The sequence below is a fragment of the Triturus cristatus genome, chromosome 3_2 (assembly GCF_964204655.1).
Source record: "Triturus cristatus chromosome 3_2, aTriCri1.1, whole genome shotgun sequence".
In the NCBI taxonomy this organism is placed as follows: Eukaryota; Metazoa; Chordata; class Amphibia; order Caudata; family Salamandridae; genus Triturus; species Triturus cristatus.
In genome coordinates, this window is record NC_140584.1 from 999,405,712 (window position 1) to 999,549,890 (window position 144,179).

The 144,179-nt window shown below is 44.9% G+C and overlaps 1 protein-coding gene across 2 annotated transcripts; it reads left to right on the forward strand.

Annotated features, from left to right (window-relative positions):
• The first annotated feature begins 19,478 nt into the window (after positions 1-19,478).
• LOC146858980 (prostasin-like) lies at positions 19,479-110,585 on the forward strand. Of its 2 annotated transcripts, XM_085646931.1 has the most exons (7): positions 19,479-19,581; positions 73,859-73,926; positions 87,989-88,152; positions 97,449-97,602; positions 98,100-98,350; positions 100,810-100,925; positions 110,000-110,585. In XM_085646931.1, exons 2-7 carry the CDS (start codon positions 73,874-73,876, stop codon positions 110,159-110,161), a joined length of 900 nt encoding a protein of 299 aa, XP_085503057.1. In that variant the 5' UTR covers positions 19,479-19,581; positions 73,859-73,873; the 3' UTR covers positions 110,162-110,585. The 2 variants fall into 2 exon arrangements, with proteins under 2 accessions (XP_085503057.1, XP_085503056.1); XM_085646930.1 differs by lacking the exons at positions 19,479-19,581; positions 73,859-73,926 and adding an exon at positions 82,801-83,060.
• Positions 110,586-144,179: the final 33,594 nt, after the last annotated feature.

Genomic DNA, 144,179 nt, shown 5'->3' on the forward strand with positions numbered 1-144,179 from the left:
AAAGTATTAGCAGTAATTGATAACAGCATTAACACTCTTTCTTCTCGCATTTATACATTAGATAATATTGTTTCTTCAATTGTTGATATTGTGCAGGATGATATGTCTGTGTTGTATCATGGTCAAAACCAGTTGCGTTCTGTTATGCAGTTTGCATGGACATTACAAACATTGAAGGCAGGGAAGGTCCCTTGGGACTATCTGAATACAACATCGTTATTTCTTCCCTTTAACCTTACTGACAAACAGCAGTTCATGTCCATGAAGGATGCTACATATTCCCTGCTCCATATTGAGAAATTGGAGCCGTTACCTTTTTCTGTTGCGGAAGTCGATTCCGCTGTGTGGCTCTTACACGGAGTGATAAGTCTACCGTTTGCGCTTTTTAAGTTTACCTCTTGTATGAAACACTATGCTCTGGGTAGATATGAACAGCTGGGTACCGCTTTCATACATGAAGTCTGGTCCCTCCCCTTTACGTATAGGTGTACAAGGGACGGTACTGAGGTTTATCTGAAGGGTGAAGAATGTACAACGTCACCTGATCATTCTGTTGTGTGTAGGCACATTCAATTACACGACGCTTGTAATGTACACGCTCCGAACTTGGCCTGCGTCCTCAAAGGTATCCCGGTACCAGTGATTACGCCATCTTTCATGCTGCTTGCAAACGGTAGTTATTTAATTTTGAATAATGAAGCTTGCTGCGGGATGTTAGTAGGGATCCCGTATATAGTAACTGTAACACAGAGGGTTGTCTGCTGCAATAACGTCCTGTTTCCACCCCCGCATGGGAGGCTGGATGCTTCTATCTGGCCTTCAATTCCAACCTTGAAAGCAGAGTTCGACAAAATGAGCAGAATAAGAGCGCTATTGTCCCAACAGGAGGTGCCATTGACTTCCTCCCGGGAAACATTTGTCCTTCACGTAGCAAATACGCGCACCGAGGTACAGGCGCTGTTGAATACTGACCTCCCCCTGCATTTTGGTGCTTTGATCCAAACAATTTTCAATGCCTCGTCCACGACTGGCCTGGCTCATTTTTTTAAACTTGTGGGCTCGGGCCTCGTGACCTCTTTCCAAACTATTTTTGGTGTGATTCCGCCATTTTTTCATTCTATTTTCTCCAGCGTCTTTGGAGGTGTCCCGTTAATTCTGGCTCTAGTGGCAGGTGTGCTACTTTTACTTTTCATCTTGCGGAATGGCTGCTCTTTCTGTGCCACACGACAGCCTGTCCCGTCTGCAGCTTCTTCGTGACAGGATGCTTGATTACTATGGTGTCCTGCCGTTGGCGACTTTGAGCCTGGCATATGGATTATCCTTCCGGTATTCCTACTTCACCTGCTTGCAACCTGTCTTCCACTGCCTAGATTGTCCCTTTGAATGGCCTATGGATTTGTGCTTAACCAACATGGTGTCTCCGGACCCGGATTTTGATCGACTGATGAGGCCCTTAGTGTCTCACGAGTCTGCCTGTTCTGGTGTTCGGATTATGGCCTGCGGTGCGGCGCATGGTATCCTGGGTAATTGGGACATCGTGAGAGCGGCATATGACTTCTTGAATATGAGTTGCTTGGAAGTACACGCTGGTTGCCCTCCGATGGTGCTAGAGGCTCCGCTGATAGAAGAACACGTATGTTCCTTTTCTTTACTTAACTGGATGGCTGAAACCTTCAGTGGCCGTGCCAATGATTTTCTGCTGGAAGCTGTGGCCACATATGCTGCATATACTTTCATGGATTGAGTGAACTTTCGTCCACTGTGTTTTCCTCACGTGTCTTGAACTGTCCCGGTGCGTCTGCACTTCTGCCCGGTGAGGCGTGTGTTCATTTTTCACCTCCCACGGCACGTTTGAGGTTTTTTGTTTTTTCTATCGTTTTTTGGGGTTTTTTTCCTGTTCGAACTTTGCCTGAACTGACCAGTTCCTTTTTAAATTGGATACGCCTTGTTCTGCTCTGTCGTGCTTGAACTCTGCGTTCTCTCTTTTCTTGCATACTAAGTAGTGCTTCGATCAAGGGGGCATGTCGTAAGGACTCCCTTAATACGTACATACATTGTTAAGTTAGCATAACCACGTTAGAAGTTAGAAAGCCATCTTGCTGCTTTTGCACACGACACTGCGTTCACATGTTATTGCTTAAACGAACTGCTGACTCGAGTTTTGCCTCACACGAGAGCAATCTGTTGTTACCATCCCGAGCTCTGCGAAGCGACCTTGGTCTGCACACGATGTGACAAACAGTCTGAGTTGTTAGACAATGCATGTTTTCCACTCTAGGTTGATCGACCCACTATTTAGTCATAACACACGAGCAGCTGCACATACCTGAAAGTTGGTGCTTTTAATATCACAGACATCATGTTTATTATTCAGACCGAAGACGAGCCTTCCTGCGAGAAGACTCCTGATGCTCCTGTGATGTGATTTCACTAAGCTGATCTTTGAGGTATGGGGTCCCCTATTCAAGCCTTAGAGACCTTCTGTTAGACTAATAATAATATTAGCTTCTTAGTAAAGGGAAAGTGGTAGTATCCACTGTCATTATAACATGATCACCCCTTTTATACTCTATGGAATTGTAACTATGTTGATGGTTTTGATTTTAATCATTTGTCTGCTTGTATTAGCCAAAGTACTGCATATTAGGACACGTGGTCTATAAAAATAAACTCTTTTTATTTTCACCGTGTCTCTGTTGATTCTTGTTGTGGACTGATGTGAGAATAATATACGAACAGGTATTTCCGATTCCCACCATTCCTGAGTATGTACTGAGTCGCGTGTTCTGGGTTGTCTTTTCATTGGGACCGCCGAGCTAAATCTCGGATAACGAATGGGACACTTATGCTAGCCGGATACAGGGTTCTGGGTTCTGAGGTGAGTTTCTGGTACACCACAACTCACTGAGGTCCTGGGGTTCTACGCATAGTTCTGTGTATAAGCAGAATCCCTGCAACAATGCTAGCAAGGAAAATGAGCCCCTATGCCTCTTAGGTAAAGTAAGACAGTCATAATTATGATGCAGTGGGCCCTGCCCACTTCTGGGCCCTAGTGCGACCGCACCTGCGTCACTAATGAGAAAGCGTTCTTTCAAAGGATTTATGAAAATGTTTGCATTTGGTATAGTCTGATCACCTATTACTGAAATGTATTCTTTGAAAGCACTTGTGTTTTTTTATCACTAAATCATTTCGGGGTATACTTGGGGCCACTGGAATTATACCATTCTGCGGCTGCAGCGTTTTCTATATAATAGTGGATTTTCCGCATTTGTCACATAATCCATGATCTGTTTCTAGCTTGACCGGATCAAAAGTTACTAAAAACATGGCGACATGTCTCTGCATAATGAAAAGACCTTTGCAAAGGTTGACTGATCTTCTTTCAATTGCTTATTGCTATATTTGGGTATTAAACTGGTATTAATTAGGTAAAATCTTTGCCCAGACAGTGTACAATGTGTAAAAAGGACAAAATATTAAGTAATAGCATCACAAAATGGGCTCCATTATTCCGAATAATTTGTCTTTCTTTGCTGCACAATGTCATCCCCTACTGCCACATAATTCAGGTTGTGCTGTATATACTGTCTGTAATACTGTTTAAAATACTGACAAGCATTCTCAGTGCTTTCTGTTACAAGCTGGGACCTCGCAACACTATACATCCACATCACTGTTCCAAACTGCGCCAACAAGGTTTCATTTCTGTGCCTCTCTGGTCTCACAAATAGACAACTAGAGTGACTGCATTAAACAATTGTGGGTTCATAATGTAAGAGGGCCTCGCCCAATGATTACTTTTAATTTGTATTTATTTTTAATTTAACATGTATGTATTATTTTATATGTAGTTGTCTAAAGGTGAAAAAACAGCAAAATACCTGTAGAACATATTGTTGTTTTTAGCCACCTCCTTGACCCCGGGGCTCAGGATAACAGTTCCCACATTTTAAAGGCACTTCAGATGCTGCATGTAAGTGAAGACAGCATGTCAACGTGAAAAATAAACAAACTTAGGTTTGCAGGCCATCTTCATTTACAAAAGCTTACTGAGTCATTTGCACCCCTCCCCCAGTACATATCCCTGGACCCCCAGGGCAGCGCACCCCACTGTTTGAAGACCTATGCTCTACATCGACAGAAACTGCCATCATGGCGGGTCCTGTCCGTGTAGGAAAGTTTTGACAGACGGTGCTGTCAGCCAGGATAGCCACCTGTCAAACTTTTCAAATGTAGTTTTTCAAAAACAAACTCCCAAAGTGGGACCCCACACCCGTGGAGTTTACTCCTAGGGTGTGTGGGTGATAACTGTGTTTATCTGGTCCATCACTACCAGGTTTTTCCTGGAGGTGACGGACAGAGAAAAAAGTCATTACCCATCCACCCTAAATAGGTCGGAAGGGGTAGCTTCCTTCTTCTGATGGCCCCTACTCTGTTAAGCTGTTGGGCTGTTGGCCAGCAGGGGCTCTGTCGATGTCATACCTATGGTTGGTCCACTCTAAATAAGGTGGGCAGATCAAGGGTTTGGCGGGCAGAGTAATTCTTCACATTTGCGATGGAGCACCATATACATGCCTGTCAAGCTCCACAGCAGGTGCTTTGTGTTTTAGAGCCTGTCATCTGCAGGGGACATTCTTTACGTAGAGCATACTCAATCACCACCACTCTAAAACCTGCTGGGGCTGTTGGGACCTTTTGTTATAGAAGATGCAGAGACCTCGGCGCTTGTATTAGGAGAGATATATTTGTCAAAGCATGCATATTCTTCATTATTTATTTCTGCCTCACTATGGCAATAATAGGTATCCTTTGCCACCATATTCCTAATTTTACAATTGTTGTTGTAGTTAGCATATTTAGTGTAGCGCATAGAGCTGTAAGCTGCTCAACCATTCAAAGATGGCAATAGGTCACTGCACAGTGAATAGGGGTCATACCTATCCAAGATGGTGAACGGGTTCCTCTTCAAGGACAAAGTAGGCAGCACAATTCAAGAGACAGCACTTCCAGATGGACTATGCCTGGCTACTGTGCATGTTGGTGGGCTTCTTTGCACTTTGTTAGACTGTGACACCGGATTCACTTTTGTTTCACCTTTAATGTTTTTTGCACTCATGAGGGTAGTTCCCTTAGGAATTATAATCTGCTGTAGGTTCTCATCTCTCGCTCTTTCTCATTCAGCTGCACTCATCCTGTATCCTTAGATTCACTCTGTTGGTGAATCTGACCCTTAGCCTCTAGGTGGTGAGTTGTAAAACGATTCCTAATGTCTGACATTGCAAACATATCTAGATTGCAAATTGCTACTAAATGTTTTGAATTATATGATTGTGTAATTTGTTCAATTACAGGTGGGAGCGGCATTCAGAGCGTCTCATATTCCCAAGTGTTTTTGACATTTCCCTTCTCCCCGTTTTACCCAGGCCCTGATTCCAAGAGGTTATGTTCAATCTATAAGTAAAAAGAATACTAGACTTAAGGGGGACTTAGATCTTTCTGCTTGGGTTTTAATATTAACTTACTAGGGCCATAACGATTGCTACACATCATTTGACGTCTTAAACTCCTTACAAATAGAATTGCTCGATAGTAAAGTCTTTCATTGCATAAAAGCTCCCACCCAGCTAGTGCTTGAAAGATTCATGCGCTCTGTTCATATTCTCACTTTGTACAGCTCAGAAATGAGCGCTATGGCTTTGTGCCTCACAATGGTTCAAAAAGCGCTACATAAAGGCCACTGCTTTACTGCTAAATCCTTCTACGTTGGCGACTAGACTTCAAAACTTCCTTCCTCGTTTCCCTCCCAAACTCTGCCCAGGTTCCATCTGATTGAGCCTTTGTTCACAAATGATTTTTAAAGTTGCCTCCTCACAAAGCTGTGACGTTTCCAGGTCCGTGCCTGCTCCAGTTTTCCAGTCTGGGACTAGTAGTTCTGGTTTTGTAATGGGATACATAAGATCACAAGTCACTGAATGCAGAGAAGCTTTGAGGAGCCTGGGAAGCTTGCCAGGGTTGTCCTCAGAAGTAAACTGCAGCTGACAGCCAGATGGCTTTGCCTATAGTGCAGAGATTGTGCTGCCGCTGCAGTCCCCTGGCACCGATGCCAAGCAGTGGGGTTGTTGCAGGTTACCTCCAGCCATTGGCTGATGCACCGCACACGGCACAGTGTAGTTAGGAACAGCGACGATAAGACTCTCCTCGGGCCTTTGTGGGAACTAAAGTATGCATCATGGAGAACTGTAAATATTTGGCCAGCAGGAATCCTGGGAAAGCAAAGCTCTCCAGAATTCCCTGCTAAGCACACCCGCTCTCTGTTGCCTCAATGCTTACCACCAGTGGCGTAACGATAATTGAGGGGGCCCCCCTGCAAGGTACGTGGAGGGGCCCCCACCGGACTATTTCAGGAGCTCCCCGGCCGAAGTGCAGTGCTGAGGGGGCCCCCTGGAGCTTGAGGGCCCCCCGCACTGCGTGGGATGCGGGGGCCTGTGTTACGCCGCTGCTTACCACACCGGGCCAGACGAAAGTCCGAGACTCGGAGAATGTAAACTTACACAGACACTGTCAGGGTGCCACTCTTGACAGTGAGATATGTTTCTGTGTTTCTTCCCCCTTTCACATCATTGTAATTATAATTGCATTTATATAGCGCTTACTACCCCTGACGAGACGTCAAAGCGCTTTTTCAGTGAGTAGCAAACCCAAAGCGGATTAGTGGTGAATTAGTAGAGGGAGATATGAAATTAATTTGAGAGGACATTTGAGTTTATTTGGATTGAGAAAGGATAGTGGAGTGATAGAAGGATAGTGGAGTGATAGAGGAAGGAAGTGATCATGTTCCACTGAGTGATGTGGGACAATAGTAATGCTTCACCCAAGGTGGCTGGGCATTGCAGGACCAGCAGCCTCCCTAAATAATTATTTTAAGAACAGGACTACTGCCTGCAGGTGGTACGAAAAGATTCCACGCCAATAAAATAAGTGCTGGTGGGTCTCACCCACAACCACCAGCCCAAATTAAGTACTGCACTCCCTATACACCCTAACCACATTCCATATTCTAAAAACACTCCTGCGAGCTCCATAATGCTAGATCTGCAATTGCACACCACCCCGACAATGCCAATCCCATCCTTATTAGCAATCTGGACTATCTAGCTTTACAGAAGCATGGCTTAACTATTTCTGCCCAGCATAAACTCACTGGTCCCTCAGGACTATTCGAAAATATACAGATCAAGCAAGGGAGCACAATCTCAGCCACTTTTTTTTTGCTTTGATTTTTATATAGTGTGAACTCAACCTGAAGGTATCAGAGAACTTTACATGAGCACCAGTTGCATTACCGACGGACACAGTATGGTTTCCCTGCTTCGAGCTCGACCGCTCTAGCCCACTTACAATCATTCAATGAATCGCAAACAAATCCCGTCTTCCATCTACTCCTCATCTGACTATCTCAAATACGCCATTTCCCCTTCTCCATCAATTACTATATGCCTACATTTCATTTACTATCCATCCTAACTGAAAGTCAATTTCTTCAATCAGAACTCTGATTATTTAGCGCTGATCCCTATTCTGTATCTAAAAGTATTTTTCTCCTAGATTTCAACCACAAATATATGACCTTAGCAGCACTCGAGAATGCCCTACACAGTCCTCTACAGATTTCCAGCTGCGGCCCATGCAGGTAAGAGGGGTGGGGCCGGGTGGGGGGGATCTCGATGGACAATGACAAAGGAGAATTAATTATTTATGACATTTTCCCTTGTCATCGTCCATCGAAATACTCCCTCATCTGTCCCCAGCGCCTGACCTCTTTTACCTGCATGGGCCACGGCTGCATATTTCTCCCTGAAACAGGCTTTGTTATCAGATGTCTACACACTAAAACACTGCACATGCGCTTTAAAAATGTAATATCCTCTGACTTTGAAGGTCTGCTACTGCCAAGGGTTACTCAGGTAGATTGAACAGTAGATGTTAATTGTTTATTCAGGGAATCCAACAATATCAAGGGAGAGGTGTGGCGCAGTGGCCAGAGCTGCAGCTCAGCTCAGCATCATGTGGCTCGGGCAATAGCTCACTTAATCTTCCCGATGGCCCCCAACACCTTGAAACCCTTAAGGGAGTGATATGCTCGCGCTTTACAAATAGGAATTATATTATTATTATCATTTCCTCAGGCACAGACACTGTAACTCTGCTACAACTAAATAAAAAAACAACACAAAAGCCTGAGCCGCTCTTGGTTCATTGAGATAGTAAATGAAAAAAGAAAAGAAACCTGCAACTCGGAAAACACTTAGCGGGCATCTAAATCACTAATTCTTTTCACTAGACTGAAGAACCTGAGAATAAACTTCAAACACTCCATCACTGCCACAACATCAAACTTTGAACAGGAACAATTTGTCTAGTTCTTCAACCCTTTTAAAGCCTCTTTTCATTAGATATAGTCAAAGAATGCCCCTCCTGCCACACCATTATCACACTCTGCAACCAAATACAATTAATTTATCTCCTCTTTTCAAATAAACAATTTATTTCACCGAAAGTATCTTCCCAGAGTCATAGAAAATAAGTCAAATGATATATCTTGGAAAGATCGTACCTTGACTTCAATTTTCCCCTCCGATTGCAGACCTTTTTAGGTCTCGCCTGGTGTTAGCAGCGCGTATGTGCTACTCTCGCCATGCAAGAGCCTCTTGGAATCAATGCGGATTCCGAAGGGGACTTGAAGCCCTGACCCTTCTTTCCATTGGCTTGCGTCATAGCTTATGCTAAACGCAGACTTTCTATTGTGAAGGAGGCTTTTTAATCCCTCCTTGTTGCCGCTCTGTTCACTTTTAACCCCGCCCACCGGGACTGGATGCTTTACTTGCGGCGTGTTACTATCTCCTTTAATTAGAGGGTGAGGATTTTTTTTGTCGTTGCAACTGGAGCGCGGCGCACGCTGTGTACTTATTGTCATTCCGGCTTGTTTTTTTTATGTTTCCGCCGCGCTGGATCTTGTTTGTTTAATGTGCTTGGGAGCCGCGCTGCCTACCAAGGCGCCCGCTTTTATGTTTTTTTTATTTTCTATGTTTCAGTAACCTCGGACTCTCCCGCACCCTTAAATCTCCCCGTAAACCACATGACACACTCTGCTCTTCTGCAAGCCCCCTCTCCGGACGGCAAGCTGCAGATGGGCAGGCGGGAGACATCACATGAACGAGGCCCTTTATCTGGAGAAAGAAAGGGTTTTTGGCGTTCACGCACCTTGACGTAATCCCAGTTGTTTGATTCGGTTAGGTGCGGACTGGGCAATAAATTCAAATATTTTTATTTTCGCCTGCTTGGTATTGCTGTTTAACCAGAAAGCAAACAAGAGGTACTTCTTTCCCGAGTGGACTCATGTTCAAACGTCTCTCCTCACATTCTCACTACGGCATGAGGTCATCACGAAAGCTAATGCCTCAATTAAAATATAGCCCTCCCTCGCAGAAGATCAATCTGAAACCGCGTCCCCCTTCGTGTACGCGTGTGCCCCACCTCTTGGCTCCTCCCGCTGCTCGTGCTACAGATCTCTTGGTAGTCCCTTTCCCAACATGGCTGCTTAACTCTGCATGGTACAGCCTGCCTCTCTCCAATCCATGCATTCCTCCCCTTACACAGGCTCCGGTTTCCGAACACGCCCGCCATTGTTTTACTTTTTTCTTTATGCCACATATTGCTACATCTTATTTTTGGAAGGCACAGAGCTCTGACGCCGACACTCAGTAGAGTTTGTGCCTTGAGGTGAATGAAGCTGTGTAGCTGCTGCACACGCACCTCTGTTGCTTGTTCGCATGCACGTTATTGCTTGTTTAAAATGCTTTGGAAAGCGCGTGTGTGCTTTGGCGAGTGTGTTCACTGTCAGTATGTCTGGATCTCTGTTGCACATTTTGATGCTCTGTGCCTTCGGGCGACCTTGTTGCGCCACTGAAACGCTCTTGATTTGAGTCTATGCCACGCAAGGTGCACACGTGTCATCAGCTGCTGCCCAGCTCACTGAGACATTCTGCCGCTGGGAGAAAGCCAGCAGCAGGTCCGGGGTGGAGTGTCTCCAAGCCCCACCAGCCCTTCAATAGCACCAACAATCTCCCAGCTGTGTTGATCGGACAGAGCCTGGTGGCCCCTGACAGACTCCCAACAGACCCTCCCAGCCTTCAGAGGCACCCGCCTCTCGGCACCTCTACACACGCTGACCCGAATGATCAGTGTGTGGGACAAAGAAGAGAGCAAACAGGACTTCAAAAAAGTTCCACAAAAAGTGCAAACTCCTTATGTAGGAAGCGTGCACACTCCAATCTGGACAACAACAAGACAACACTTGGAGCGGTCCTGTTAGGCCATATGACTTCGGGTTGGGGGGTGGAGGGGCTAAAGTGGTAGAGACGTTTGTTGTGGTAAAATGAAGTGGTGAGGGAGGCAGGAGCACAAGGATTCAGAAAACAGAGGCAGGTAGGCAGGCTGAATCCCTGAGGGATGTTTGCAGCAGACCCACTGCAGAAGTATTACAGCCAGAAGCCGCAGTCAAACTGAGCCCCTGTAAGAGACACTGTGCGATGGGCAGAGGTAAGGCAACTGTGCGATGGACACTGACCCCTATAAAATAGTGAACACACCACTACGAGCTGGGTACATGCAGAGTAGCTTCCAAACGGATACACAGAAAACCTGTAAGAGACAGCTGCAGATAGTGAAAAACAGCTGAGATGCGAGCCCTGAAGCATGGCAAACAGTGGGAACAGCTGTGCAATGGGCACAGGGACAGATGGTACAAGAACGGTACAGGCTGTGATAATGGCTTTTCAGAAACTAGAAGGCCATGAGAAGTGCCAAGACAAACAAGGGAGGAAGAAGACAAGGTAAACAAGCATTAAAAATGCAATAGGTCTCGCCTTTCATTAAGTTAAAGCTATTTGCTTTGCTATACAATACCATTAGCAAAGCAAATGGCTTTAACTTAATCAAAGGCGAGACCTATTGCATTTTCAATGCTTGTTCTAGCTTGCCTTGGCTCACAAAAGATATTAAAGGGTGCGTGTCCCAGCTGCAACATTGAACTTGCCTCTTAAAAATCTTAGATGTGTGCATTGCATTCTAGGGGAGCGATACCCCTTTGCTTGTTTCACTAGAACTCTCAGTGGCTTATCATAAGATTGGATATGTGCAAATGGTAAATATTTGCTAAAAACGAATTTGTAGTTTGTCTGCTATCTAGTTTTAACAGAAAAACATAATGTCAGTGCAATGTTTGTGGCCGTTTCAGTAGAGAATGTGCTTTCTGTATCGAAGTTGCGCAGCCGACTATGCTTCAGTAATATATTTGCGGCAGTGTGCTCCAAAATGCACCACCAGCTACATACCAAACCCTTACTACTTTCCTGTGGAGTGAGTGTGAACTATTTGCTATACTTTTTCTTTGTGTGACACTTGGGTTTTTCACAATCCCTAAAACTTCAGTGATGTAACATTGTTGGCAGCACCCCCCACTTGTTTCAGCAAAACTGGGGTGAGTAGTCTACATATACCAATAGGCGGATGACACCTAACACTGCATGACGCATCCTCAACACACACCATTCGCACACTATCCACTGATCTCACAAAACTTCATGGCTGGGTGACTGACAACGTTTTGTGTCACAATCCTGAGACCACTGAGCTCTTGGAATGCCCAAACACAAAAACATATTGAACCTAGCTATTTCTGACTATCTTGAAGTAAAAAAAAAAAAATCTTGCCGTCGCTTATCCTAACAGTGACGTCCTCTGGTTTTACTATAGACTCTTCCCTTTCATTGGTTCTGCACATCAATCGTTGTTCAACCCACTTAAGGTTATATTACACTCTCCAGCCAGACTTATATCAACAAAAGGAGATTGTGATAACATCACCTCTTTTCTACTCATCTTCAATTGATACGGGAACCTCCAGGTCACAGATTATTGCCATCATCTAGGAGTCCCTCAAAATTCCCTCTTGTCCCACATCCCTTTTAACTTCTACATGGAGACGCTTGGGACTCTACCCACCGATAACATCATCAGAACCCACCAATAAATATGTAACACACAACTCCACTTGAAAGTCTCCTCTGATCCAGACATCCAATGCCTCAAACAACGCTTGCACCTGACCCAGGCCTGGGTGTTCAGCACCTTTTTGAAACTCAACCACACCATAAAATTGGCTATTAACCACAAGATTCCCTAGTAACAATCTAAAAATAGGGCAACAACATGAATCTGGATCTATTCTAACCCTTAACCTTTACATAAAGTCTTGTCACTTAGATTCATCCCGGACACAAACTTCTTCACACTTAGGCCCATATTACCAAGAGAACCAAGATGAGAGGAGATGTGGCCTAGTGGCTCCAGCTACCGCCTTTGGACCCAGGTTGGAATCTTGGACTCAACGGTTGGCGATCGCCAGACTCAACATCGTCAGGTTTTGAGCTGACCACTTAATCTCCGTTCACCTAAATGTGTTTATGGAATCCCCACTTTGTGTAAATGAAGATCGCCACCCTACCCCTCACATAATGTACAGTGCTGCGTTGCTACACATCTAGGTTCACACTATATAAATACCAATACACATACACACATTGACAAGACAGGCTAGTATAGACTGTCTACTAAACAAAGTGAAATAGTTCCTCCCAGAAAGCAATGAAGGGCCTGAGGAAATATGACCACATCACCCACACTCTGTTGTAATTCCTATGGCAGCCCTTGCCAGCCTGCATCATTTCCAAAACTAGTTGCATCATATACAAAGCCGTTATGACAGCCACCGCCACAATTCACTTCACTGACTGGCAAGCTAAGTAGTTCTGGTGACTCTTGAAATACCTGCATCCAGGAATCAAGCAGACTAGAATTTAAGAAGTGTAAAACAGCCCTTTTCCATCTATGCACCCAGGATCTGGAACAACATGCCTGCCAGAGTTTGCCTTTGCTCAGAAAGGGCCCTGGGCAAAACCAAATGTGGCACTTCCTCTGGTGAAACCAAATTTGACAGCCCCCTCCCATTGGTCGTCATTAACTGACTGTGTGTTGAAAAAAAAGGCGGGGGGTGAAGGGAGATGCAAAAGAAGAGCCATGAGAAGAAAAACAGTTCAAATGCAGACGCTGGCACCAGCAGCCTCCAAAAGCAGTGTTAAAATGCACTTTTCTTTGCATCCATGTTGGAAGGAGACTGCTGCAGGCAGCCGTTGCACCCCTTTAAAGGTCTGCACCATGGGCATGGACCCAGCTTGCATACGCTGAAGGCCAGCCCTGATGCCCGTATCCATCAAGACCGAAAACATCTTCATCCACTTTAGGAAGAAATGAAGACACCACACTTTAAAGAACACTACACTACTATGAATTAACAGTTCACTTCTACTCTCAGAACTCTTTCACAGTCCCTCTTTGGTCGCATCGTTGCCTTTGATCCCAAACCGAGCTCCGCTACCTTTTAGTTAGGTTTGTTCTGTACATGTAGAACATATGCACATACATGCCTCCACATGGAGGCAACAACGAAACTTAGAATTGGATGGCTTATAAAGTTAAGCATCTGTATAAACCTTCCTTTCTTTCAAGCCTGCTCACCATCAGTCAGGATGTGGTACGGGACATGCTTACCTCTCCCTGTTGGTTCCACATGGTGCTCTACTCTGAATCTTCTGAACGTGAGCGTCTTCAAGACATGAAGAAGATGGAGAAGCGGGCAGAAGCTTTGCATTTGAGAGGGAGGTGCTACGTTAAACTAAGAAGGACCACAGGTCCCATGGAACCACAGGCCTCATGAAACTTCCAGATGGTGGCAGCCATTTTTTACCCTGGGCAATCATAATACATAGCTGCTGCAGCATGGAACTGCCATGCAGAAGTTGGATTCCTACTGACAAGGAATTCTCATAAGTCAGAAAATCACTTCTTGCGATTAGAAAAGTATATCTTGCGCCACATTCTTATAAGGATACAAACGTTTTATCTCTCTAAGAGAATCCATCAGCATTATGAACTTGTATTTGCACTTGCTAGTAGTCACAAGAAGCCATCCACTGGACTATGAATTCGTATTGTGCACCTTGGTAGTTTTTACAAGGAGTACGACGTAAACTCATATATTGCTCCAGGAGTCTACCGCCAGGATATCGACGCATATTTGTACCTGAATAGTTTTCTCCAGAAGTCTACAGTGAAGGTAGGAACACAAATCTTGCACTTTATACCTTCACAAGGAATCATTGATCATACTAGGTTTCAATCGGAGTCTCCTGTCAGCATCTGAACCTGTATGTTACCATTTATTACTTTCTCATGAAGGTATTCATCAGGATTACAGACTCCATTTTGCACTTGTTTATTCTACAAGGAGACTTGATAGGAGTGGGCACTCAATATTCATTTACGTCGCTTCCACAACAGGAGCCAGTGGGATCATATCGGACAGAAAACTGTTTATATTTCGTATTTGAGTGTGGATTAGAAATAGTACATGACTGTTGAAGTATTTAAAATAACCTTATAATATCATTCATGTTGCAGCTATCAGTAATTACGTTGAATGTCTGTAATCAGATCAATAGAAGCTATTGCCTAATAATGAAGGTAGCATTTTAGCAAACAATATGTATTACGTCAGGATGTTATTCGCAGTTCGGATATCAAATTTAATTAAAGTCCAAATAAGAGAGCAGGTATATCAGATATAATATATAAAGTTAATTGCCAATATCTATTCTACAGCCATACAAGGAGTCTTCTATTTCTTTAGATAAAAGACGCCCCTGCGGTGCAGATCAGGCCTAGGTTTGCAGCAAGGCAGCACGACAATGCCCAATGTCTCTGTTCCTCTCTCTTGGCCCCTTCCCCTGGCTCCACTTGTAACCCACATGTTGTTAATGTAAGATTAGCTGTGGGTTCGGAGAAGCGTGGACGCTTGCATCGCTCCTGTTGGATCGGGAGTGTTGGATTGCCAGGTCGGTGCATTGTGACACCATCTCAGGTGAAGAAAGAGGGCTCGGAGGTGCCAGCTCTCTCTGCGTGGAGGAGCCAAGATTCGGAGTGTCTCAATCACAAACACAATCCGTCATAGGAACTGCTACAGCCTTTTGGAACCCCTTCATGCCAATTTGTTGACTAAACCTCCTCCCCTGTCCTCTGGAACACATTTAGGCACCCACATTCTTGGGTATTACTAAAATAGACGTGTCCTCCTTGATATCTCCCACATACCCTCTGCACCTCAGTAGCCCTGGCTCAGTGTTATGGTGACAAATATTAGTGTTAAAAAGTGAAGCGACCGAGTGCTTTTGTGGGTGCAGGCGCGCTGCGGAAACATGTTCAAGACAGCACTCAGTGGAGTCTGTGGGGTGCCGGGCCGGCGTGTTTCAGAAGAAAAAGGGGAAACACGCGCAAACCGAGACAACACCCAGAGGTTGGTGCTGGGACGTTCAGAGCGAGACACCAAACTTGGGAAAACACCAACATTCACCTCTCAAATGTGAGCTGCTGTTGATCCTTCCAACTTGTTTGGTCGCCAAAGAAGCAAAGAACCTAAGACTGCAGCTCCCCTTGCTCTCTTGTACTGAGCGGAAGGAACGAGGACCCGGCTGTGACGTCTGTAGATTATCACCAAGAGCGGCCAATGGAAGAAACCCATCAACAGGCGGCAAGTATTACAAAATCAAGCAGCCAACCTAAACATACACAACGATGACAACATCGATCTGCCCAGTGTGAAGAAGGATTCAGGTAATCTCCACCTTACACGGAGCTCCCTGGTGCAAATATCCAAGATACCGGCAGAGCCTGGCGCCAGACTGTTTCCAGAAGTCTGGGCACCATGTCTGCACACCTGATGCCCCAGCAGCATCAACTGTCTGACACACAGGTAGACTGGTTGGCTCCTGTAGTCCCATGTTTTTGACTGCGCTGAACCCATACAACAGCTGAACCGACCCTTCTGGAGATGCCGGAAAGCTGACAGTTTCAAGGTTGGCCACCACAGATCTGATGTTATATTGATAGATGGTGGTTAAAGAACATCGCGCAGGGGGCACCAGCCCACTATAATAATAAAAACGTGCTTTTATCAGAACCCCATTAAGCACTGTGGCTATCTGTAAGTATTGTAAATAACAGGTGTTACTAGAAGCCTACCTAAGGTGCAGATTTCAGCCAGTGGAGGGGGGGGGAGGGGGAGGAGAGCATGGAATAAGATAGGGTGGAAAAAAGATGGAATGGGTCAGTTCTCCAGGGCACTAGGAGCTTCAAGGCAACTGGACAGTCCTTAGTCCCAATATCGTCCAGTCAAAAAAATATCAAGGGCCTACTTTAGAATTCCATCCACCACATTTAAAAGTTATACCCACCCCTAAGTATTGTATTCAGCATTAAGTTCAATAGGTTATTGCTGGACACTCTTGACTTCTTGTAAGCAGTGGAAACTTTAACTTTGTGTGTGTGATAAATGTGGCACTGGGGTGAATCTCTGTGATTGCTTAGGCAGGTACCTTTCGTGAGCGTGCAAGACATAAGGGGACGTTTGAGCTGGACAGCATTATCACGTGTGACCCTTGCTGGAGGGGGCTCTCAGCATAGATCATCAGGAGGTGGTGAGACTCTGGTTGGTTCAGCAACAAAAACCTAGCGTGCAGCTTTTAGGAGCGCGGTCTGGGTTGTGATATACACATTGCCATCAAACAGCAGCCGCAGCGGTGCATGAGAGAAATATTGACTATAGAATCACGGCCAAACAAAAAATGTGTGATTTCTATTTTTCCAACTTTGTCGTATTCTAACACCTTGTGGCTAAAACTGGTAAAGCATCAAGCTATTTCTGCTGTTCTTAAGGTTAGGATTAATGTTAAAGTAATCAATCAGTATGAAGCCGAGCAGACCAGCGGTGTATTACAGTCCAAGGGCCAGACAAAATCTTGCCGCCAGACTGACTCTGAGGGCCGGATAAAATCTTGCAGCGCGCCTTAGTTTGGAGACCCCTGACCTAGGGCATTGGGACTGAAGAGGGACCACCAGGGCTGCAGCACAAATTGTGCCACTCTGGTGACAAGGTCATGCAAACTGCCAGTGCATGTTCTGGCCATTCGAATTTAGGTGGCAGCCCTCGACCCTGAACATCTTATACTGCTGACCTAAGCAGAAGAAGGACATTGAAGAGCCACAAAGAGCAAGAAGAAGAGAACGTGTGACAGAAGTGGGGGCCAACCCTGCTGGCCTGCCCGTTGTCTCTGACTCTTGCACCAAAGCGGACTCGTCCAGCAGCTGTACTCCAGAAACCCGAGAGACCTGCCTGCCTTTGACAAAGGACCAGGAACTCCCTTCGATTGGTGGAACTAGTCCCCTGCACGTAGCAAGCCAAGTCTGAAGCAGCAACAAAGTGCTCGCTGCTGGGGTCAATCGATGTGGCGACCCACAGCGAAGTGGCAAGAGCACTCCAATAGGGGTAGCTGGCTCTCACTGACGTTCCAAGCTCCTACCTTACTCCCAATGATCTCCAGCCTGTGAGGTCCCTTTCAACTTCATTTACTGCAGCCAAGGTTTGTTGGTAGCCTGTCTGGCCACTAAGCCCTCTAGTCTTCACTCCAATAAGAGGGCACTCCACAGCAACTGTGACCGACGTCGAAAACGACTCAGCTCCTGTGATTTTGCATCTCCAGTTTGCTGGTGTCGACTGTATCGCAGAAATCTTCTTGGCACAACCACCGTTCATTGACAGACCAACCAAGGCGCATCTTGGGCGCACCAGCACTGGTGATGGATAATTCCATGTGTCCCTGCATCCAGCATCCCTGGGCAGGGTAATTGAGAACTGCCTGTTCCGCTTGGGTCCTGAGATCCCAAAGAACTCTGCTGTGAAAGAGTAGAAACCAAACTCAATCCCAAGTGCCCGTTGGCACAAAACTTGAAAAAGCCTGTGTGATTTTACCCCCAACCGTGATGGTCTTTTGATTAACGGCCCTGCCCATCACCCAATTTTCCTTATTGCCTGCAATACTAAATTGTTTGACAGTTATGCAGGTTACCGCCGTGTATTCTAGATTGACCATCATGGTAAGTACTTGACGGTGTTTAAACATTTTCTACTGCAGCTGTTTTCTACTGCATTTTCTAAACGCACTTGCCTAATCATACTGATTTTGGTGCCAAAAACATATATATAGATAATTATTTTTGCAAATTGGTCTTGGATTTATTCTTGAGTGTGTGTCTCATTTATTGCCACTTTGAGTACAACAAATGCTTAGCACTAACCTCTGATAGGCCTAAATGCTCGTCCACACCACCAAATCAGAGAGCATTAGTATTATCTACTTGTGCCTCTGTAAATCAATCTGGGACCCACTGGACTCTCTGCATAGTGTACTTCTTTTAAGTGCGCTATATAGAGAACCAGTTTCCTACAGTCACTAATAGAGTAACTGTGGCAGCTTTCCTGAATAACATTGCTCTTTCTGGTCGCTATATCAAACAAACTTCTGCATCCACGGGTGTCTTACCTATCCCAGCAAGATTGAGAAACTGTGTGGTGTCTAGGAATTCAGAAGGGCCATTCAGTGTTTGCTTATTCATGGCTCCCATGTTGGCATTATATTAATGCTCCTAGCTCACCTGAGTCAGCCCTTAAAGTTAATTAAGAGTTAACTTTACTATTTGATTTTTTATGCAAAAAAAAGCACGAAGTAAAGTCCCCGCCAAAAAACACGCCTTCTTACCACCGGAGTGGTTGAGGAGGCAGGGACCTGAAGGATCTCGGGTGAGGTTTGTTAGTACGAATGCAAGCAGAGAACGTTCTTGCACTTATCCAATTCCAAAAGGAGTCTCTCTTAACACAGAGATTGCCTATTATGTTTGGACTTTAACTCATAGCTCTTTTATTTTCCATTCATTTGTGCCCATTTAGATCATGCAGTCTAGAGAATGCTTGCCGAAGCAGGTATCTGCAGGAAAAGGCAGTGTTCCCTTTTAACTCCAAAATTAACTATTGCCTAGATGCTTAAGATTGTCTTTCTTTCAATCTCAAAATGTTTATGCACAGTCGCAGCCGGTGCAGGTAAGAGCGGCGAGGCAGGGGCATAGTGGGGCGGGAAGTTGACAGATGATGACGAGCGGGGGGAAAAAACAAGCATTGGCATAGCCAATAGGTCTCGCCTTTGGGACCTTATAAGTGTTTAGCCATGCAACAGTTGATGTTGTTGCACAAAGGATATTGTGCTGCATAACTAAATACTTATAAGGCCCTAAAGGCGAGACCTATTGGCTATGCCAATGCTTGTTTTCTCTGTGTTCGTCCAGTTCCTGGGGCCACCAGGAAATATTAGGAGGTAGGCAGGCAAGTAGTGCGTCACCTAGGGATGCAGGCGGCCCCTCCAGGTAAAAGGATAAGAACGCTGAGCCCGAGGGAGAAACCCTCTTTGTCCTCTTGCCTCGGGCGCCCAGCAGGTCGCAGCCAGAAGCAAAGTTGGCAAGTTGCGGCAGCCACTGGGGTGAGGGGGCCTCACAGCGTAGCAAACCAGGACTGGCAAGGTGGGTAGTTAGTACCGTTTGGCGGTCGCTTTTAGCAATTTAATAAGGATGAAGTGTGTGGCGGGCCGCGAGGCGCGGCAGGTCGTTGTTGGTAAAGCGCGATAGCACGCGTTGGTGGATGGACAGACTCGGTGTAGCTCATCGGGTAAGAACAGTCGGTATATTTGATTGAGGTTTGAGGCAACGGAGGAGCGGCACCTGTGACAGGGCGCAAAGGGTCTTATAAATATGCCCCGTAGTTTTATGGTACGTGGCTTGTTCTGCCTCAATTAGTTAATCCATTGCCTGCAAAAGTCTCCCTGTAAACAATACTGCTGCTTTGACACCTGACATGCCTCACTCACCCATTTATTCTTCATAGGAACTTAAAATGTGTTCTATTGAGTAAATAATAGTTATGTATATTATTTAAAATGTCAATACAATTTACAGCACCCCGGAATCACGAGATATGCGAAAACAGCCGTTTGGTAAATCATTTAAGTTATCGGTTATTGGTAGACACAAGTGCATATTAGAGAATTATGGTTCACGTTAAACGATATTGGGCGGATGGACGCATTATTAGTTCGATGGATGTAACCGATTTGGTCGAATGGGAGAACCCCCGTTTTTGAGCACGCTTTCATGCCACTTCAACGGGTATCAAGCTCTGCTTCATAGACTCTTGTTCATGGTGAAATAGTGCCACCAAGTGTTCAAAATCTATATCTCCATGGTAATTCAGTATAAAGCATCGTTTTGAAATCCAATTAATTCTCTTGCCAACAAGGGATGACTAAAGACCTGGCGTCCAGAACATTCCTTTTGTGCCCTTATCTCCTAACAAGATGTATAATAAAAAAACAAAAACAAAAAACACACAACCTGTGTAAAACGGACGCAAGGGCATCGTACCTACCTGTCACTGGGATACCGTGCATTAATCTGCAACACGGACATTCTGGGGTTCACGAGCTAAGTGTAAACTAATGAAAAAACTGCTTTTCTTTTTTGCCGGTAATAGTGATCAGATCTCAAACTCTTACTACATCATTAGGGTGCAAATTAGCATCCAAAGACCGAACCCGAGAATTTCACCTAGGGTGATTCTAATGTTCTAATATTCCAATGTTACTCCAAATAGCTTGTTTTGGGCAGTTATACATTTTTATCAGTAAAGCCAACCCCCAACCACTGGAGTACTCTTTAAATCCAGAGTTGTGTGTGCTTCTCCAGACCAAACCCCCGTAAAATATACTGCCCACCAGTATGTATGACGTGTGATTTCTGCACCTTGTAATCCTCATTGGCTTATGTGACATTCCCCGTTAGCTGATTTATTGTCTCTGTATAACGCGTGCTGTTAAATAAAGTACTGTGACACCATACACTAATATGAGTAGCGCTATACTGTGACACCATACACTAATATGAGTAGCGCTATACCACATATGAAATGGATATGAGGTCCTGCTTTGTGATACATGCTGCCTACCTTTGATGATGGTCGCAGTACTTTACGTATACTAGCTAAGGAAAGGCATGTGGATTAGTTTATATGAGTATTTGGGACCTTATTTAAAATAATAAATTGAAAATCCCAATCCTGAGCATGAGGGACCTGTTCCTTTATGCATCAGGGGGATAGAGGCATGGAGTGTTCACTGGGGTGGTGTGATCCTTGGCAAGTGGTTCGTTTGCAGGGGAAAGCGGGGTGGCCCTGAAGTATTACTCTGTAGCGCCTGCTCCCTCTTTCTTTTGAGTTCCGGCTTGATCTAAGCAGGTGCGGCCAAAAAAAAAAAAAAAATTTTAAAGGGTGGGTATGCGTGCGGTGAGGCAGTTAACATAAAGCAAAATGTTGATGCGCACAGGGCAAAGGGAAGTGCACCAAACATTAATTTCTCGATTTTCCTCTTGCTTGATATCTGGCTCACATGGGAGGTGCACCTCACTAAGATGGCGGCTGCAGGAGGATGGGCCAAGTCACGTGGAAGGGTAGTGGTCAGTGACTTCATTATGATGGCGGCTGAAGGAGGATGGACCAAGTCACGTGGGAGTTGTCAGTGACGTCAATGGACCAAGATACGGCGAGGGCATGTGGAAGGCCACCAAGGAGCTGATATTTCATTGGCAAAATGAGCACGTGTCAAGCGCTCAGCATGGGTAAGGCCAGCTAAGTTGGAAAGGACTGTTCGGATGATAGTTGCTGAGCTCCAAGGAGCTTTAGCTCACTGGGAAGGGCCCCTGGTAGCGCGGACTCTCCCAAGACAAGGGCTCGAAGCCAGCCCATGCTCGAGACCCGTCCCTCGTTGTTGAAACTTCAAGCACAGCGTGCCCTTCTGGGGATAATACTGACTTGGGATAGTCAGAGGAGGTTGCAGCTCTTGTGTGCCCTTTCTATGTCACGAGTAAGCTGTCCCAATTTTGGCTCAAACAGCAAGCATGGGGGCTAGCAGTTCCAAATGAGGGGATTAGTCACATATGAATGAAACACAATAAGGCCACGGGTTATGGCTTTGGCTACAGTGGGGGTAAACGTGGTCTGAGAGGCCCTGTAATGAGTAAACTTAGCGGCATGGTATGTTAGCATATCGAAGTGCCATAGCATATGTGAACGAACCCAAGGGGCCCCAGGTTAGGGTGTGGCTATGGGGAGTAAACGGGGTCTGAAGGAATTGGTATTTGGAGTGCATAATAGCATGGGTATTCTTTGAAAAGGAAGGAAGCAAGGGTTCAAGCTTGTTGGTCCTATTGACTAGGCCATGGGATGGGACGCACCAACCAATTTACCGGTGGGTGTAATGAGAAACTTGGAGAGCATATTTGGTATAGGATCCAGGGGAGGGCCCGGTGTTTAAGCACAGCCCTATATGTAGCGCCTCCGGGGTACAGGACTGGTGGTTACCACAAAAAAAAAAGTACAAGTTGTTGGCTGTGGTCTTTTGGCACAACAAGCATAGGAGTACATCTCTGGGCAGCCTTATGGTGAGGGGCCATTAAGGGTAATGCAATGACAATCAGTGGCTGGAAGATATGGCAAAACTAATTGGTTGCTACCACATTAGTGGGTTTACGGTATTCATATACACTGGTTAGAGGTGTACATTCAATCTACAATTACAGAGGGTGTTGAAGGTAGGTGTATTTAAGAGATTATGCAGTAAAGACCAAGCCTATCTAAGGTGGGGGGAGTTTAATCCAGTCGCGCGAAAAATTAGGAAAGTCAAGAGCTGTTGGCATGTGGCACAACATTGTCTATCGGAAGGGTCTACTGGCAGCAGTTGGGGTCTTATCTCCTGGGAGTGAGACTCTCCAACTGGCAGCGTTTGGCCGGTATCTCCAATGGGGAAGGCTCTCAGATTATTCTGCACAGAGGGACACTGTTTTAGTGGTAATCAGAGGAACGAATACCAAGCTATTTCAAAGCAGCGGGTCTCCCCAAGGAGGTTGTAGAGGCCGACCACTCGACACAGACAAGGGTTAGTAAGGCATGGCAGATGCCATTGATGGTGAGGAAGCTTCAGTTGCTTAGGGGCAGGGGGAATGCCCAACAATGGGGTTTTTAGCATCTGGATGGACCCCAGGAGGGAGCAGTGGCCACGTGTACTTTTTTGCCCTAACCCAACATGGATGGCTTGGAGTAGAATATTGGGGGGGCTTCGTCAGTTTATTTGGGGCAAGGGGGATGCCCAAAAAGGGGGTTTACGGCTACAGAATGGACCTCATGAAGGGGTAGTTACCACGGGTATAGAAGGTAGGCAGGGAGAGGGCTGTTCTGCTGGTGGTCCTGCACTCTGCCCCCTAACCCAACACGGAAGGACAGGGGCAGAATATTGGGGGAGCTGTTTCAGTTCTCTTGGGGGCAAGGGGGATGCCAAACAGTGATGTGTTTTTTTATTATATATATATTTTTTTAACCTATTTGAAAGACCTCAGGAGGGAGTGGTTTTTCCACATGTAGTATTATGCTCTACTGCCCTAACCCAACATGGACAGGAGTAGAATGTTGCGAGGGCTGGTTTCAGTTTTCTTGGGGGCAAGGGGGATGCCTAACAATGGTGTTTTCAGCTATTTGAGGATCCCATGAAGGGGTGGTTTTCCTTGTGTACAGAAGGTAGGTGAGGAGGGGACTGTCCTGCTGGTGGTCCTGGATTTTTCGGATTTAAACCAACTCGGGTGGATTGGAGTGCAATATTGGGGGGGCCTGCAGGCGTGCAGGTACCCTGGGGGCAGATGCGGGGTGCAGTGCCCTGGTTTTTTAAGGGGTGCCTCTGTTGGCTGCAGCCATAATGGGCGCAGCAGAGGGGGTACTTGGTAGGCCGAGTCGGTCAAGTTCAAGATTACGGCTGAGTTTCAGGGGTACGGATGGGTTTTCAGGGGGATGGCCGGGCTTTCAGGAGTACGGCTGGGTTTTAGGAGTATGGCAGAGTTTCAGTGGTACGGCTAAGGTCATGGGTACGGCCAAGTGCAAGAGTATGGGTACACTGAAGATGAAATGCATTGTCTTGAAAACATTTTCTTGCTGCCTTTCATAGGTGGACTTGGTGAAAAAGGGGAGCTGTGAATAAGTTTCGAAATATCCAAGGGGGTATGCTTACTACGGGGTATTGGAAATAGTAGACAAGGATGGGGTGCAAAACACACGTTTCCCAGGATGGCGCGTGTACTCATGCGGCACCCAGAGCAATGTGTTTATCGCCTTTAGTTAGTAACTTCAGTGGACAAAGGGGAATGGTTGTTAGGTTGGGCTTTACTCAGGTCTTGAAGCAGGGTTGCTGCCCATTCAAGTAACGAAATGATCAAAAGGTGGGCAGGTGGCGGTCTTCTAGTTGGGAACAGTAGTTCAGACTACAGTTAGTTAAACGTGGCCGAGGGGCAGCGGCGATCTAGCAGTGCCTTTTTTCTTTATACACTGTGATTTTTCATACAGTGGTTTCAAGGCTTCGGACGCAAGGATACTGGGGTGGAGATATGCAGGCGGCAATATGATTCCGGTGGGCGGAAGGGGGCCGTTATGCTCCATCAGGCATACCATGATGCAGGCAGCGAAATCGGAATTGTACCTAACAGATGGTGTGCAGCTGTCCAGCGCAGGGTTGAAAATATTCATCCACTCTATATTGGGGAGCTTTAGCGCTAAATCTGGAAGGTGAAGCTGTTTTGGGGGGAGGGCGAGAGCGCCAGTAGGCTCCTGGCCCTGTGGCGGAGTCCTGGGCCAGGAAAATGGCGGGGACTCCTGTTTGACAGGGACTGGCCGATCCTGGAACAGGGAGGGCAGTCAATGGGGCTCCGGGCTGGCGGGAGAGGGGGCCGTCCTGCTGGTGGCCCTGGACTCTCCGGCCCTACCCGAGATGCCGGTGCTTGGAGGAAGCAACTTGGTGAAAGCTGGTGTGCAAGGAAAGGTGCAAAGCAGTGCTCTGGTGGCCGCGTCTAGGAGGTAGACGACGGGTAGTTGCCTGAAATGGAAGCAATGGAGATGGGTTGTGTTCTGCTGGTACAACCCGCATACAGTGTGTCTCTGGAGATCCTGAACTGTAAATACAATTGTAACTGTAACCTGTGGTTCAAACGAATACTGTGCAACCCAATGTTATCAATGTGTGTTAGATTGGTTAATAAAAGTTGGTCTAATGTTGACAGTGCGTCTACAAATAAAGATGGCGTTATCTGAGAATTAATAAAGACTACGCAGTGAAGACCATCCACTGGTATGGTGCCTTTTGTGGTGGGAAAAGAGGGGGCAAGTGTGGTGGGGCGAATCGCACGTTATATGCCTACTATGAGAGCCCCCCACCGCGCCTATGGGTGGGGGGCCCTTAGTGGCATTTAGTGCGAGAGGCAAGATAGAGGCTGGGCCAGTGCACATCTGGTCAGGGCGAGTGGGAGGGGCCACCAGGAAATATTAGGAGGTAGGCAGGCACGTAGTGCCTCACCTAGGGATGCAGGCGGCCCCTCCAGGGAAAAGGATAAGAACGCTGAGCACGAGGGAGAAGCCCTCTTTGTCCTCTTGCCTCGTGCGCCCAGCAGGTCGCAGCCAGAAGCAAAGTTGCCCACCCACCCATCCCTAAATTTTTGTAAGGTAGAGCTGGCGGGGTCCAGGGCCAGGAAAATGGCGGGGACTCCTGTTTGACGGGGACTGGCCGATCCTGGAACAGGGAGGGCAGTCAATGGGGCGCTGGGCTGGCGGGAGAGGGGGCCATCCTGCTGGTGGCCCTGGATTCTCGGGCCCTACCCGAGATGCCGGTGCTTGGAGGAAGCTACTTGGTGAAAGCTGGTGCGCAAGGAAAGGCGCAAAGCAGTGCTCTGGTGGACGCGTCTAAGGGGTAGACGACGGGTAGTTGCCTGAAATGGAAGCAATGGAGATGGGTTGTGTCCTGCTGGTACAACCCGCATACAGTGTGTCTCTGGAGATCCTGAACTGTAAATACAATTGTATCTGTAACCTGTGGTTCAAACGAATACTGTGCAACCCAATGTTATCAATGTGTGTTAGATTAGTTAATAAAAGTTGGTCTAATGTTGACAGTGCGTCTACAAATAAAGATGGGATTATCTGAGAATGAATAAAGACTACGCAGTGAAGACCATCCACTGGTATGGTGCCTTTTGTGGTGGGAAAAGAGGGGGCAAGTGTGGTGGGACGAATCGCACGTTATATGCCTACTATATTACATTAACTGAAATCATAGTGAAATGACGGGAATAACACCAATCGCCTCAAGTGCAGTGAGGATTTCCGCACAGAACTTACCACTGCTGCTAGATAGATACCAGGGGTCTGGAGCTGCATTCCTAGGAGGTGAGGGAGTTTGTATTCATGAGTGAAGTTCGAGGACTTCCGGATCTGATGATGATATCACGCCTCGAGTTGGGAGCCGGGAGATGTCACAGCGAGGGGGGATCAGTGAGAAGGGATTGGAGGGAAGTCATGCCTGGAGGCTGTGAACTGAGAGGGATTTCGGGAGGTCCATCCCTGGGGAGGTGCAGGAATCAATGTATTAATGTGCCGGGACGGGCAGTGGGATGGGAAGTGCTTCTACTTGTCAAGAGTGGAATGGCTTTTTAAAATCCCGTTACATTCCTGTACAACGGATTTGAAGCGGTAGAAAGTGTAAATTGTAAGTATTCTTCGAGCAATTCATAAAATTGAAATAGGTAATTTCTCCGCAGTGTACAACAGCTGTCGTAACACAGGAAGGAGTGGATTACTGGACAGTACTCAAGAGGAGGAGCAGGGCAGACAGGGAGATTTTGTTGTTGCAGTTTTTTATAGCGCTAAATCAACCTGGAGGTACCAGAGCGCTTTACTTGAGCACCAGTTACATGACAGAGGAACATATTCATTATTAAGGCATGGGGAGATTTGCTCAAAATCACAGGACGTTTGAGCCTCCTGCCAGACCTGAACCTCGTCCCCGAGCTTCAAGGTCGGGCGCTCTAGCCGTTAAACCACATCCTCTCCCGTATTGGAGATGGTGATGTGGCCCAGTAAAAATCATTTCATTTGTACAACTAAGGAGCGCTGTTTGAGCAAGTTATGAGAATACTGCCTATGATAAAAATTTTCATTTAATTTAAATGAAGACTGAGTAAAACCTACATTTTATATTGACTTGAAAGGCGCGTGCCTTCCCAACAGCACCAGAAGCGGAATCCTGTGAATGGAACGCTTATGATGTAACATCACTGTGATATCATGAGGCGCAGGGCAAAAGCAGGGGGGAGGCCGTCCCCGCAGAAGAGAGGAAAGGAGAGACCACTGTTGAGGAAGGTTGTCGGGTAGGAGGGGATCTTCTTTCAGGTTCATCGCAGGAGCTTTTGTCATGAAATGGTTGGATTTACTTAACGAATTCCGCAATACCTTCGAAGGCTGAAGTTAGGCTGAAGTCAGAGGCAGTGGGACAATAATACGGTACTTACTTCAGGAGAACGGGGGCAGTGTGTGAAAGAGTGGGGGCCTCTGATAGTCCCACGCCAAGCATCCCGTGAGCCCCCGTCGGGTAAATGAAGCTATTTTGGGCCGTAAGTGAAGGTTCGCGTTTTCACATATTCCACAGTCACCAGCCTCCCGGAGCCTATCCTCGCCCTCTGAGGGCAGCGCCCACTCACTCCTCGCTTTGGCACTGGTTGGCACAAGCATGATGACATCACCTCACCCCCACCTTGCCGAGGCTGTATGGGACAGGCACACTTCACGGGTGGAAGGGTTTTCCCCGCGGAGAAAGAAGTGCAACAAAAACAAACAAGCGCGGTCCTAAAAAGCTATCACCACGCCACGCAAAGACAACAAGCTTGCAAATCACCTCTCCGCAAGCAATAAACACAAAACAAAACAAGTGGACGAACTTCATGGCAAGCCCTCAGAAAACTGCAAACACAGCAGAACATTTTGCTTTGAACACCAGGCACCTAACCAGATACCAGAAGAACACACACTGTCTCTCTTTCCTTCTTTCATTTAGTTGCTTCCCTGTTAAATGGATCCAAAAAAGACAAGCGCGCCTCGCGCTGACGAGGAGAGGAGGAGGCAGCAGGGGGAGGGGAAGAGAGGAGGGGGCCAGCGCCGGATTCCCTTGAGGGAGCGAGCAGAAACCATATGTCAAAGCTCGCTCCTGCAAGGGAATCGCCAAACGTGCACATGTTGCCATTGAAGGCAATGTAATGCGTGCACGTTTTTGGCAGCCAAACTGAATCAATGGCTAAAGGTCTTGTTCCTATTCAGCGCATGCGCGTTGCGTAGGCGAGACCTAAAAACTACGTACTTACCTTGAGTTCATTGCACGGACGAGTCGGCGAAGCACTGAGCGCAAGGTAAGTGGCTTTCTTTTTTCATTATTTTCCCTCGTGGTTGTCTGTCAACTTCCCCCGCCTCGCCCCACCACTCTTATCTGCACCGCCCGCGACTGTTTATACACACATGCTAAGGCTTGCTTTGTGCCCTCTTAGAAATGCGTGTGTTGATTCTAGTAGCGGGAGCAGCCAGTCAGAAATGCCATGAAAATGTTTGCCATTACCCTTCTCCTCCGCTTAAACACAGCTCTTGCGGTCTTAGATACTCTGGAAACAAGGCTTTTCCCATGCTCAAGGCTTTCTTGGCACAAACACTCCTACCCTGTTGTAACTGGCAATGTTGTTAGCTTCTTAGGCTTTTCATATGTATGTTTTTATGTGTGTGGTGTTTCTATAGCACGAACTGTTCACGGACACCATATTGTGGTGACAAGTATAGTTGACAAAAATATTGAGTCGAATAAATCATGGAAGTAATCCCTGCCCCTAGCTGTCGATTTCCTGGGCAAGCTGGGTGGCCTATAGGGTGAGTTGCCTTAACAGTGTGTGTGACCTGGGCCTAGACTGCTCTACCATGCCGACCGTGGTGGGACAGCCCCCAACTCTGTTGTATACTTTCCTCTGCAACCTGTCCGTGAAAGATGTGTGGAACGCACACCACTCAACCAAGTAGGGATATACCTTTTATTCTGGGGCCCACCGCTCTGTTACTAGCAAGGGGTCTTTCCGACCATTTGCCAGTGTTGATGGATTTAACTTGGGGCCACACCCGGTCTGCGGCGGGCTGGTGGCTGAGTGGATAGTACTTTCAGGAGGAAGAATTCCGGGAGGTTTCCTCTTGGATGTGTCAGAGGTTCCTATAAGAGAGCCAGGGTCGGTTTACTACCCAGGTGTCCTATGGATGGCCACTCTCCGAGGTGATATTAGCTTCTATAAAGGTCAGGGGCAATACACTTGGCGGAGGGTTGTTTATCTTGAGGCATGGGTGCCTGATCTCAAACGCAGTTACTGTGCTAGCAAAGAGGACGTTCTAATCCGCGACTTCCTCCATGCGCAAACCGTGCTCTAGCAGGAGCTCATGCAGGAGGCTTGGATAGTCACAGGCAGTCACATATACCAGTGGGGCGACAAAACACTACACTGGCTGTGTACTCCTTGCGAGGTGGCGGCTACTGTAGCACACCTCGAGGGTGCTGATGGCTTCCATATTACAGCAGCAAGACCATAGCGGCCCTATTTGCGTCATACTATGGTGACTTATACAGCCCTGCTCCTGCGGGCCTTGTGTACTATCTTCACCAGTTCATAGCGGACAGTTCTGCATTTGTCCCCTTAGTCTTTGGAGGAGGAGGTCACCTGCGAGGAGCTAAGGGCGGCTCTTGGGCAGCTACAGGCAGGCAAGGCCTTCGGGCCTAATAGTTTCCCACTTCAGTTTTGGCCCTTACTCCGGCCACTCGCTGGCCCTGTGCTACTTAGCACCTTTAACAAGGCCCTTAAATTGAGTGAACTGCCTCGCAACCTTAGAGGAGCTAAGTGGTGATCCTGAAACCCAGCCAGGATGGCACTAAATGCAAAGATTACGGGCTGATCCCTCTGCTGAACTCTGAAGTCAAAATCTGGGGCAAGATGATAACCAGGCTGGTGGGAGTTATTTACCACCTTGCCCGTCCGGATCAATCTGGGTTCATGCCTCACCAGGTCACATGGCATAACATCCGTAGGGTGCACAATGCCGTAGAGCTGAGTAGCAGCAGTCCCAGAATGTTTGTTTCCGGTCGAGGGAAGACATGGCTTGGCAGTTCCAGGCTGGACTGTTCCCATGAGGCACAGGGTCAAGACTGATTTGCATATAGCTGTGTCTGAACTGGGGTGGCGAAGTGAGATAAAGAACAATGATGGATTTAATCCAGATCTGTGACTGGGGTGAGTGTCTGAAAAGTTTCAGCGCTCCGTCCATCATCTCCTTGTGTTTGCTTTGTTTGCCCTAAGTTGAAAGGGTATGCCCAAACGTGGGTCCCTTCCTTACTTTGCCACAAGATTCAAGCTAGCCTGGCTGATGAGGGCTGTTAGTTCGAAACCGGTACCATGATGCATGTTTCCGGTCCAGGGAAGACATGGCTTGGCAATTCGGGCTGGACTGTTCCCATGAGGCACAGGGTCAAGACTGATTTGCATATAGCTGTTTCTGAACTGGGGTGGTGAAGTGAGCTAAAGAACGATGATGGATTTAACCCAGATCTGTGACTGGAGGTGAGTGTCTGAAAAGTTTCAGCGCTCCATCCATCATCTCCTTGTGTTTGCTTAGCAGTTTGCCTACCCACTAAGTGCTGCCTATAGTCGATTTTAGGAAGGCATTTGACTCAGTAGATAGGGATTATCTGTTCACTCTTCTACACAGCTATTGCTTCGGCCCAAGTTTTATCAGCTCAGTGCGACTACTCTATATCAATGTCATGGCGAGGGTGCGGGTCCGAAGGGTCATATCTGAATGGCTTGACATCAAGCTGGGGCCTCGTCAGGGCTTCCCTCTTGTTGTTTGCTTTAGCTATCAAGGCTTTAGCCGCCCGGATAAGTGTGGATGCTCAGATGGACGACAATTTTCAGTGGTCTCCAGAAGTGAGCGATAGAATATCCCTCTACGCAGATGATGTCCTGCTGTTTTTGGGTGGCCCAGATGAGTCGGGATCTCGAGCTCTTGAGATTCTCTGGATTTTCTAATCCTATTCTGGCCTCAATGTGAACAAGAGAAAATCCTTCATCTTTCCTATTGCCCCCTGTCCGCCGTTCATGCCGTGGGCACTTGAGCTGCGGGTGCTACCAATGGGCTTCTATTATTTGGGGGTCTTTATAATTTCAGACAGAGCCCAAGCGTATGAGTCCAACTTACAGACTCAGCTAGACAGACTCACTAGAGATGTGAAATTCTGGTCCACTCTACCGCTGTCCATGTTGGCCAGTTGGCCATTTCCACGAAGGTCGCCCTACTGATACTCCCTTACCAAGTGCAGAATTACCTGCTCCAGGTGCATCTCTTTCTTTTTCAGGGTTTTATTTTGTAAACTATACGGGGAGACAGGAAAGGTCTGGATCTTACCAATTCTACGGAAATGGGGGAAACCAGAGAAAGAGTATTGTTATGTAGAATCAGGAGGTCTGCTTTTTAAAACATTTTTATATGTATTATTAATTGGTTTTTAATGTTTTGTTTAAGAACATGTGATGTATTTTATATTGATTTTATTAATGTTTTTTATCTGTGCTTTTTATGATTGTTTTGTTACAATCAAAATAAAGCTTTGTTCTGATTCTGATTCAGTCCAGCCCGAACTGCCAAGCCATGTCTGCCCTGGACCGGAAACAAGCATCCTGGGACTGGTTTCGGGCTAACAGCCCTCTTCAGCCAGGCTAGCTTGAATCCAGTGGCAAAGTGAGCAAGGGACCCACGTCTGGGAATACCCTGTCAGCTTAGGGCTAACAAAGAAAACACAAGGAGATGATGGACGGAGTGCAGAAACTTTTCAACCACTCTTCCCCAGTCACAGATCTGGGTTGAATCTATCATCGTTCTTTAGCTCACTTTGGCACCCCAGTTCAGACATAGCTATATGCAAATTAGTCTTGATCCTGTGCCTCATTAAACAGTCCAGCCCGAAATGCCAAGCCATGTCTGCCCTGGAACGGAAACAAGCATCCTGGGACCGGCTTCGGGCTAACAGCCCTCTTCAGCCAGGCTAGCTTGAATCCAGTGGTTCAGAGAAGACCTGGCTTGGCAGTTCGGGATGGACTGTACCCATGAGGCACAGGGTCAAGACTGATTTGCATATAGCTGGGTCTGAACTGAGGTGGTGAAGTGAGCTAAAGAACGATGATGGATTCAACCCAGATCTGTGACTGGGGGTGAGTGTCTGAAAAGTTTCAGTGCTCCGTCCATCATCTCCTTGTGTTTGCTTTGTTCACCCTAAGTTGGCAGGGTATGCCCAGACGTGGGTCCGTTGCTCACTTTGCCACTGGATTCAAGCTAGCCTGGCTGATGAAGGGTGTTACCCAGAAACCGGTCCCAGGATGCTTGTTTCCGGTTCAGGGAAGACCTGGGTTGGCAGTTCGGGCTGGACTGCACCCATGAGGCACAGGGTCAAGACTGAATTGCATATAGCTGTGTCTGAACTGGGGTGGTGAAGTGAGCTAAAGAACGATGATGGATTTAACCCAGATCTGTGACTGGAGGTGAGTGTCTGAAAAGTTTCAGCGCTCCATCCATCATCTCCTTGTGTTTGCTTAGCAGTTTGCCCACCCACTAAGTGCTGCCTATAGTCGATTTTAGGAAGGCATTTGACTCAGTAGATAGGGATTATCTGTTCACTCTTCTACACAGCTATGGCTTCGGCCCAAGTTTTATCAGCTCAGTGCGACTACTCTATATCAATGTCATTGCGAGGGTGCGGGTCCGAAGGGTCATATCTGAATGGCTTGACATCAAGCTGGGGCCTCGTCAGGGCTTCCCTCTTGTTGTTTGCTTTAGCTATCAAGGCTTTAGCCGCCCGGATAAGTGTGGATGCTCAGATGGATGACAATTTTCAGTGGTCTCCAGAAGTGAGCGATAGAATATCCCTCTACGCAGATGATGTCCTGCTGTTTTTGGGTGGCCCAGATGAGTCGGGATCTCGAGCTCTTGAGATTCTCTGGATTTTCTAATCCTATTCTGGCCTCAATGTGAACAAGAGAAAATCCTTCATATTTCCTATTGCCCCCTGTCCGCCGTTCATGCCGTGGGCACTTGAGCTGCGGGTGCTACCAATGGGCTTCTATTATTTGGGGGTCTTTATAATTTCAGACAGAGCCCAAGCATATGAGTCCAACTTACAGACTCAGCTAGACAGACTCACTAGAGATCTGAAATTCTGGTCCACTCTACCGCTGTCCATGTTGGCCAGTTGGCCATTTCCACGAAGGTCGCCCTACTGATACTCCCTTACCAAATGCAGAATTACCTGCTCCAGGTGCATCTCTTTCTTTTTCAGGGTTAACACCCTGATTCGTACTCTACTATGGTACGTGGGACTTCAACGTATTTCCCTTAGGAAGTGCTGCCGCCCGGCCTTTGAAGGTGGGCCGCAGTAATCTCCCTCATCTGCTCTATGGAGGCACCAGTTCAGCCCCTCTGCCCACTGCTACAAAAGCTGTGCTGTTGATGCTGACACACTGAGGTCCGTGGGCTGGGTGCACAAACTTACTTCAGAGACACCGCCATGGAGGGAGAACAGCATCCTGCAGGTCGCAGCACTTCACGTTTTTTCGCTTGGGATATCATTGGTATCTCTGTGCTAGGGAATGTGATGCGCAGTGATTCGTTGAAGTCCTTTCAAGACTTGCAGTCAGACTTTGACCAGCACCTTACCCAGTTCTTTCGGTACCTACAACCCCGGCATGCAATCATGCCTGACATACAGTATGCAACCAAATTTGCTGAGTACTCCTCCTTGGAAGCTAAACTCCTACTTATCAACATTCCCTGTCACTCTCAGAAATATATTGCATGCTACTCCAGAACATGTCGAACTCTATCGTAGAAGTTAGCGGCCGCTAGAGAGGCGGTGATAGCATCCCAGTTTCGATTGATCCAACTTAAACTCTTGCACCACGTTTACCTTACCTGGGCTTGGTTGTTCAAAATAGGCCTAATTGCCATGAGCACATGCCTACTTTGTGCTGCCCCTGAGGAGACCTTTTCAACACATTTTGGCATTGACCTGACTTCTCTTGCTTCTGGAGCGGCGTGCTGTGTACTTAAGAAGGGATCCTGGCGTGGAGGATTCCTAGGGACCCTCGGCTACTCCTACTACATATTACAGAGAACACGGAGGAGAACAGGTATCAGAGGGCATTGCTTTGGTTGGGCTTGGTGATTGCTGTAAGGGACATAGCACAGGAGTGGAAAACCATGGAGGCCCATCTGGTAATTAATAGGGCCGCGGGTACGTAGCACTGCATGGGCCTGGAAAGCCCGGTTACTTAACGAGGGCACGCCCCCAGAAACACCACAAGATTTGGGAAGGCTGGGCTGACCATAGGGGTATTGCATTGGAATCCTGTCAGCTTCCTCCCTGGTTCAGTTACAGGGGCCTACTTCCCCATGGTGCTGCTCTGAGTTGCTCATGAGGAGGCCAAGTCGCCTAGGGACTGCCTTATTGTGTCTGTATTCAGAGGCACCTTTGTATTTGCTGCTATGGCTGCTTACTCTTTATTGTATGATGTATTGTTACGTATCATGCTATTTACTATGTCCCGATTGTGGGACAAAACAATAAAACGTTTTTTTTATTTCATGAGAGTAAATATTATCCAAAACACCTAAATATAGTTTTTAAAAAAAATATATATAAACTTTAAAGTAATACATTTAAAATGTTACAATATATAAAATCACATGTGAAATACATTATTTAATTATTTCATAATACAATAGTTATGCATTTTTTTCCAAATACATTTAATTTAAAAATTGAGTTAAAATAGTAAAAAAAGTAAAACGTATTTACAACCAACAAAAATATTCCCTTATATTTACAAAACATATATAAAATAATGTTGTTTGAAATTCAAAATGATATAACCTAATTAGAATTTAAATAACATTTAATAATATAGATACTATATGACTGTCAGTAAAAGGATGATTGAAGAAATACTGGTAGATATGGAGACAATAGTCTTTCTTCTATGAGGTCACCTTTAAAAGCATCATGTGCGAGCAATTAACCTATCCATGATTAAGGCCCGTAAAGAGGAGCCGAAACGCGTCAGATTGATTTTTGCTGCCTTTTGAAAATAAAAGAGCTACTGTCACAGTTCCAAGAATCAGGTGTGAAGCACCTTCCTTTGATGGGGAGAGTATGTTGGATGTATTGCGGGGGTTCTGTTGCCGACCTGTGAGGGTCGTGGGCTGTCTGCAACAGAACATTGTGTTGCGTTTATATATATATATATATATATATATATATATATATATTCACTGAAAAAACCATAGGTTTCACACACGTTATAGTTAGGAATTAGCATTTAAAAAACCTTGCAAATTCAGTGAAAAAACCATAGGTTTCACACACGTTATAGTTAGCTGGACATTTCACTCGTAAAAAACCAATGAAATTTCCCCGTTATAGTTAGTTAAGCTAACTATAACTCGCGCGCCCGCAATGCACTGCTGATGACGTCACATATTACATCACTCATGACATGGTCAGTGACATCACTCATGACATCACTGATGACATCTCAAATGACATCACTGATGACATCATCCAGTGAATGTGTGTTTTTCTGAAAATTAAATATGTTTAATATATGTATATCTCAAGGTCGATGGAAGAATAAATGAGTATATAAGTGTCTAAATGGATGATTTGTTTTTGAAAAATTGATTGTATTACTGACTGATTAAGTGTATCTTTTTGAATACATGGCTAAGTGAGTAATGTTTAAATGTGTAAATACCTGTATCAGTCTCTCACTTTGTGTATAAGTGTCTGCATGGGTTGGTGAGTAGCTACATGGGTGTTTATATAGGTTATTATTTGGTTTTTTGAGTCTCAGTATGAGTGTCTGAATGGTTCGGTGGGGGGTATTACGTAGTGCATAGATGCATGAATGAGTGACTCACTGTTTGTATGTGTTGAAGACAGCATATGTGCAGGACTGTATGGGTGGATGAGTGTGTGGATGGGTGTGTTAGTGAGTGAATGGCTGTCTCAATAGTGTCTTTATGAGTAACTACATATGTTTTAAACTAGTATATGTGACTATTGGTGTATATAAGTGAGTATATGTGAGAGTGAGAGATTGAAAGAGTTCCTGTATGAATAAGTATGTGTTTCTATAAGTGATTGTTTAAAAGACTAAGTATGTGTAAGTTTCTGTAGAAGTAAGTGTGGTGGTGTGTGTATAACTGTATATGCAAGTAAATGTATGTTTGATTCTTTATTAGCATGAGTGACTATGTGTGTGAGTAACTCTATGGATGAGTGGCATTGTGTTACAGGATGTATAGGTGTATGAGTACATATGATGTGTGAGTACACGTATGAGTGACTGTACAGGACTGTTGGTGAATGAGTGGATGTTTATGTGGATCTTAGAATTATTGAAGAGGTTGTTGTAATTGGTATTGGTATGTCCATTTTTTTGAAAATTTCAGTCTCTATTTTTGAATGTTTGTATCAAAGGTTATATTAGGGTGAGAGGAGGTCTACCACTCTGTCACAAGGATGATGTCATCAGTGATGTCATTTGAGATGTCATCAGTGATGTCATGAGTGATGTCACTGACCATGTCATGAGTGATGTAATATGTGACGTCATCAGCAGTGCATTGCGGGTGCGCGAGTTATAGTTAGCTTAACTAACTATAACGGCGAAATTTCATTGGTTTTTTACGAGTGAAATGTCCAGCTAACTATAACGTGTGTGAAACCTATGGTTTTTTCACTGAATTTGCAAGGTTTTTTAAATGCTAATTCCTAACTATAACGTGTGTGAAACCTATGGTTTTTTCAGTGAATTTGCAAGGTTTTTTAAATGCTAATTCCTAACTATAACGTGTGTGAAACCTATGGTTTTTTCAGTGAATTTGCAAGGTTTTTTAAATGCTAATTTCTAACTATAACGTGTGTGAAACCCATGGTTTTTTCAGTGAATTTGTATGGTTTTTTAAATGCTAATTCTTACCTATAACATATGTGATTCCCATAGTTTTTTTTATTGATTTTGTATGATTTTTTTATTATAAATTCTTATATTAAATGTGTTTTTTTTAAAAAAAAACAAGTTTTTTTTAAATCTTTTTATTCTCTTAAAATACTATGTTTTAAAAAAAAAAATCTACAATATATCAATTTTTCTCTTTTTTTTTACCAAACAGGTAAGATATATTAGTATAACATAGAAAATATATATATATTTTTTTTAGGGCGCGTACGGTAAGCGTACGGTTTACGCAATGTTCGTAATTTATCTACTCTGTTTGCGTATAGTTACGCAATTTGCGTAGCCGTGCGTACTGCGCGTGGGGCGCGTAGGCGTGTACGCTACACGCGCTCGTTACGCGGAAGTGTTGTGGAGTGACTGTTTTGCGCATGCGCGCGAGCGCGTGTCTTTTTTGCGCGCATGCGTACTTTTACCGTAAGCGCACCGTAAGCGCACCGTAAGCGTAACGTACGCGCACCGTGGGTCATGTGATCATGAAACACAACTTTTGATTGGTTGAAACTACTTTCAGTTCTAGAACTCTCCTACACCACACCCATTCCCCTCATTTCTGCTTGTGATCCCTTAGGAGAAGGAGCTGACTTGTCTTTGTGATACGATGGCAGACCAGCACTCTTCTACTGAGAGTGAGGCTAGCAGCACCACCATCAGGCAGAGAAGGAGGAAACAGAAGAGCTCTTTCATATGGGAGTATTTCAGTTTTCCAGAGGGTGAGAAAAAAGTCAATGCTGCCTTGGTGACTTGCAAGCTGTGCCAGCGTGTACTTTCGCTAGGTAATCCCAACAAGAAGTATTCCTTCGGGAATCACACTATGTTGAGACACCTTCACGATGTACACCCTAGGACACATGCTAGACATACTAGGGGCAACCCTTCAGTAAGTCAACCAAGCACATCCACAGCAGCTCAGCCGAGTTCTTCTTCGGAAACTCCGCAGAGCCCTTCATCTGTGGGGGCAGATTCACCTTTTTCTGTTCCTCTGGAAACGAACCCTCGGTTTGGTAGGGTTACTATGTGGTGTTCATTTTGCCATGGTCTAATTGTTCATACGGAGACCAGTCTTCCCCTCATTAACAACAAAATAGACCAGCACATATGTCCAACCAGCTAATGTTCCCATACTTCCTTTCCTCTGTCCCTGCATGAACACAACGGCTCTTTTAAGAGCCAACCTTACCTCTCAACTTTTTTTTTATTTTTTCATTAAAACTTTTTTTTTTTTTTACCGTACGCGTACGCCAAGCGTATTTTTTTTTTTTTTTTTAAAAACACTAAAAATCAATTACCACATCTCAAGATCCTTGAGGAATTAATAACTAAATACTAAAAATCTTTTTGAGATAAACTGGAAGAAAGGGACCATCTAATTTCTCACTTACCTGACCCACCCAACAATTTAATTTTTAATTAAAATGTAAATGAAATTACTTGAAAAAATGGTTGGTTTTTTTTGAAAATTTGCTTTCACAATCTGAAAAAAAAGAAAAAAGTATTAATATTTAATAAATCAATATATAACACAGTACACGTATTTACATATTTTTCCCCCAAAATATTTTGCCCTTTTTTTGCTGTTTTCAGAATATATTGCATTTCACTATAAATTGTGAAAGCAATTGCATTCATCATTTAACAGCGGGCAAAAAAAAAATAACAACCTCAAAGATTGTTTTAAAAAAGCCCACAATCTCTTTTTACTTAAACATAACATTATAGAAATGCATAATATTTTTAAAAAATATCATCTAATATCAATAATTATTTCTTTAAAATACCGTCTGTCAATTTTGTTTCAGAAGTATAATCACAAAAATATTATATCTCAAATAAATACATCTGGTTCCATTTCCTTTAGGCCAAAAAGTAATTTTAAAATTCTTTTTTGATTAAATTTCCAATGGTAATCCAATAAAATTCTAAAGTTTAAATTGTACAGATCTTACCGATTCTCTCTAACATTTTGGTTTCCGAAAGATTAACTAATAATTAAATAAGTCCACAATACAATTGTTTACCTTTCCTCATGGCCAAATAGTAATTTTAAAAATCTTTTTTGAATAAATTTCCAATGGCAATCCAATAACATTCCAAAATTTAAATTGTGCAGATGTTACCGATTTTGTCTAAATTTTTGGTTTTCGAAAGTTTCATTAAAAATTAAAAAAGTCCACATTACAATTGGTTACCTTTCCATTAGGCCAAATGATGATTTGAAAAATCATTTTTTTTTTAAATTCCAATGGTAATCCAATAAAATGGCAAAATTGTTTTGTACAGATCTTGCCAAGTTCCTCTAAAATTTTGGTTTCAGGAAGATTAGATAGGAATTTGCTAAATCAAAAGGCAAACGTTGCTTGAAAATCAATTGGGAATCATTACACAGTGTCCAGCCTTTTTCACATTTAAGATAAACTGTGTAATGTCCAGAAGTAACAGTAGGTCCTTCATGGAAAATTATTGCAACTGTTACAAAAGTTTTTCCTGAAATTGATAATTGCTGTCCTGTAAACTTCTTTATTAAAGTATCCAATTTTGAACCATCAGCTTTACATCGTTGCATCATTAAAATTACATACTGTCCGTATTCCTTTAAAATTAACGTTGAAAACATTTCAGATTGACACTCACCGCATTCCATGTTATGATTAGCATCTTTAACTAATTTAGCAAAAGTAACTGTTTTACTTTCTGGCAATGTTAAATAAATAAACCTTTCAGAATCAACATTAGAGCCACATGTATTGAAACAGTTTTTACAACTATGTTCCCATTTATAAGAGAGACCAAACATATTTTCAATGGGAACCCCTTCTTCTTCCAGTACCTGAAGAAAAAACATCAAGAATTCCTGTGCGTCTTGCTGTACATTTTGAGAAAACTGTGTTCGTCCTGAACATACATCTAAAAGTTTTCTAATTTCAGTAGCACTTTCTATTTGAGTTTTATCGTTACTCAGCTTTTGAAAAAGGAGACTCAACTCAGAACAGAATCTTTTTCTCTGATTTACTATTATCTGCTCTTGCACACTTTCCAGATAAAATGCAACATTCAGCACTACATTAGCGTAGCAGTGGACACCAGAGCTATTTTCAAAATGACATCCTACAACCTCTTCTTCATTTTCCTTTTTCTTTTTGCTTGCAATTACATCACTCCTCTTTTTTTTCCTCCTCTCTACATCTTCATTACAGATATTCTCATTTCTCCTTTTACGAGAAACTACACGTTTCTCTAACACAGGATACTGACCTAAATGAGGAGCATAGGTTCTTCTTAATCTATTATACTCCTTTACACAATTTGTATCAGCACTAACTTTTGAGTCATCAAAGTCTATCATGAATAAACCAGATAATGTTTTCACTCGTGACAAAGCTACATAAGCCATACCTTCTTTGAACACAGTTGAACCAATGTTCACAAAATCACAATCTACAGTCAATCCTTGAGACTTGTGAATAGTTACAGCATATGCTAGAGAAAACGGAAACTGTTTCCTTTGTACATATAAGTCTTTCACAAGCATAAAACGAACTGTACAACGACAAATGTCTATAACTTCTTCTATCTGATCAAATTTTATTTTTAAACATTCAATTCCATCTTTTTTCTGATAATTAATAAAACCCACAACTCTTCCCATAGCTCCATTAACTAAACCTTTTTCAACATCCAAATTTCTCCTTAAAAATACTCTACAGTTCATGCAAACATATAGATTTTTTTCTAATCCAGCAGTTTTGGAAATGTTCTTCTCTAGTGAATCCAATTTATTTTTCAGTGTGCCTGTTAATGTGATAGTAATTCTTCCATCTTGAATTTTGTCCACTGCTTCCAATTTCCTGATCTCTTCCTTTTCCAATTTCAAAAGCTCCTCATTGAATATTGAGCATTCACGTAGAGTTGGCATTAAGCAGATGACACTTTTCTTTTCTGCAATGTTCTTGTATATCTTCTCTGCAACTATTTCTTCCTTTGGAAATAAATTATGTAGCAACCGACTCTGTAATGCTTTTGTGCCAGCTTCAGTCAGTAGTCCAATTCTGATATCTTTCAGAATACTTCCATATTCTTCATCGTTTGCTTGCCTCATATTAGTAGTAAGTTCCTTGTACTCAAAGAAGGACCAAATATTTGCATTACCGATGCTTCCCAATGACTTCTTTGTGTCTTCATGTGTCACAGTATTAAACACTGGTTGTCCTTTAACTGGAGTAAGTTGAGGAAGATCCCCAAAAACTATGACATGTTTTCCACCAAATAACACGTCATAGTCTGTCCTTAGAGTTTGCTGCATTCTTAAATGCACAAAGGCAAGCATTAAGTTTGATACCATGCTCACCTCATCAATAATGAGAACTTGCATCTTCTTCAATACTCTTGAAACTTCCAAGCATGCTTCTCCAGTTAGCTTGTGGTATTGTATTTTGTTCTCATGCTCCACTGGTAACATTAGCAAACGATGTAAGGTGATTCCTTTTATGTTATATGCTGCTAACCCAGTTGGAGCAGTAACCACACAAGACAAAGTAGAATCCGTTTTTTGCTGTAGGTAGCTTCTGATGACTTTTATTAGGAAACTTTTTCCAGTTCCAGCTTGTCCGCTTACATACATCCTGATTGGATGAAATGATGTGCATGAGCACTCTTTTTTTTCATGTAGAAATCCGTGATCAATTTTGTTTCTGATCTCTTCATAAATTTGTTGCTGCTCTTCATTCAGTTGTCTTTCCAAATTTTGTAAGTCTATAAATTCTTCTTGAGCTTGATTCATAGCCGTTTCCACTTCATTCATGGCTATTGATGCTTCATTTTCAACGATTGGTTGTCCTAGGGGATCTTGACTGAGTGTTCCTGAACTTTGGCTGTCTTGAGAACTGTCTCTAGCTACTTCAGCTGCAATTGTAGTTTCCTGTTCAATTTCTTCATTTAACATTTGCACATAAGTTGAGAATGTACTGCATTGTATGCTGTCTTTGCAAGCATTAAAAGAATCTTCATAGCTTTGAAATTCTCCCAGTAGTTCATCCTCTGTACGCCATGGTTTAAACAGCTGTAAAAGAGCCAAGTAGTAAAATTCCTTTTTGTCAGTAGTGTCGCAACTCAGCTTCCTGTGATTTATCAAACTTCCTTTTGTTTGCTTCACCAAACATCCTTCCTCACCAATGACTTTATATTTTCCATTGTTGATGTCTTCTGCGGCTTTCCGTGAATAAATGTAGTTCTGCAGCACTTCATAGAGACACATGTTCTCCAGATGATGACTTCTTTTGGGATAATATGTGTCCAACATGTTTGATTTCAAAATATCTGTACTTTCTGGGTCATTCTCGGCCAAATATTCAATTTCTCCAACAGATTTCAGTACCCGATTTCTCATTGCTGCAAGGCCTAAACTTGCCCAAATTATTCTTCTTGATTTCGAGTAGAGACTTGCAGAAGATAACCTATCTGAACATTCGTAGGATCCAATTTCTCGATGCGATAACATCTTTAAACTGAAACTGTACAGCTTCTTACTGACAGTCTTCTCGTGAGAAATCTCTTCCCACATTTCTTTCAATTCAGTTTTTTCAGATTTAGTAATGTAAGACGTTACATATCGAGCAACAGCAATGGAATTGTCAGCTACATATTGTATATCCATGTTAGCATTCCACATGGATAAAATGACTGGGTTGTAGTCATTTATATTTTTTGATTCTTCTTTTCTTTTTAGGTTGTAGGTATTCTTAGGTGATTTTCTTGTGATAGTATGTCTCACAGATGACATAAAACTGTTTACTCTTCCATTTGAAATAACAGGTCTAGGAAATCCAAATCGACATTTAGTGTAGTATTTATCTTTGCTCTTGTATTTCCGTCGACAGTATTTTCCACACCAATGACTTTGGAAACGTAAAACTTGCTCCTTTAACTTTTTCTCTTCTGTGCTTTTTGGTATAGCACATGTTGCATATTCTTCAATGTAAGATAACACTGCTTCATCAGTATCTGTTCCAAACTTTGGGGCATCCTTGATCCACAACAGCATATGAATATGAGGAGCACCTCTTGCCTGGTACTCTTTTCTCCAAAAGAAATCCACTACTTCTCCAAGAGGTGGATTTTTTTTATTGCAGATGAAGGACATCATAGCCTCAAATCTATGATTGAAATATCTGCAAACATTAACCGGATCCAATGAGCACAGTTCTCCTGCTGTCTTGTATTCGATGTTTTTAATGTTTGAATTTGCCTCTCGTAGAAAATCCAGTAAATCATCCCAAGCGTACTCAGCACAGCTTAGGGTAAGGAACCATGTTGGTGTTCCTAAATTTCGTAACATGCATTTTAATTCACCATGGCGTCGGTACCAATATTCATTTCTCCCACGCTGACAAGCCATCAGATTGATCAGTTGTGTTTCCAAATGATCATCTCGGTGCTGCACTTTCTCCATAAAATCCTTAGCAGACACATTTTGTAAATGTACTCCACTTTTTAAAATGTGATTTACAGCATATGATAATGCAGACAAGTCGCTTTCAAATAAAAGATGGAACAAATAAGGAATACTTTGTCGAAATCTTGGATCTTCTGCATATAGTCTTGTAGTCCGATACTCAGAAGCTGGAATCTGTTCTGGACGTTCATCGTATCGTCCTCCTTTTCCTTTAGGAAACAGCTGGGGAAAACATCGAGCTTCCAAGCTCTCCTCCCATACACTCACGGGAGTTCCTTTTGCTTTCTTCATCTGAAAGAGATCAATATTGTCTCCCATAACTTCTTTTGAATGAAGAGGATGTATGCTAAAATGTTCATAAATTTCTTCTTCCTTTGACTTGTCCACTTTTTCAATTTGTCCAGTTGGTGTTTCTGTGTCTTCTTGTAAATCTTCTTCTTCTTCTTCTTCTATATAAATTGATTCATACCATTTGTTATTCCTTTTCAAATACAAATTTGCTCTTTGTACTTTCCGTACATCCACCAGCTCCTGCCAAATCTTCTTATTCTTTGTAGGTACACCATTAACCAGAATAACTAATGGTTCAGTTTCCAAAGTATCTGCATCAATAGTTTCCATATTTTTTTTCAAATCCAAGGGCAAATACACCACTCTACCTTTTAAACCTCTCAGTAAATCTGAAGGAGGTAATTTACCAGTTTTGGGCTCCATACGTACTATGGTCTGGAACGGATGAACACATTGAATAAGTATAGACTCATATGCATTTAATTCAGAAAGTTCGGCAGGAATAACATCCAATTCTAAATTATTATGTACAGCTCTGGTCGGCATTCTATTTTCCTCTAACTTTTTGTAACAGTATTTACAAATACGCTGATCTTCACCCAATTCAAAACAATTTTCAAGAAATATATATGTGGCAAAATCCTTCCACTTATAATTATCTTCATTTTCACTTTTTCTGTAGAGATCAACATTCCTAGTTTGTTTTCTATAATGAGTTCTGCGGCAACAAATACAAGTTATATTTGGTCTTTCATTAGAGATTATTGCAAATTTTGTTATGTGATCATTAAATGTCTTACTTACAGAGGGTTCTACATTCTCTTCCACTTCTTCCTCATTTACTGTGTCCTTTTCTGCACTGTCTTGTTCAGGACCAAAGTAACAAAACTGAATTTCATCAATAACCTTCTCTACATCTGATACCGATCCACGGAACAGAGCCCTATTCAATTCATCTAACTTTATTGCTGGACTTTTAGCAAAATACAACCGTCTCACAAACTTTCTCATTTCAGTATGATGAACAGCCAGCATCCTAAAATGATGAAAAACACTTTTACACACTTTTCTAGATAGACAAGCCAGAGAATGTCCCTGCAAACCAGTATTCTCTCTCACTCTGCATGGATCTAGACTTTGAAGCACCTTAATCTTTTGTTTAACACTTTTTTTTACTATATTCTCTTAGAAACTCACGAAATTTATCAATAGATTCCTGACGCACAGTGCAAATACTACTACAATTCCAAGTGTACACTGGGGCTTTAGGACGTCTCCCCATAGCCTCATCCGCCATCACTTGTACCTCATCTCTTGGAACCATTATCTCCTTCTCCATTATGCAACCATTTTTCACTTCGTAAGCACGACCTCTGGTGTCAACTGCATGCAGCAAACTATTACTTTGAAAATAACTCTCTTCATTAAAAAAAGGTTCACTACTTGAACTATGCATCCATTCTCCTAAAAACACTTTACAAAAGTTTGTCCTTTTCACTACTCTTTTCCTTTTGCATTGTGATTTCAGTACATTAACCATTTTATCTAATGTACGCATCCTATTCAAAATTAAAATGAATAGTTTCCTTTTTAATTCTAATGCCTTTGCTGCAATGGCTTCAATTTCTTTTTTTCTCTTATAATATTTTGCCTTTTGCTTATATTTCTTCACATCCTTTATCAAATTGGACATAACTCTTCTCTGAAACATTTTTCTACGTATCTCTTTAAACGCTGTTTTTCTGTTTAAGTTAATCTTTATTGTTGCAGAAGGTATATTTGCATTAACTAAATTCTCAATTTTTTCCTGTTCTTTTCTATTGAAAACATTCTTTCCAGTACAGACATTTTGTACATTTTTCCTTTTTTTGAAGATGTTCTTTAAAAAATCTTTTGTTTGCTTACCAGAAGACTTTTTCTTTTTCCCAACATGAACATCTCCAACTAACTTAGGTCCTCCAGTTGTCTTCAAATATAGTTTTTTTTTGTGGTTTTTCCTTAATCTGGATTTTGTAGGCATCTTAAATTTTGTTCACTGCTCTTCAGCAATACCTGAAAAAAACTAAAAAAAATCCTTTTTTTTATTTAAATATATTACTACATTTTTTGTGATCTTTTCAAATCTTAAAATAATATGTACCCCTTTCCTAGAAGTGAAAATCACAATAACACCTTCACAAATTAAATATCTAAAAACAATTCCTGTGTGCACACAGAGTCATGCTTTGAAATTAGGCAGAAAACGACATTTCTTTGCCAATTGGAAAGCACACTTTCTACTACTTTTTTGGCAAGTGATAAGTACTTTTACAGTCTGACACATTTTGAATCCACTTTTCAGATTCTGATAAAAGCACATGTCCAAACTGCTTTTTGAGACCAGCACCATGTGTAACCTGGGTGACTGACTACACTCCAGCAAGGGCAACCAGCCTTAGTGATGCTGAATGTATTTGCATTACTGACTGCAACCTCAAACCCCACTCGGTTGTGAATACTGTGCATGATTCCACAGGATAAGCAGCTGGGTGTGTGCTAAGAGTCTGCTTCTGCACAAAAAAATAGCTCCCCCTTTCCATCTAATGCAAATGTAAAATCACCAGAGCAATAACAAACAGCTTTCTGAGACCAGCAACATGTGTAACCTGGGTGACTGACTACACTCCAGCAAGGGCAACCAGCCTTAGTGATGCTCAATGTATTTGCATTACTGACTGCAACCTCAAACCCTAAACGTATTCTTCATTTATACCACTACACCTTAATTTATGGTGAAAACATAGTCCATATTATTTTACATGTTTGTATTTGCATTACGAAGTGCAACCTCAAACCCCACTCGGTTGTGAATACTGTGCATAATTCCACAGGATAAGCAGCTAGGTGTGTGCTAAGAGTCTGCTTCTGCAGAAAAAAATAGCTCCCCCTTTCCTACCAATGCAAATGTAAAATCACCAGAGCAATACCAAACAGCTTTCTGAGACCAGCAACATATGTAACCTGGGTGACTGACTACACTCCAGCAAGGGCAACCAGCCTTAGTGATACTCAATGTATTTGCATTACTGACTGCAACCTCAAACCCTAAAAGTATTCCTCATTTATACCACTACACCTTAATTTATGGTGAAAACATAGTCCATATTATTTTACATGTTTGTATTTTCATTACTAAGTGCAACCTCAAACCCCACTCGGTTGTGAATACTGTGCATAATTCCACAGGATAAGCAGCTGGGTGTGTGCTAAGAGTCTGCTTCTGCAGAAAAAAATAGCTCCCCCTTTCCATCTAATGCAAATGTAAAATTACCACAGCAATACGCAATAAATCTCTGCCTGTAATTCCTCTCTGCACACAGAGTCATGTTTTCATATAAGTCTGAAAACGAAATTTCTTTGCCAATGTGAAACCACACTTACTACTCTTTTTTTTGGCAAGTGATAAACACTTTTACAGTCTGACACATTTTGAATCCACTTTCCAGATTCTTAAAAAAGCACATGTCCAAACTGCTTTTTCAGACCAGCAACATGTGTAACCTGGGTGACTGAGTACACTCCAGCAAGGGCAACCAGCCTTAGTGATGCTGAATGTATTTGCATAACTGACTGCAACCTCAAACCCCACTCGGTTGTGAATACTGTGCATGATTCCACAGGATAAGCAGCTGGCTGTGTGCTAAGAGTCTGCTTCTGCACAAAAAAATAGCTCCCCCTTTTCATCTAATGCAAATGTAAAAACACCAGAGCAATACCAAACAGCTTTCTGAGACCAACAACATGTGTAACCTGGGTGACTGACTACACTCCAGCAAGGGCAACCAGCCTTAGTGATGCTGAATGTATTTGCATTACTAAGTGCAACCTCAAACCCCACTCGGTTGTGAATACTGTGCATGATTCCACAGGATAAGCAGCTGGGTGTGTGCTAAGAGTCTGCTTCTGCATAAAAAAATAGTTCCCCCTTTCCATCTAATGCAACTGTAAAATCACCAGAGCAATACCAAACAGCTTTCTGAGACCAGCAACATGTGTAACCTGGGTGACTGACTACACTCCAGCAAGGGCAACCAGTCTTAGTGATGCTGAATGTATTTGCATTACTGACTGCAACCTCAAACCCTAAAAGTATTCCTCATTTATACCACTACACCTTAATTTATGGTGAAAACATAGTCCATATTATTTTACATGTTTGTATTTGCATTACTAAGTACAACCTCAAACCCCACTCGGTTGTGAATACTGTGCATAATTCCACAGGATTAGCAGCTGGGTGTGTGCTAAGAGTCTGCTTCTGCAGAAAAAAATAGCTCCCCCTTTCCTACTAATGCAACTGTAAAATTACTAGAGTAGTACGCAATAAATCTCTGCCTGTAATTCCTCTTTGCACACAGAGTCATGTTTTCATATTAGTCTGAAAACGTAATTTCTTTGCCAATTTGAAACCACACTTACTACTCTTATTTTTGGCAAGTGATAAATACTTTTACAGTCTGACACATTTTAAATTCACTTTTCAGATTCTTAAAAAAGCACATGGCCAAACAGCTTTCTGAGACCAGCAACATGTGTAACCTGGGTGACTGACTACACTCCAGCAAGGGCAACCAGCCTTAGTGATGCTGAATGTATTTGCATTACTGACTGCAACCTCAAACCCCACTCGGTTGTGAAAACTGTGCATGATTCCACAGGATAAGCAGCTGGGTGTGTGCTAAGAGTCTGCTTCTGCATAAAAAAATAGCTCCCTCTTTCCATCTATTGCAAATGTAAAATCACCAGAGCAATACGCAATAAATCTCTGCCTGTAATTCCTATTTGCACACAGAGTCATGTTTTCATATTAGTCTGAAAACGAAATTTCTTTGCCAATTTGAAACCACACTTACTACTCTTATTTTTGGCAAGTGATAAATACTTTTACAGTCTGACACATTTTAAATCCACTTTTCAGATTCTTAAAAAAGCACATGTCCAAACAGCTTTCTGAGACCAGCAACATGTGTAACCTGGGTGACTGCCTACACTCCAGCAAGGGCAACCAGCCTTAGTGATGCTGAATGTATTTGCATTACTGACTGCAACCTCAAACCCCACTCGGTTGTGAATACTGTGCATGATTCCACAGGGTAAGCAGCTGGGTGTGTGCTAAGAGTCTGCTTCTGCATAAAAAAATAGCTCCCCCTTTCCATCTAATGCAAATGTAAAATCACCAGAGCAATACGCAATAAATCTCTGCCTGTAATTCCTATTTGCACACAGAGTCATGTTTTCATATTAGTCTGAAAACGAAATTTCTTTGCCAATTTGAAACCACACTTACTACTCTTATTTTTGGCAAGTGATAAATACTTTTACAGTCTGACACATTTTAAATCCACTTTTCAGATTCTTAAAAAAGCACATGTCCAAACAGCTTTCTGAGACCAGCAACATGTGTAACCTGGGTGACTGACTACACTCCAGCAAGGGCAACCAGCCTTAGTGATGCTGAATGTATTTGCATTACTGACTGAAACCTCAAACCCCACTCGGTTGTGAATACTGTGCATGATTCCACAGGTTAAGCAGCTGGCTGTGTGCTAAGAGTCTACTTCTGCACAAAAAAATACCTCCCCCTTTCCATCTAATGCAAATGTAAAATCACCAGAGCAATACCAAACAGCTTTCTGAGACCAGCAACATGTGTAACCTGGGTGACTGAGTACACTCCAGCAAGGGCAACCAGCCTTAGTGATGCTGAATGTATTTGCATAACTGACTGCAACCTCAAACCCCACTCGGTTGTGAATACTGTGCATGATTCCACAGGATAAGCAGCTGGCTGTGTGCTAAGAGTCTGCTTCTGCACAAAAAAATAGCTCCCCCTTTTCATCTAATGCAAATGTAAAAACACCAGAGCAATACCAAACAGCTTTCTGAGACCAACAACATGTGTAACCTGGGTGACTGACTACACTCCAGCAAGGGCAACCAGCCTTAGTGATGCTGAATGTATTTGCATTACTAAGTGCAACCTCAAACCCCACTCGGTTGTGAATACTGTGCATGATTCCACAGGATAAGCAGCTGGGTGTGTGCTAAGAGTCTGCTTCTGCATAAAAAAATAGTTCCCCCTTTCCATCTAATGCAACTGTAAAATCACCAGAGCAATACCAAACAGCTTTCTGAGACCAGCAACATGTGTAACCTGGGTGACTGACTACACTCCAGCAAGGGCAACCAGCCTTAGTGATGCTGAATGTATTTGCATTACTGACTGCAACCTCAAACCCTAAAAGTATTCCTCATTTATACCACTACACCTTAATTTATGGTGAAAACATAGTCCATATTATTTTACATGTTTGTATTTGCATTACTAAGTACAACCTCAAACCCCACTCGGTTGTGAATACTGTGCATAATTCCACAGGATTAGCAGCTGGGTGTGTGCTAAGAGTCTGCTTCTGCAGAAAAAAATAGCTCCCCCTTTCCTACTAATGCAACTGTAAAATTACTAGAGTAGTACGCAATAAATCTCTGCCTGTAATTCCTCTTTGCACACAGAGTCATGTTTTCATATTAGTCTGAAAACGAAATTTCTTTGCCAATTTGAAACCACACTTACTACTCTTATTTTTGGCAAGTGATAAATACTTTTACAGTCTGACACATTTTAAATTCACTTTTCAGATTCTTAAAAAAGCACATGGCCAAACAGCTTTCTGAGACCAGCAACATGTGTAACCTGGGTGACTGACTACACTCCAGCAAGGGCAACCAGCCTTAGTGATGCTGAATGTATTTGCATTACTGACTGCAACCTCAAACCCCACTCGGTTGTGAATACTGTGCATGTTTCCACAGGGTAAGCAGCTGGGTGTGTGCTAAGAGTCTGCTTCTGCATAAAAAAATAGCTCCCTCTTTCCATCTATTGCAAATGTAAAATCACCAGAGCAATACGCAATAAATCTCTGCCTGTAATTCCTATTTGCACACAGAGTCATGTTTTCATATTAGTCTGAAAACGAAATTTCTTTGCCAATTTGAAACCACACTTACTACTCTTATTTTTGGCAAGTGATAAATACTTTTACAGTCTGACACATTTTAAATCCACTTTTCAGATTCTTAAAAAAGCACATGTCCAAACAGCTTTCTGAGACCAGCAACATGTGTAACCTGGGTGACTGACTACACTCCAGCAAGGGCAACCAGCCTTAGTGATGCTGAATGTATTTGCATTACTGACTGCAACCTCAAACCCCACTCGGTTGTGAATACTGTGCATGATTCCACAGGGTCAGCAGCTGGGTGTGTGCTAAGAGTCTGCTTCTGCATAAAAAAATAGCTCCCCCTTTCCATCTAATGCAAATGTAAAATCACCAGAGCAATACGCAATAAATCTCTGCCTGTAATTCCTATTTGCACACAGAGTCATGTTTTCATATTAGTCTGAAAACGAAATTTCTTTGCCAATTTGAAACCACACTTACTACTCTTATTTTTGGCAAGTGATAAATACTTTTACAGTCTGACACATTTTAAATCCACTTTTCAGATTCTTAAAAAAGCACATGTCCAAACAGCTTTCTGAGACCAGCAACATGTGTAACCTGGGTGACTGACTACACTCCAGCAAGGGCAACCAGCCTTAGTGATGCTGAATGTATTTACATTACTGACTGCAACCTCAAACCCCACTCGGTTGTGAATACTGTGCATGATTCCACAGCGTAAGCAGCTGGGTGTGTGCTAAGAGTCTGCTTCTGCATAAAAAAATAGCTCCCCCTTTCCATCTAATGCAAATGTAAAATCACCAGAGCAATACGCAATAAATCTCTGCCTGTAATTCCTATTTGCACACAGAGTCATGTTTTCATATTAGTCTGAAAACGAAATTTCTTTGCCAATTTGAAAGCACACTTACTACTCTTTTTTTTGGCAAGTGATAAGTACTTTTACAGACTGACACATTATGAATCCACTTTTCAGATTCTTAAAAAAGCACATGTCCAAACAACATTTTCAGACCAGCAACATGTGTAACCTGGGTGACTGACTACACTCCAGCAAGGGCAACCAGCCTTAGTGATGCTGAATGTATTTGCATTACTGACTGAAACCTCAAACCCCACTCGGTTGTGAATACTGTGCATGATTCCACAGGTTAAGCAGCTGGCTGTGTGCTAAGAGTCTACTTCTGCACAAAAAAATACCTCCCCCTTTCCATCTAATGCAAATGTAAAATCACCAGAGCAATACCAAACAGCTTTCTGAGACCAGCAACATGTGTAATCTGGGTGACTGACTACACTCCAGCAAGGGCAACCAGCCTTAGTGATGCTGAATGTATTTGCATTACTGAGTGCAACCTCAAACCCTAAAAGTATTCCTTATTTATACCAGTACACCTTAATTTATCGTGAAAACATAGTCCATATTATTTTACATGTTCCTCACATTTAAATTTCTCCCAAAACACAAAATGATAAACACAACTTCAACAAAAGGAATTCCAATTCTATTATTCATTTCTTAATTTACCATATACATCCCCTCTCAAACTCTAAACTCACCTTTAAAATTAGTTAGTTGTGAAAGAAATGTGGCACTCAAACAGCAGATTATCAGAGCCAGGATCTCTGTTCTGTACACCTCTCTCCTCTCAGCAGAACCAGATAATGGCAAAATGTCCCTCTCTTTTTCCAGACATATACATGTTAGTTTCAAATCTCAGTGCTTCCCCCTTTTTTTCAAATGTAATCACACATTTCTATTGGTTGAAAACCAACCCTTTTCCAAAAGTACCCTTCCCCCAACTTGACTTCTGCCTAGTACCCTTCCCCCAACTTGACTTCTGCCTGCTACCATAGCAACAGCTCTTGAAACACTGCTGTGTAGAGTTAGGTCAGAAGTTCACCAAACAATGTTTCATTTCCAAAGGGCAGGAGTGCTTGACTTTTCAAACCTAACAGCAAATCCATAGTACTGTTCTTTGGTAACACATTTTTCTGTACCAATACAAATCATGCTTCTATAAATTTACACATACAGCCTAGTTTTTATTGTAGAATGGTATGAAACAGCCAATCAGTTCTTTTTATTTTAAAAAAATATGTATGCCTCCATTTCCAAACTGTCTTTCATTTCTTTTTCCCATTCTACTGAAATACACCTCCTGAGTGCATCCAGATCTCCTTGGAACATGTTCACAGTGTGGATTGTAGGACACAGCTATGTCTTCTGGAGTGAAAAGTATGCAGAGAAAACAGGTATGGTGAGAGACCTTGCTTTGCCAAATGTAGACATTAAATGGATTGGTCAGAGAGGGTTAAAGTGGCACCAATTGATGCCATTGGTGAAATCCTTCATGCAAATCCAACACCCTGACCTCATAATAGTGCACTGTGGTGGCAATGACCTAGGCACTTTGACTGGGGTAGGTCTGGAAATGCTTATGAAGGAGACCTTTGCACAACTGTTTTCACTTTTCCCTAAAACTGCCTTTGTGTATTCTAACATATGCCAAAGGCAAAAATGGAACTGGTCCAATCATTTTTGTCCGCAGATTGACAAAGCAAGAAAGCACGTCAACAAATCTGTTTCTGCTTTCCTCCGTGACTATGGTATGGGTTCCATTTACCACAACAACTTGCGTTACGACATGCAAGACATTTATAGAGGAGATGGTGTACACTTCACTGATGAAGGGAACAGAGTCTTCCTCTTGAACCTTAGACTCTGCATCGGTACTTACTTGTAGGTACCACTAAAAAATCACTTAATAAACACAACGGCTCTTTTTAGAGCCCCCTAATATCTAAACACTTAAATCTGCATTTCATTTTTTTTTTTTTTTTTTTTTTTACCGTACGCGTACGGTGAGCTTACCGTACGCGTACCCCGCGATTTTTTTTAAAATTAATAAATGATTTTTTTGTACTTTTCTGTCCTTCTTTGACCCCCTTTCAAATGTTAGGGGGTCTGAAACTCTCTTCCTTGCCGCCTTTTCAAGTTATCACCCTTTTTTTTCTGAGTGAAACACACGAAATGGCGGCCGCCGCTTCCTGGTTTCGACCGATTCGAATGTTTACTAAGATCTAACAGCCAATCAGAATCGCTCTCGCGCACGTCACTGTACGCGTACGGTAAGCGCACCGTAAGAGCACCGTAAGCTGGCTCAGATATATATATTGATTTAAAGGCTATTTTCTCAGAATCTACTGAACAGATTTACACCAAACCTACAAAAGGCACTTCCTTGACCTGTAGACTACCTCTCTGCCAAATTTCAAGGAACTCTATAGATGGCGCGCTATTTAAATGAAAGGGGCTGTGACCGGACTGTGTTTTCCACTTCACCACCGGCCTTGACAAAGAAGGGAGACTTCGAAACGCGTTGGCAGCGGGTGATTTGGCTGCTCAAGTGATCGGGGGTCCGGCTCCTTCGTACCTAATAAATCAGTCTGATGCTTGCAGCTCGTGTGGTTTGTTCGAGTGCCTCTCACATCAGGAACAAGCAAGAGCGTGAATATGTAGGCGGTGGCCTTACCACCGAGAGTGCACCACCCCATGAAGAGAGGGGGCCACGGAGAAGGTATTTACTGGACTCTATATGCGGGGCAACCACACAGGATTGAGAGGATGTCCGGCCACTGAGACCCATCTGGGGGTTTAATCCACAGCAGGATATTATGCACTGTAAAGGATAAAAATGTTTCCCCGGGACTTCAATGCCCATGAAACATTGCGCAGAGTCATTCAGAAAGGTCTATAGATGGCGCGCTATTTAAATGAAAGGGGCTGTGACCGGACTGTGTTTTCCACTTCACCACCGGCCTTGACATAGAAGGGAGACTTCGAAACGCGTTGGCAGCGGGTGATTTGGCTGCTCAAGTGATCGGGGGTCCGGCTCCTTCGTACCTAATAAATCAGTCTGATGCTTGCAGCTCGTGTGGTTTGTTCGAGTGCCTCTCACATCAGGAACAAGCAAGAGCGTGAATATATATATAAAGCTAAAGATCTAACAATAGCCATGGACAAAGCCAATGGTCAGACACATAATGTTGAAGTACCAGTCAGTATGAATTTTAACACCCCGGATAAGTCCAACCCAGAACCTATCAGTAGTGATAATAGGGTTAGACTCATTACTACATTTAGCTGTCAGGACAAACAGTTTAGGAAAATAATATATAAGAACTGGCCCATTATTAAAACTGACTTGACTTTGTCTCAAATGGTGCCTGAGTTACCTGTTCTCACATTTAGACGTGCACCCTCCATGAGAGACGCACTAGTGAGAACTAGTCCTGAAGTAGTTACTTCTTCTAACTGGCTCAGTAAGAGAACAGGCTTTTTCAAATGTAGCTCATGCCGAGCTTGTAAGTTTGGGAAAAATACTAACATAATCACTACAGCATTTGAGCCTAACCCTCTGAAAATCAAAACTCTGCTAACCTGCCGGACAGAGTATGCTGTCTACGTGCTGGAATGTTCCTGCAAATTAAAATACATAGGCAGCACCAAACTGCAAGTGTATAATCGCATATTACAACACTTACGAGCCATTGTGAACTCTGACCCAAGCTACCCAGTGGCCAGACATTTCAAATATGTTCATAAAAATGACCTCAAAGATTTGAGTTATTATGTAATAGACTCTGTACCTAGGTCATTAAGGGGTGGCAATAGGGAGAAAAAGCTCAGGCAGTTGGAGTCTTACTACATACTGACACTTGACACCAAAATACCTAATGGTTTAAATACAGGAGAGGACTTACACAATTATTTATGAATTTTAACATTTAGTTGTGAAGTTTGCCTGTTCTGCAGCCTGGTATTTATTGAGGTTTTGGCCTATATTTGAATTATCTAGTGATTTGACTTCTATGTGTTGCTTCATGTTTTTATTCCCAGTTTTTGTCTTGTTTTAGCTAGGTTTTACTACTGGTTTTATCTGGATTCTCTGGCTTTTACCTGTGGTTTTACTTGGCTTTTACTGGGCATGGTTTGGGGGTGGCTACATGAGCAATTTTAGTATGTCTTTTATCTTTCCCATATCCATTCTCTTTTTATTGTCCTTACTATGTCGTTATGTATTTCATTGTTGTCATGTTATATTGATGCACTGGCACTTTATCTTGACATCCTTACATAATCATTATACAACTCTGTCATTATTATTAAGAGAATTTACTGTATGATTATCAATGAAATGCACTTTAGCGAAGTATTTGCACTATCAGCGTGATGCACTTGCACTTTAATTCTATTATCTTCAGTCATTGTTTACAGTTTGATATTTTACATATTTCATTCTATGATGATTGGCTATGATTTGCACTTTTTAAAAACACTCTTTGCACTTTATGCTAGCTAGCTAATTTTATGCATTTATGCATATTATGTGGAAATGTGAAAGCATCTTTACGGCATTTTTCTCTTTTTCTCCTTTTTAAGAAAAATGATTTATTCTTCACCTTTTATTATTCTAAAACTGGTCATTTATGTGGTAAACATAACCATGATTTAATGAGTTGACATTTTTCATTAATTATTTGCATTATTTGCAATTTTTTCTTACATGTTTTACTATGTCAGTATTATATACAACCGTAGTATTTTTTCTATTTCCTCTGAGTGTAGAAAAAAATGTTTTGCCAGTTTTTTTAACATCTAAAAAAAGTATTTAATGAGGATTGGCCCTTGGGGCGTCATGTGATCAAGACAGCGTTCTGCTGTCGAAACGCGTCATGCCGGGCACTTGTTGTACGATTGTAGCTGAATAAGGATGCAATAAACCTGCACTGCAAACGCACGCTGTGGTCCGTACCTGTTTCTTTGCTAATAAGGAGCGAGCCAGGAACGCTTATCTTCATATATCTATATATATATATATATATCCACACAAGTTGCCGCGATGCAAAACAAGAGGGAACAACAGCGGTCTGAAAGCAGGTAGGTAATTTATTCAATCCTTGGCATGACGCGTTCCAGCATATTGCCTTCATCAGATGCCAAACAATCATTACTGGCGCTACTGCGCAGTTCCTCTTTTGAATGCTACCTACATTCCCCCCATTGGTGGAGGCCCGATGGCCCGTAAGAACTGCAAGTCCCAGCATCCCCCATCTTGGGACACTGAAGGTAGCTGCCAGACAACGGAGCCAGTGTGCCTCAGACTCCGCAATCCCCACCTGCTGCGACCAACGTCTTCTGCAGCCTGCCGATGCGGACCAGTTTGTGAGTCGCCGGTAAATACTCAGCGCCTCGCCATGTAATCATGGCCCCATGCTGGCCAAACACAGTCCTCTTGTGGCCGCAGCGCTTCCAAAAAATTCGATCCCTCGAAGAAAGTACATGTGTGCCACTCACTTCTGGAAGCGTTGGGACGGGTTCCCTCAGCGTGCAGTGGCCGCACGCAACATATCCACACATGTTGCCGCGATGCAAAACAACAGGGAACAACAGCGGTCTGCAAGCAGGTAGGTAATTTATTCAATCCTTGGCATGACGCGTTTCAGCATATCGCCTTCATCAGATGCCAAACAATCATTACTGGTGCTACTGCGCAGTTCCTCTTTTGAATGCTACCTGTATTCCGCCCATTGGTTGAGGCCCGATGGCCCGTAAGAACTGCAAGTCCCAGCATCCCCCATCTTGGGACACTGAAGGTAGCTGCCAGACAACGGAGCCAGTGTGCCTCAGACTCCGCAATCCCCACCTGCTGCGACCAACGTCTTCTGCAGCCTGCCGATGCGGACCAGTTTGTGAGTCGCCGGTAAATACTCAGCGCCTCGCCATGTAATCATGGCCCCATGCTGGCCAAACACAGTCCTCTTGTTGCCGCAGCGCTTCCAGAAAAATTCGATCCCTCGAAGAAAGTACATGTGTGCCACTCACTTCTGGAAGCGTTGGGGCGGGTTCCCTCAGTGTGCAGTGGCCGCACGCAACATATCCACACAAGTTGCCGCGATGCAAAACAACAGGGAACAACAGCGGTCTGCAAGCAGGTAGGTAATTTATATATATATATATATATATATATATTACCTACTGGCGGTCGCCAGTAGATAGTTATAGTTAGGACCGTGTTTCCATAGGAAATCTGAAAATTCTATTTGTTTTTTTTTTTTTTTTTTTTTGAAACCGTTTATTGCAATCTCAAGTATATACAAGTATGGGCCTACAACCTTCCGGCCGGCCGTTAGAGTGACAGGAGCACCTGACGAACATACAAAAAGGCACTTGGCGTTGCAGAGAAGTAAATCAGGAGGTATCAACGATGCGGGCCACTTGACTCTAAGCCCACAATACGGTTTCATTTTATACAAACACAACAATACAAAAAAAAAAAAAAACACACCCGCAAGGCAACCCGCAATCGAAAGTAACCGCACGTGCTCCTCAAGGGAGGGACCCCGACCATCCACAGGAATCTAAAGAGGGGGAGGGGAACCAAATCCAGGACTGGGGGAACTCTGTGCCCGGGGCTGGGGGAGGGGGTCAACTAGGGGGACGGAGCCGGTGAGGCGGCAGGCAGCAGTGGTGGCTCGCAGATACCCCCGCGGTAGGCGTTCCAGGGGCCCCATACTTTCACCCACGCCCCAGGCTTACCCCTTGCCACATACACCACTTTTTCTCGGAACATGCACCAATCCATGTGTTCTTTCCAGGCCGACACCGCCGGGGGCCGCTGGGACCCCCACAGTTGAGCGATGTCACGCTTAGCTATCATGTATCCCAGAGTCACCCATCGCGTCTGCGGAACCGAATAATCAGTTGGTTCCCACACATTCAGCAAGCATCTCCTCGCTTCAGGCAACAGCGCGACACGCGTAACCAGTCGCAGGACCTCATGCACACCACGCCAGAATCGCTCCACCTTCGGGCATTCCCACAAAATATGCAAAAAAGTCGCCAAAGCACCACACCCACGCTTACACAATCCATCCTCAGCATAGCCCATACGCAGAAGCCTTGGCCCCGTCATGTAAACCCGGTGGAGTATCTTAAGCTGGACGAAGCGAAGGCGAGCCGGTATGGCCACCTCCTTCGGAGAGGCCACCGCGGAAATCCAGTCTTCGTCGTCCAACTCCAGCCCGTCGGCAACCCAAGCCTCACGGAGGCCAGTCAGCAGGCCCGAGCGGTCATTGATCAATTTTTTATAAATAAGGGAGATCGTGCTGTCCGGAACGTGGCCATCCAGCACTCTATCCTCCAGGGGGGAAGACTCCGGGATGGAGGCGACGTCTGGGAAGACGGAGCCCAGCGCGTGACGGACCTGCAAGTACCGAAAGTATTCACTGCCCTGCAGCTGAAACTCCGTCTGCAGCGTCTCAAAAGTTTTAAATCCCCCCCCTCGTCCAGAGATCCTCCACTTTACTGATGCCTATCGTGTCCCACTTCTCGAAGCCCTTCGAGGTCCACAGGGAGCCCAGCCTCTCAGGCGCATACAACGGTGACGCCCGGGTCAAACGGTCCTTCCATCCCATAGCTGCATTGGCCGCGTGCCACACCCGCACCATGACACGCGTGGGCCCCGTCAAGCGGGGATCGGGCGCGCCAGAGTAGAGCGCTCGATTGTAGTCGCCACCGGGCAGGAGCATCTTGTCCATTTCAAATGCCGGGTTTAAGGCGGGCCCATAGAGGCCATGATTAATTGCAGCTAGCTGGGAGGCCCAGTAATACCGCTTAATGTCCGGGAGGGCGATCCCCCCGTCGTACCACGGGAGCGTCAACTTCGCCAGGGCTATACGCGGCCTCCCGTCCCAGAACAGGCGGCGCTGTAGACTCTCCACCTCACGGAAGTAGCGCGCCGGGACTAAGTCCATAGTGTTCTGGAGAGCGTACAGGAAGCGCGGCAACGACATCATCTTAAACAATGCCGCCCGGCCGAGCGGCGAAAGCGGCAGGCGCCGCCAGCGCGCGACGTCCTCCTTCAAGCGCTGGAGGGGGGGAAGCAAATTCCGCTCGTAGCGGGCGTCCGGGTCCAGCGTGATATAGACACCCAGGTACCGAAACCCCTGCGAGGCAATCTGGATCGGACAGCCCCGCGGGAGGACGGGAGCCTCCCCGGAAAGCACATAGACACAGGATTTAGCCCAGTTGATGACGAGGCCTGAGTTACGGCCAAAAGAGCGCAGGACATCAACCAGGACAATCAGTGATTTGCGCGGGGAGGCTAAGTACAAAAGGATATCGTCAGCGTAGAGGGACACGCGGTCCTCATACTCGGGGGTCCATAGGAGGCCACGGATGGAAGGGTGCCACCGCAGCCACTCCGCCAGGGGTTCCAAGGCCAGTGCGAACAGGAGCGGCGACAAGGGGCAACCCTGTCGCGTGCCCCGTCCCAGCGCGAATGGGGCCGAGACTCGTCCGTTCACTACCACCTGCGCTAATGGGCCCGAATACAACAATTTGACCCAGCTGATGAATCCCGGTCCAAATCCAAATTTCGCCAGCATCGCCCAAATGTATGGCCATTCGAGCGTGTCAAACGCCATGGTGGCGTCTAAGGACGCCAAGATGGCCGGCTCCCGCACAAACGGAACACGCGCGAGCACCCCGTGCAAGCGCCGCAGATTGAGGGCCGTGTTGCGATGGGGAATAAAGCCGGACTGGTCTTGGTGGACCAAATCGCCCACCACGCCGACCAGTCGGTTGGCGAGCACCTTGGCAAGGATTTTGGGCTCCGCATTCAAGAGCGAGATAGGCCGATAGGAGGTAACCCGGTCTCGGGGTCTCCCCTCCTTGTGGATCACCACGATTGTAGCCAGACGTTGGTCCAGCGGGAGGGAGCCCCGCGAATGGGCCGCCAGGAACATCGCGCGGAGGTGGGGTGCCAGTACATCCGGTCGCAGCTTATACAACTCGATAGGGATGCCGTTCGGGCCCATGGCCTTGCCAGATGCGACCGAGCGTATGGCGAGGGCAATTTCGTCCGAGGTAGGAGCAGCATCCAACGACTCCCTGTCCTCCACCGAAAGGGAGGGCAGCGCGATATCTCGAAGCAGGGCATGGGAATCCGCCTCCGAGCAGGGAGAGACCGGGGAATACACCTCGCGGAAATAATCCGCGAAGCAAGAGACAATGTCTTCTGGCTCGGTGACACGTACACCAACCATCCTCTCAATCAGCGGGACCACACGACTCGCTCTCTCCCGTTTATCCAACCACGCAATCAATTTACCAGCCTTATCACCCACATCATACAGTCGCCCCTGTTGCTCTCTACTGAGGCCCCTGGCTGCCTCCGTGACGAGGGCCCTATAGGCCGCTTGCTTAAGGTGTAGAACATGTAGTGCAGCATCCGTCACCCCACTCCCCAGATCACCCTCTAATTCAGTAATTTCGGCCTCCACCCGGGTCACCTCCTCCTGCTCGCGCCTCCGGGCATGGGATATGAAGGAGAGGGCCTCCCCCCTAAGAACTGTCTTGAAGGCCTCCCACAAGGAGATAGCCGAAGGGACAGACCCCACATTCTCCTCAAAATACCGCTGCAAGGCTTTAATCAAGTCAGCACGAATGGTGGGGTCGCGCAGGTACCAGGCATTGATTGGAGCTACCCTGCCCTCCCCCCTCGGGAGGACATCAAAGTGCAACAGGAGCGGGGAGTGATCTGAAATACCCCGCGCCAGATGGCGCACCTCTCCCACTCTCCCAGCATAGGCCGCAGGGACAAGGATATGATCAAGCCGCGAGAGGCTACCATGGGCACCCGAGTGGAAGGTGTATTGCAGCTGCGTGGGATGTTTTAAGCGCCAGCAGTCCACCAATCCCAATTTATCTAAGAGGCCGGACAGCCACGCATGCGCCCGGGGGAGGTCCCTAGGGGGGTGACGATCCATAGTCCCAGAAACCACCGCATTGAAATCCCCCCCCCAACCACCAGAAGCCCCCCCGGGAGGTCAAGGAGGAGGCGCCCCAGGTCCGCAAAAGTGGTAGACTGTAACCCCGGTGGGACGTACACTGAAACAAAGACGACTACTTTGCCCTCCATTCTCCCCACCAAGGCAGTATAGCGTCCCCTCTCATCATGGCGCACCTCGTCTATTTCCAGCGGGAGCGAGTTCTTAACCATGATACCCACCCCCCGCGAGCCAGACGTGAAGCCCGAGTGGGCCACCAAACGATAGCCACGCCGATTCATGGCACAAAAGGAATTACCAATAAGGTGTGTCTCCTGCAGAAAGACCACATCTGGCGAAATTCGTTTCAGATACTGCAGGACCACACCTCGCTTAATCCTATCCCCCAGTCCATTAACGTTCCACGACAACAAAGTCAAGTCCCTACCCCCCATCACGTACAGAAGCCATCATTCGTCCCCCCGAGAGCACCTCAAAAACACCAACACAGGAAAGGGTTTGCCTTGCGGTAAAAACAAACAACACCCCACCCCAACCCACCCGTCCCAACAGAACTCCCCCCTCCCTGCACCCCTGCATGAGCCCAAACAGCCCCCCCAAAGTGCAGTGTGCCTGTCGCCCCATAGATAAGAAAACTAACTAGTCCCCCAGAGGAGGAGGGAGAGCCCCCAAGAGACCCCGTACGACCTCCACGGGAGGGGAACTTACACAATCAGTCAATAATGACAATAATGTTGTCCAGAGCAAGGCCTACTATTAGTCCCTCAGTCCTGATCCGGCGAGCCCTCCCCACCCCCCGGCCCCGGTCCCCGGGCAAAGTGTCCAACCAGTCTCCGGCCGCCTCGGGACGATCAAAAAAGTGCGTGCGGCCATCCACCTCTACCCTCAACTTCGCTGGAAAAAGCATCGCATACTTGAGGTTCAGGTCCCGTAGGCGACGTTTGACTCCGAGAAAACTCAATCTCTGCTTCTGGACCGCCGGAGTAAAATCAGGATAGAAGTTTACGTCCATATTGTCGAGTCTGACCGGTCCTTGTAGCCTAGAAGTCTGCAGGATAGCGTCTCTGTCCCGAAAGTTGAAAATCCGGGCAATGAGAGGCCTCGGAGGGGCTCCGACCTTAGGTCTTCCTCCGGGGACCCTGTGGGCAAGTTCCACCGCAAAGAGTTTACTCAGCCCCCGGGGCTGGAGATGGGTCAGGATCAGGTCCTCCACAAACAGATCCGCCGCCTCCTCCTCACGTCCCTCCGGCACCCCGACGATGCGGACATTGTTCCTCCGGGCCCGACCCTCGGAATCCTCCAGTCGACGATCCATCAGGGCGCTCGCCTGGCCAAGTCGGCGCACCTCCTTTTGGAGGGCCGCCACGTCCGTTGTGAGGCCCGAGGTGGTGTGGGCCAAAGAGTCAACCCGGTCATTCGTCTTGGACAGATCGGCCCTCACCAGGCCCACATCCACGAGGACCGAGTCAATCTTCTGCGCCAGAGTGTCAAAGCGCTGGTCCACCGAGGCCTTCATCTCGGCGATGGCGCCCATGACGTCTCGGAGGGTCAGATCCGCGGGCAGAGCAGGAGCATCAGTCGGGCCCACAGGGGACCTACGCGGCGCCTCTGGAGATCCCTTCTGGAGGGTGTAGCGGTCCATGCTGTTGGATTGATGGGCTGCGCCACGGCGGGTCGATTTCACCTTTGCCCGGTCGCCATCTTGCTTCGTGGACATGGCTCCAGTCCCCAAATCGTGCCAATCTCCTTGAACGGCCGACAAACCAGTTCACGGGCTCCGGGGGGGGGCGACCACAGCTCCGAAGGGCGGATCACAGCTGGCGGGCCGGCAGGGCACCCCGACGAGGCAACACCACCGCACGCCGCCCCGCGACCCTACCTCGCTTGGCAGCAAGGAGGGCGTGAAAGCGAAAGTGAAAGTGCGGGGTACGCGAGCCGCCCAGCCTTGCCCGCCGCTGTTGTTCACTTTGTCTCCGGATCGCCCCACAACTCCAATCCGGGGGGCCGGCGTGGAGAAGGCCGCAAACCTCAATCGGTGCTCCCGCCGGTGTCCGAGGTCCGATTTGGGAACGGAAAACGGGTGGCACCTCAGCTCGGTCTCACAAACACAGTCCCCTCGTCTAGGACAGGATATAGTCAGGATTTATGCAGGAGGTCCTCGGGAGCCTCGCACCTACGCGGCCATCTTGGTTGCGCGCTAGGCTCCTCCTGAAAATTCTATTTTGAATAACGTTGGCGCCGGTTGACGAATCCTCGCGAAAGTTTCAAAACTAATGGGGCGCTTCGCTCAGCTCCTACCCTGAAAGTCTCGGGGTGATTCGTCAAGGGGGGGCCGAGAAAAAAGGGGGGTCCCAAAACGCGTTTTCCCTATGCATTTTTCCATAGGACCTTTAATCGAAGGTACAGCCTGAACGGCTGAACAGAATTACTTGAAATTTGGCAGAGAGGTAGTCCTCAGGTCAGGGAAGTGCCTTTTGCAGGTCTGGTGTCAATCTGTTCAGTATTTCCTGAGAAAATAACATTTAAAAGCATATAAATATCTATACGCGCGCACGGTGCCGTGCGTGAGCGAAATTCTGATTGGTTGATAGATGTCAGTAAACATTCGAATCGGTCGAAATCAGGAAGTGTCGGCCGGCATTTTGTCTGTCACACTGAAAAGGAAAGGTGGAAAAAAGGTGGAAAACGTGAAAAGGGGGCAGGGAAGAGAGTTCCTGACCCCCTAGCGTTTGTCAGGGGGTCACAAAAGGAACCCCAAGTGTGAAAAAAACCTTTTATTATTTTTGAAAAAAATCGCGGGGTGCGCGCACGGTGCGCCCAAAGCGCGCGCACTATAACTCGCGCGACCGCCACTCTATCACAAGGATGATGTCATCAGTGATGTCATGAGTGATGCCATTGACCATGTCATGAGTGATGTAATGCGTGACGTCATGAGCAGTGGATTGCGGGCGTGCGAGTTATAGTTATCTGAACTAACTATAACGGGGGAATTTAATTGGTTTTTTACGAGTGAAATGTCCACCTAACTATAACCTGAGTGAAACCTATGGTTTTTTAAGTGAATTTGCAAGGTTTTTCAAATGCTAATTCCTTACTATAGCGTGTGTGAAACCTATGGTTTTTTAAGTGAATATATCTATATCTATATCTATATCTATATATATATATATATATATATATATATATATATATATAAAATATACACCATATATAGATAATTAATGAAACTACATAATATAAACATAAAAATATTTGTACACAATTCTACTACAAAGGCCGATCCGGGTCGGAAGGGCACCAAACGCGATCCGGATGGAAAAACTACGTGCCGTACGCGTGTTTTCTGCCCGTCCCGTACAGCTGTACGAGCGAGCAAGTACGGTGCGAGCTACATGAAATTCACCAACCGACTCGTTTCCGGGTCCGAACCGCTCCGTACCTCTCGGTCGGAAGCTAACCGTGGCGTCCAATGGATGAGATTCACGACTGAGCCAGTACGATGCACACGTCGGACAGCCTGTGCGAGCCGGAGTGTCCAGCTCGCAAATCGTCTGGGTGGTTGCCTTTGGGGGTCCGCGTCGGACCCCCTGTCACCCGCAGCTCTACGACTCGGACACAGGGGGAGACCCATGGGTCTCCCCAACACAGGCATGTACGGTGCAGATGGCACCGATGCATACCCACTGTAGGGGGCGCACTTGTCTGCGACATACGCATTCAGTCAATGGGAGCCCATGTACGCGTCGTGCGACCGGCTCTCATTGACTTCTATGGGAGTCCGACCGAACCGAGTCCAACAGCACACGGCCGCACCGTACTCGCTCGGTCGGACTGCAGGACTCCGGCTTGGTCGGAAAACACTCTGGATCCCGCTCGGTCGGAGTGCTTTCCGACCCGGATCGGAATCGGGTCCAAAATGTAAAAATACATTTGACCGCTATATTAAATAATAAAATATTGAACCCTCAAAACATTTTTTACCCTAAAACACATTTGACTAAAAACATAAAAACATTCACAAAATTAAAAAATAATAAAAACAATATTAACAATAGAAAAATATGAATTCACCAACAGTAGGGAAAGTGTTGAACTTCAGAGGGGTTGCATTTACCATTCCCAATCCAGATTAGGCAACACTATGGAGAGTGTTGTCCTTCAGAACAGTTAGATTTACTATTCCCATTCCACTTTAAGCAACAGTAGGGAAAGAGTTGGACTTCTGAGTTTTTAGATTTAATGTTCTCACTCCAGTCTACGCACCATTAAGGAAACTGTTGAACTTTAAACAGATCACGTATGAGTACAATTCCTAATAATTTATAAAAAATATTGTAATACCTAACAAAAACATAATAAATTATAGTACATAGAAAATTACTGATAATGTTCACTTGCTCAACTACAAAACATGTACTCAATTTTAAAATATCAAATTATTTAATTTAAATTAATACTTTCAAAAAATACAATTTAAAAAGAAAAATCATTCAACAGAGAAAATATCAAAATCCCTTGCTATTAAATTGATGAAGAATTCAAATAAAACAAGTAATGAACACAATAAAAACAACATAAAAAGTTTTACGGAGTTTTATATAGCGGGACTTGACCTGAATCGGGTATCAGAGTGCTTTACATAGCACCAGTTGCGTTACATGAGGACACATTCATTTTTGTTAGGCACGGGGAGATTCATTGATTTGCCCAGAATCACAGGATGTTCAGCATCATTGCCAAGACTCCAACCCAGTTCCCCAGATTTGAGGTTGACCGCCCAAGTCCGTTAGGCCAACTCCTCTCCCCAGTTAATAACAAATAATATAAAATATATTACCTTAAATATCTTCCCACCTAATTCCCCTACACAGAAATCACAGTATTAAAAAATACATCCATAATAAACCTATGCATATTAAAAAACAATTAAAATAAATAAACTACAAAAATTCAATGACAATTAAAAGCATAATAAATGTACATAATTACTATTCAATTAAATATTAAATTAATGTGGCCTAATGGCTAGGGCGGTCGATCTGGGGAACTGGGTTCGAGTCTTGTCAATGAATGAATGTGTCCTTGTGTAAGGCAACTGGTGCTTATGTAAACCGCACTGAAACCTGATACCTTCAGGTCAAGTTTGCACTTTATAAAACTCTGAAAAAAATTTAGTTAATTAATATTAAATGTAAATACATTTAATTTTCATTAACTTCCCACCCTAATCCCCTACAAACCCAATTTACTATTACTAATAATAACATTAAAATATACATGAAAATGAAAAAAGTAAACTAAAAAATATGATATACTAATCAAGCAATTAACATAATTAATATTCAATTAAATAATGAATTTACAATAAAAACTAATTAGTATTAAATTTTAATTATTTGTTATTTAATTAACTTCCGACCCTAGTCCCCTACAAACCCAACAAATCACTACTACACTATAAATTACTAATTAAATTTAAAAATAAATTGCTAAATCACTTAACATTACAAACTGTATTAAACATTTTTACAGAAATTATAGTAACAATATTAACACCTAAAATCTATATATTCACTAAAACATATTAAATTAATTAAACGACAATATTTTTAAAAACTTTATTAAAGAAAACAATATTAAAAACAACAGTATTCTTGAAAACAATATTATATACCGAAAAAACAATTTTCTTGCCAAAGATATTCTGTCCCATGATATTTTGGTAGTAATAATATTTTTTAACAGTATTTTCGTCCCACGATATTTAAAACTTGGTATTTTGTGCAAACACCACACAAACATAGCCAGAAATCAAAAGAGTGATGTACAAGGTCGAAGACAAGCATAAAGTCAATGAGTAATAAATAAATAGAGAGGCAGGTGGCTTGTATATGGTTAGTCTATTGGTGCATTTTCAACTTTCCTAAATTGTGGCTGAGTTGGGGCAGTCTCGATGGATACCCAGGTGCATAGAATAAAAAGGAGCCTGGCTACATCGGTGCACGCTTTTGAAACTTATATTGTAAGATTGTGGCAAGTGGCTGAGCCTGTAGCCAGGGTTCTGAATGGTCCTGTAGTACTTAATCCACGCCAAGCTTGAGGATGGGCTGGAAGCTCAGCTGCTGACACGAGCTGTGCAGCAAGATGAAGGCAGTGACTGTGTCACAAGAGTGGACGTCATACTTAGGCTGGTTATTCGGAGTGATACAGGCTGGTGATTAGGAACCATACAAATGATGATGGTTTGATGCCTGCATGGACTGGAATTGGCCACCAGTGTGTAAAGGCAAGAGTATGCTTGGTCAGAAGCATAGCTGGCATGCTGGAAGCCTACCTAAGACAGAGTGGTCTTACAGGTGTTATGACTATTTTGACTTTTTTTATTCTGGGTATTCCCCTGCTTAAATTACATGTGTTAATCAATCAATCAAGAAGTGACTAGGATTAGTAAAAAGCTGAATCTGTGTAATTAATGTGATGCACATTTAGTTTATATTATGATCTGCAATGAGATTCAAGCTTACTTGAATATATTTGCAGTATTTAATCTAAATGCCGGCTGCTTCATTTTACATTAACTTGTTATTATTTTGAAGAGTTTCTAGAAGGTTGATAACTACGTGTCTTGTTTATTGTTTGATTCATAAGAACACAGTCTCGTAGAATGAAAATAATTGAAAGAGCATCAGGACACTTTTTGTTAAATGTTGTTGCTAGGAATTTGTAACAACAATGAATTTATGTTATAAACGTCAAGCACAAAGTGTGAAGGGAGAGGGCAATCTTCAGGCCAGGCGACACCGGGACAGGCCGTTCAGAATCATATCTCCTGTCTCAATTGAAGGCTACAGAGACAAGAGGCACTTAGCCTTTGCTCGCTGACTAATCAGTGCAGCTGATGGACTTGAACCGTTGATCGTTTTCTTCCTCTTATTACTCTGCACGTGTGTCGTCTTCTACTCCCTACATTGCCTTTTCTGTTTCATTTTTCTAGACGGCAACTCCAGTTTACATCCGTCCACCTTATCTCCAACTCACCAGTTGAAATTTTTTGGAGTCAAGTCCTTTTGGAAGGAACTATCTCCTATGCGCTTTCCAATGTCAGTGGAATAGTCACTATTGGAAGGAGTCACCCTTATGACAGATCATGTCTGTGAAGACTAGGCAGTTGAGGCTGCGAAGTAAAGTAAGAACCCAACTCAGGTTTCAAGACCGTGACAGTTTGCAACTCCTGCCACCTAGTTCCGAAATGGATTAAGCTTTGGCCTAAAAGGTTCAGCAGCAGACGCAGGCATTACAACAATCGCGTGTTGAAAACTAAGTTTTGCATCAAGCCTATATTTTCAGAACATCCCATACGCCAGTAGTTTTTCTCCCACCATTCAGTATTTTTCGAGTGATCCACATAAATTGAGAGAGTTCCGAAATTCCTTGACTGTTTTCTCTGCTTTTCATCAAGTGCAATTTTTCACTGGAACAGCCTAAAGTGGGATATCTAATAAGTGCCTTGTCCGTACCACCACTAGCTTGGGCAACCTTTCTAGTAACGCTGTAAGATCCTAGCCTTTCAAACTAGGCCACCCTTTCAACTTCCAGTGAGCACATGCTCGAAAGACATGACCTCGAATTTTCAGCTGAAGAGAAAAGGCAAAAGCTTTGTGACATTTGTCCAGGGGGGCAAGATGTCTTAAGCCATATTACTTGTTATCAGCAACAGTTAGCAGCTGCAACTACATTGGTAAAGCAGACTTTGATAACTTTCTTTTTTCATAGAGGTCTGAGAGATGAGCTAATTTACCCTCCTTGGCCATAGACCGTTTTTGAAATCATGGCTCAAGCCCTACTAATCAACCATCGTCTGCAAGAAAGAAGATCTGAGAGACAGAAGATTCAAGTTGCTCCCACAATTGGAGGCTTCTGAAAATAACACTTGCTAAATAGAATTTTCTTCAAAAGAACCGTCTCATCTTCAGTCTTTATAGATTGACATGACCCGTGGCTCTCTTTTGTAAACTGAGAGATCGTCGTAGAAATGGTCTTTGCTTGTGTTGTAGTTCTTCCGAACATCTGATTCAAGCGTGTTCAATTCGTTCTCAATGAACCCTTGAGAAAAGTCCGATTTTGTCCTTTGATGTACTTCCTCCTCTCAGTTTCCTTTCTTCTGAGCTTTTCAGGATTCCCATGTCTCACTTTTTCTTCTTCCAGTCCACGTGGAGTTGCCAGAAGAAAGTTTGATTAAGGTCTCAAACCTTCTGGATTATGACGCTACCAGGATGTAATTGGATGAACAATAGGCAAAGGAAAGAGTATACCATAAATCGCAAAGGAATCTCCTGCGCAGGTACAGATGGTGGATGGAACTCCTCTGGTCTCTGAACTAGTCACATAATTGAAGATACCCTTAAAATTGACATTTGGTTCTCACCAAGAAATTGTCTTGCTTGAAATTCTTGCTTCACCCAATAATAGTGTAATTGTAGGAGTTCTGTGACTGGTACACCATAATAAACTGAAAAACTAGAACAATGTCTTTGTCCTTCCAGTTTTGTCATATACATTGCTATCCTTCTGAGGGCTATTGGACTCCTAAGGAATTTGAGCCTGAATGATAAATTCTCCTCATGGAATTATTGTCCAGTACCATCAATATGCTAGTTTATCCAAGAAACCCCAAAAAATAAGTTTGCCTCCTCATAGGGAATTTGACTGTACTGTTCCTATTGAACCAGGTGCTATTGTGACATTTGGAAGAATCTATTCCCCTCAGAATCAGAAAAGGAAGTCCTTAGACAATATCTACAAGAACATATGCACAATGCACTTATAGCACGATCTTCATCTCACCCTGTAGCTTCAATGTTTTTTGAGTGTGAAAATCAAAGGAACGGAATCCTTGCATAGAATATAGGGGACAGAACAAAATCACTATCAATGATCGATATCCCCTACCTTAGATTAAGTATGTTTGGGAGTCTGTGAGAAGGTCTAAGATATTCACGAAATATCATCTACTAGGAACATATATTCTTTGAATATAAGAAGGGGACTAATGGAAAACAGCTTTTAGGACACTATTTCAGAACCAGCTATTGTTCAGCCTTTTATGGATCAAGTATACAGAATCAATTTTTAATCTTCTATTTAGATGATAAATAACTTTATTCTAAGGAACCAAAAATGCATTTTCAAGTCAGCAGGCTTCAATAAAATCAACTCTTTCGTAAGCCAGCAAATGTGAATTTGATCTACATGAGGTTTCTGAATAAATAGTCAAGGTTTGTAAATGAATCTTTAAAAGGTGTCAGCATTTCTAGAGTGGTTAATTCCTTCCAGCCTCAAGTAGACTCAGTGTTTCCTCGGATTTATCAATTTCTACTGATGGTTTATTTGTGACTTCACTTACCTAACTAGTATCATAACCTGATTATAAGAAAATAAAAATAAAGGAGATGCTCATTCGAGGTTTCCAGTGGATTTAGGGTCTAAAACAAGCTTTCACTCAAGCTCCAATTCTGCAGCATCCTGACCCAGCTTACAAGTTGAGACTGATGCCTTAGAGAGAGCTACTGGTGCAATCCTCTTGCAGGTTCAAGGTGACAATGGTTTGGAACACTTCATTTTTTTATTATCACATGTTCTTTTAGATTCTGAAAGAAACCATTCAGTCCTTGAAAGAGAACCCCTGGCTTTGAAATTGGCTTGCTCTGAGTGGAGACATTTTTTTATGGGAGATACAGAGCACAATGAGATTTGAAAGAATCACTGGAATTTGCAAAGTGTCAGGAACATGCAGTGCAGGAATAGTAGACAGGCTCATTGAACCCACCTTTTCAATCATTATAATTTTTCTATTACTCATATTCCTGGCTCAAGAAATATTCTTGCAAGGTTGTGAATCCACCTGTAAACTGTAACAAATGTTAGGTCCCAAGTTAGCGTGAAGTGAGAAGGACCTGTGCCCCGCACAGTGAAGAAAAGCATAAAATGACTCGGATTCCTGACCCAACCACATTGTAATGCAGCTTATAACTTGAATATTGAAGATGTGCACGTGAAACCGTTTCAGATCTGTAATGTTTGATGAGCCTGTTAAATAAAAAGAGTTACAAAAAAATAAAAGAATTCCCATGCTGATGGGCTGAAGGCAGAATGTCCACAAAGGATTATAGGGGTGGTACAATCTTTCCTCGAGAAGCTTCAAGTTGTACATTCAAAAGTCTCAAGGAAAACATGGGAAGACTTACGATCGAAGGTTTGTAAAGAAGAAAATCTAGCCTTTAAAGGAATTGCCCTATTCATTCCTTTCAAAGAACTAAGGATTGAGGTTTTGAAGATGTGTAATTACTTGACTGCTGCTGGTCACAGAGATGTTAAATCAACTTTAGAACGTATACTTCATTCTTTTTGGTGCCATTTATGTGGGAAGACACTACACTTTATCTTAATTCTAGTCCAGTCAGTGTGTTTCCAGGGGAAAACTTCACATTCTAATCTATCTGGATGCCTTCAACCGTTACAAGTAGTACCACTGGAGCCTTGACATACTATTTCCACTGATTTCATCATAGACTTACCTCCATCTGAGAGGAACTGGGTTAGTTATCATCGATTTCTTCTCCAAAATGGTTCATTTTACAGCCTTGAAAAGATTGTGTTTGGCGAAGACTTTGGGACTTGCAATTTTCTAGGGTCAAATAATCTCAGCTTTCCGGAGTTGGTTTTTTTTTTTGGCGCATGGGCTATTTTCCGTCTCGTTGCTCCTTCTGGAAGGCACTAACTGCAAGGTGCTTTCCTGCGTCAGCGCATCGTGGCTACTGGAATGCTTACTCTCATCTCTTGCAGACTAAGTCTGTGGAGACGAGGCCATAGAGGCCGATACGTAGCGTAAGAAACCAACCCAGGCTGCAAGACAATGACAGAAACATATCTTGCTCAAATATTGCTTGGCGGAATGTGGGTTGGTTACAATAGAACAGTTTTTCTGATTTGGGTTGGCACATTGAATAAATCCTTAGCATCAGGGTGACAAGAAAATCTGTCTCTCTAGAAAATCTAGAGAATGTATCAAAGGGAGAAGCTGAAAGAGTGTCTATGGAGGTGATGAAAGACCCCAGCACCTTCGGGAATGAGGTGCCTAGGGGGGCAGGGTGGGCACTTCCTTGAAGGGCATCCCCAAGACTTGAACAGAAACTAGGGTAGCCCATGAGTACGATTGATGGGAACTAAGCCCTATATGAGTCACTGCCACATGTTCGTTAGTGTAGCCTTATTCCCAACACTCCAAAGGATAAGTTGACCAGACCCATCAATGACAGGGTTCCTCGTACTCTGGATGAAAGCAGTATGCGGACAATACCTTGGGGACATCAGTCCTGGGTTTAGATCTGGGCTTTACATAGAACCCTATCTAGTCTTGGATGGATTTGTATCCACAGATCTGGTGACACAGTAGTTGTTGGCCTAGACAGATGCTGGTATAAGAGTGATGACACACCAAATACTTAATTTATTTTGGTAGAAAGGGAGAAAAAGGTGTAGGTTGCCTCAAGATAGACCCTCAGCCCCTGCAGAATCCAGTCTGCCCTAATGTTCTTTCTGCCATGGTTTCAGGGAAGGCATGAAGGGGACTCTGCAAGGATCGGAGGATAAGCAGACATTTTTTCCAGCCTCATAAGGAGACTACTAGGGCCTCTATGGATGAGTGTGGATTATACGGATATGTATATATTTTTTGACCAAAGAAGGTCTGGGTGATTTTGTCTTCCATCCTGTTTCAGCAAACCCGTTTTGGTATAGGGTGTCTCCTCACCTGTCCTAAAATAGATTAGGCAACTGGGGGCCGCCGTCTTGTCCTCGGCTCTAAGGGAACGTTCTCAGATATACATACCATTGTTCACCCATCCACACACTGAGTTTTGCTGACCTTTCTAGAGGCCCCAGACTTAGCTTGCAGTGGGGTAGGTGTGGAAGAATGGGGTGTGGTCCTCCAAAGAACTTGAACAAAAATGGAGTCAAGTAATGAAGATCCTACGACACAAACTGTGCCTGCTTTGACTCCTCTCCATGCTGCCTAGCGTCATAATCAGTAAAATATGCTGCCTGTTGGTTTCAGTCTGTTCTAACTTAGCCTCACTTTGTCTTTCAGCTGCAGGATGTTTTCATGGGGAGTCTTTTGAAGGAAATCTATAAGGATGCATCCATCTTTGCAATCAGGTAGGATGGTCTTTTCTGTTTCAGCTGATCCTGCCATCATTACTCTTTTTCCCTCCCTCGCTGTTGTTGGTTTCAGTTGATAAGAGCCTGCAAACAAATAATGTGTCAGGCTAGTAAACTGCTTGTTGCTGTCTAACAAGGAATTGAGGTAATTACAAACTCCATAGTGAGAATTAAAACTGCGGATTCCTTTATGCAAGGTGGCCAAAGATACAGAATTAATAGCCAGATTTGTAAATTCAAGTAAATCTGCAATAAAAAGGGCTTCTAAATGTTTAGATTATGTGATCATTTTAAGCTGTCTCTTTCCAGTATACCAAGAAAGGGCGTGGGGCCGAAATTCATGGCCTGGTTTATAGCAAAATTAATCTGGAGGGCATTTTCCTCAGCATATAATCTCATATGTTTCATTATCAATTGGTCCCAAATGCTGTTCAATCACAGATCATAACCAAATGGCTGTCTGGTCACAGATCATCTCTGTAAAACAGCGCCTGATTCTTATTATGGCCATATATCGCAGGAAAGGAACGGTCATGTAACGAAATAGTCTAAATCAATCACATAAAAAAACAGAATGGCTGTGGCCAGTACTCACCCTTAGTAATTGCCATATTTAATGAGACTTGGGGTTTTATCACAATGGACTGTTTGGCCCACGTTTTAAGAAGAAAGATTGTTAGCATTTACAGCAAATTTTTCAGAACATCTGAGGTTATTAATAGATGCCAAATATGAGAATCAATAAGGTTAACGAATATAAAGTGCTACGGCTTAGTGCCATGAATTATAGCTTTATTTTCAAGCGACGCCATCGGCAGAGTGGACATCTCGTGGCAGAAGACAGTTGGAGTTGGTGGAAGAATGACCTTATCATTAACCACTGTACGGGTGTTATCCAAGAGAACCCTAGAGAAGATCTTTGGGTGGCGTAGGCGCACAGCCAGACCAGGATACTACAATCAGCAGGGTATTGACAATTGCCCTTCTTGAATAGCGGGGGCCAAAAAGGGAACCCCTACATTGCTAGCGTAATGGTCCACCATTTGGAATCGACTTAGAAACAGAATGGATTATTTTCGAATTATATCATCGAGACATGTCAAGACATTTAGAAGACCATGGAATAAGTTTGGGAGTGAATAATGTCAAAATTCATGGCGGAAATGTCTAGCAAATTGAGTAGAGAGGTTAAATGGGTGAGCTCGTAGAAGTATTTAGAGGGTAAAAAAATGTTTTGCATCCTCTATAATAATAAACATTTACTTACCTATGCATGTCTATATTGACTCGGAAATCTATATTGTGGAGTCGATATGTTTGCAGGTCGATATTATTCACCATAATATTGTGACCTACAAGAGACAATAAGCATTGGCATAGCCAATAGGTCTCGCCTTTGGGACCTTATAAGTATTTAGTTATGCAGCACAATATCCTTGGTGCAACAACATCAACTGTTGCATGGCGAAACACTTATAAGGTCCCAAAGGCCAGACCTATTGGCTATGCCAATGCTTGTTTTGTTAGTGGAAGTGTCTGGTCTATACATATATTATTACAATATGAAAGCATGTTGGTCCGGTACAAATGATACAAGTTTGCTACATAAATAATGATAACATTCCTAGCAAAAGGTATCTATTCATTCTGCTTATTCCACGTTTCCAAACTGCAGGTGGGGGCCAATGTTTGGTATTTCTTTTATTTTTTATTGTGCAGCTAGTCCTAATTTCTTTCAAAAACACTATTTAGTGGAGTGTATATAATTATATTATGTTTTGCCAGATGATAGGAAATAAGAAAGGCCTCTGTTGTTAAAAGGTGCATAATATTTGGGGATTTTCAAAATACACATTGCACTGTTAAGAAAACAGTTGTGATGTAAACATGAGTTGCCAGGTAGAACAATGGAATTTAACAAAAGTGAGAACTACGACTTTAGTCGGATATTCTGTGGGTTTAGATCACACCGTCTTTTGAGCTTGTAAAAGCCACATACACATGCAAATGGCTTGATTTCTGGGTGCCTGGTATTTTAAAAAGGTAAACTTGCACTCTTACATCATATTGCTCGTGCCAGTGACAATATTATGCAGGGGTAAAGCCTACTCCAAGGGTACATGGACGCAGTCCAGTGAGAAAATACCGTGGAAAGTTTGGGAGTACCCAAGAACTTTTGCGAGCGTGCAAAGGTTTTTTCAACACATTCTAACCCAGAAGAGATTCACTCCTTTTAATTACAAGATTAAGTCCATTCCAGGGTTGGAATACGACGGCAACACTCCTAAATAGTGGGTTTTGGGGGCAGAAGGGGGTTTTTCCTCGAGAAATAATATTTAAATAAAGACTGTACAGGTACAGAACAGCAGAGCCTGCAAGTTTTCCAGGTCCCGGCATAAGCATCCAGTCCAGGTTTTTCCCTCACATTCTGGTAGTTGTATTCACGATTTTATAACTGGATTTCCAAAAATACGAACATTGCAAAGAAAATTCCTGGGCAGGATGCGCTTCTCACCTGAATCTAGGAAGCGGAGATCTCTGAATTAAGTTGCAGTGATGCAAGCATTCCTGGCAAAGAACAAGACCCACACACACAAGAATGCAAGTTTCCATCAGTGAGGCTATGCCCGTGGCAAGCAGATGTGCAAGCTTCCGTCAATCAGAACTGGTTCAGGGAATGTAGAAGTGCAAGTCTGCCTTACCGGTAACTGGCTGAGAAATGCGGAAGCAGAAGTTTCCCTCAGAAATATTAGAGAAAGCAGTGAGGCACACATTAAACATAAATCTTTGCAGCAGATGTCCTAATGACTAATCTATCCTAGCACTATGCGTGGAAACTCGATAATTTACCTCAACCGACTGCACAGCAGCCCATTAAGTTGACACTATGCCGTGATGAGACTCCATTCAAATGTGCAACTCCACTCAGTCCTCAAGGAGAAGTGCACGCACCATTTAAACATGTAGCAGTGTGGTTTTGCTCTTGTGTAAATCAGAGCAAGGGCTGAAAGTTTGTGGAGGAGAACGTGAGAGGTTTGCAAAGAGTAGCAATGGACGGCAAAATTAATATGGCAAAGTTAGCAGGTTGACATTAGGGCATCTCGACACAGTAGCCTCCGAGCCTGCATTCCCATTCATTAATTCATGTGTTCCTGGATCGCCTGAGTGCCACGGTCTAGAAACAGTAAAAAAAAAAAGTCGGCGTGAAAGTGAACGCGAGACAGGAAAATGTAAGCAAGCGCGGCCACGCTAATTACAAACAGATGGCCCCTGCGCGCGGCTGCTTGCTCCCGCAAGGTGGATGCCGCCACATGCACAAGTGTGAGGAAAAGTGCAGACCGATTTCTAAAGGTCATCTCCCAGAGCAGCGCATGCGCGCATTGCTAGGCTCGACCTAAAAAGGAAGAAAAGAGAGAAAGGAGGAAGAGGAAGAAAGAAAAACATTGACAAAGAAATAAAGGAGAGATGAAAAAGAACCTGCATGTGTAAGATAAAGAGACAGGAGTTGTAGGGTGGTGAAGGAAAATGAAATGAAGTAGAATCAAAACTAAGCACTCTTGGTATTTGCCAATCCTTTCATTCAGCAGCACAGGCATCCGGCTCCTAAGAAATATTTTGAGCCCCTCCACTTATTTTTTTTGCAAATTAAGCCCGGTTAATATCATTAGCAGACATTGCTTATCAAAAGGGATCCATTGGACAAAAATATGTCTAGATGCAAAAATTGCTTTGTCAATGCAAATGAGGAAATCCTGCGTCATTGTTGACGCGGGCACTGAGGCAAAGAGAACGTGAAGAGTTGCACTGACTCCACGACAAAGAGGTGGCGCACAGGCAGTGCACCCTAAAGGGTGCCTCTCTGGAGGAAGCAAGGGGGTCCAGTGGGCCTCCCCCAAATATCTCCTTGCAGATGGGTGCAGTTACTTTTATCCTTCCTGCAGGGGGATCTCTGTCCTCCTTGAAAGTGCAGGCCTTCTGCCACCTACACTGTGAGAGGTGGATTAGCTGCTTCAATCAGATGGTCAGTCTTTCACTAATGCGCTGCCCCCAGGGCTGCACAAGATTGCTGTAGCCCTGGGGCAGCACATTATCATTAATTGGATGCATTGTCCCTGCTTGCGCCCAGTGCACCTAGTTAAAGGTGCACTGCAGTGCAAACAATGCATTTTTACTGTAAGTTAAAAGGGAACACACACAGCCTATTGGAAACACGCATTGTGTGCATTGATCCCTTAAACTAAGAGTACATTAAAAAATGCTCTAGATTTCACAGTGCAATAGTGTGATCTGTAGAATTTGCCAGATTCTTAATATAGCAAAATAATTACCTGTGACTACACAAATATTCGGGTGATATAAATTTGATTACAAAACCTGTTTGATGCTAATTAACTAAACTAATTAACTAAAGCAGAACAAGACCTACGGATGAGAAACAGGTTATGTTTTATATTCACATGTAGTATTCCCTTGGTGAAAATAATGGCATTAAGTAGATTTTGATTTTTTTATATTAAGCCCTAATAATGAAGATACAATTTTCATGTTACGTAACAATAGTTACTATCAATTTTGGGGAGCTTCATTTGGGGCGTAGAAGTGCAGAGGATCACAGAGCATAAACGAAGCCGCCCAAAAATTAAATGTGATGGGCCCCACCAAGTCGGAAATTATATGGACTAAGGATCTTTATTAACCCTGATTTGGAGCAAATTGTCAAGACGACGCTGTGGCAGAAAATGGTGGCCTCAGATATTGTAAAATCATCAAAATTCTTTTTGCAAAAGTTTCAGTTAAGTAATTTTTTTCTTGTAGGTAACTATGGATTAAAATAGCTGAAGACTCGCTCTGGGAAGCTGGTTGACAGTTAGATCCCAGAGTACTGCACTCATGCAATATTTTATGGATAGGAAATTAATTGCATGACCATTGGTTTCCTGAAAATGTGGCATGGATCCGTTGTCCTGCACCTGGTTGGCTGACCCTGCTAAACACCACAATGGGAAATTCCAAATTTTCCATAGAATTTCGAGACACTGAAAGGGTTAAACAAATGGACATGATGGAATTGCGAGACACTGTAGAGAGAAGGGGAAGCTGATACCAATATAGCTGTTTAAACGAAAATTATATCCCATTCATACCCTTTTACATTACTTTAGGTTTAGACATTATTAGCTCTGAAGGTAGCCAAGACCTTTTGATTTTACTAATATTATATGCATAACATACCTAATAATATAGGGGCTTTCAGCCAGTCCTCTTCAGCCTTTGTTCCGTTGTGTGATACACATCTTTCTTCCACCCACTACAGCGTACAGCATGGGGCAGTGGGTCAGCCCGTTGCAGACAATGGCTAACTGCACTGTGAGTGACCACATTCTGCCCTTTCACACTGTGTACATTAGCATGGAAAGTAGGTCTCTTCAGTGCCAGGCCAGAAGCTAATTTTACTTCTAGTCATTTTTTTTAGATTGACAGGGGCCCTTCAGCACCCCGATAAAGTGCTGCGAAAACCATGACAAAACAAAACATGCATTGACAAAGCCAAAAGGCTGGACAGCAAACACTTTCCCAGCACTTGTTCATCAAGTATGCACATGACTGGGTTCAGTTTCGTCTCAGGAATTCCAGGTTCTTCAGGGGCCATGTTTTTGGATTATACATAACATTAAGGGCCTGATTACGATGAGACTCGGGGGCTTTCCGAGTCACATCGTAGGTTTCACTTTAAACCGCCGCATTACAAGATACTTCAAAATAAGAGAGCTTTTCTAGGTACTGATTATTGCCATAATTGCCATAACTAAACATGTGGGAAAATACCTGTGTACCCACCCGTGTGCCCACCCGCCCTGCTCCTCCCTCACCCCCTCACCCTGGAACCCCCCCAATACTGCCCTCCCCCTCCGACCACAGCCCCCGCCCCTCCTACCCCCACCACGTGAGGCATGGGGACCGACAGTCCCTGGTGATACTAAGCTTACTCACCCACCCCTCCACAATGCTAGACCTTTATCTATGTTCAGGCATGCACTGTAAAGCAATTAAGAACATCCAACAATAAATGAAGAAAAGCAACAAAAAAAAAGGGAAGGGAAAACTGTCACTCTCTGGGATAGCAAGACCAACGGAGACTCACTAACGGGCAGAGAAATCATTGGAATTTAAAGCTCAAAGAAAACTCAAAGAAGGCAGTTTACACCTGACCGGCAAAGTAGAGACAGCGTTCTGTAGGAAGGGCTTAAGATGGCTTCAGTGACAATAAGAAATCTTTTGCCTGAATTTCTGATTGAAAATAGTGCATTTTCCCCTGAAAAAACACCTTCAGTTTAGACGCGTTGAGCAAAAAGACCTGAGCCCCCTTTGCCTGAAATTCCAGGATTAATTAGCGAAGAAGCCACTGCTTTTCAACTGTCCTTTGACAGAAGTCAGGGCGCACTAAGAAATCACACCCCTTCCCAGCCCTTTTCCGATCTGGCCTAGCAAGGTCATATAAGGATTCCCTAGCCCAAAAATTATTAAGAGAAATCAAAATAGCGCATGGGCGATTATTGAGTTGCCCCCCTGCTCTGCGCTGATTGAAAGGAAGGCGATTGGCCTTTTAGATTTGAGTCTTCCAGTTCCATTGCTGAAGATCTGGGAAGGCCTCTTCAAAGAGCTTGATAACAAACTGATGAGCATCCGACCCTTCCTTACCCTCTGGAATACCCAGGATTCGCAAATTACTTCGCCTAGCCCGATTTTCAAGATCAGCCAGTTTCAACAAGGTATCGTCTCTCATTGATTGCATTAGTTCAGTCTTATTCTTCTGCATGGCCAGATCATCTTCCAACTGGGAGATCCTGGCTTCTACCTCTCCAATTCTTGCTGCGAAGTCCGAGCATGTCTTGGCAATCCTACAGATGGAGTTCTGCAATTTCCTACAGGCACCTTGTGTCCGAGAGCTCTCAGCCCTAGTTTCCTCCCAGTGGGCCATAATCACTTGATATATTGTGGAGAGTGTAATTTCCTCAGAACCTTTGGGATTGATGCCAGGTACTCCTGGTGTTACTCCATTTCCTTTGTTCTCTTTTTCCCCCAGATCTGGCCAGTAGGAGTAGTCCCAAGTCATGACGCCAGCGGCCCCCTCAAATGATGCAGGGAAGGCAGGTTGATCTCTCAGTTTCCTTACTGTCCCAGGGTCGCGCAAGGATCTATCATTCTCTTCTTCCCAATGTAGGCTACTTGTGTCGCACCCTTCACAAGCCCAATCTTTATCGCGACTGTTATCCTCAGAGGAATTAGAGTGATCTGATAAAGAGAAAAATTTGTCAACAACATCCTCCTCCCTGCCTGTAAGTATATTTCCTTCTCTCTGTATGGCCGTGCTGGCTAGGTGAGTTATATCCAAACCCCCTGTTTCCTGACCATTGCATAAGTCATAGCTTTCCAAACTGTGTGGCGCGACACGTTACTGTGTCGCGCCCCATGCGTAGGTGTGTCGCGTGATGCGATGACGTCAGGGGCCGATATTAGGGGAATGCGACTCGAGCCTCACTCAGTGTTTGCGATGTGCAAGGCGGAGCAGCAGCGGAGCATGAGCGGAGCGGAGCCTCGTGGTCAGGAGCTTGATTCAGCAGCGGTCTCAGCGGCGGAGTGACGCGGGCCTGGATACAGCGAGAGGCCAGTGGAAGTATTGACCTCCCCCCCCTCCGGGAGTGCTACGACGCTGCTCACGGCTCAGCCCTGAGTGCTTAGCCTTGTTGTGACACAGTGGCATCGGAGCCGCCTCTACCCCACCATCCCAGGCACTCACTTGGTAAGTAAGTAGTGAGATATAGAAATGTTTTGGATATTTTAAAACGCTGATGGCATACAATTAATATGGCTCCAATCATAGAGGCGTAGTTTGTATCCCTTCCCTGATGCTAGGTTACTTAACTAGTATGGCGCCAATCTCGGAGGTGTAGTTACTACACCTCCGAGATTGGCACCATACTAGTTAAGTAACTTAGCACCAGGGAAGGGGTACAAACTACGCCTCTAAGATTGGAGCCATATTAATTTTATGCCAACAGCGTAAATGCAGAGGGTAGTGTTCCAGAGCAGTCTGGGGCTTACTCAAGGGAGGTGGTGTGGGCTAGTAATCGCCATTTGCAGGTGCACAGAAACAATACTCAACGCCCACTGAAGGCCATTGTTATTATTAATGCCCAGCTATGATTGCTAACGCTTGCATGATATGATCAATATTGCGCATATTAGAGTGGGAGAGAGTGCTTTATTAACCTTCCTGCTTTCTCAAATTTGCTTGGAAATGCACCATTTGCCCAATACTTTTTCAAAAATATCTCGGGGGGAGAAGCCCCCCGAACTTCCCTTAGGTGGTTCGGGCTCGCTCACTGCGATCACTCGCGTTACCGTGTCCCTAAAAGAAATTTCCCAAAAAGGTGTGTCACCAACATGAAAAGTTTGGAAAGCTGTGGCATAAGGGGACTCCATTTCCCATAATGCATTGGGGTTGCTGTGTAAGGATTGTGCAGTCTATTTCCACCGAGGGGGGAATTTCAGTAATGCCACCAAGCTCCCCACTTGCATCAGGGAGACTGAGCGCCTCTGACTGCTCCTTCCCCTGAATCGGCACTCCTCCAACAGCAACATTGCTGCTAATGTTGTCATCCTGGGTCAGAATAGTTAGCGCCGCCGTTTCCTCTCGCACCTCAAGGGCCGACTCAGCTATTCTTTCGGATGGAGATAAGCCGGCACACCCAGCAGCATTGCCAGCAATTTTTCTTCTAGCGGTCTGTGCCTTGAACAACGCCGGCACCGTTTGCTTACCGCGAGTAGCGGTTCCGTTCCTGCCCGCCTTTGACTGCTCCTCCGCCACAGACCAGCGGCTCGCGGCTTCAGAGCTTCCCCCATCGCCAACAGAAACTGTCTTCCCCGAGTTATCTGAGCAAGCCGGCATGCCGCGTCCCCTGAGACTCCTGTTACTCATCTTCGGCAGCATTGCCCCAGTATCCTATGAAGCTGGAGGAAGCGAAACAGTTGCTGGGCTGTGCACACCCCAAGACGCCAGACGACAAGGGAGCGGGACTCCCCACAGCCAGAGCCACGATCTCCAGATCATCCACGTGGACGCAGGGCTGGTAAGAGATATAAGCGACGTCTATTTCCTCATATAGCAGGTTTTTCCCCTCATGTAGCGATGTTCAGAATCGCGGTAGGAATAGGTCTAGCAGGGAGAGAGTAAGTGGCCAGCTCACTCGGCTATCGAAACGGCCGCCATCTTGACTCCCAGTGACTTTGTCTCTTTTAGAAAACCTGCGGTAAAGTTTCTATCTTACTATGCGCTGTTAATGGAATTTTTTAGGGATGACGGATAGGAGCAGCAATATTCGAATTTGTTCTTTAAATTGCTGTGGCCTTAATGACAGGAAAAAAAGAGGTATACTAGCCAAACTTATTAGGTATATGCGGATTTGTGCACTATGTCTTCGGGAAACTCATATTTCCTGGAACAATCGAGGCTGGCTAAAAGATCTGGGTCTTGATCTCCTTGCAAGTCTCGACAAGCTACGACCACCCGAGGGGTAGCCATATTGGCAAGGCATGGCATAATAATGAGCAAGCGTGTTAAGGAAGGCAATTTAGGTCGATGGGCAATCTTAGAAGCAATCGTTAGGGGTACATCATATACTATTTGTTCCTTGTATGGCTCAAATTTGGACGATCCTACAAGCCTAGACTTTCTAAATATTGAACTTGCTCTATATGGCCCTCTCCGATAGTTTTTTGCAGAGATTTCAATATCCATCTGAGTAGCAATTTTAATCTTCACAGCAATACTCCATATTTGGGCAGGAAGGGTAAAACATTTCAGGCTCTACAGGGGCTCTGTCAGGAACACGGCCTGGTCGACATGTGGCATAGACAGCGACAGGCCGAGCCCGGGTATACGTACTTCTCAGCCCTCACTGCAAATTTGTACGATTAGATTACTTTTTTGTATCTAATCTAATTGCAGAAAGGATTAACTGCGAGTTCTTCCCCAGATTAATATCGGACCACAATACGCTAGTAATTCAATTTCCATCTAGTAGCTCGGTACAAGCTGTGGCAACCTGGACATTTGTTAGAAAGTTACTACTAGATCAGGAATATTGTCTATATATGGCTAGCTGGTTTGTAGAGTTTTTTGACAGGAATACGGGCACTGCGTCTGAATTAATAGTTTGAGATGCCTTTAAGGCGGGGTGAGGGGTGAGACCCTCAGTTTCTCCCTTTATCGACAGAGGTCAATAAAAGAGAAGATCAATGGTTGGGTGGGTCAGCTCCGGGAAGCTGAGGAAGAGCTTATCCGGGTAATTGGAGATTTGCAGAAAAGGGAGGAATGCCAACGGCAGATTGCAGCTGTAAGAACTAAGATACACCAACATTATGGGGAGGAACTTGCTATTAAATGTACTCAACATCTGGCTGAAATATACGAATTTGGGGAAAACACTGGCAGATTGCTGGCTAAACGCCTACAACAAAGGGGAGTTTCTAACAGAGTCTGCCGAATAAAAGATGAAAGGGGGCAGATTCAGGATTTGCTGGCAAGGGTCTTGGAGGTCTTTCAGGATTTTTATCAGGGGCTCTATTCTACTGAGGGATGCTCCAGCAATACTGGGGGAGGAATACCTCCGTGACTATGTAGCCTCTAAGGTCACTCTGGAACAGAGAGATATGTTCTTCGCCCCGATCTCTGTGGAGGAGATTGAATCTGCCATAAACTCGCTGGCGACTGGTAAGCCTGCAGGCCCCGATGCATTACCTTTGAAATTTTTCCACACATTTAGACAAACTCTTTATAGCGAGCTTGAATCTCTGTTTCTACGAGCCCAGAAGGGTCTGACTCCCGACTCATGGCACAAAACTACTATTGCAGTCTTCAAAAAAAAGGTTAAGCCAGAACTTAGTCCCACATCCTACAGACCTATTTCCTTAATATGTGCTGATAGCAAGATCTATTCTAAAATAATTGCGGTAAGGCGTGGAGAGGTTATCACTCCCCTGGTGTCCATCCGCCAACATGGCTTTGTCCCAGGTCGTGATACATCTGACCATGTCATGCGGGTAATAGCCTTGTTTGATTGGGCTCAGGCCTCAAAGTCACCCTTGGGTATGATCCTGTTGGACGCAGAGAAGGCGTTTAACAGGTCTCCTGGGGGTTTCTCTGGTTGATGTTAAAGACAAAAGGGCTCCCGAAGGAACTTATCGCAGCTATACAGGCTTTGTATGTTTCTCCTGAGGTTCGTGTTCGGATCTCTGGACAAGAGTCCAATGCATTTTCTATTAGCAGAGGAACCCGCCAAGGGTGCCCCTGCTCCCCGTTATTATTTTCAATATATATTGATCCTTTTCTTAGCAAACTGGATATTAATTCGCAGATCAAAGCGGCTATGGTCAATGGTGTTGCGTATAAAGCATTAGCCTATGCTGAAGATATTGCCATTTTAACGATTGACATAAGATCTGCTCTTCCTGTAGTGTATGATCTGGCAAAACAGTTTGGTTCTGTTTCCGGATATAAGTTAAATACAGACAAAACCCAGGTCATACACTCGGACACTTCAATGCCGGTAGATATTCCAACTGTATCGGCAGCAATTTACTTGGGGGTGAAGATCATGGCTGCGGTCGAGCAGATACCGGAGATCAATCTGCTGCCGATTATAAAAAAATCTGATCAGGTACTTGCAAGACTTGATCATTTGCATCTTTCATTGCACGGACTGTCCAACGTCATTAAAATGCTGATCTTCCCCAAATTTTTATATTTGTTTCGGACCATACCCCTAGAATTTCCAGCTTCGTGTATCCTTAGAGCAGAAAGAGTATGTACTAGATTTTTATGGGGATATCGTAAAGCTAGAAGGGCAGTTAAATGGCTAATCCTTCCAAGACTTAGGGGGGGCTGGGGTCTACCTTCTTTAACGCTATACCATTGGGCAGCACTGTTACAACAAATGGGGATATTGCTGGTTGGGACTAAGGCAGTAGTCCCTGAATCAGTAAGACCTACTATCTATGAAGTCTTACTTGGTGACGATGCTCGACATTGTTTAACTAAAGTTATCGAACCAAGCTACTATAAGAAAACAAAATTCAAAATCATTCAATCTGCTTATGCTATCTGGAAAATAATTCGGCATTGGCTTGGTATTTCGAATATAAATGCCCATACCCCTCTGTTTTCACATGGGCTTTTACCGCCAGTCTTCTAGGACCAGATAACTATTAGCTGGGGGGCTCTTGGAATTAATGTTTTGGGGGATTTTTTTAGTGATAGTCAAATTACCTCGTTCTCTAAACTACAAGAAAAATGTATGCTCCCCATGAGACACTTTTTTAAGTTTTCACAGATTAGAAGTTTTTTTGGTTAAAACCTTGACACAGGGGAGGGTTAAGTTTGGGAAAATACCTCTGGAGGGTATCATTGAGGCCATGTCCCGGATTGGGAAAATCTATCAAATGCTGCTGTCCGGTCTTCCTGACGACTTGGCTGTCCAGAACGATAGATGGGACAGGAAGTTTGGACAGGAGGGCACTGATTTTGACGCATCTCTGGAATTGGCTAATCAGATTTTAATAACTGGCAGCCTGAGGGCCCAACATTATATGTCAGCCTTCAATTTATACTACACTCCGGGGAAAATCTCTAAGTGGTCTGGGTCACGTGGAAATACATGTAGCAGATGCGAGGCACTGGCTGCTGATAATGGTCCACATGTTGTTTGCCTGTCCTAAGCTTGCTAAATATTTATAAGGCATTTAATTATTTTTGGACCAGATCCTCAACAAGGCAATCTCAATAACATCTGGCCTAGTGATCTTGGGGATAGATGGGACTCGGCGGGCTGAACTAGACCAGAAATAGATTTCGTTTTCATTGCAATGGCCATTGCGAGAGCAGGCATTATGTCTCAATGGATTAGTCCCGATCCCCCCACATTTATAAATTGGAGGGCTAGGTTACTTGCTATATATAGCATGGAATCAGCGGTATATAGATTAAAAGGTCGCAGGAGACACGAAATGGGGAAGAAAATATGGGCGCAAGTAACTAGTTGGGTAGGGTGAACAATATTTGTACTCGATATACCTATTGTGTATTTACATCTTGTTTAGGCAATAGGCAATGCTGGACATCTTCCATGGATTTTTTTTCAAAAAAAAAAAAAAATTAAACCGCCGCATTACAATGCAGGCGGTCACAAGTGAAACCAGCCGGTCCATTCCGGTTGGATTCCGATGTGCTCAAGGAGCCCGTCGGCCATTCAGAGGCATCACCGTAATGCCTAAGGACGGCGGTTCCGCCGTCGGGGTTACGATGTCGGTTTCCCACAGGCTTTCAATGTCAGGCTTTCTGACATGGAAAGCCTGTCGGAAAGCGACTTTGAGGGCCCCTAGCATGGCCCTCTTCTGCCTGCGGGCTCCGGTTGGGGACCAAGGGGACACCAATGGTGCCCCCTGTTAATCCCTGCCCCGTGTGGCAGGGATTAACAGAAACTCACATTTCCCTATGGGAGCTTGTGCTACGGCCAGTTTACACCCGCAGCACAAGCTCCCATAGAGAAATGGAATTTTTTTACCGCACCATGTCGGGTCGCATTGTAATAGCGGTGTCGGGTCCATGACTTAGTGGGTGAGGATATCATAGAAATTATTGAAGATTTTTTATGCCTTTTTGGAGGAATAATTTCAGGCTTGTACACACGTTTTTCAGCCAGTAAATTAGGCAAAGTCCATCACCCCTTAAAGGAAGGAAAAGATGGGGAGCCACAACTAACATCATTTCATACATAGATAAAGGGCCTTATTTATTATTTCAACAAGCCTTGATTAAAAGGTTTTGAGAGTCAATGTTTAAGCAACTCGGGGATGTTACTAAAAGAGAAAAAAATTATTATTGAATAGAGATAATAGAAGGTAAGAACTATATATGCTGATTTACTTTATTTAGAAAATGTTTTATTTCCTATTTGGAATTGTATCAGTGAAAAGATAATGAGTAAGAAATATTTTGCAGCGCGAGTCCCTTCACAGTGCACTTTCAGCTCCGGTTCTGCAACTCTAGCGCCAGTGGAGCGGTCCTCAGCAGCAACGCAGTGGCCCAGACACTTGTGAACAGTTACAGCAGCAGCATCGGGCAAGCAGACATCCTTGTGAACAGCAGCACTGTGATAGTGAAAGGTGAGTGTGCAAAGGACCGGCCACAATCTCATGGGCACTCGCAGTGGAATAGTGAGAGGTGTGTGCAAAAAACAGACTTTTTTCTTAGCAACACCAGCAGTGTGCTAGTGCAAGGTGAGTGTGCAAAGCAGCAAACCACGACCCAAACAAAACAGCCAATGTGATAGTACATGGCAAGAGTACACAGGAAATGTGGCAATTTCCAATAGCACAAGAGGTGTGATAGTGCAAGGTGTGTGTGCAGAGGGCAGATTTTGATCTCCCTGACACGAGCAGCATGATAGTGCAAGACATGCGCATAGGGCTGGGCTTCATCTCATCAGCGTGTTCAGATTAATAGCGCAAGGTGATGATAACATCGGCAGAGCGCGAGCTCTTCAATGTAAGCGCTGTAACAGTGCAAGCTGAGAGTGCACAGTGGCACACCTTGTTCTCATCAACACTAGCAGTGTTGTGGTGCTGTATGAAGTAGCATAGAAGAGGCCATGAACATGCCAATTGAAAGCACTGTGATAGTGCAAGGTGCATGCCCAAAGGCAGGCTGCAATCTAATTAAGTAATTAGCGTGCAAATAACCTATGTACAGGAGCAGACCACATTGCTATCATATAGTTTAAGATGAGTGTGCATAGGTGGTGGCCGTAATCTAATTAACATGTGCAAGCGGAGTGTGCAGTCCATGAGCAGTTTATTGTGTAAGATGCAGAGGGAAAAAATACAATTTCGTCAGTGCACACTGTCTGCTAGTGCAAACTGAGTGTGAACGAGACGGTGATTTAATCTGCAAACCGTGGTGCAATATATTTTACAATAGAGTTGAATCTGGCTATATCTTAGCTCTCTCCCAGTCTGTCTTTCGTGCAAATCACAATCCTTCCTGATAGTTGCTACGAGCAATCTCCCGATGATCATGGAGTAAGGCAGCCAGGCATACCTGGCCCGGCTTGACCTGTATGACGCATGTGACACGGTGTCTCACTGCATTGTGATAGAAAGACTCCAACACATTGACACCTGTCAATCAGTGATAGAAAGACTCCAACACATTAGCATCTGTCAGTCAGAGATAGAAAGACTCCAGCACATTGACACCTGTCAATCAGTGATAGAAAGATTCCAACACATTAGCATCTATCAGTCAGTATTAGAAAGACTTCAACACATTAGCATCTGTCAGTCAGTGTTAGAAAGACTCCGACACATGTCAATCAGTGATAGAAAGACTCCAACACAATTGACACCTGTCAAGCAGTGATAGAAAGACTCCAACACATTGACACATGTCAATCAATCAGTGATAGAAAGACTCCAACACATTGACACCTGTCAATCAGTGATAGAAAGACTCCAACACATTGACACCTGTCAATCAGTGATAGAACACTCTAACACATTGACACCTGTCAATCAGTGATAGGACTCCAACACATTGACATCTGTCAATCAGTGATAGAAAGACTCCAACACATTGACACCTGTCAATCATTGATAGAAAGACTCCAACACATTAGCATCTGTCAATCAGTGATAGAAAGAGTACAACACATTAGCATCTGTCAATAAGTGATAGAAAGACTCCAATACATTGACACCTGTCAATCATTGATAGGACTCCAATACATTGACATCTGTCAATCAGTGATAGAAAGACTCCAACACATTGACAGCTGCCAATCAGTGATAAAAAGACTCCAACACATTAGCATCTGCCAATCAGTGATAGAAACACTCCAACACATTGACACCTGTCAATCACTGATAGAAAGACTCCAACACATTGACATCTGTCAATCAGTGATAGAAACATTCCAACACATTGACACCTGTCAATCACTGATAGAAGGACTCCAACACATTGACATCTGTCAATCAGTGATAGAAAGACTCCAACACATTGACACCTGTCAATCACTGATAGAAAGACTCCAACACATTAGCATCTGTCAATCAGTGATAAAAAGACTCCAATACATGGACACCTGTCAATCACTCATAGAAAGACTCCAACACATTAGCATCTGTCAATCAGTGATAAAAAGACTCCAACACATTGACACCTTTCAATCACTGATAGAAGGACTCCAACACATTGACATCTGTCAATCAGTGATAGAAAGACACCAACACATTAGCATCTGTCAATCAGTGATAGAAACAATCCAACACATTGACATCTGTCAATCAGTGATAGAAAGACTCCAACACATTGACACCTGTCAATCACTGATAGAAAGACTCCAACACATTAGCATCTGTCAATCAGTGATAAAAAGACTCCAATACATGGACACCTGTCAATCACTCATAGAAAGACTCCAACACATTAGCATCTGTCAATCAGTGATAAAAAGACTCCAACACATTGACACCTTTCAATCACTGATAGAAGGACTCCAACACATTGACATCTGTCAATCAGTGATAGAAAGACACCAACACATTAGCATCTGTCAATCAGTGATAGAAACAATCCAACACATTGACACCTGTCAATCACTGATAGAAAGACTCCAACACATTGACACATATCAATCAGTGATAGAAAGACTCCAACACATTAGCATCTGTCAATCAGTGATAGAAACAATCCAACACATTGACACCTGTCAATCACTGATAGAAAGACTCCAACACATTAGCATCTGTCAATCAGTGATAGAAACAATCCAACACTTTGACACCTGACAATCAGCTCTGAAACTGCTGATCTCGTTCCTCAAGGCTTATCCCTGATCCCCACCCTGCCAAGCTGTGTGGTCACTTGGGTTCAACAATTTCACATATGCTGAGGACAGGCAGATGTTGTTTCTACCTCCAGGAATGCACCGACCACCAGCGCCAGGTGTCAGGATTGCATGCCTGCTGTTGCCAGGTGAATGGACTCTAGTTGCCTCAGGAATAACTCCGAGTGTGTGATACAGCAGACACCAATCTCATCAATACACTGTGTGATAGTGCAGACAAGTGTGCACGAGACAGCACAAACAGCATGCTAGTGCACAGCGATTATATACACGATAAAGCTGCACAGCTCAACAGAATCACTGTGATATTTACAGGAGAGTGCACACGGAGAGGGCCACAATCACATTTAAAGGTGCATGGGAACAGTGCAAAGGAGTAGGTTGTAGTCTCACCAACTAGAGCACCATCATAGTGCAAGGTGAGCGTGAACAGGACAGCTTGAGATGTCACTGACACACATTAAATAGATATCAGTGAAAGTGGGCGTGCACACGAGCAGGCTGCGAGACCATCGACGTGATCAGCATGATAGTGTGACAGGAGAGCAGGAGTGAGATCTTGGTCGTGGAATGGGGCAGCGTAATAATCCAGTTTGGGGGTGCACAGCAGCACGGTGTCATTTCTTCAACACCATTTGTGCGATACTAGAACACGAGTGGCCACAGGAATGACTATGCAGAGCTCAAGACACAAGCAGAGTATAGTACCAGGGGGATGCAGAAGATGCAGTTCACATTCCCATCACCAGTCCTCGATCTGATCAACACAAGTAGTGTGAAAGTGCAAGATGAGGCAGTCCTTGATCTCAACGATACCAGCAGTGTGGTAGAACACGGTGGATGTGCACAGACGCCGGCCACAATCTCATCACCACTAACGGGTAGTCGTGTAAGACGGATGTGCGCGAGAACAGGGCACAGTCCGATGCACACAGGTAGTGCGCGGGTGCACGATGGACGAGCACACGACATGGCCATGATCTCATCAACGTTATCAGTATGTAATCGAAGTTTCTGACCGTGGTCCAAAATACACATCACTATGTATGCGCAAAGGAATTTGACATCGCTAAAGAGTCAAGAAAAGCACGGATGTTTCCTCTGTTGTACAACGTTTTAGTAAGAGCCAGGAGAGCTCGCACTGTTGGGGGGGGGGGGAGGGAGGGTGTTGGGGAATAGGGACTGGGGAGGGGGTATGACGGGGAGGGGGGAAGAGGAGAGGAAAAAATCTCCAAAGCGGAATGTAAACATCCTATGAGGATACAAACAATACTATAGGTTGACATAGGTTATGAATACTGGCCCACATGTTGTCGCTGCCCGGCCTCCGGGATGTGGGCTAACAAGCTGTGTATGAAAGCCTTCTGGCCCAGAAAAGAAACGGCACTGGCGCTAGCGGTGCAGGGCCACTATGTATGTACGATGATTATCCTGTGATTCTGCAATAAAAACGGTTTTTAAAAAAAAAGAGCCAGGAGAGCTCCTGACGTAATCACGTTCACCACGAGGGATATATCTAAGGGAATGAGTAGACTATGCACTGAAGATGACATAATGCATCAGGTGTGTTGATTAGGTAGTGACACACACCTACAAAGGAGGAGATGTGGTCTGAGTGACTGAATTTCTGGCCTCTGATCCCGGAGACCCAAGTTTCCAACCCCGCCTTCAGATAGGGTGATTCTGGGCACATCACTTGTGGCCCAGGATCTGATGTTGTACAAAGGGGGAGATGCGGATACATTGCCGACCTATGACCCTGGAGTTCTAATCCCGCCTTTCGGTAGGGTGAATATAGGCAGGTCACTTCCTGTCCCAGGGTTTGACGATGTGAACATGTCTAGTAGTCTAATATAAACAAGAAGAGGAAAACGCATATGTTGAGTGTATTGTCTAATGCTGACTGTCACAATAAGTGTCCTACACTTACACACAGCCTTTGGTAGTCAGCCTCACATACCACACTGTCCAGCAGCCTTGTAATTTACTTCCAGTGCAATGAACTGTTTGCTGTCCAGTTCTGCGCCGCTTGCCGGAACCCAGGGCCGGCTTTGGCACTGGTGGCGCCCTGTGCGACAATGTTTGTTGGCACCCCCCAATGACCACCGGTGCCACAGATTCCCTCACTACCACCATTTAACAGTGCCCGTCAAGACTCCATAACCATTCTCTCAGATTCATTAAGTTTTATAGTGCCACACATACCAGTGTGAGGTGTTAGAGCACTTTACATCGTACACACATTTAACAGAGAGAATCACACGTGTAAATCACTGTACAAGAAATGTTACATAAGACAGAGGATTACAAGATGTAGAAGTCACATGCCATCCATACTGGTAGCCAGGATAGTCTAAGAGTCCTTGGTCTGGAAAAGCACAAATTCCGAATTTAAAACATAACACTAATTGTTAGGGGTTCTCTTTATAATAATAATTATTTCTACCCTAATGTACCCTTTTTGCAATATTAATTTAAGGAACGACCTGGCAAAAAACATGTAGGTCTAACATACACCTTGCAGTTTGCATGCAGCTCTTTGATGACAGTTAAAAGCTCATTGTTCTATATTGGGATTTTAACTTATAAACTGCAAGTAACAAAAAGATCTTTCTGACAAAAGCAGTAACCCATCGAACTATTAACATTATATGCACTTTGTGATCTGCATGGCACAGGTTCTTAGCAGCAGTCATAATAACCGTTTGAGCTACCTTACGAGGAGTCAAACTTTCACTAGACAAAACTCAGTCATACCAGGAGTCAAACTTTCACTAGACAAACCTCCATCTCTCCAGGAAGAACATTAAACACTGGAGTTATCTTGACATTTTTATTGATGTCTGAAAATAGCTGGAGGCAAGGAACAAGCAGCAGGTGGTTTTCCAGCCATAATATATTTACAAACAGGGCGCCCCCACACCAAGTCCACCTGGTGTGGTGGCACCGATCGCACCGCCCTAGAGTCGGCCCTGCCGGAACCTCATTTATGTTGTCTTAACTGCATAAAATAAATGAAGCACCGAGCCTTAACATACAGGTATAAGACTTGCGCTCGAAGAAAAAAAAAAGGTTACCTTCTGATCGTTTTCAATAATCACCACTATGAGTGGTCTAAAAAGACCAACACCATCTTGCGATACATATGTTAGTATGTGGTATAAATTTAGTGTTTGTATAGCGTGATCCTAGCCGAATGGCAGCGGAGCGCAAGCTCAGAATAGCTTTAAAAGGCGAATACAGTTAAAACGAGCCGCCATGTTGAATCTAGTTACATAGGTCTCCGTGACCAGTGCCTGTTGCTGTGGAACCGAGTATCTCAGCATTGTATTGTATTGTAATTGCAATTATATAGTGCTTACTACCCCTGACGAGGCGTTGAAACGCTTTTTCGGCGAGTAGCACGCTACTTGAATTAGTATAGTGAAGTAAGAAAGTAATTTGAGTGGTGTATAGGTTAGTCAGTTATTTGGATTCAGAAGGGAAAAACACTTCGACCCATTGTCCAAGTCCTCAAGCTAAACAACCTTCTCCAACTCCTTATGCTTTTTGTTTCTTTTCTGTTTTAGTGGTTTTCTTCAGTAATGCTTTCTTCATGTTAGAAAATCTACTAGTATGAGAATAATGTTATTTTTGATCTATTTCCCAAAAACATGTAAATTGAACAAAGTAGATTTTTTTCAATTAAGAACAGAAATAAGTGATAAGACCTAAAAGTGTGAACTTCGATGAAGACACAACAGGGCACAGGGAACATTCTTACTCTGTGCATACTGGTCTAGAATGTGTGTCTTTCGGGAGTGTATGGTGTACATGGTGCACGAAAGAGAAGCACATTTAACAATACAGTTAGTGTTTCAACTGGGCAAATTCAAACTGCATGGAATTTTACATCCCAATTATCTTTATAAAAGGTCCTACTTTCGTAAATCCCTGCACAAAAGTTGCTTCAATCTGTAAAGTCGCTCTAAGTGACTCATTCTGAATTAATTTGTAATATTCTCTACAGACTCGGGCTATTCAAAGGATAGTAGAGAAGAAACCTCACGCGCTGCTCATCGTGGCATGCTTCATCATCGGAATCCTATCCACACCAAAGTAGGCAAATACCACCCTGGCAGGCCCAACCACGCAGGGAGTTCCTCCTATATTATTGTTTTTCTGGACAAAAGCAGGGATGCAGTGCTAAAAATATCTAAGGGTAAACCCTAAATATCTTTTTTTTATTAACGGTACCCTTAATATGATCAGCAATAATCAATAGAAGGGTTGGTAGTGTAGTACAATGGTTCACTTATCCTATTCGATTGCCAACAATGAATTTAGAATGAGTCATTGAGAGACTTTACAGGCACAAGCACCCTTTTGTGAAGTGAATCTCTCTTTGTGAATATATATACTTTCACTAAGGCAACCTTTCAAATAAGTTATGGATGGATGGGAATGTTGACAAGAGTCGCCATTCTTCGGTCTCCACGGGTTATAAAGGGTTTCTACAGACTGTGATGCAGTCCTTGTTAATGGTTATTCAAGCACCTACAACGCTTCACCTCCTTGCTGAGTCTAGTAATGAGACATGCTTCTTATTCCAGCCCTTCATGATTTCCGCATTGGAAGGGACCACCAAGGCTTTTAGTCATGCCAGGCCAATTTCCTCCATGATATGTAGACGGATCCAGACACTCGGGACCGACACCCACAGATCAATTTCCACTACCACAATCTCCTAACCCACAAATGACTTACAGTCCTCAGCCTTGTATGCCTATTCCACAGGTACAATTTCTGCAAGTGTCCATAGTGGCTACAAAATATGGTGATCTGGAGGTAGTGTAGAGTTTAGAGAGGCCGACTCTGTCTGTTTCCAGATAGTTTTCCATTTTTCAAACCTTACAGAGTGGGATCTCAGTTTCATTCTAAAAGTCCTAATTTACAAATCTTTAGAACCAGTGTCCTCATCTGACATAAAAAAGTGGTTTCTCAGAAAACAACTTGTGGTCTCCATTACTTTAGCTTTCAGTGTACAGTGCTAGATTAAACCCTGTGTAGGTCCCTAGGCAGTCGAAACTTTAGGGGCCCCCTTGCAAAATTATCTCCTAATACCCAATGCACCGGAACTTTTACAAACTGCCAGCTGCCAGAAGATGAGCTTTTAAGAGACAAACTGTTATGTGAATCTGATGTCTCTGGCTTATGTATTTTAAGTTGTTACATTACATTAAGACAGTATTTTCCCTATAGAGTCTTCAATGTATAGTTTTAATTTCTTTGAGTTGATTAATTTTTTTCTATCTATAATTTTCTATAATTTTGGAATATTTAGGAAAGCTTGATTGTAATTTTCTTTCAAGATCATATCAATATTATTTTTATCCGTTGGCGCGAGGCCCCTAAAAGGAGTGCGTCCCATAGGTGTGCTTACTTTGCCTATTTGGTCATCCGGAACTGCCAGTGTAAGATAGCTATAGCCACTCCCAGATACAGAGTCTTCTACAATTTCAGGATTGGTAAAGTTATGTTAAGAGTACAACATATTTTGTGGTTTAAGTGGCCAGCGGAGTCTTTCAATGTACAGAGATGACCATTGGGCTGGCGATCCTCACTAAATTTGGTGGGCGGTAGTCTGCCAAGTCGTAAAACAGGCCATTAGTAATGTAGTTGTAACCTATCAGAGATGTAGATAGCAAGCTAGCTCACAAAACCTTCAGAAGGGGGCGACTTTAGTAAAATGGAGTTACATCATTAAAAGTTTGTAAAAAGGAAATGCCAAGGAAATATCTTGAAGAGTGGCAACCTACAGAATCTGGGATCCTAGCCCAGGCTGAAAGTCAGTAAAAAGCATTAAGGAGAACTTTCCCTTGTTACCAGGAGGTAATATGTACCCACAGACCTTTCTGATAGGTTCTAACTGTTCGACCCACAGTAAAGCCTGGATTTCAGAAATGTGAGATGACAGTGTAGGATGGGGTGGGAAAAGGGGGAGGTGAAAATACTTACAGTTGTGTGTCTGTTTTCAGTAATCATGAAGGTATCCAGAAGTGTAAGAAATTCTATTTATGACCGAATGTTCTAGCGTCAGTGTGATCTTACTCTGTATTTGTAGGCGTTTTACTAGTATATATGATATTTACACCTGTGTGAAGCGCTGTTTTGTTTAAAGTACATGCCCCAGTCGTTATGAAACCTGGAAACTAAATAAACCTATTCAAGTTCTCCTTTGCTGGGTATCAATTGTGGTGCCGTAAAAAACTATATAAAACGGATCTGATATTTGCAATACGGGAAGGGGTGGGGTGAGGTGCAGAGGTGTTTGGAGGTACTCTGTGGAGTAGTAAGATCTAACCTCAAATAGTGTCCTCATGAACCCAAACATTGATAGCCGTGAATATAACATTGCGGAGTTCCCTGTCATATGCTTTCCGTACCTCCCTAGTTATCCAAATTGGTTCTTGGTGGTAGACAGACCCTTAATCCCAAGTCGAGGAGTCTGCTCTAGTATTGGCACTGGCTGGACTGGGCGCTAATGTAAACTGTCCTCTTCCCTCCTTGCAGATGATGGATCATGCCTACCGGTTCCACGCCTGCTCCACCATGAAGCTGAGTGGCCATGGCAGGTCAGAGTGATGCAGAACGGCTCTCAGGTGTGCATTGGCAGCCTCATCTCTGCCAGCTTGGTGCTGAGTGTGGCCAGCTGCCTCACGCCCAGGTATGTGATGGGTCTGCGTCTGCGTTGGCTGTGTGGGCTCAGAAGGCCGCGTTGAATGCTGCTCTGAGCCTTCTTTCGTGTTCCCCTCTGCTAATGCATCGCGATATCCATTCGCTCCAGTTCTCCTACCATTTCCTCGCTGATGACACGCACACAGCATCCTCTGGTGGGACATCACTGCTGTTAAATGATGAGACAGAAATTATTTTTTAAATTTAAACTAGAATTTTGAAATGACGCTTCCTGCTTGTCATGGAAAGTTCTGTTGGAAGTCATAGTGAAATATTCCCTCTAAAAGTGTTTTGCTACTGTGTAATGGTGAAGTTAAATACTTTAAGCCCCATTACTACGAGATTCGTGTGCCAAGTCATAGGTCAAGGCGGGTCATCCTGCATCTAAGGTTGTTCCATTGATATTGGAGGGCTAGTTTTCAACTCTCAAGGTCATCCAGAGCAGACAATTTCTTACCAGTTCCTTGTCCTTTCCTGTTCACGCAGTTATCCGGCCTGGTACTCTGTTCAAGTGGGTGCTCCCAACAGCACCTCCAAAATGTCTCATCTTGTAAAGCGGATAATGGTGCACCCTGAGTACAGCACCTCTCCGGACTCCCATGATATCGCCTTGATCCAGCTAGAGGAGATTGTGTGGTTTGGATCCACTGTGCTTCCCATCTGCCTCGCACCTCTGGCTCAGCCTGATCCGCCAGCGAACACGAAGTGCTGGGCTGCGGCGTCAAGTGAAACCAGCAGTAAGGAACCTGAGATTTAGCTCATATAACGATCGAAAATGCTGGAGCGTCGTAATACTCCAAATTTGGCAACTTTGCATTCCAACATTTTCAAAATAAATGTAGGAATGTGCCGTATTTACACAAATATGGCGCACCCCTGTGTTTCCCCTAGCGCTGGCACTAAAAAAGGTGCCTAGCGCCAGCACAGGCAACCTTGTGCCATGTTGCAAGGGTGCCTGCACTGCAGGGGCGATTGTTTATGTGCAGAAAGGGACACCCTCTAGACCCTCTGAATCCGTACTGTGTGCTTGGTGGGTCTAAACCCTCTAAATCCGCACTGTGTGCATGGCAGGTCTAGACCCTCTGAATCCACACTGCGTGCATGGCAGGTCTGGATCCCTAAATCCACACTGCGTGCATGGCGGGTCTGAACCTCTGAATCCACACTGTGCATGGCAGGTCTAGATCCCTGAATCCACACTGCGTGCATGGCAGGCCTAGACCCTCTAAATCCACACAGCATGTATGGCGGGTCTAGATCCTCTGAATCGACACTGTGTGCATGGCAGGTCTAGATCCCTGAATCCACACTGCGTGCATGGCAGGCCTAGACCCTCTAAATCCGCACAGCATGTATGGCGGGTCTTGATCCTCTGAATTGACACTGTGTGCATGGCAGGTCTAGATCCCTGAATCTACATTGCATGCATGGCAGGTCTAGACCCTCTGAATCTACACTGCGTGCATGGTGGGTCTAGACCCTCTGGATCCACACTGTGCATGGCAGGTCTAGACCCTCTGGATCCCCACTGCGTGCATGGCGGGAGACAGCCTTTACAACAAAACTATTACCATGCATGCCTTTACATCACATGTCGTTGCAACGCAAAAGGTGTGCAGCAGTGGGTAGAAGTTGTTGGATTTAACTCCAACACCTTCCCTACTGTTGCACACACTGGAGCGCGCCCCCCCCCGATAGAAAGTCAGAGTAAAAGTTTGCGTTGCAATGGCATGCGATGTAATAGCATGTGTTGTAACATCATCTATTCGTGCATGGCAGGTCTAGACCTCTGAATCCACACTGTGCATGGCAGGTCCAGATCCCTGAATCCCCACTGTGCATGGCAGGTCTAGACCCTCTGATCCACACTGCGTGTATGGCAGGTCTAGACACTTGGATCCACACTGCGGGCATGGCAGGTCTAGACCTCTTAATCCACACTGTGCATGGCAGGTCTAGATCCCTGAATCCACACTGCATGCATGGCAGGTCTAGACCCTCTGGATCCACACTGCATGCATGGCAGGTCTAGACCCTCTGAATCCACACTTCTTGCATGGCTGGTCTAGACCTTCTGAATCCACACTGCGTGCATGGCAGGTCTAGACACTCTGAATCCACACTGTGTGCATGGCAGGTCTAGACCCTCTGAATCCACACTGTGTGCATGGCAGGTCTAGACCCTCTGAATCCACACTGTGCATGGCAGGTCTAGATCCCTAAATCCCCACTGTGCATGGCGGGTCTAGACCCTCTAGATCCACACTGCATGCATGGCAGGGTAGACCCTCTGAATCCACACTGCATGCATGGCAGGTCTAGACCCTCTGAATCCAAACTGTGTTCATGGCAGGTCTAGACCCTCTGAATCCTCACTGCGTGCATGGCAGGTCTAGACCCTCTGAATCCACACTGTGCATGGCAGGTCTAGACCCTCTGAATCTACACTGCGTGCTTGGCAGGTCTAGACCCTCTGAATCTACACTGCGTGCATGGCAACTGGTCTAGACCCTCAGAATCCACACTGTGCATGGCAGGTCTAGAAGGTCTTGACCCTCTGAATCCACACTGTGCATGGCAGGTCTAGACCCTCTGAATCTACACTGCGTGCATGGCAGGTCTAGATCCCTGAATCCACACTGCGTGCATGGTGGGTCTAGACCCTCTGAATCCGCACTGTGTGCATGGCAGGTCTAGACCCTCCTAATTCACACTGCGTGCATGGCAACTGGTCTAGACCCTCTAAATCCACACTGTGCATGGCAGGTCTAGAAGGTCTTGACCCTCTGAATCCACACTGTGCATTGCAGGTCTAGACCCTCTGAATCTACACTGCGTGCATGGCGGGCCTAGACCCTCTGGATCCACACTGCATGCATGGCAGGTCTAGACCTCTGAATCCACACTGTGCATGGCAGGTCTAGATCCATGAATCCACACTGCGTGCATGGAGGGTCTGGACCTCTGAATCCACACTGCATGCTTGGCAGGTCTGGACCCTCAGAGGAGAGCGTTGGCTCCAGAGTTTATTATGGTTTTGTGTCCATGAGATCCTGGTATAATGTCAGTAGGATGCGGCGCCAGGTTGTGCATGATGGGTCCAATTTCTTCATGTCCTCCCTGTTGTCTTCTGGACCCCTGCAGACGCTTTTGACAGGGACGATGCTAACACTGTGGTCTCTGTGCTTTCCCTCAGGTGGTGCTAGAAAATTCAACAGAGAAGAAGGGACGATTGCTTTGTATGAGACCTGCGCTAGCGTATCCCAGGACCTTTCAATCTGCTGGACACCCACTACCACAGAGGAGATCCAGGTAATCCAGACGCATCAAGAGAAGGCAGGACCTAAAAAGTGCAAATGAGAGCCAGAGGCCAAACACAGAAGTTTATATTGTGAGCACTGCAGAGCCATTTACTTCAAGCACTCGAGAGATGGACGTGAATAGCACATTTTTGCAGGCCGACCTTTTCCAGGCATAGAATGCCGGGGTTATAATGGCCGTATCTTCTAAGGCCAAAGTTTACACAAGCTGATAAATCATAGGTACAGAAAACATTAGAAATAACAGTTGTTTTGTTCAGTGGGTACCAGGTAACCATAAATAGGGCTGGGTTCATACTTTAAAGGCTGCTAAGATCTAAAATGTTGTCCACCCACCCCCCACTCTATGACTTCCAATCGGAATTCAGGGTATCTCTGTATCTGAAATGCGGTCAGCTGAGTCTAATCTCCCTGTCGCTTCTGTGTCTATCAATCTGTCTTCTGTCAGTCCAACTCTTTATTAATGCATCCACCATTCAGCCTGCCTACCCGTTATTCTGCCTATATACCTAGCTTTAAATATGCCGCTCGGTGTCTGTCTGTCTATCAAGCTGTCTACCTTTCATTATGCCTGGCACGATGTCTAATCATCATTCTGTCTGGTTATCAATCTGTCCATTTACTATGATCGGTCTATCAGACAAACAATATGCACATCTGCTAACCTGTCTACCTCCTAATCTGTCTTCTTAATGTTCTATTTACAAAGGCGTCTGCCGATAAATATTCTAGCTCTCTCTCTGTCTACCTTTACACCCGTCACCAATCGTTCTATCTGTAACTAGTCTGCCTGTCACTCTGTCTACTTGCCTATCTGTCACTGTGTCTGTCTACCTGTAAACTCTTGCACCTATCTCACTCTCTAGCTCTTTTAATCTGTCACTATCTGCATCTGGTGTACCTGCTGTCATGCCTACTTCTTGTGCTATCAAATTGTACACCTTCCTCACTGTTTGCTTGTTTTTTTATCTGTATGTCGCTCTATCTGCCAGTCTAATTGCTAAGCTACCTGTTTCTCTATCAGTCTGTCACTTTATGGGTACATTTTTCTCCACGTAATTTTTTTCTACCTGTCACTCTGCCTACCAGTCGTTCTACCCATCAAGCAGTGCATCTGTGTTGCCAATTTATCGTCTGTCTGGCTGTTCTGCTCTGTCTCTCTCAAGTGCTGATCTCTCCCTGCAAAAAGCCTGCTCCAAGCCTTCTGATGTTCAGAAAAGTGAAAAACTGAACAGTCTGACTGCGAGAGACAATTTTGTAATGCATATCCATTGACATGTTAATATGCACCTATTATTCATGTGACTCCCACTGAAATAAAACAATTTAAAAAAGCTTTTTTTGGCCCCAGTGGGGTCTCTGTGGGACCCCTCCGAAGAAACTTACGGGGTCAGGGAGTGTCTATCTTGCCCCCTTTTCTTTTTTTTAAAAACGTTTTTGCTTGGTAAAACCGAGTCACAAGAAAACAGTAAAAAAACAGATTAAAAAGAAGAACAAGCATTTACAATGCAACGGTCTCGGCATTGTTAAAGTTAGAGCTATTGGCATTGCTCATGACAATGCCGTTTCTTTAAATGTTTTAAAAACAAAAACATAAACAAAAATAATGTCATGAGCAATGCCAATAGCTCTAACTTTACCAATGCCGAGACCATTGCATTGTAAATGCTTGTCTTCTTATCTCTCATGACAAAGACTAGGATAGGAAGTATGTATTCTCCCTATTGTTAAGAGTGCAGGGTAAGAGTATTATGGCACCTGTTCATGCGCACTAAAATATAGTAAGTCGTTCTCTGACAAGTATACAGGCATGGAGTCCAAAAGTAGGAAGGGCTCACATGTGATCAAATCCTGCCCCTCTGTCTCAGTGTGTATGCTTAAAGCTGGTTCAGGCATGCGTACTTGGTAGTAGGTATCGCGCATGCACATACTCCTAGCTAACGTGTTTTCTCGGATTTAAATTGATGGGTTCACGAAGAGTTGGTTACATTGTTGCTGATATTCTAATACTGTGACTTGTAATAATCTATGTTGCTTTTATGGCCTTTCGGCCTTTTCGGCCGTAATAAAGTATATGAATGAATGAATGACATTGTTGCTGGACACTGAGAAGTTGGTGCCTATCCCAGACCTGCTTTCCTTCGGTGGAATGTAGAAATATACCAAGACGAGGCATTTTATTGAGGATCTCTTCCTCCAGGTCATCCTCACTGCCTAAAAAAGTTAAGTATTAGGCAGGAGGAGTCAGTTCAAGAGAATTCTTATTCAGCAATTAGGAGCATTGTATTATAGATTGTGGCTAATATATATTCTACCACAGATCCTCAAAAATTCCAGGGCGTCTCCACCTCTGGGTCCGATTCTGATGGGAATGAGATGGATGTTCCCACTCCTGTCCAAAGGAGAAAGTATATCGACAAAGAACTTCTACAGGAAATATTATCAAGAATGCAGCAAAATAAAGTGTTTCTAGTGGAAGAACTTCCATTAGCCACATCAGAACATGTTGTGGGGCAATTCTTGAGAGTAATTCTCCTGACCTACCCAATCATTAACATATTATGGATGTCATAATGTGAGAATGGAAGCACCCCGATACAAAGGCAACAATCTTCCTAGGTTCATATCCAGGTTATACCTGCTGGAAGGCATGGATAAAAACATTACTGAACCTGTGGCTATAGATACATTGCTCACTGTATTGCGGGACCCACTTTCCTTGCTGAGGAAAGTATCATTAAGGCCAAGATTGATAAGAAGAAAGATTCGGCTATTAAGAAGCGTTCTGCTGGTGCACATTTAGAAATGAAAGCGGGAATCTATGGCGTCTACACAACACAATTTTACATTTCTGAAGGTAAGGAGTTATTTAAAGCAGTTCAGGAAGGAGATTGATGTTTGGTCTGTTGGAGGTGATTGAGAAACAAGAGGAATTCCTTTCAGACATTTTGTTCAATGTAGTACATGCATCTGCATTGACTGAAGGGGCTAATATTGAGGCAAAATGGAATGTGGCATTTACTGGGTTAGAAAAGAGCAGTTTCTGTTTCCTTTAAAATATCTGATTTTCTAAAAAAGGATAATTTGTGATGTTGGTCTTAATGGACAAGGAAATAAGGCATCTAATACTTTTATTAGCAGATGGATTTCCTCTGCTACACTTATAGCGTATTCTTTATCTAACATACATGTTCCGGATGGAATTCAGGGGAGCTCAAGAAGGAGTATTTCTGCATCATGAGCGGATTCAGCGGGTCTCCTTGAATGAGATTTGTATGGCTGCTATTTGGTTCTCTGAATACACCTTTGATAAACACTACAGAGTTGAGGATGTTGGTTGTGGTGAAAGATCTTTTGTTCACAAAGTGCCACATTTAGTCCTAGAAAATGACGGTGTTAAGAATCAAAGGCTTATGAAAGTCAGAAACTTTTGTATGCCTCAAAGGCTTCCTGCTCTGTCTCGTCTGCGGTGAATTCCCCTCCAAAGTGATGATTTTGACAAGTAGGGCTAAGGATAGTGACGACTACTGGTAAGTAATTAGGGCATTAACCTACATCTATATAAGTACAAACAGGTTACATTTGAAAAAAAATAATGGTTTAATTAAAACGTGAATCAATTCAATGAAGGCTATTGTGACTAGATGGCTGATCTTTAGAAGTGCAACAATAATAACCAGATGACAATCTTTGAAAACTCAACTATAAAATAAAAATCCCCTGACAACTGTGGTGTTCCCGGTTTCCAAAAATACAAGTGCATGCAAAAAATGTCCCATGTCACATGAGAGTAGTTCCTACTGTCAATTATTTTTCCCTTACGTTCGTTGTGCTTAATATTTTCATTATAAACACGTAACTACATATTCCTGAATGCAAACAAGAAAAACAAGCATTTGCAATGCAATAGGTCTCGCATTTGTTGGAGTTGGAACTATTTGCATTGTAAATGGCAATGTTTTTTTATTTATGCTTTTTAAGTGGAGTGATAATTTAAAGATAAAGTGCACACTATACCATAATATAAGCTTTTATAGCAACTGTACAGTAAAACTATGGCTATGTTAACGCAATGGGAATTGCATGCTGCACTAGCACTAACGTATATCAGATGGTTCCCAATTGGGCCACCTTAGATGGGGTGAACATATCGTAAACACAGCTCATTACACTGACATTGAAGACCTCAATCCCACATTATCAAAAATGATCCTCAGTTAAGAAATGTGTCCCAGTGGCCAAACATGCATTAAAAAAGGAAACGTGTGTGGTATGTTTATCAAAACTGACTTTTCTAGCGAACAGTGTGAAATGCATTCTGTTTCACTTTTCATATGGGCTGTTGTTACAAAACTGCATTTGCATCACTTCATTCATTCTATGTAAAAATGTTCCAGGCTAAGAAGAGGTGGAGTGCATGCAGCATCCTTAGTCCCACATTGGACCTCTATCAGTGGCCATAAGCAGTACATGCATTAGAGGTAACTCACAAATACATGTATCAGTGGCCTTTTTACATTACATGCATCCATAGTTCCTTTCATTGCATGCATCTGTGGCTCCTTAAGGTACATACATTAGTGTCCCAGCAGTCATGAGGATCAATAATACTCCTACAAAATAAAATCAAAGTGACGAGATGTAGAATAAAACTGAACATCAGCTTAAGTAAATCACGTAGAATCAAGTGGGCCCAATATTATCAGAGATTAAATGACGAGTAAATACTCATTAGATTTATCATTTTGAACAACTGTTCTATCGGCCATGAACCATACTTACAGCAACACAATGTATCAAAGGCCCTCTTTGGTACAACAGCTTCTATATTTTAGGTAACAAATGCAAATCTGTCTTCAGATAATGGGTTTGAAGCCTGGTACAAACCTTCTCAATCTATCAACTCTTAACCTTGAAATATTTGTAAGTATTTTACCTTTCATGGTCCAAAAACTGCTCCATGTCTTGGAGCTCCTATTTCGCTGGGAATGTGAAGGGTTATGCTGTATGCACTGTAGCAACGAAATACCCAGGGATGGCTTTGAGGCACTTTGTAAATGAAGTAGGAACTGTCTCCCATGCTCATAGGGTGGAGCGCAGAGGGTGAGTTCCCGACCTTACTCTCCAACTCCTTCCTCTGAAGGCAAGATCCCTGAGTCGTGTTTAACTAGAAGCAAAGTCTAGCGGTGAAGGCGAGTCATCATACGACATCTTATTGCATAATTGCAGCTCCTACCGGGACGAGTGGAGGATACAACTCACTTAACATAGAACTTGCGCTGCTTTCCATATTCCGTCCTTAGGTGTATAGTTACAAAGCACAAAAATATAAATGATATTGCTTTGTTGCTAGGAATGGGAACTAATCACTATCCGATCCCAAAGAAGTATACTCCACACTCTTCCTAGGGCGCAGGCCATCTTGGGAACGGTCACTTTTGAAGTACTGTTGCGAGCTTTTCCAGTGCAGTAAGAGAGGGGCTTTCTCCAAGTTTAGCAAATGCTCAATGCAGTGAATGATCGTAGGATTGTCCACAATCTACGGTGAGCCCTGGCGATATCTGACCAGGCTGGAGAATGAGCTTTTCCAGCAGTATTCCTCTGCCTGACTCCGCCCTATAATAGGGAGAGCACTGTGAGGGGTCAACATGGCCACAGAAGGGTGAGCACGGTGCGGGAAGATCGCTTGTCTGCGCATGGAGGGCGCAAGAATTGAGTTTGCCAGCTGAAAATCTGCTATCTGTGTGCGCAACGGTTCACCAGTGGGGGATGCGTTTGTGCAAAACATGCAAGGAAGTGGGATGACATGAAGGAACCAAAAAAAACCAAAAAAAAGCCCTAGCATGTCTGAGAGTGCTGCACTCGATCACCGTCTTGGGGGTTGGCATCATTCTGCTAATACATGGCAGCTAGAATATCACTGCCATGGGCGGGGAGGCGCTAGTGGGAAAACTGCAACCGGGAAGGGCCAGGCACCTCCGTCCGGATTAAATTAAAGGCTGTTCTACTACTACTGGCAGTTGGGACGACAGCCAGTGACATGGTATTGCCTCCGAGGCAGCCGCGCCAGTAAGAGCCGGAGGTCACAGATCAGGTCTGAGCCGCAGGACAGTTTCCAATTACAGAACAGTCCGCACATCCACAGTAAATGCTCATGTTTCCATTAATACTATTAAAATAACATGCCGCTCTTTGTGAGCGGGCCTGTTTTATCGAACGGAACACTTTAAAAGTGCTTTTAAGAAGAAGTTTAAACACGTGAGGAACGGGGAGGGGGGAGTACAGGGGGGGTGGGGGAGTGATGGGCTGTGCTGGTGAGGGGGCGTATGGCACGGGTGAGGGGACTCAGGTGGAGCGGGGGTGCGCGTGGAGTAGAGAGGGTACAGGGCGAGGAACGTAGGCGACCTATAAGAAAGGAACCACTGGGAGATAGAGGGTTTGTTTACAAGATTAGAATGTTCGTACATGGCCATTTAATATGAAAAGTAAACACAAAATTAGAATGTTCGTACAAGGCCATGTAATATGAAAAGTAAACAAGCGGCCGTAAAAGTGAAAGTGATCGCGATCAAACATCAAAGGCAAGTGAAAGCAAATGGTGTGCAGGCTGCCAAATGGTGCGCGTGCCCGGCGCACATGCACTGTATTTGGAGGCCTGAAAGCACTCGTTTGCATTTCCAGATCCCCCATTTACTAAACCTCTCGCGAGAGCAGCGCTAAAGCGCTGTCTCAGACGAGACCTAAAAAGGGGCAGGGTAGAAACACCCTGAATCCCTAGGCCTGCCCAGGGGGTCCCAGAGGGACTTCCAGGCCCAAAAAATCCCCGGGACCTTTTTTTAAAAACTGTGTGAGGGGGAAGCTCCTGCCCCCCCCCCCCACGCTGCCCTGTGGACCGCCACCTCCCCGGGGCATTTGATATTGGGATGGGGGCCACGGGGTCCCCCCCACCTCCCTGGGGCTTAAATTTTAATAAGTGGGTAGGCTGCCCCCCCCCCCACACTGCCCAGGGGACCACCACCTCCCTGGGGCACTTATTAAGATAATGCGGGGGTCTGTTGCGGACCCCCTGCCCCGGGTACCACCACCTCCCTGGGACTATTTTCACGAAGGGAGGGGGGGGGCTAAGCGTCCCCCCTCCTGGAGCCCTAGATGGCCCTGGGGACTGCCACACCCCAGGGCCAGCTCCAGCAATGTCCTGGGGTGCTCCTGCCCTGTCATTGCAAACTATGCTTCGCTTCATGGAAATAAGAGCAGAAACCCTGCTCTCGCTTCCATGAAGCGAAGCAGATTGCTTTTGGACAAGGGGAGCTGCATGTTAGTAGCTACCCTTGTCCAAAAGCAATGCCAGCTCCCACAGGAGGCGGGGAGCCGGCAGGGACCGCGGGGGCATTGGGCTCCCCCCGCCATCCCCAACGTCAGGCCAGGCCCCTGGGGGATGGGGTCCCCGGGCCATAATTGGCCTCAGGAGGGGGGCTGCGCGGCCGCCCTTTAAAAAAAAAAAATTTAAAAAGAAAGGCTGGCCAGGCCCCAGGGGATGGGATACCCGGGGCCACAATTGGCCTCAGGAGAGGGGCCACGCAGTCCCCTCCAAAATAAAAATTAAAAAAGTAAAGGCTGGTCAGGCCCCAGGGGATGGGGTTCCCTGGGGCCAATAGTGGCCCAGGGAAGAGGGGGCCTCCATCCCGTGGAAATAAAAAAAGGAAAGGAGGCCATGCCCCAGGGGATGGGGTCTCCGGGGCCGAATTTGGCCTCGGCAGGGGGGCTGTGCGGCCTTAAAACAGCTGGGTGTAGAGCTTTAAAGTGTGCATGTTACTTTTGCTGGTGCAAAATATTCGGCCAAAGTGACGCGCACTTTGGATCGGCCAGTCAGCCCTGCTTCAGTTATCCTCTGCTGCCAATTGGCAGCAGAAGACACGCACAGTATGTCTCTGGGCTCGGGGTGGCGCTGCTGCAGTGTACACTGCGCTGGTAAAAATAAAATGCCAATGAAATTGACATTTTATTTTTTCCTGCATGGCTTGCAGTGGGTGGCGGGGGGAGGTGTCAACGCACCCCCACCTTCAAGAAGAAACTGCTGCTGGTAGGCCTCCAATTTTATATTGATGTGTGCCCCATTACGAAGGGCAGTATACTTGCATTATTTAAAGGAACCCTTTATAGTGTGATGAGCGCACTCATTGGCTGGTTGTGTAGGGAGGTTGGCCGCTTGTGGGGACGGTGTGTGCAGGGCCTGGAGTTAGTGCAGGATCAAAGGTCATGCACGATGGGGTTTTGGTATGCTTAAGTATGGTAATAAAACCTTTATTTAGGTTCAGAAAAACCCTAAAAATTCACTGGAAAAAAACAAAGTTTAAAGTGACATAATAGTTAGGTATGGTGGTAATATCTTACTTTATGTTGAAAAAAACTCTAGAAATTCGCTGAAAAAAACAAAGGCAAAAGTCACATGATAGGTGAAAATGGCAGTTAAAATGCAGCATTTTAAACTAGAAAAAAACACTGAAATTCACCAATTATATTTAACTCAAGTATCTACAGCTTGCACCCTCGCCATGCACTGCTTATGACCTCACATTACAACACTCACGGCATGTTCCCAGACAACCTCGATAACATCATTGATGGTAACTGAAATGACATCATTGTGCATGAGGGCGCAAGTTAAGTGGGGAATTTCGGTGCATTTAAATTGTCATGTTTTAACTGGCATTTTCACCTGACTATAATGTCACTTTAACCTTTAGCTTTGTGAGTAATAGCCAGGAAAATACTCCAAAATTAAGGTTAGGCAGATAAATGCGTACTTTGCAAGGCTTGGAGTAAATGGGCAAATGGAGGTAGTTATATGTGCCACTGAAAATGGTCTTTCAGCAGCAACTGAGCTGAACTATGGCTACAGAGTTGCTATAGCAGAGTTTATTCAGAAGGTCTGTTGCGACTGTAACAATACTAGGACTGTTGATCTGTACATGTGATCCTCCTACTCACTTCCGACCTATCAGCTTGCTTTTTCTATTTCTGTTACATGTCCCTTAATAAAACAAACAACAATCTCTTCTCCAACAGATCGAGATGGGAGCGTCTGTTACTTGCTCAAACACAACGGACCCGCTGTACCTGACGGCGATCTCTCCAGACCTGCAGCGCTCTGGTGTGAGGAACCCCAACGCTGCTTTCATCTTGATCAGACCCTTTCTAGAGTGGATTGAGACTTACATCCCAGCTTGACTGAGTCCTGAGAAGGTTGGGTGTGAGTGGTGGCAGCTTCCCAAACACAAGATATTGGCACTGATTCGGCAACCAAACAGATCTTGCCTTATACAACTCTAAAACATATCTCGCCTATGAAAACATAAAACTGCACCTTGTACACATTTAGAAAAATAACACAACTGAAATTTAGAAAAGTTGATGTACCAGCACCGTAAAAGCATGCTTGACTAGGTAGAAACAGTAGGATTAATCAACTAGTGAATTTAAGAATTTAAGTGACCAATTACTGTATATTCTTAACAAGAGATGTCATGAAATTTGATGATACTTAGCATTGCTATTGTCTTAATTTCAGTGTCCTAACAAACTCGATATTGGTGCAGTTCCTAAACTAAATGTGTCAGATGTCTGAAATGTTCAGTATAAGTGCCTTACATGATTGTATTTGTGTGATGTGTTTTATTAGTTTTTGAGGTTACCCAAGTAACATACATTTCCAGCTGTTAAAGAATATTACATTACAGGGATATGGCGGATACATACAACTCCATCCATTGGACAACAGGATTCGACTGCTCAAGCACGTAACCACACTGCAAAACGACAATGAAGAATAAGAAAGAACTTGTATAATAGACTGATATGTGCTTGCATAAGGTTGCCGCTGTGCTATATGTGGTAACTACAGATCTGTGTGAGCATGTAATAGATGCGGGTGCACCTGTGCGATCCTGTATCAGTACTGCACCTTGGGTAACCACAGATCTAACAACGTGAATCAAAAGAACAATTGGAACACTGGGGAGGGGGGTTGGGCCTAAACAACATCAAACGAGTAGGCCCGAACCTCTTGTGGCGTCCTGTCGTCTTGGGTAATTTACCTATATGACCTTGGGCCAGGCGCGCACTAACCCTAGGGCTGAAAAGGCTTCAGCCCCCCGTTGTGTGTCTCAGCATGGGCTGCTGCAGCTCGACCTGCTGTGGGCTCGGCTTGACAGTGTCTGGAGTCTTATCTTCTGCAGGCCCGAGTTTCTCACAGGTCTTTAAAGACCATTTGCATATTTACATACCTTTGTAAACTGGTTACTGAGGATTAGTTTCTTTTTCCTGCTTCCAATACCCCCAGGGCCCCCATTGTGCCTATTCCTTACATTTGTATTTTACATTTACTGCCGCAGTGTGAGACTGGATTTCATGAGAAGGAATATAAAGTAGGGTTGCCAAAAGAAAAATGCCAGCCATGTGTTGGTTAAAGAGCCTGCAAATACCTTGGTCTTCACACTAAACAGAGTTATAAATGAAAAAGTATGTATTCATTTGTAATGTAACTTCCCGGCCTTTGTTCCCTTTAATTATCAGTCATGGATCATTCAGGCAGCCCTGGAACACAATTAAAGTGCTTTCTATTTATATCTGCCGTTCGAAGTATACGCAGATCATAAAAGCAGGCGCTGAAACAGATCCCTATCGGGCCCTGCATTTTCACCCTCACACTCAGAATGGAAAAACAATCTTAACTCTGCAGCAGTTCACTGTTTTGATGTAAGTTTTTTTTTTTGCAGTTCTGTATTGCTAAACTCGAAGTGCTTTACATGAGCACCAACAAGGACATCTTCATTTATTTTTTGGTAGGCACGGACAATTAAGTGATTTGACAAGAAACACAGGATGTGAGCCGACGCTGAGACTCAAACCTGCTTCCTCAGCTCCAAAGTTAGCAGCTCTGACCATTACGCCACAACCTCTTGCACAAGAACTAAAGCATTTTCGATATTATATACAACGAAGCCATAGTTGTATGTATGCATGTAGTATATTTATCTTATGTAACTAACAACCTTTGACAAAGCCAATAGTCCTGGCTTGTTGGAGGTGTAATATTATTCGAGTGGCACATTATGCTGAGCACAGATTTTTAGCATAAATGTTTTAAACCCATGCTCCTTTGAGACCCCCCAGCTTTTTCACCCCACTTAAAGCCTTGCATAATAACAATAGTTTAACTTATATCTGAAACCCTATGCCGCCGTCAATAGCATGCTGAGTTACTTCAAGTGTCTGGGAATGCACCCTGCATTCAGACACCTTACTCCTCATTCTTGCCCTTCACTTTCATGCTCACCCTGAACTCAGAGCGATCACAATGCACTCACACTGATCACCATGCACTCACACTGATCACCATGCACTCACACCATTCACCCGCTCACCCTGCACTCACAGCGATCCCTCTGCACTCACAATGCACTTGCGCTGTTCACCTCTGTACTTCACTCACCTGTCCCCCTCACTGCTCAATCTGCAATCTCACTCAAACAAGCAAATCACTAACCATGCATTCATTCGTCCCACTCTGCACTTACATCAGCACCCAAATGCATATGGTCATCTCACTCACCCTCCAGTCACTCCTCTTATCCTACTCTCACACTGTCGCATCGCTCACCATGCACTCACATGGGCACTCCTACCACCCACACAGCACAGAGGGTTAATGTGCCTGCTACAAAGAACTTGTCCCATGCAGATGACAGAACTGAGTGTGAGTAAACTATGAGTAGCGCTATAAAAAAAGAAAATGTTTGTCAGAAAGGTGCTATAGAGTGATGAGGTGCATTTTTGGTGAGTGGTACTGAGGGAATTCATACAGAAGGAGAAAATGGGGGAGGGGCGCCAAAAAAGACTGTTGTACCGTGTGAGACCAGTGCTACGACCAGCCCTGGCAGGAGTGTTAGCCTCCCCCGACCCACCGAACTTCGGGTCTAGTTTCGCCTTTGCCTTGGGCTATCACAACATCTTATTACAAATGGTGAATGTAATGTGCACATGATCCGATTACATGTGGGTACCATCACAGTTACGAGCTTGGTTCGGGATGCCTTTCATTTGGGCTGTCAGTGACACTTCCCAGAGTCAGCGCAATGTGGAGTGTCGATTGTATCATATTCCACTGGGACGAGATTGGGTATTTACGCAGGCCTAGGGTGTCTTCCCTGTGTAGGGAAGTTCCCTCCACCTTGGCCCAGTTCAGTATGGAGTCATACCAAGCCTGTAGGGTCCAGGCATCTTTGGACTTCCAGCGTGTAGTGATAAGCCTTTTGGCCACTACCAGGCCTAAGTCCAGCAATCTGGTAGTGGTTCTACGTTTGTCCCTGGCAAACATTCCCAGTATACAGGCCTCCCATTTGTTTGGGAGTGTTCTGTCAGTGCAACAGTTTAAGTGTTGTATCACTCCCTCCCAAAAGATGAGTAATGTGCGGCACGCCCACATCTGAAAGAAACACGTTAGATTCCTTACCTTAGGATATATCCCCAGGCGTCAGACTGGATCTGGAAAGATTTTTCGTCAGCAGTACCCCTGCGCGTCGGTAGGCGTCGTCTGCATCTCCGCGTCCGTCGTCGGCATCGTGATCGCTGGGATGACGTCGCTGGAGTTCTTAGATGCTGCCCTCGCGCGCTGACGTCAGTTCTTCTTTTTCCGCGCCAGCAAGCACAGATCTGGGAAGAAGCGTACCCTTAGTCATTTTTTGACTAACTTTTTGGACTATTTTGGTCTATTCTTTCGAGTCGACTTCGACTCCTGGTGCCAGTAGGGATGCCTGGGTTCAAGCCGTGTGACGACTGTCACCGCCTGATGTCGGTTACCGACCCCCACCGCCGGTGTCTCTACTGTCTCGGGCCGACCACGATGACAAGTCGTGCCCCGACTGCCGGGCCTTGACGTCGAAAGCTCCTCGAGACCTGGCAGTCGGCTCTGCGCCGCTCGAGGTCTAGGTCGAGGAGGAAGTCGAGGGACCGGTCGCGGAGCCGCGGTCATCACCGCTCGTCGGGTTCCAAGTCCTCGCATTCATGTAAGTCGAGGCACAGCAAAAAGAAGTCGAAGAAGCAACATTGCTCTTCCGACTCCCCTCACCGGTCGCGCGACTCGGCCGAGGGTTCGAGTGGCACCACCCGCGCGGCTCCGGCGGAGCCGCGGGAGTCGCATCCGGCCCCACACCCGCCGGTCCCTGGGCTTAATGTGATTCCGGGCGAGATTCAAGACTTCCTCGTGGCCATGAGGACTCTTTTCCCGCCGTCGATGCCTGCCGTTGCGCCTTCGCGCCCCGCAGGCCCGACTGGGGGTCCTAGCCAGCCGGCGGCTTCGGCCCCGGCGATGACTTCGGTCCTGACGCCGCAGGCCCCTGTAGGATCCAGGCCTAGATCCCGGGCAACGCCAGTTGACCTCACGACTCCTCCGCTGGTGCCGACCCCCATGGTGTCGCTCCCGGCGCCATCCTCAGACGACACCGTGCCCAGTTTCAGTCCGGAGCCGGAGCGGCGCCGCTCTGCGCCGTCTCCGGCATCGATGGGTGGGGAATTCACCTATGACCCGGCTCCATCATTTCTGCCTGTTTATCAGGATACGGATGAAGGGGAGGACTGGGAAAGGTCTGAAGACCCTCTGGCACAGCAGTGCCAGTTAAGTCAGGACTGGGAAGATGAGCTAGGGGAGGCAAGTGGTCTAGACACTTCGCCTGACACTGGTATTATCTCTCCTCCTTCCGTGGCTACAGAGGAGGGTGCTACTTATGCTGTGGTGCTGAGCAAGGCAGCCAAGGCATTGCGCCTTGAGCTCCCTGCGGCGGCCGTGAGGACTAACCTCCTCTCCGAGGTGCTTCAACCACCAGTAAGCTCTTCGGAGCCTCTGCTGCAGTTTAATAAGGCCCTCACTGACGTTCTGATGGGCACTTGGTCCAAGCCCACCACCTGTGGATCGGAACGTGGCCCAGTGCCACTGCCCAGCTCCGGGCGACCCCTGCTTTCTGTCCATGCACCCCACCCCTGAGAGTCTGGTTATCCAGGCATCAACGTCCCACACTGCCTTCCCGTCCGCTCCTCCGGACCCGGAATCCAAAAGGATGGAACAGTTTGGTAAGAAAATGTTTTCCTCACTCAGCCTTGGGTTGCGGTCCATTAATACCACATACCTTTTGGACTGTTACACCCACTCTCTGTGGGATACGGTGGCGGAAGTGCTGCCCCAGTGTCCTGAGGAGGCCAGTACACGGCTCACCCAGGCTCTTGCTGAGGGGCGAGATGCAGCACGGTATTCCATTTGGTGTGGACTTGACACCATGGACTCGCTGGGTAGAGCGATTGCAACGACGGTGGCGATTCGTCGTCACGCCTGGCTGAGGTCCACAAATTTTTCAGGGGATGTCCAGAGCACTCTCATGGACATGCCCTTTGATGGCCGTCGCCTTTTTGGCGACAAAGCAGATAGCACGCTGGAGCGCTTTAAGGACTCCAGGGCTACGGCCAAGTCCTTGGGCCTGTCGGCCCAGCGCCAGCAGACTTCTGCTTTTTGCCCCTTTCGTGGCCAAGGAAGGGGCGCCCCCGCACGTTCGTCCAGCCACGGGCTACAGAACCCTCAATGCGGACGTGGATTTCGCCGTGGCGGAACAGGGGGACGGAGAGCCGGTCAGTCCACATCCGCCCCTGAGTTCACAATCACCTGCTCCACTGGCGTTCCATCACTTTGGACAGGTGGGTGCTGCAAATCGTCCGAAGGGGCTACTCCCTCCCCTTCGAGACGACCCCTCTAGCCATGCCACCGCAGGACCACCGCATGTGGGGGGTCACCTGCAACTTCTGCAGGAGGAAGTTACGGCCCTTCTGGCCAAGGGGGCCATCAAGCGTGTTCCTGGCCCAGAAGTAGGACGGAGTTGTTACTCCCACTACTTTCTGGTTCCCAAGAAGGGCAAAGGGGGCCTACGCCCTATCTTGGACCTCAGGAGAGTCAACGTCTTCTTCCGGAAGGAGAAGTTCAAGATGCAGACGTTAGCTCAGGTTTTGGCTGCCCTGGACCCTGGAGACTGGATGGTAGCGTTGGACCTGCAGGACGCTTATTTCCATATTCCCGTTCTGCCGGCCCACCGGCGTTACCTGCGGTTCACGGTGGGACACAAGCACTTTCAGTTCACCATGCTCCCCTTCGGCCTTACCAGTGCCCCTCGGGTGTTCACGAAAGTGACGGCGGTGGTCGCAGCTCATCTGAGCAGATTAAGGGTTCCAGTCTTCCCCTATCTCGACGACTGGTTGTTGGAGGCGGGCTTGTCCCAAGCAGTCGTCTCCCACCTCCAGACTACAGCCGACCTCCTGCACTCACTGGGGTTCTCCATCAACGTGCCGAAGTCACATCTGAGTCCCTCCCAGAAGCTCCTCTTCATCAGAGCGGTTCTGGACTCAGCCTAGTTTCGGGTTTATCCTCCCGAACAGGCTCTGATTCCGATCTTTCAGCCTTTATCCCGAGTTTCGGTCAGGTTGGCCCTACAGCTGCTGGGTATGATGGCCTCCTGCATCCTTCTGGTGCGTCACGCCAGGTGGCGGATGCAGGCTCTGCAGTGGGACCTGAAGTGCCAGTGGGCTCAACATCTGGGCAACCTGTCCGACCACGTCCTGATCTCGGAGGGCACTGCAAGACAGTTGCAGTGGTGGCTCGCGGACCGCAATTGGGTCAGCGGCAGATCCCTCTCCCTACCCCAACCGGAGCTCACAGTGGTGACGGATGCGTCCCTCCTGGGATGGGGGGGCCACATGGGAGAGGTGGAGACCAGAGGCCTCTGGTCTCTGGCGGAGTCCCAGCTCCATATCAACCTTCTGGAGCTGCAGGCGATCCGACTTGCAATGAAGGCATTCCTTCCCTCTGTCCGGGGAAGTGTAGTGCAGGTGTTCACGGACAACACCACCACCATGTGGTATTGCAACAAACAGGGCGGGGTGGGGTCGTGGACCCTCTGTCAAGAGGCTCTGAGCCTCTGGACATGGCTGGAACATCAGGGCTTCGCCCTGGTGGTTCAACACCTGGCGGGTTCTCTGAACGCCAGGGCGGACGAACTCAGCCATCGGTGCATGATGGATCACGAGTGGCGTCTGAACTCGGACGTGGCGCAAGGCCTCTTTCGGCAGTGGGGAGATCCTTGGTTAGATCTATTCGCCACCGAAGAGAACGCGCAATGTCATCAGTTCTGTGCATTGGAATTTCCAAGGCGGCACTCGCTCGGAGACGCTTTTCGTCGCGAGTGGAGTTGCGGTCTGTTAAACGTCTTTCCGCCTATACCACTTCTGCCCAGAGTGCTGAAGAAGATCAGGCGAGACCGGGCCCAAGTCATCCTTGTGGCTCCGGATTGGGTACGAAGGTACTCAGTCTGTCAATCGACCCCCCGATTCGACTACCTCTTCAGGAGGACCTTCTGTCGCAGCACCAGGGAACGGTCCTCCACCCGAACCTGTCCAGCCTCCACCTCCATGCGTGGAGATTGAGCGGCGACAGTTGATGCCTTTAGACTTGCCTCCTGAAGTCTGTGATGTTATTCTGGCAGCCAGGCGTCCCTCCACACAGACTGTATACGCCTGCATGTGGGACAAGTTTGTGGCATGGTGCACAGCAAAGGCTGTGGATCCCCTTTCCGCCCCTCTTTCTGAGGTTCTCCTCTTCCTTCTTTCCCTGGCCCAGCAGGGCTCTGCTCTGGGTACCCTTAAGAGATATCTTTAAGCTAGTTCTGCTTTCAGCCTTCCTGAGGCTGCCTGATCAGCCTTCCCTCTTCAAGTCCCCTGTTGTCAATAGATTCTTGAAAGGCATCACGCACATGTTTCCTCCAGTTCCTTTCGGGATGCCTCAGTGGTACTTGAATCTGGTTCTTACTTTCCTGATGTGCGCTCCCTTTGAGCCACTTCATAATTGCCCTCTCCGTCTTCTGACTCTTAAAACCGCTTTCCTGGTTGCCATCACCTCTGCCTGAAGAGTCAGTGAGCTCCAGGCTCTTTTATCCACACCTCCTTTCCTTTCTGTCCATCCGGACAAGGTTGTTCTGAGGACTCGTCCTTATTTTCTTCCTAAGGTGGTCACTGCCTTTCACATCGGGCAGTCCATTACCTTGCCCACCTTCTTTCCGCCTCCACATCCCTTGAAAGAGGAAGAGAGGCTCCACCGTCTGGACCCAAAACGTGCGCTCTCCTTTTATCTGGACCGCACAAAACAGTTCTGGGTGGACGACCAACTCTTTGTTGGCTACGTGGGCACTAAGAAGGGACGGGCGGTGCACAAGCGAACCATCTCTCGGTGGGTCGTTTTGTGCATTAAGGTCTGTTATTCCTTGGCTAAAAAGGATCCTGCTGTGGGGCTGCACGCCCATTCCACTCAGGCCACAGTGGCTACTACTGCCTTGGGGCGGGGAGTCCCTTTGCAGGACATTTGTCAGGCAGCTACGTGGGCCTCGCTGCGCACGTTTGCCAAGCATTACTACCTGAACAGCCAAGTCCGGAGGGGTGGTTTCTTTGGCCATTCCGTCCTCCAGGACTTCCTGGTGTGATCTTGGTTCGCAGGCCCACCACCGGGGTTGGTATTGCTGGGGTATCTATTCTAAGGTAAGGAATATAACTAACGTGTTTCTTTCAGATGCATAAGTTACTTACCTTCGGTAACGATATACCTGTAAGAAACATTAGTTAGTTAGATTCCTTACTGCCCCACCCATCCTCCCCGTTCTGCGAACCACCAAGCGGGACACATTCTGGATCCTATATGCACTAATTTCACCATCACGGTTGAAGATCCGTGTCCGGTCTCCTGGTCGGACCATTTTTTAACCTAGTTTTCAATGGCAATCATTTATGCTAACCCCCTGCTAGTAGCCACCGCAAACCAGCATTCAGTAAAATTGGTCCGCTTGCGTTCAATCAGATCTTGGATGCTTCTGGACCTGCCCTTCCAGGTGATCTTGATGGAGGCCTTGCTGGATTTACAGACTGGGTGACTAAGGCCGTGAACATGTTAGCTCCGTCATTTCCCCCCAGGTTCTCTAGGGAGACTCCGTCTAAACCCTGGTTCACCCCGGAACTTAAAGTGCTTAAACATGAATGCGGCAACTAAGGCTTAAACAAAAAACCTATCATGAGGCCATAACCCAGTCCAAAAGGTGCTTCTATTCAGCACGCATTGACTCGGCTAGTAATAATGCCAAGGAAATCTTCGCAATTGTCCAGACCTTTACATCGCCGACTGCCCAATCAAATTCATTTCCATTGACGGGCTCTTAGTGCGAGAATCTTTCCTGTTTTTTCAGATGTAAGATCTGTACCATTTAGGCGTCTTTTGCCTCCTGTGACAGTGCCATAGGGGTTTTGTTGGCGACATCATCGGCTTACCCTACTTACTCTCTCCAAGCCTTCAGTCGCTTGGACCTGTCGGAATCTCTTAAAATCTTAAAGGGCCTGAAGTCAGGCTCTACCGCGGACCCTTGCTCAGCCAGACTTCTGGCAGCGGCTGCTGAGTCTATCAATGCCGAAGTGAACGGGATCATTAATCTTCTGTCCCTGCAGAAAGCTTGTGTTCCGGAGGTCTGGAAGCAGGTCAAGGTTCTTCCCCTCTCAAAAAAGCCTTCTTTAGACCCCCTTAGTCCAGGGAACTATCGCCCCATCTCCCTCCTGCCTAGTTTAGCGAAGGTTTGTGAGGTCACTGAGTTTGTGAAAAGTGGAGGCCTTCTGCACCCGGCTCAGTCAGGGTTTAGGGCCTCCTACAGTACCGAACCTGTCGGCGGCGTTCGACATGGTCCCGCACTCACGGCTCCTCATGCGCCTTACCGAGATAGGGGTCTCTGGCATGGCCTGGTGCTGAACCAGGTCCTTCCTGGTTGGACGGGTCCAGCAGGTCTGGCTTCCGCCGTCCTCTTCTGTTCCCCAGACAGTGACCACAGGACTCTCCTGGGGTCCTCTCTTAGCCCCCTCCTTTTTAGCGTTTACGTTACACCATCGATCTACTTGGCAGAAGAACTGGGGGTATAGATTATCGCCTACACGGATGATACCCAGCTTCTCTTGACATGGGAGAAAATATGGACTCAGTCTCGTCTGGGAAGCACTGTCTGTTTTTAAATGGCTTGCCTCCGCACAGCTTAAATGCAATGAAGAGAAGTCCAAGATTCTCCTCGTTGGGAAATTTCCACCTAGCCTTGCAATCTGAGCTTAGACTATTACGAACTGAAAACCAACAGTTACATACAGAATTAGACATCATGAAAACACGCCAACAAGTAGAGAGTACTCCCACATTCAAGAGAAATTATATACAACCTGCGCAATTTCGGGTCCCTACGCCCTCGTCTCCTGTTCCTTCTTCTTTGGGGAGTGGGGCCCTTCCTGTTAATGTAACCGTGGTATCTCCTACCCCCACTCCATTAGCTATGCCGGAAAGATTCAGTGGAGAGAGTAGTAAATTCAGTGTTTTCATGAACCAATGTCATTTGCAGTTTTTATGCAGAGCGGCATCCTTTCCGGATGATGCCGCCAAAGTGGCTTTTATCATTTCTTATCTAACGGGTAACGCTGCACAATGGGCTGTGCCGTTAGTGGAAAATGATGATCCTGTACTCTATGACTTGTCCGGTTTCAAGGAAAGAATGAAGAGTCTATTTGCCAGACATCTGTATATGCAGGCCAGTGATAACGAGCTCTTAAGTCTTAAACACAGTTCCAAAGACCTTTTGACCTATATTACTACATTTAATAGGCTTATAGCTGAGACTCAATGGCCCGAAGACAAGAGAACATCTCTCTTCTATAGAGGCCTTCGGGAAGACTTGAAAGACGTCCTCTCCCAAATAGTGAACCCTCCTGCAGATTGCGCCTCTTTCATTGACTTGGTAGTAAAATTGGATCATCGCCTCAATGAAAGAAAAGGGGAAAAAAACAAAGCAGATTACCCACGGTTTGTGTTGCCGAAAGGAGAGAAGAAAGAGGTGAAAGATGTTAGCGAACCCATGCAAATAGGGGGAATAAAAGGCCCTCTAACCCCCGAGGAAAAAGAACGAAGGCGCAGAGTCAATCTTTGTTTGTATTGTGGGAAAGGAGGACATTTCGCGAGAGAATGTGCGGCAAAACCCAAAACGCCCCTTAAGGCTCCATTGGTAAAGACCGGAGCTGTTACACTGTCGGAAAACTAGCAGACTTGGAAGACAAAGAGATCGCTCTTCCAAGTCCTCTGGTAATGCAGGTCTCCCCCTCAATAGCTCCTACCGTGGGTCTAGTGCCCAAACACTTTACGTTTCATGTGGTATTGATTACACCCTCTCAACACCGAAAGACACTCCCCATATTGTTAGATTCTGGGGCCACTGGTAATTTCTTAGATATCACATTGGCCAGAGCAGTAGGCATAGATTTCCTTCCTAAACCTCAACCGGAACAAGTACGTGCGGTGGATGGAACTGAATTGTCGTCAGGTTTAGTTGCCTATCAAACTCCAGCCCTCACAATGATATGCGATAATGGCCATTCAGAAACCATAACATTTGATTTAATTGATACCCCCACATTCGGTGCCATCCTAGGAGTACCCTGGTTACAGGTACACAACCCTCACATAGACTGGGTATCACGGAGGGTGACTTTGCATTCCCATTACTGTATCTTACATTGTTATAAAGACACATCAAAAGACCTCTCTTCGCTTTGTTGCGCTACTGAGACTCTTTCATCATCCGTGTTACCTCCGAGATACAGTTCTTTTAAAGACGTGTTTGATGAGGTCAAGGCAGTGACGTTACCACCTCATAGAACGTATGATTGCAGGATTGACCTGGTTCCGGGAGCAGATCTTCCGGTTAGCAGAATATATGCGCTCACGGAGCCTGAAACTAAGTACTTATACGAGTATCTGCAAGACATGCTCAAAAAAGGATTTATACGTCATTCCACCTCACCAGTCTCATCTCCTATATTTTTCATACCGAAACGAGAAGGAGGTCTACGCGCATGTCTGGACTACCGCGCTCTCAATAAGGTCACAGTAAAGAATCAGTACCCTCTTCCGCTCATCTCTTCCCTTTTGGATCAGGTGAGAAAGGCCACCATATTCACGAAATTAGACCTTCGTGGGGCTTATCACCTGATTCGTGTGAGGGAGGGAGATGAGTGGAAGACGGCCTTTCGCACCAAGTTTGGCCTCTATGAGTACTGCGTAATGCCCTTTGGATTATGCAATGCCCCCGCGGCTTTCCAATTTTTTGTTAATGACATCTTAAGAGACTATCTTGATGTGTTTGTTATAGTCTATATCGATGACATTCTTATATATTCCCAGAACGAAGAAGAACACGAGCAACACGTAACCAAGATTCTCCAACGCCTGCAAGACAACCACCTCTATGCAAAACTAGACAAATGTCTCTTCCACGTCACCACTGTGGCTTTCTTAGGGTTTGTGATTTCTCCTGAGGGGATTCACATGGATCCTGCTAAGATCTCTGCAATAACTTCTTGGCCTAGTCCCACAACGGTTAGGGAAGTGCAATCATTCCTGGGCTTCTCCAACTTCTACAGGAGGTTCATAGATCATTTCTCTGACCTGATCACTCCCATCACTCGGCTGTTGAAAAAGGGAACTGCTTTCGAGTGGGACAAGGCCGCCGAACAGGCTTTTCTAACTCTTAAGGAGAAATTTGTGGCTGCCCCCATTGTGCGACATGCGGATAGTTCCCAACCGTTTTATGTCGAAGCTGACGCCTCACAGTACGCGGTGGGTGGGGTGTTATCCCAAAGAGATCCGACAACAGGCGTTCTGCACCCTGTGGCCTATTTTTCGAAGACTCTATCCGCTGCTGAACAAAACTATACCATTGGGGAACGAGAATTACTGGCCATAAAGAGGGCTTTCCAGGATTGGAGACATTATCTCCTGGGCTCCCCTCATGTCATTACTATTTTTTCTGACCACAGAAATCTCCAGTTTTTTAAGTCTGCTAAAGCCCTCACCCCCAGGCAGATGAGGTGGGTGTCCTTTTTTAGCGAATATAACTTTGTGATAAATTTCCGCCCAGGAGTAAGACAAGGCAAGGATGATGCGCTTTCTCGTATAGGGAAAGACGAAAAACACAACCAAGAGAACCCCCCTCTCATCATTCCACACCATAAGATCGCAACAGTGGGAGACGGGTTGGTAGAAGGTTCCTTCCTAGAGAAACTACTCGCTGCCTATGCCTTGCCCCCTAAGGAGGAATGGACGGCTAATCCACTGAACAAGATAGTAGATCACTTGTTTTATCATAAGGATAAATTGTATCTCCCTTCCCTAGAACTGCGTTCTACAATCATCAAGTGGTGTCATGTCCTGCCTATGGCCGCTCATCCAGGCAGCGAAAAAAACATACAATTATGTCAAAGATGGTTCTGGTGGAAGGGAAGGACTCAGGACATAAGCGACTATGTCAAGGCCTGTCCCACCTGTGCCAGACAGAAATCTCTCCATTGCGCTCCTGCGGGCCTGTTGCACCCTTTGCCTGTTCCTCCCTCTCCCTGGTATTCCATCAGTATGGATTTTGTAACTGAATTGCCCAACACTAAGGGGTTTAACACCATACTAGTGGTAGTAGACCTGCTTTCCAAGATGGCACATTTCATCCCTTTAAAAAAACTGCCCACGGCTAAAGAACTCATAGAGGTGTTTATAACACACATAGTTTGGCTGCATGGCTTGCCTGCTACCATTGTATCAGACAGAGGCCCCCAATTTATCTCCAGGTTTTGGCAAGGAATGTGCCAAGTGTTGAAAATAGACCATCGTCTTTCTTCATCCTCTCACCCCCAAACTGATGGTCAGACAGAAAGAACAAACCAAACGATGGAAGCCTACCTACGCTGTTTGCTGTCTACTGTCACTAGTGATTGGGTACAAGCACTTCCACTGGCCGAGTTTGCTTATAACAACTCCCAACACTCCTCTACACAGGTGTCGCCCTTTTTCTTTTCCTATGGTTATCACCCTCAATGGTTACCTGTGCACTTGCCTCTCTCACTAACACACATCCCCGCTGTAACAGAACATCATACACAACTGCATAAAATTTGGGATACGGCCACTTTTCACTTACATGAGGCCAAGAAACACATGAAAGAACAGGCAGACAAACATAGACGTCCTGCCCCTGCTTATGAAGAGGGGGATTTGGTATGGCTATCCACCAAAACCCTACGACTAGAAGGACCTAGGAAACTCCAACCTCGTTTTGTAGGTCCTTTTCCGGTCAAGAGTCTTGTTAACCCTGTTGCCATTAAGTTGGAGCTACCTCCTGAGTACCAGATACATCCCGTTTTTCATACCTCATTGCTCAAACGATACGATCCTCCTTCCCATCCCGAACCTCCTCCTCCCCCTGTTATCATTAATGGAGAGCAAGAGTTTGAAGTGAAGCGAATCATGGATTCTCGCAGACTGCAGGGGAAGTTGCAGTATCTGGTAGATTGGGTGGGTTATGCCCCTGAGGATAGATCATGGGAACCTGCCGAAAATATACATGCCCCTATTTTAGTTAGGAGATTCCATGCCCTTCATCCCACTAAACCCCGCCCTGTGGGTCGGCCCTTAGGGGGGAGAACTGTTACCCGTCAAGCTTCTTGCCTTATTTCTACTTTCCCGCATCCGGCACTACGTCACCCATAATGCCCTGAGTCTGGGGGTGGAGTTGTGTGCCTTCCCATGCAGCCTTGCGCGGTCCGTTTAAACCAGGCGTCTTCCCTCACTACGACGCTTGGCTTTCTTCAGCTGTGTTGGACCACGCCTTGTGTTCATTCCCCGTGTTCCCTCCCCTGCATCGCCGCTCTCCCGACCCTGGGAACGCTGTCTTCCTTCCGCTGCACCCTGCAACGCCGCTCGCTGTCCCGACCCTGGGGACGCTTGTCTGCCTTCGCTGCTCCCAGCTACGTCGCTCGTTGTCCCGACCCTGGGGACGCTTGTCTGCCTTCGCTGCACCCTTCAAAGACCGTTTGTCGAGGCTTCGGCAAATGAAACCGGGATCCTTTGGCTGCCTCCAGACACCCTCGGCGTCTCACAGATCCCGACAAGCATAACACTTCCCCCTTTGCTGGGAATCTATCCCGCACTGTTACCGCACGAGAAGGTGACACGCTCTCTCTGCTTGAGAGGAACTACCAGCGGACTTCCTGACGACAACCCTGACTTCTACGGACCCTTCGTGCCTGCTGAAATCAAGAGTCCGGTATTTACGTTTTGTGCTATTATTATGCCTGTGCCCTGAAAGTGGCTATGAACAAGTTATATTCTTAAAGACAATTTATTTACGTGTCACACAACCAAGAGTCTTTCGGAACACTGCTTCCTAACGACTGAGTTCTGTGGAATTCCTTCATAGACCTCAAGTGAATGCCAACTCCGGGTCAAAGAACTTTCGTTTCCTTTTCATTATATCCTGAGAACTAGCAGCGTTCGGGACCTTGTTTAAATTTGGGAGAAGTAACCCGCTATGTGAGTATGAGGAGGTACACAACTGTCTTTAGTTAAAGGGGAACTCCACACACGACGTCTCTCAGTCCAGAACTAACCTGTCCCTTTTGTCTTTTGTCTCTCCTGTTTATTATTTTTTGTGCTACAGCATTATCCCTTCAGCTCCCTGCTGCCCTTCTGATCACGTGGTCCTGTTGTCGTCTCCTCCCTCCCTAGGGGTATCTTTCTCTGGTTGTGGACTTTTCTAGTACCGACCGGTAGACCTACCTTACGGGAGGGTGGGGATCCTATCCTCGCTCCTGTGGACCTGGCTAGTCTCTCCAGATCTCACTTCCTGACCCGACACCTAGGAGGCAGATGGTCCATTGGACCCATTGACGTAGTTCTTTGGGATCTATTGGGGTTTCTCCAATGTAGGCGTTCTCTGCCATTTCGAATATTTTGGTTAGTGGGCCTATGATGTCTAAGAGGCGGTCTTGACATGATTTGAAACTCCTATCTATTCCCTTCCTCGGGTCTTTTGCGCCTTTTGCTATAAATGCTACCACCTTAGGGTCTAGCTCCGGTGTCCTTGCTATCTTGTCAGGGAGGCATGGGCGTGTGCATTCAGATCTTAGTCTGGATCTGACCTCCTTGGAGATCTCCCTTCTCAACCAGAAGGTAAGGTAGTCCGCTACGTGGGTTGAAGGTTACTACTCCGCTTCCACTGTTTCAACACTATCGATGGGGATAGGGAGCTGGGGGCCTCTTCCTTGCCCCTCTGTGATGCCCTAGGCATTGTTCCTGTCACCGCATGAAAAGCGTGAGGTGGCCGCTTTTCCCTTTGTTGTCTTATTTTGCCCCTTTGGGATGGGGTTCGGGGGCAGCTCTTTTCTTTGGGGCCTTTACTGCCCTTCTTGGCCCTGAATATGGATTGAACTTGTAGAGCGCCATGCCTTATATAGGGTCTCTTATTGATGGTCTCATCAAGGATGTCAATGACTTTATCAAGGGCTTTGTTAACAAGTAATTCTATTTTTCCCTCTAGATTTGATTGAGGGTTTGTGACTGACATTGTTAGGATATTTAGTTTAAGTGCGACTTTTATTCTCCTTTGTAAGAGATTAATATCAGAAAAAATATTGTTTGCGTGGTTGCCTCAAGCAAGGTACTTTCTTCTAATCACCCCAGTCCCCGCAGTGTGCTTCTCGTGAGTCGCACTGCGGTGAAAGAAATGGTGAATCAAGGCACTTGCTGTGTTGCAGCCCTGTTGTGTCCAATTCCAGGATTACGGGCGTTGAGAAGTGTTCGTAGCGGTAAGGTAGGCCGCAGTGGATTCTTGTATCGGAAAAGTAGGCCGCAGCCCGTTTGCCTTAGCTCACGGTGAGCTCGTTACCAGGCAACGGGTATGCAGCCTAGAAAAACAATTAATGCGTTTATTAAGAAACAAATGTGGAAGGTGGGGGGGAAGAAATGGAGTAATTTGGGAGCCCGGAGGTGGAAAGGAAGCAGTGGGTCCGCGGAAAAAACTGTTATTACAGTTCCCAACAGCTCTGGCATATATAAATTAAGAAATTAAAAATAAACCTGCCCCACCCCCAAGTAGTAGGATAACAAAAAGCAGTATGGTAGGGTCAATAGGACTCAACTATGCAATATACATACATATATATATATATATATTTATAATATCTAAGTATAAATACAGAATACATACAAAATACGCAAAGTAATGAGAGGTACTCATCTAGGGAGCAGCAGCAACAAAGAAGGAAGATGGCTGCGTGTTGATGGACTTTATACTATGTTAGAATGTTTTTTGAAGTTCTATATTCTCTTCAATTGTTGCTGCTGAGCTGTGGCAATAAAGGAGATTTGCATAATGTTAGCCTCCATGTCATGCCATAAAATTGTGTGCAATGTTGCTCCAGATGTTTTAACCAGTTTCTCAATTCAAGCCTAAAACTTAGCAGTTATTTGCAGGAAAGGTATGAATGGCAAAACATCATGAAAGCTATGTAGGTGCTAGTGATGATTGCCTGGAAACAAACTGCAGAGGCAAGGCAATGTACAACAGACAAGTCCTGCAGCACACCACACACCCTTACACAAACCATACTACCGGGATTCTTAGCTGGATTGAACCCTTTATAATTTCACATTAGTGTTTACGAAAGCTTTGCATCAGAAAATCCACAGTCTGGAAGGTCCTCCTACACAATGGTTCGGGCCCATATCCGTAACAGCTAAATGTCTGAAACAAGGAAGTCATAACATAACACTAGACCTCTAGAAAATCAAAACCATTCATGAAGCAGTAATAATGTTGAGAGAGACTAGCATAAAGGCTGCATGAGATAACCATCAATCCAAACAAGCCCTGGCTTCTAAATAAAGAGGAATCACATATTTTTCTGCATAAACGCAGGAACAACAGTTCATAGGGAGACATGACTATCAGAACATGGTGAAACATGCAGAGGTTTTGCCTATGAATGTATGTGGCATTTGTGTACAATCCTAGTCAAGAGGCTGCCGAACCTTGTACAGGGTCAAAGGCAAGAATACAAAACGAGTGATTGAAGAGGTAACTGGGTTCTAGGAGCAGAAGTGTACTGTTACTACACTGGGAAGTAAGGTTCTTTTAAGATGGGTGCTTTCAGCTCTTTTCTAAATTCAATTCCTAAATTTGAGCTGATGGTTTGTAGGTGGTGTTCACCGGCACTCTTTTGGGGAGCTGGACTTGTTTTTAATTTTCACACTTTGACCCCGAAGAAGAGAAAGATGGAAAAACAACTACAGAGTGTGAAATCACAGATGAAGGATCTGCAAAAGTGAGATAAAGGGGTAGGGTGAATATGTTGACGGATGAAAGAGACATAAAATAAAATCAAGACTAGAAAGCCTTGAGGCAGCCACAACAGTCTGCAGCAGAGCATACAATCATATTTTATATCAATAAAATATAAACACAATATAGGAAGAAAATTCATTAAATCAGTATGTTAAATACTTCAGAAATGTTGAATTTGCTGTGAATTTATTCTGTCCGTCGAAACTACAGGTGAGTGAAAGTCAAATCTAACTCTGCTGATACCCCGAGTGTCACTCACTAAATTCAAGTTTTGGACTATGATGAAATCCTAATTGTGCTGTTTTATTTGTATTTTTTATTTATAGAGTTTTATGTAGCGCTGACTTGACCCTTGGGTATCAGAGCGCTTCACAGTTACATGTTGAACATTTGTAATACAGTGTGAATAGCACCATTAATATATATAATATTCCTGTACATTACTTTTTTATCGGTTTCTTTACAAGGTGTAACAGTATTTCTATACACATGGATCTGATGTGCTTTCCGAGAGTTCTCCATCAGACGCGTTCACGATCGACGTTTGGGTATTAGTCACGATACTAAGGTGAACAGTCTAGCCTATGGAAGGACCTTGCTCATTAGGAAGATCTTTTATTCCTTCTTGAATGTTGGTATGTTTGGAATTTTTCTAATGTTTGGAGGGAGTGAGTTCCAGATTCTGGGGGCTGCTCCGGAGAAAGCTCTGTCATACGTTTTCTTCTTCCGAAAGATGGGTGGTTTCAGCAGCAGCTCTCTGGCACTCCTACCTGGTCTGCTTCCCCCCAAAAGCTCTATTTTCTGAGCTAAGTACCTTGGAGATTTGTAGTGGAGCACTTTGTGTGTGGTACATGCCAGCTTGAATTGAATTCTGCCTTCGTATGGTAACCAGTTTAATGCTTTCAGTTGAGGGGAGATATGGTCGTATTTTCTGGATCCGGTAATGAGTCTTGCCGCCGCATTTAGACATGCTTTTAGTGGAGCTGTGGAAATTTTTGAAAGACCTGTTAGAGTTGTACATCCATATTCAATCCTTTAAATAGCTAATGACTGGACTGCCAGTTTGAGGTACGCTGTGGAGATGAGAGGTTTCATTTTTCTAATATAGTTCAGGTGAAACCGGGCACTTTTTGTCATTGATTTGATGTGGGCTTTCATGTCTAGGTTCTTATCAAGCGTGATTCCCAGTGATTTTGCAGAATCAACTAGTGTAGGTGTGCAGTTCAACGTTGTGATCAGTTTGGTCCATTCCTTCACTTCTGTGGGTTTCTTTGGTGGTGATATTAATAGGAATTCAGTTTTTTATTTATAGAGTTTACTAGTGGTAGTAGACCTGCTTTCCAAGATGGCACATTTCATCCCTTTAAAAAAACTGCCCACGGCTAAAGAACTCATAGAGGTGTTTATAACACACATAGTTCGGCTGCATGGCTTGCCTGCTACCATTGTATCAGACAGAGGCCCCCAATTTATCTCCAGGTTTTGGCAAGGAATGTGCCAAGTGTTGAAAATAGACCATCGTCTTTCTTCATCCTCTCACCCCCAAACTGATGGTCAGACAGAAAGAACAAACCAAACGATGGAAGCCTACCTACGCTGTTTGCTGTCTACTGTCACTAGTGATTGGGTACAAGCACTTCCACTGGCCGAGTTTGCTTATAACAACTCCCAACACTCCTCTACACAGGTGTCGCCCTTTTTCTTTTCCTATGGTTATCACCCTCAATGGTTACCTGTGCACTTGCCTCTCTCACTAACACACATCCCCGCTGTAACAGAACATCATACACAACTGCATAAAATTTGGGATACGGCCACTTTTCACTTACATGAGGCCAAGAAACACATGAAAGAACAGGCAGACAAACATAGACGTCCTGCCCCTGCTTATGAAGAGGGGGATTTGGTATGGCTATCCACCAAAACCCTACGACTAGAAGGACCTAGGAAACTCCAACCTCGTTTTGTAGGTCCTTTTCCGGTCAAGAGTCTTGTTAACCCTGTTGCCATTAAGTTGGAGCTACCTCCTGAGTACCAGGTACATCCCGTTTTTCATACCTCATTGCTCAAACGATACGATCCTCCTTCCCATCCCGAACCTCCTCCTCCCCCTGTTATCATTAATGGAGAGCAAGAGTTTGAAGTGAAGCGAATCATGGATTCTCGCAGACTGCAGGGGAAGTTGCAGTATCTGGTAGATTGGGTGGGTTATGCCCCTGAGGATAGATCATGGGAACCTGCCGAAAATATACATGCCCCTATTTTAGTTAGGAGATTCCATGCCCTTCATCCCACTAAACCCCGCCCTGTGGGTCGGCCCTTAGGGGGGAGAACTGTTACCCGTCAAGCTTCTTGCCTTATTTCTACTTTCCCGCATCCGGCACTACGTCACCCATAATGCCCTGAGTCTGGGGGTGGAGTTGTGTGCCTTCCCATGCAGCCTTGCGCGGTCCGTTTAAACCAGGCGTCTTCCCTCACTACGACGCTTGGCTTTCTTCAGCTGTGTTGGACCACGCCTTGTGTTCACTCCCCGTGTTCCCTCCCCTGCATCGCCGCTCTCCCGACCCTGGGAACGCTGTCTTCCTTCCGCTGCACCCTGCAACGCCGCTCGCTGTCCCGACCCTGGGGACGCTTGTCTGCCTTCGCTGCTCCCAGCTACGTCGCTCGTTGTCCCGACCCTGGGGACGCTTGTCTGCCTTCGCTGCACCCTTCAAAGACCGTTTGTCGAGGCTTCGGCAAATGAAACCGGGATCCTTTGGCTGCCTCCAGACACCCTCGGCGTCTCACAGATCCCGACAAGCATAACACTTCCCCCTTTGCTGGGAATCTATCCCGCACTGTTACCGCACGAGAAGGTGACACGCTCTCTCTGCTTGAGAGGAACTACCAGCGGACTTCCTGACGACAACCCTGACTTCTACGGACCCTTCGTGCCTACTGAAATCAAGAGTCCGGTATTTACGTTTTGTGCTATTATTATGCCTGTGCCCTGAAAGTGGCTATGAACAAGTTATATTCTTAAAGACAATTTATTTACGTGTCACACAACCAAGAGTCTTTCGGAACACTGCTTCCTAACGACTGAGTTCTGTGGAATTCCTTCATAGACCTCAAGTGAATGCCAACTCCGGGTCAAAGAACTTTCGTTTCCTTTTCATTATATCCTGAGAACTAGCAGCGTTCGGGACCTTGTTTAAATTTGGGAGAAGTAACCCGCTATGTGAGTATGAGGAGGTACACAACTGTCTTTAGTTAAAGGGGAACTCCACACACGACGTCTCTCAGTCCAGAACTAACCTGTCCCCTTTGTCTTTTGTCTCTCCTGTTTATTATTTTTTGTGCTACAGCATTATCCCTTCAGCTCCCTGCTGCCCTTCTGATCACGTGGTCCTGTTGTCGTCTCCTCCCTCCCTAGGGGTATCTTTCTCTGGTTGTGGACTTTTCTAGTACCGACCGGTAGACCTACCTTACGGGAGGGTGGGGATCCTATCCTCGCTCCTGTGGACCTGGCTTGTCTCTCCAGATCTCACTTCCTGACCCTACACCTAGGAGGCAGATGGTCTATTGGACCCATTGACGTAGTTCTTTGGGATCTATTGGGGTTTCTCCAATGTAGGCGTTCTCTGCCATTTCGAATATTTTGGTTAGTGGGCCTATGATGTCTAAGAGGCGGTCTTGACATGATTTGAAACTCCTATCTATTCCCTTCCTCGGGTCTTTTGCGCCTTTTGCTATAAATGCTACCACCTTAGGGTCTAGCTCCGGTGTCCTTGCTATCTTGTCAGGGAGGCATGGGCGTGTGCATTCAGATCTTAGTCTGGATCTGACCTCCTTGGAGATCTCCCTTCTCAACCAGAAGGTAAGGTAGTCCGCTACGTGGGTTGAAGGTTACTACTCTGGTGATTAAGGGTGTTTTATTAGGAAGGGGTCAAACATGTTTTTCTCTTCAAAGCTTCCCATTGTCTCATCTTCCAATTCCTCAAAATTGGTATCGAACTCAGAGGAGCATGAGGGGTCAATTTCCGCTTCCACTGTTTCAACACTATCGATGGGGATAGGGAGCTGGGGGCCTCTTCCTTGCCCCTCTGTGATGCCCTAGGCATTGTTCCTGTCACCGCATGAAAAGCGTGAGGTGGCCGCTTTTCCCTTTGTTGTCTTATTTTGCCCCTTTGGGATAGGGTTCGGGGGCAGCTCTTTTCTTTGGGGCCTTTACTGCCCTTCTTGGCCCTGAATATGGATTGAACTTGTAGAGCGCCATGCCTTATATAGGGTCTCTTATTGATGGTCTCATCAAGAATGTCAATGACTTTATCAAGGGCTTTGTTAACAAGTAATTCTATTTTTCCCTCTAGATTTGATTGAGGGTTTGTGACTGACATTGTTAGGATATTTAGTTTAAGTGCGACTTTTATTCTCCTCTGTAAGAGATTAATATCAGAAAAAATATTGTTTGCGTGGTTGCCTCAAGCAAGGTACTTTCTTCTAATCACCCCAGTCCCCGCAGTGTGCTTCTCGTGAGTCGCACTGCGGTGAAAGAAATGGTGAATCAAGGCACTTGCTGTGTTGCAGCCCTGTCGTGTCCAATTCCAGGATTACGGGCGTTGAGAAGTGTTCGTAGCGGTAAGGTAGGCCGCAGTGGATTCTTGTATCGGAAAAGTAGGCCGCAGCCCGTTTGCCTTAGCTCACGGTGAGCTCGTTACCAGGCAACGGGTATGCAGCCTAGAAAAACAATTAATGCGTTTATTAAGAAACAAATGTGGAAGGTGGGGGGGAAGAAATGGAGTAATTTGGGAGCCCGGAGGTGGAAAGGAAGCAGTGGGTCCGCGGAAAAAACTGTTATTACAGTTCCCAACAGCTCTGGCATATATAAATTAAGAAATTAAAAATAAACCTGCCCCACCCCCAAGTAGTAGGATAACAAAAAGCAGTATGGTAGGGTCAATAGGACTCAACTATGCAATATACATACATATATATATATATATTTATAATATCTAAGTATAAATACAGAATACATACAAAATACGCAAAGTAATGAGAGGTACTCATCTAGGGAGCAGCAGCAACAAAGAAGGAAGATGGCTGCGTGTTGATGGACTTTATACTATGTTAGAATGTTTTTTGAAGTTCTATATTCTCTTCAATTGTTGCTGCTGAGCTGTGGCAATAAAGGAGATTTGCATAATGTTAGCCTCCATGTCATGCCATAAAATTGTGTGCAATGTTGCTCCAGATGTTTTAACCAGTTTCTCAATTCAAGCCTAAAACTTAGCAGTTATTTGCAGGAAAGGTATGAATGGCAAAACATCATGAAAGCTATGTAGGTGCTAGTGATGATTGCCTGGAAACAAACTGCAGAGGCAAGGCAATGTACAACAGACAAGTCCTGCAGCACACCACACACCCTTACACAAACCATACTACCGGGATTCTTAGCTGGATTGAACCCTTTATAATTTCACATTAGTGTTTACGAAAGCTTTGCATCAGAAAATCCACAGTCTGGAAGGTCCTCCTACAGAATGGTTCGGGCCCATATCCGTAACAGCTAAATGTCTGAAACAAGGAAGTCATAACATAACACTAGACCTCTAGAAAATCAAAACCATTCATGAAGCAGTAATAATGTTGAGAGAGACTAGCATAAAGGCTGCATGAGATAACCATCAATCCAAACAAGCCCTGGCTTCTAAATAAAGAGGAATCACATATTTTTCTGCATAAACGCAGGAACAACAGTTCATAGGGAGACATGACTATCAGAACATGGTGAAACATGCAGAGGTTTTGCCTATGAATGTATGTGGCATTTGTGTACAATCCTAGTCAAGAGGCTGCCGAACCTTGTACAGGGTCAAAGGCAAGAATACAAAACGAGTGATTGAAGAGGTAACTGGGTTCTAGGAGCAGAAGTGTACTGTTACTACACTGGGAAGTAAGGTTCTTTTAAGATGGGTGCTTTCAGCTCTTTTCTAAATTCAGTTCCTAAATTTGAGCTGATGGTTTGTAGGTGGTGTTCACCGGCACTCTTTTGGGGAGCTGGACTTGTTTTTAATTTTCACACTTTGACCCCGAAGAAGAGAAAGATGGAAAAACAACTACAGAGTGTGAAATCACAGATGAAGGATCTGCAAAAGTGAGATAAAGGGGTAGGGTGAATATGTTGACGGATGAAAGAGACATAAAATAAAATCAAGACTAGAAAGCCTTGAGGCAGCCACAACAGTCTGCAGCAGAGCATACAATCATATTTCATATCAATAAAATATAAACACAATATAGGAAGAAAATTCATTAAATCAGTATGTTAAATACTTCAGAAATGTTGAATTTGCTGTGAATTTATTCTGTCCGTCGAAACTACAGGTGAGTGAAAGTCAAATCTAACTCTGCTGATACCCCGAGTGTCACTCACTAAATTCAAGTTTTGGACTATGATGAAATCCTAATTGTGCTGTTTTATTTGTATTTTTTATTTATAGAGTTTTATGTAGCGCTGACTTGACCCTTGGGTATCAGAGCGCTTCACAGTTACATGTTGAACATTTGTAATACAGTGTGAATAGCACCATTAATATATATAATATTCCTGTACATTACTTTTTTATCGGTTTCTTTACAAGGTGTAACAGTATTTCTATACACATGGATCTGATGTGCTTTCCGAGAGTTCTCCATCAGACGCGTTCACGATCGACGTTTGGGTATTAGTCACGATACTAAGGTGAACAGTCTAGCCTATGGAAGGACCTTGCTCATTAGGAAGATCTTTGATTCCTTCTTGAATGTTGCTATGTTTGGAATTTTTCTAATGTTTGGAGGGAGTGAGTTCCAGATTCTGGGGGCTGCTCCGGAGAAAGCTCTGTCATACGTTTTCTTCTTCCGAAAGATGGGTGGTTTCAGCAGCAGCTCTCTGGCACTCCTACCTGGTCTGCTTCCCCCCAAAAGCTCTATTTTCTGAGCTAAGTACCTTGGAGATTTGTAGTGGAGCACTTTGTGTGTGGTACATGCCAGCTTGAATTGAATTCTGCCTTCGTATGGTAACCAGTTTAATGCTTTCAGTTGAGGGGAGATATGGTCGTATTTTCTGGATCCGGTAATGAGTCTTGCCGCCGCATTTAGACATGCTTTTAGTGGAGCTGTGGAAATTTTTGAAAGACCTGTTAGAGTTGTACATCCATATTCAATCCTTTAAATAGCTAATGACTGGACTGCCAGTTTGAGGTACGCTGTGGAGATGAGAGGTTTCATTTTTCTAATATAGTTCAGGTGAAACCGGGCACTTTTTGTCATTGATTTGATGTGGGCTTTCATGTCTAGGTTCTTATCAAGCGTGATTCCCAGTGATTTTGCAGAATCAACTAGTGTAGGTGTGCAGTTCAACGTTGTGATCAGTTTGGTCCATTCCTTCACTTCTGTGGGTTTCTTTGGTGGTGATATTAATAGGAATTCAGTTTTTTGTGCGTTTAGTTTCAGATGATTGCTAGTTAACCAGTGTAATGATATTTTTAAGGCCTCATTAATTTTCTTTATGTCTTCCAGTGATGTTATCTTGATGTAGATCTGAGTGTCATCTGTGTACATGTGATAAGGTATGCATGCGTCTTGGAGAATTTCTGTGAGGGGTTCGACATAAAGGTTGAATAGTGATGGGGATAGTGTTGATCCTTGAGGGACTCCAATCGAATTTGGGCATGATGGGGAAAGCGTTTGGTTAACTAGGAATCTTTGAGTTCTATTCTGAAGGAAGGATTCAAACCATTTCAGAACAATTCCAGATAGTCCCATCCTGTCTTGAAGCCTGGTTAGCAGTTTTGCGTGATCTACCGTGTCAAAGGCAGACGACAGGTCAAGAAGAACTAGTAGGCATGTTTGATTGTGATCTAGGGCCTTTAGCGCATCGTCCGTTATATGTAAGATTGCTGTTTCCGTACTGTGGCCTGGTCTGAATCCGGATTGGCAGTCGTCTAGCAACTTTAATTTGGTGATGTGGCTGCTCAGTTGATTTTGTACACATTTCTCAATTGGTTTGGCGAGTATTGGAATATTGGTTACTGGGCGAAAGTATCATGATCGTTTGTCTTGGTATCATTGTTTTGTGTTGATAGTTGACTAGGAAGATTGTCGGCTGCCAACCTGAGCTCTCTTTCTAGCGTGTTGGCCTTGTCAGTGAAGAATGTAGAGAATTCTTCGCAGCTCAGTTGAGTTTTAATGGTTTCGTGTGCAGATTTGGCCAACTTATTTGATTGTTGCTTTAACATCTCGAATAGTTTCCGTCGTCTGTTTTTGGCACTGTCTAGTTCCGATCTAAAGAACTCCTTCTTGGAGTTGAGTACTTTTTTGTTGTACTCGTTTCTGATCTTTCTGAGTGTTTTAAGCTGGGGGGATGATGGCTGCTGTCTCCATTTCCTTTCTGCAATCCTCAATTTACGCCTATCTTCATTCAATGTCTTGCTAAAACATGGATTTTTATCCTTCTCAGATATTCTTTTTAGTTTTAGTGGCATGGTGGAGTTGAACTATATTCGTCATTGATTTGGTGTAGTGTTCAGTGAGTTCGTTAACGTTCAGCAAGTTGTTAGGTGGATTTATTTCCTTCTCACATCTTGCTATTAGTAGCTCCATATTAGGGTCTTTGGTGTCCCGGGTCCACTTTTTCAGTTTGACAGGCTGTACTGTCCTGCTCTTTTTTATTGTGGGTATCAGGAAGGTTATGGCATGGTGATCTGACCAATCACACGGAACAATTGATTGGACTGTGATATCTTTCCTCCTTGAGATTACCCAGTCGAATGGGTTGGCTGTGTGCATGCTTGAATAAGGTTTAGATCTGTGAAAAAGTCTTTAAGAGCGTTGATCTGTTTGTCATTATTGTCAACCCAGTGTAAATTGAAGTCACCTAGGAATATGTTATTAGTGTGACTGTTAGAGTTAGCCATGATGAGCTCCATTAACTGTTCTATGAACATAGCATTATTGCCTGGTGGGTGGTAAAGCGCATGCAGGTTGCAGCTTTGATTGTCTGCTGTTCTTACATTGAGGCCTAGGTATTCACAAGATTCGAGAGGGTCGGACTGTATTTGGTTCATCTCTATGTCCGAGCAGTGTATGCAGGCTATACCGCCACCTGTCTTATTTCGTCTGTCTAATTTCACAATGTTATAACGAGGGGGCACCAGAAGATCCATAAAAGGGGAGGAGGATTCCATAAGCCATGTTTCTGTTAGAATTGGTATGTCGACTTCCTGACTAACTATGAGGGCAGCGATGTCTGAAGCATGTTTTGCTGCGGACCGACAGTTGAGCAGGAGGCATAGTAGTGGTTTCCCTGCATTGCTAGAGTTCATTTCTCGAGTATTGGCGGTTAGCTGGACTTGTTGTAGATTGTTACGGTTGGGTTTCATATTCTTAGGCCAGGATTTTCTATTAGCATCGATCGGGACTGATTTAATTTCCTCCCCTCTGCTGCTAGCTTCTGGCTCATATGATCGCAATATGGTTAAGGATTCATCTTCTAATAGGTATTTAAGATTTCAATCTGGTTGGTTATGTCTATTTGATACTGGCATGGCTGTCTCTCTTCTCTTTTCTTGGGAGCTATGCACTTATGTTTGGACATTTTCGACTTTGGCGTGAGTGTTTACCGTGATTTCCAGTATTTTTTCCAAAGATTGTAATGCACTTGAAATGTCCTTTGACATGTTACCTACTTTTGTTGGAAGAGCTTCGAATTCTTTTTGAGACTGAGAAGATATTACGGGAGTATGTGTCTGCCTATTTCGAATTTTGTTTATGTCCTGGTGCTTTAGAGCTTTGGGTCCTTCATTTTTCCTACTTTTGTCATTGGTTCGGGAGTTAGTGACAGTGGGATGGGGTGCGCTCCCTAAGTCCTGGGCTCTTTTCTCTTACGTTACGAGGATATGAGTTTCTTAAGGTCATTGATGTACTTTGTGATGTTGTTGAGTGGGGTATGAGAGGGGTGTTAGCTTTCGTATCCTTTATTTCCGGAAGGAGGTTCCCGTTGACTGTCCTGCATGTAGGAGAAGTCAAAACTCGAGATAGAGGCGTCCTGTTAAATCAATAATGTTTGCAACAAAACTTTTAAATATAACTTCTGAAAAACTCACTGTTTGAGACCTTTCCCACTATAACTGAAAAACATTTGGAAATATTCAACAAAGCTAGCTTTGTCTTTAGCAGATAAAGGGATTTCTTTAGTACTACATTACCTAAAATATTTGAAATCTGAAAGAAACACGTTAGTTAGATTCCTCACCTTAGAATATCCCCAGGTGTCAGGCTGGATCCGGAAAGATTTTTCGTCAGAAATACCCTTGCGCGTCGCTAGGCGTCGTCTGCGGCTCCGCGTCCGTCGTCGGCGTCGTGATCGCCGGGATAAAGTCGTCGGAGTACTTAGACGCCGCCCTTGCGCGTTGACGTCACTTTCTTCTTTTTTCCACACCAGTAAGCGCCGATCCGGGAAGAGCATACCCTTTTACTCATTTTTTGACTAAACTTTTTTGAACTCTTTTGGGTCCATTCTTCGTCGATCTCGACTCTGGTGCCGATAGGGATGCCTGGCTTCAAAGCTTGTGACACCTGTCACCGACTGATGTCGGTCACGGATCACCACCGCCGGTGCCTCTATTGTCTTGGGGCCGACCACGATGCTGAGTCGTGCCTCGACTGCCGGGCCTTGACGTCGAAGGCTAAGCGGGAGCGGTCCCGCAAGCTGCTCGAGTTCCGGCAGTCGCCATCACCGCTCGTCGGGGTCGAAGTCTTCGCGATCTGGTAAGACGAAGCATAGCAAGAAGTCGAAGAGGCGATATCGCTCTTCGGGCTCCCCTCGCCGGTCGCGCGAGGGTTCGGGTGGCCCCACCCGCACGGCTCCGTCAGAGCCGCAGGAGTCCTGTCCGACCCCATACCCTCCGGTCCCTGGGTCTGACGCGACTCCAGCGGAGGTCAGGGACTTCCTCACGGCCATGAGGAACCTGGCTCCGCCGTTGATGCCTGCCGGCGCGCCTTCGGGCCCCGCAGGCTCGACTGGGAGGCCTAGCGAGCCGGCAGCTCCGGCCCAGGCGCCCCAGGCCCCGGGGGATCCAGGCCTGGATCCCAGTCGGCGCCGGTCGACCTCACGACCCCTCCGCCGGCACCGACTCCTCTGGTGCCGCACCCGGCGCCGCCTTCGGGCCACTCCATTCCCCAGTTTAGTCCCAGTCCGGGCCCGGCGTCGGAGCGGCGCTGCATCTGACGCCGATGGGTGACAGATTCATCTTCCGCCCGGCTCCGATCCTTCCACCTGTATACCAGGAATCGGATGACGGTGACGACTGGGAGGGGTCTGAGGACCCTCTGGCCCGGCAGGGCCAGTTATCTCATGACTGGGCAGATGAACTGGGGGATGCCAGTGGTCTTGACACCTCCGCTGACACTGGCTTCATCTCTCCTCCGACCGTGTCTTCGGAGGAAGGTGCTACATTTTCTGTGGTGCTGCGCAAGGTGGCCGAAGCCCTTGGGCTGGAGCTGCCTGCGGTGGCCGTGAGGACTAATCTCCTCACTGAAGTGATTCAACCGTCAGCAAGCTCCTCGGAGCCTCTGCTGCAGTTCAATGAAGCACTGAGTGACATTCTGAAGGGCACCTGGTCCAAGCCCTCCACAGTTCCTCCTGTGGACCGGAACGTGGCTCGGCGCCACCGCCCTGCACCGGGCGACCCCAGTTTTCTGTTGTTGCACCCCACGCCCGAGAGCCTGGTTATCCAGGCCTCTACCTCCCAGACTTCCTTCCCGTCCGCTCCCCCAGATCGGGAATCCAAAAGGTTGGAACAGTTTGGGAAGAAACTGATCTCCTCCCTTAGTTTGAGGTTACGGTCTATCAACACTGCGTGCCTTTTGGACCGTTACTCCCACTCCCTGTGGGATACGGTGGAGGACGTGCTGCCCCAGTGTCCGGAGGAGGCCCGGACACGGCTCGCCCAGGCTCTTGCTATCCGATGTGGACTGGACACAACGGACTCGCTAGGCAGGGCAATGGCGACCACGGTGGCGATTCGTCGCCACGCCTGGCTGAGGTTCACGAGTTTCTCCGGGGATGTCCAGAGCACCCTCATGGACTATTGATTAAATACAAATGAAAAGAAGTGGAGGTGGCACCAGGTATGAAGTCACAGTCACGTGAAAACGGATAGGTTCACTGTGGTACTTTATTCTCCTTCATATAACATGTAAAAACAGCCAACGCGTTTCGTTCCGTTTAGAGGAACTTCATCAGGGCTGTAACCAATACAGAACAAACATATAAATAACGACATAGATATAAACATGAACATTTACTAATACTAAACATTCAAAATTATATCCCACATGGCACTAAACAGATAAAAAACACCATGTATTATGGACATAAACATATCTAATATCACATAATACATTGAGGACATAACTCATAAAACACACAATTGATAATATCAAATCATAGTTAAAATGAGAAATAAGTTATAAAAAGCTTACTATTTACAATCATATCCGGTCATTTGTATCTTATGAATTTCAGGAAGAAATGGTGACGGGAGAAAAAAGAAGAAGAGAAAAAGAAACAAAAAAAGAGAAACGAACATCTGTTCAAAAAAAAGGTATCAATTGCTGATAGCATGAGTACAATGAATATTCCCCAAATACGACACATGCATCCCCATAAGGGAAGATAGACTACTATATATACTTTCTCAAAGCAACATGTAACTATAAATTGAAAAGTATGAATATATATGGGTTCAAATCTCACCAGAAAAGTAAATCCAAAAATAAACGCTCTATTTAAGTTTTTTTTCGTAAATCTCCGAAGAAAGTGAAAATCAGGAATAGCAAAGGTCAATCTAAAATAAAAGCAAATAGTGGTAGAAAACTGGAATTTGACCACGACAAAAGAGTATCACATACTGTTAACATATATGCACTGAGTATGTACAGTACATAGTTTCACGTGAGAACGAGAAGAACAAGAAAAAGTATGTCATTTCCTAGTTAATTTAGGACAACAAGAGGCATATGTGTATTCAACAATTCTCACCAGAAGTGTAATTTCGAACGCGCCCTTATATTCGAAAGCTTCTCTGTAAGTTATCCAAAACAGTGAGCATCAAAAGTTGATGAAGTCTAATCTAAAATAAAAATTAATAATGCCCATCATATTAAAGCCAAGTGGGTTTATGGAAAATAAACAATTATTATTTAAAAACGAGGAAGCACAGACAGAACTCCATATATTGAAAACCCAATATATTTCAAAACAACGGGGATTTCCGGCCCAGATTTGTCGCCAACCCCTATAATTTTAAACATGATAAATGTCAGTATTGACTCAAGTACGAGTAAGTAAAACGATTTTTACACAGAATTACTGTCTTTCTCGGTTTTGAAAAACACAATTTAACATGCCTAAAGTTGGGCTCACAAATCGGTAATAGTAACCGATATCAGAGGTGCTTTCAATCTAATAGACCAATAAAAACAAAGGTGCCACGGACCAAAAGAGTCAGAAAGGATTTCTCATCAATATTAATACAACGATAGAAACTGCCGAATAAATAGACAAAAAACCGGTTCCTAACATTGTATAGAGATAATATACAACGTACAGGTATATAAGGTATATAAGGGGATATAAATCTTTTTTTAAACCTCCATATCCATAGGAACTCCCCAAACAGGTTAATGGGAATACAGTAATATGATAGATAAGATTATAACCAGAGAGGCATAGAAAACACCAACGAGGATTCACTTACATGTTGACGGCGTTACGATTGACGCCTCACGATCACAAATTAGGCACCCACAATTCAAAGAGGAAGCAACCGGAGATGTGTCCCAAACCGGTATATATACAGATTGCGTAACACCGCGTACTACATCCCGTGTGACGTCAATAAAGCAGTCAACGGGGGTTTCGGGGACTGCATTGGATGGCGTGTGACGTCAGAAGGTGGATAAAAGGCTACTGAGAGTTTGGAGACACGTGGGCCGCCATCTTTGAACATGTCAAAAGGCCATGTTATAGGGATTTAAGTTGAGGTGGACATCTCCAAAATCAATATAAATCCTAATCGTCTCTCAAAATTGAGAGCTAATAAATAAATCCCCATTCGAGAACATTTATAATAATGTGTACATTTATTTAGAGAAACGGAAACGTTTTATCAAAAAGAGACTATACTCGGGGACTAAATAGGATGGCGTGTGACGTCAGAGGGTGGGTAAGAGGCTACTGGAAGTTTGAAAACCCGTTGGCCGCCATCTTTGAACATGTCAAAAAGCCTTGTTATAGGGATTCAAATTAAGGTGGACATCTCCAAAATCAATATAAATCCTAATCGTCTCTCAAATTTCAGAGCTGATAAATAAATCCCCCATTTGAGAGCATTTATGATAATGTGTACATTTATTTAAAGGAACGGAAACGTTTTATCAGAAAATGGCTATACTCGGCAGAGTAAATGAAGCTATACACAATAGAAACTATGTCTTTCCTAAGAAGATGAAAAGTGTAATTAAAAGATTGTGTCAGACTGATATATCGATTTAAGTGTCATAACAGATGTCTCCAGCGTCATATTTGTGTGCACCTAATGGTCCTTTAAATTGAAAGAAAAAATATTAATTACAATATTATCATTGCACGATGTGAACAGGTTGTCTCATAATCATCAAGGGGAAAAAACAAAGTTGACCCAATGTCATTCCCAAAACAAACAAGAGGTACTCGAGTATGTTATTAAAAAATGCAAGAAAAGGAGTATTTTAGCCCAAAAAACTCTGAAACAGTCAAACTCATAGAAAATAGTGCATCTCACTATCTGTATTGTGTCCAAGTTGTATTGCCCGTAAGCGGCATATCCATTTGGCTTCCGCCCTCCTCAGCATCAATTCTCTGTTGCCCCCTCTCTTATTGGGCAGAACATGTTCTATTGCATGGAACCAGAAAGAATTGTCATGTGCATGCACTAGGTTGTAATGCTCTGTAATGGGGTATCTTGCATACAGGTCAAGAGATCAGTGTTTAGGCACGCAGGCTTGGTCCTCTAACCTTATCTTCTGCATCGTAGGATCTCCAGTCATAGTAATAAATGCTAGAATACAGTAGCAACCTACGTGTGTACACACACACACACACACACACACACACACACACACACACACACACACACACACACACACACACACACACACACACACACACACACACACACACACACACACACACACACACACACACCCCCACACACACACACACACACACACACACACACACACACACACACACACACACACACACACACACACACACACACACACACCCCCCCCCTTTGCTTAGAGGACCAAGCCTGCGTGCCTAAACACTGATCTCTTGACCTGTATGCATTAGTTTGCGATGCTGTGTGTTAACAATAAGTGTTACAGTAGAAGGAGAACTTGGGGATATGGGAATAGACAACAACAGTTCCATTTTTTTTCCATTATGTAATGCTGGTGTTTCAGACGTAGGAAGATCTTACAGCTCTGAAGGTTCTCCCTCTGTCAGGGCGCGGAGTCACATCATATAGCAATTGATATTATGTTGTTTGAAGATAAAGCACAAGTTACTTGTGTAACGATATATCTGTAAGAGACATTAGTTAGTGATAGATTCCTTACCTTAGAATATGGGACTTTGATATTGATGTGCGCTCTATCAGTCGGCTGTGTACCTTTTGTCTTTGTTTATTGATTAAATACGTCAACTCCTATAAAGGATGTTGAAAAAGGGGAAAGAACCATCCAATATGGCCCAACTGCTTTCAACGTTTAATCTTGCAAAGTTCATAGTGCAGTGAATTCCAAAAGAAGCAGAGGTATATATGTCACCGTATGCTAATCCTGCATGAAAAAGG

Bases quoted from the DNA above. Each gene is read 5' to 3' on its own strand.
- LOC146858980 (XM_085646930.1), top strand. From the start codon at position 82,936: ATGAAGCTGGAGGAAGCGAAACAGTTGCTGGGCTGTGCACACCCCAAG. The intron at 83,061-87,988 runs GTAAGAGATATA...AATATTTTGCAG, and splicing joins TCCACGTGGACGCAGGGCTG to CGCGAGTCCCTTCACAGTGC. The intron at 97,603-98,099 runs GTATGTGATGGG...CTGTTCACGCAG, and splicing joins GCCAGCTGCCTCACGCCCAG to TTATCCGGCCTGGTACTCTG.